This window comes from Phocoena phocoena, chromosome 8 (genome assembly GCF_963924675.1).
Source record: "Phocoena phocoena chromosome 8, mPhoPho1.1, whole genome shotgun sequence".
Classification (NCBI taxonomy): Eukaryota; Metazoa; Chordata; class Mammalia; order Artiodactyla; family Phocoenidae; genus Phocoena; species Phocoena phocoena.
In genome coordinates, this window is record NC_089226.1 from 87052228 (window position 1) to 87196406 (window position 144179).

The 144179-nt window shown below is 41.9% G+C and overlaps 1 protein-coding gene across 1 annotated transcript; it reads left to right on the forward strand.

The window, feature by feature from the left end:
* The first annotated feature begins 241 nt into the window (after positions 1-241).
* On the forward strand, positions 242-110959 carry TRIM44 (tripartite motif containing 44). The gene is made up of 5 exons (XM_065882139.1): positions 242-1295; positions 20675-20752; positions 50358-50597; positions 63056-63075; positions 110280-110959. The coding sequence occupies exons 1-5, from the start codon at positions 624-626 to the stop codon at positions 110305-110307; spliced, it is 1038 nt and encodes a 345-aa protein (XP_065738211.1). The 5' UTR covers positions 242-623; the 3' UTR covers positions 110308-110959.
* Positions 110960-144179: the final 33220 nt, after the last annotated feature.

The window sequence follows — 144179 nt, forward strand, 5'->3', positions numbered from 1 at the left end:
GCAACAAATTGGAAGGAGGGAGGCTGAAATGCACCTGTACACCTGCCTAGTGGCCTTGAAAAGTCAGGTTGGCACCTCCAGGGAGGAAGTGGAGGAGGAGGGGCCCAATTCCCGCCTCCAGAGTGAGCTGGAGTGAATCAGAGACCTCATCCATCCTCTCCCTCCTTCGGGGATGCTGAACCCCTGCGGGAAACGCAGAAAAGGGCCATTGCCACTTTAAATGACTCAGGAAGTGAAAGCAGGCCGCCTGACGGGGACAGGGAAAGTGGAACCGGGGCGGCGCGGGGGCCCGCGGCACCGCGATCTCGCCGGGGCAGCGGGGGGCCCGAGCGGGCGGCGCGGCGCAGGGGCCGACGGGGGCGCTGGGCGGCTGCGCCGGAAGTGCCCAGAACGCCGGAGGAAGCGCAGCGGCCGCCAGGCTGCCGAGCCGGCGGCGAGGCCCAGTGCTCTTGGGCTGGGTGCGGGCAGCTGGGAACAGGCGGCAGCGGCGCCGAGGCTGCGGGACACGGCGCGGCCAGTCTGCGGGACGGGCCCCAGGTGGAGAGGAGAACGCGAGGAGGCCGCGCCGAGGCCAGGCAGCGAGCTCTGAAGCCCGGAGACCCGGGCCGCGGCACAGCTCCCACATGGCCTCCGGAGGGGGCGCGGCCTTCGAGGAGCTGCCGCACGACGGCACGTGTGATGAGTGCGAGCCAGACGAGGCTCCGGGAGCCGAGGAAGTGTGCCAGGAATGCGGCTTCTGCTACTGCCGCCGCCACGCCGAGGCGCACGGGCAGAAGTTCCCCCGGCACCACCTGGCCGAGTACGTCCACGGAGCCGCCCAGGCCTGGACCCCGGGAGCCCGGGGGGATGGGGCGGGAGAGGAAGAAGTCGAGGCCCAGGTAGAGAACGAGAAGGCCCTAGAAAGCGAGGCGGGGGAAGAGAGCGAGTCCGAGGAAGACTGTGAGTCTGAAGAAGAGAGTCAGACGGAGGAGGAGAGCGAAGACGAGAGTGAGGAAGACAGTGAGGAAGACAGTGAGGAAGAAATGGAGGATGAGCAAGAGAGCGAAGCAGAGGAAGACAACCAGGAGGAAGGAGAATCGGAAGCGGAGGGAGAAACTGAGGCAGAAAGCGAATTTGACCCAGAAATAGAAATGGAAGCGGAGAGAGTGGCCAAGAGGAAGTGTCCGGACCATGGGCTCGATTTGAGTACCTATTGCCAGGAAGATAAGCAGCTCATCTGTGTCCTGTGCCCAGTCATTGGGGCACATCAGGGCCACCAGCTCTCCACCCTAGACGAAGCCTTCGAAGAACTAAGAGTAAGTATTGGTCGTTCAGAACATAGGCCAGGAGGTCAGGACACCTGGGTTTCAACTCAGGGGGCCTCCCTGTGGCCACATTAACTTTCACCATGTCCCTAAAAAAGCTGGTCTGTTCATCTTGTTGGGAGCAGTGATTATTGACCCTTTTTGATTGACGTCCTTTGAGAGTAAGATGAAAGTTCTGGACTCTGACCCTAGAAAAATAAATGTACACGCAAAATCTAGTTTACAATTTCTGGAAAATTATAAGCTTCTGGTCTCTGTATCCCAGGTAAAGCATTCCTTGGGATTTTGACTCCACTTAAGCCTATTCCCACAACACCTTCATTGTTGAGACTGGTTAAGGCTCTTGACAAGGAATTGGTAAACCATGGTTTCACCAGATGAATCCAAGCAGATGGTTCCTCTATAGTGAAAAGACTCCCTAAGGTTGTGGTTTTGATGATAATTTCATGTGTGCCCCTGAGTTCCTTTTAGGTTCTTCATGTTTGGTAGTTGTTTGGAAAGGAGGGTGAGAAGGTGGAGGCAAAAATTGGGATGGGAGTGGGTGTTCCCTGGTCCTCCATCTTTTGCAGGAGGGCAGGGCCTTTATCTTGAACCTTGCTGGTCCCCTAGAACAGTGTATGGAAATCTTACAAATATTAATAAATACTTGTTGAATGAATGAATTTGCAGATGATTTGCTTTTTATTTATATTGTGGATATTTACAATCAGTGAGAGAGACAGCTGGAGTTAACCAGGCAGGAAAGTTTGAGTAATCAGTTCATTAGTTATTGTTGTCATCATGACATCTTTTGTTTCCTGAAGCAACCTTGCAGTTGCTGGCACTGGGATAACAAATATTTTGATAATGAAAATCCCCTATATTAAGATTTTCCCTTTTTTATTGTAAAATACACACTCAAAGTGTATAAAAACATACGCACAGTCTAACAAATAACTATAAAGCAAATACTAATGTAACCTCCACCCCGATTAAGAAATAGAATATTAGGAACAATATTGAAGCCCCATGCCCTTTTTATAATTTTCTAGTTATAACCATCTCCCTTCTCCATAGGTCACCATTATCCTGACTTTTGTGGTGATAATATCCTTGCCTATCTTTATACTTTTACCACATATTTATGTATTTCTAAACTTATTTGAACTTGACATGATTGATATTGTATTGTTATCATGCATTCTTTTGGGTTTTGCTTTATTTTTTCAACATTGTGTTTGTGAGATTCTTCCAGTGAGTGGCTGTGGTTTGTCCATATTCATTGTTGTATAGAATTCCATTTTATAAATATGCCACAAGTTACCTATTCTGTCAAGGGTGAACATTTGACTTCCAGATTCTGGAACTTCTAGTTATTATAAACAGTGTTGCTGTAAACATTCTTGTTCATGTCTCCTGCTGCACATCTACATACATTTAAATGGAATATAAACCTAGGAGTGTGATTGTTGGGTCACACACTGTGCATATCTTCAATAATATTAGATGTTGTCAACTATTTTCCAAAGTGGTTGTACCAATTTGCATTGCCATGAAAAGTGTAAGAGAGTTCCTTTTGCTCAGTATTTTCACCAACACTTGTTATTACAGGATTTTTAGTTTTTGTCAGTCATATGGATATATAATGGTATCTTCTTACGGTTTAAATTTGCATTCCTCTGGTCGCTGATGACTTTGAGTATCTTTTGTATTTCTTCTTTTGTGAAGTACTCATTCAGGTCTTTTGCTCATGTTTCATTTGGGTTGTCTTTTTCTCATTAATTTACAGGAGTTTTTATATTTATATTTTTGACTGTGGTTGATATGGGTTACAAATATCTTCTACTCTGTTTTTTCTTTTTAAAAAAATTGTACCTTGAACAGAGAAGTTCTTCATTTTAATGTAGTAGAATTTATCAATAACATTCTTTATTATTAGCGCTTTTTGTGTCTCGTTCCACTTAGTATTGATTTTTGGGTAGTGGAGGTAGGGGCTTAGTTTCATTTTTTACCCTGTACAGATACCCAGTTGCTCTAGCAGCATTTATTGAAAAGCCTATCCTTTCTGTACTGATCTGCTGTGTCACCAGTCATATATCAAGTGCCCATATGTGTATGATGTGTTTCTTGGCTCTTGTATTTTATACCATTGATCTGTTAGTATATTCCTGTATGAGCTACATGTTTTCTCAGTTACCATAGGTTTGTAACATGTCTTAATATCTGGTAGAGCAAGTCTATCCACTCTGTTCTTCTAGAAGAGTGTCTCAGCCAGCCTTGGCCTTTTACATTTCCTAGAATCATACCATGAAGTTCTGTATTAAGAAAAAAAACAAACCTGCAGGACATTTTTTTTTTTTTGTATTGTATTGTATTGAAATTATAAACCAATATATGGAGAATTAATACCATTACAAAATGAAGTCTTCTGATCCATTTATTTAGGTCTTTTGTATTGCCTCACAATAAAGTTTTGTAATTTTTTTTTTCTGAAAGATCTTGGACATCATTCTGAAATTTATTCCTGGATACTTACAGTTTTATAGTATTGTAAAAAATGTTTTTAATTTTTGTTTTCTAATTGTATAGAGGAATATGATTAACTTTCATACATTGATTTTCATATTAAACTGTCTTACATATTCTAATAATCTGTAAATTTATTCTATACACATGATCATATTATTTGCAAGAGGGAAAGCTTTTGTATCTTTTCAGTCCTTATGCCTGTTTGGTTTTTTTTTTTTTTTCCCCTTAATGCTTTGGATAGGACCTCCAGTATAATGTTGAATAGAAGGGATAGTGAATATTTGTGCCTTGTTCTTAATTGAGGGATAATTCATAACATTTCACAAGTGTGCTAGTGGGTTTTTTTCCCACAGATATATTTAATTAGATTAAAAGTTCCCTTCTAGTCCCAGTTTGTTAAGAGTTTTTCTTAATATTGAATGGATATTGAATTTTATCAAATGCTTTTTCTGCATCTGTTGCATGTTCGTGTGATTTTACTCTTTTATTAATGTGATGAATTACATTAATTGATATACTTATTAAATTAAATTTAAAAATCAGTATTATGTTCACATGTTTCAAAAGCCTCTTTTTCACCTTTGGTAACCACTTTTATTAGTTTTTTGCTCATCGTTCAAGTGTTTGTTTTTTCAGATACAGGTGTGTACATATATATGGTCTTATTTCCATCCCTTCATTAGTATATTTTACAGTTAAAACAACCTGGCATTTCTGGGAGAAACTCAACTTGGTTGTGATGAAGTATCCTTATGTTTTTGAATTTAGTTTATTAATAATTTATGTAGGATTTTTTCATTTATATTTATGGGAGAAGTTAACTTGTAAATTTCCTTTCTTGTAGCGTTCTCATGAGATTTTGCTATCAAGGTTATGTTGGCTTCATAGTATGAGTCAGGAAGTGTTGCTTCTCATGTATTTTCTCTCTCTTTTAATGCTCTGGAAGTGTATTATATAAGATTGGAATATTTCTTCCTAGAATGATTGGTAGAACTGACCATGGAAGCCATCTGGACCTGAAAAGAGAGAGAGAGAATTAATTTTGTTGTTTTGTATCCAACATTGGATACGTTTGTTTTGTATCCAGTCCATTGACTGTGGATTCAATTTATTTGGTGGTTATAGGTCTGTCCAGGTTATGTATTTTTCTTTAAGTCAATTTTGATAAGTTACCTTTTCCTAGAAGTTTGTCCATTTTGTCTAAATTTTCAAATGTACTAGTATAGATTTGTGAATCATATCCTCCTGTTATCTTTTTTCATGGTGTAGCTATCCTCTTTATTCCTTTAAGAACAGTAAGCATGTTGATTTATAATCTATCACTGATAATTCCAGTATTTGAGGACTTTATAGGCCTTTCTCTGCTAGCTGTTGTTTTTGTGGTGTTTTTTAGGTTTCCTTCGTTCCTTTTGTTATGTTCGAGTAGCTTTTCATTGCCTTTGAAAAATTATTTGTGGGGATTTCCCAACCTTGGCCTGAAGCTGTAGTCTTCGAAAGAGGATTTGAGTTTGCTTCTGATAAGGCCTAAGTGTACAGCTTGTTTAGGACCCCCTTAAACTAAATTAATTGCATGAGAGATTTCTTGGAACAGATTTTCAGGAGGTGCCTGCCCAAATTTACAGCCTCTTAAAGAATTTCTTTCATCCTGTCCTGCACCCCATCCCCCCCCCCGCCCCGTATTGTTCGGCTCCAAGGCATGGCTCCCCACAATCCTCTTTGGAGGGTGAGATAGCGGCAACTTTAGTTTGTCTTTACTCTAGAATTTTACTCTTTGGCAGGGGTAGGAGGGTCAAAAGTCTGTATGGAAAGGATCTCCTTTAAATGTCCCACTTTGAGCATGCTGTAGGCTTTGCTTTCTTTTATCTTCTTTCCCCCTGCCCACCTCACTTGCTGCCTATAATCAAATGCACATCCCAGTTTCTTGTGATCGGTAAATGTACTCAGATCAATAGAGCTGTTTCCGGTACTCTGCTTATGTTAACACTGGAACAGTATTACTTAACTATAGACCTTATTAGACGTTCATCAGTTTTTCCTCTAATGATTTCTGTACCAGGGTCCTCTGGCCATGTTACATTTTCTTGTTTTCGATGATCGTGATAGTTTTGAGGAGTGCCAGTCAGGTATTTGGTAGACTGTCTCTCAGTTTGGATTAGTCTGATGTTTTTCTCATGGTGAAACTGGAATTGTGGGTTTTGGGACAATATAAATTCTCTTTTATGTTTTGCTTTTTTCACTTATCAGTATGTCTTGGAAATCACTCCATAGGTGTGCCTATTTATTTATTCATTTTAGCTGCAAATACTCTAGTGAGTGTCAGTCATTAAATTCTTAATTTATGATATTGTGTTTTGCAACTCTAGAATGCCTGTTTGGTTATTTTTTTTAAAGATCCATTTCTCTTTATCTTTTGGGATCTGATTCTTGATTATATGCCACATTTTCATGATTATTCTCATCGCATAATTTTTCATTCAATACCAGACATTGTGTTTAAAAGAACTGTAGACACTAGAGTCATATTTTCCCCCCTCAGAAAGGGCATACCATTTGCTCTGTTAGGCAGCTAGGATGAAGGGCTGATCGTTTTTATTCAATAAAAATTTGAACTTGTTTAGAGCTTGTTTGTAGCTTTAATTAGTTTCATTTCACCTCTGGTTTCATATATTTTGAGGGCAGTGTACATTTACTTATTGACAAGAAAGTAGGTCTCTTGGAATATTAAAAGTGGCTTGGCATGATGATGGTGAGAGAAGAGGATCTTTGTTATACTGCATTCATTCATTCATTCACCAAGTATTTATTGAGCATTGGCCAAGGGCAGGTGCTTTCTAAGCATTGAGAATATAGCAAAATGGAAGAAATCCCTGCTTCTACTGGAGTATACATTGTGTTGGAAGGAAATAGAGAACAACAAATGCTCCAATAAACATGTAATAACTGTTAATAAAGAAAAAATAAAACACAGTGTGGGATTAGAGAGGAACGGGAAGTCTCCTAGCTCTGCCGCTTGCTTTTTGACCTTGGACAAGTTATTTAACAGTTTGGCCTTGTTTCTGTATCTCTAAAATGGGTATAAAGTTAAGAAATCAAGTAGTGTTTTTGTGAGAATAAAATAACTTAGTTTGTGATAACACTTTAACAATGCTTAACACATTGTAAATGCTCTTTAAATGTTAGCTGTTGTTTTTTATTATTATTAATAGGAGGAGTCTAGTTAAATGCACAAGTTTAGAGGGATTTGAACAACATATGTTTTGATATCTCAGTGCCAAACCGGGCTGTGAGTGGCTAATATTGGTGGTAGAAGGCCAAATTGTTGGCAAGGGCTAGAGTAAAGCAAACTTCAGAGCGGGCCAGAATGGACAGAAAACCGGGGTAACTGTACAGCCAGAAGGGATCCGAGCAGAGGCAACGTGGAGGCTAATGCCTCAAGGACTAAGGTGAACACCTTGAAGGGATAAGTTTAACCCTAATCACTGAAGTGACTTTTAAAGTCCTACCTTTCCTCTTGTGCTGTATTTCCAGTGTGGCTCCAGAGCATTTGGTCTCCAAAGGATCCTGTGGGTCCAGATTTGAATTGAGCCTGTGCTCCAGTTTTATCGTAGGAATATAGTTACACAGCCCCATATTATGACCTCACATCTGGTTCATAAACTCTCAGATATGCAGGTTTCTCTTATTGTGACCGTAATTTGTGGTTCTGAAAATGGGTCATTGGGTCTGACAAGGGAGCTTGATCTGGTTCATGGATATTTTCATATGAAAAGTCTTAAGTTGTCAAGGGAATTTGCATTCATAGCTATATTTAATGAATCATTTTGTTGAACAATATAAGTGCAATTACATGTATTCAGAACTCTAGACCAGTAATTTAAAAAATTATTTTGAACATAACCTACAGTAGGGGTTATGTTCAAATAACCCCTATATGTAAATATAGTTTACATTGTGGTCTAGTTTACATACACACACGCACACACACATACTTTAACTCAAATGGAGCACTGTTAACCTTATTGCATATGATGTGTTCTGCTTGTATTCTATTCTGTTCAAAAAAATGTCTGGATTCTCCCCAAAAATTGATTTCATTGCACCCTAATGGGTCATGTCCTGTAGTTTGAAAAACACTTGTCTCGTTCACTCTAAGATCACCTGAAGAAAAGGTGGAGTCTTATAAAATGGCAAAGGGAGAAATGATTGGCAGAGTTCTGCAAGTACTATGGAGTTCTTAACATGGCTTTGTTATGAACAGATCCAAAAGTTTTGAAACCACTCCCTTTGCCCTTGAGTGTGTCTTTAAGATGGGTATTTGGAAAGAAGAATGTTTGGTTAAGTGACAGAACAACTGCAGGGGCGCCCCAACGAGGGGGCTCTAGTGGCAGGGCGGTCGGGAGGGTACAGGCATATTCTCCGGACAGCTGTGACTCTGGAGGGGCTGGAGATGGCGGTATGCCGCTGCTGTGTCTTGTAATGGCCGGCGGCTCTGGCTCTGTGCTCAGCTCATAAGTAGCTCTGGCAGGGAGGCAGAAGGTTGACTGTCTGCTGTAATGTCCCTATTTATGTTTTTATTCTTGACTGAAAGGATTTGGAGTACCTTCTAATAAAACTATGAAGCGCTGTCTACACAGTGGTTCAGTCTGTGTCTTATTTATTTGTATAGAATAAGACAAAAGCTAAGACTAAGGTAAAGGGAATGATTGAAGCTGCCACAAATGGTTGATGGAAAGTTAAAGTGAGGCCTCCCGTTCTGGGATTCTCCATCTCAGTCTACTCTTCATAATGTAATTTCTTTACCTGTAATAAGTCTGGGACATATGCAGTGAAGAGGACAGACAGGGCCCTAGCTTTTATGGAGTTTACCCTTTAGCTGGGGAGAGAGATAAGGTAGAGTAATTTTGGATGGTAGTGTGTACTATGAAAACAATAAGTTATAGCAACGAAAGAGTGAGTGATGTGGCAGGGTGGCAGGAGGGCAGGAGGGAGTTACTTTTTGACCAGGTAGTCATGGAAGGCGTCTCTGAGCATGTGACATTAAGGCAGGGACTTGAATTATGAGATCTTGCAGAGATCTAGAGAAAACCTCCTATTGTGTTACCACTCAGTGCTTTTTGCACGAAGTCCAGTGATTCATAGCAGAGATGATCGGTTTGGTTCATAGGACTCTTCAAAAAGGAATTAGATGGCTCTTGAAGTGAGAGGAGTAGTGTAGTTCTGGCAATTGTCGTGTGCTGTTAACACAGGTGAAAATACTACTCTGTGGAGGGAATATGAGCTTATGGGGATCTCTTTGACAATAGCTCAGTTTTTCAGGGGATTCAACATTCATGGTGATGGAACTTCATTAAAGAGAGCCTAGAGGGCTTCTGCAGGGTTAAGTGGAGGGGAAGAGTCATCTAATTGTGTTCAGTTAGGGACGTGGACTCTTCCCACAATCTTTGTTATTAAAATTACAGTTTATAATCTAAGAATTAAGAAAAGGTCTGGGAGAAGAGTGGTTAAGGCGGAAAGAATGGTGAATGCAAAGGCTCTAAGGTAGAGGTGAACTTGGGGTGTTGGAGGGACAGCAGAAAGGTCACTCTGGAGTATATTGGAATGAAAGAGGAGTGGCAGGTAGGTTAAACAGTAGGTTAAACAGGTAAACAGTGTGTTTCTCACCTTGTTGCCACATTTTGGAATCACCTGTGGAGGGAGATTCTTTAGAAAATACCTGTGATTGGCCTCACCCCATCCTTAAATCAAAACCTTTGGGCATGATCAGGTATTTTACAGAATGTCTTTCTGTTGGGATTTGTCTTCTTTTCATGTTATGGTTAGACTGGAGTTACTGTTTTTAGGAGGAAGACCACAGAATTAAGGGTACACACTGTCAAGAGGATTGTTGAGGGAAAAGGTCCATACTTTCCCTGCTCTCTCCCAAGAATCCAGTGCCCTCTTTTTTCTCTTCCCCGACCTTTCAATCAGAATAGATTAATAGGTTAATAGGCATATTGTACTATTAGATGACTGCTTTTCAGGGTAAGGTTGCTGATGCAGCAGGTGTATTATTCTTAAGCCCCTCTGGGGATAAAGGACTATGTGCCTGTGGCACCACCTTTTCTTGACCACAGCCCACAACATGGAGGTTGCCCTGCTGTCCACTGATAACACCCACCTTTTCTCTTCCCTTGCATCGGACCCAAACTGAGAAGCCAGAGATCTGTCAGTGTCAGTGCTCAGTGTGTCTTCTGCTTGAAGTTACAGTTCAATCTGGGATAACTAGCTCAGTTTCACGCTCCTGTTCCTGTTGTGGGTTTAATATCCAGAGCCAGGGAGTAAATCTGTTGTGCAGCAGGAAGGAGCACAGAGACTAATGGACCTCTCAGAAGAGAAGACAGTACAGACCAAGAAGGGGTGAAACAAAAACTTCAGTGCGGATATGTGGGGCAGAGATGAGAATCGTTTGTGGGTGTGTGTGCGACTATGATAGGGATCAAGCCAACATGACATTGGGGGATAAAAAAATCAATATTGATGCCCTTTTCCTATGTCAAAAATGAATCAAGGGGCTTCCCTGTTGGTGCAGTGGTTGGGAGTCCGCCTGCCGATGCAGGGGACACAGGTTCGTGCCCCAGTCCGGGAAGATCCCACATGCCACAGAGCGGCTGGGCCCGTGAGCCATGGCTGCTGAGCCTGCGCGTCCGGAGCCTGTGCTCTGCAACGGGAGAGGCCACAACAGTGAGAGGCCCGCGTATCGCAAAGAAAAAAAAAAAAGAATCAAGAATGAAAAAAAATGAAACCAACCAAGCAAAATCTTCCAGATACTCTAAGTGCTCAGTCTATAATTTATGGCAAGTAACCATATAGGCAATGACTGATGTACATTGTGGTGTACTAAATTATTCTTGTCGAACAGTTAATTATAAATTAAGCTCACTTCAAATGTATTTAGCTAGTTTTTGATCGGGTAGCAGAGCAATCTGCTTTTAACTGCAACAGGATATTAGAGAAAGCATTATACTGTATCCAAACTGTAGCATATAGTTAGCTTTTTTGTCAAAAACTGGTGTTTTTAAGTTAATTTTATTTATGTGAATAATTTTTGAGCACTTAAGGTGTGCTACATGACAGATATTGATAAAGAAAGATGCCTGACATCAGGAAGCTTATAGTCTTTTCACATGCTTATTTGCGTATAAATACTAGAAGAGAGGTACAAATAGTATGTCATGGGGACTCAGAGAAAAGAGAAGTTATTTTCAGCTGGAGACATGGAATCAGGAAAGATTTCTTAGAGGAAGTGGTATTTGAGGTGGACCTTCAAAGATGGATAGGATTTTACTAGGTAGATGTGACTGGAGTGTTAGGCAGCTGTCCTCTGTGTTCCCATAGCAACAGCCTGTACTATTATAGCATTAAATACAGTATACTACATCAATATTATTTCTTCCCACCATGTCTCTGTCTTGCGTGGGTCATAAACTCTTCTTCTAGGGTTAGGACTGTATGTTACACATCGTTGTGTTCCCAGCACCTAGCACAGTGCCTGTTGGAGAGTAGATATACATGAAATATTTGGTAAATATATGATATGAAGTATAATAATCTCACATAGTCACAGGGCATCAATGAAGAACTGAAAGAGAGTGTTGCATAGTGATTTACTATATCAGTGTTTACATTGTTTAACTGCATCTGAAATAATTTGGAAAAATCCAAAATAACAGCAGCTCAAACAAGGTGGATGTTTTATTTTCTCTTGTATAGAAGGATGTAGGCAGTCCAAAGCTGGTATAGAGGAACCAGGCAGTTATTAGGAATCTAGGCTCTTTCTACCTCTGCTGTGCTATCCTTAGGGTATGGTCCTTGTCATGGACCAAGATGACTCCTGGAGGTCCAGCCAGTACATCTGAGTTCCAGGAGAGCAGGCACGGGAAAGTGAAGATGGGAACACCCCTTTATTTTAAGAGAACCCTCCAGAAGTTGCGTGCATTGCTGCTTATGTTTCATTGGCTGGAGTTCAGTCCCATGGCCTTATCTAGTTGCAAGGGAGGATGGGAAACAGTCTTTTCTTCAGGCCATGGTGTGTCCAGCTAAAACTGGAGTCTCTTACTAAGGAAGAATGGGAGAATGAATATGAAAGACCAAGCAGTCTTGCCTTAATTGGCTTTGCAGTCTATGGGTTTGAATCCTGGCTTTGCTACTTATTACCTGTGTCATGTTGGGAGAGTTCACTCAGTCTCTCTGAATCTTGGTTTCCTCATCTGTAACATGGGCATAATAATTATTTCTCCTTTTTGGGTTGTAGTGAAGAACAAACAAGATGATACATGTAAAGAGCTTAGCACAGTGCCTGGAATATAATAATCCCTCAGCAATTAGTGACTCTTACTCTTATTATCCTTACAGAGTCAACTAAGGTTCTATTCTGCGTTCAATTCCAGACCAGGTAGTCTGGCAGAAGTAGAAGTTCGGACACCAAGTTTCTTTTGGTGAATGCTGTTCAGCCCCCTCTCCTTCTGTTCCTTCTGCCTGCTCTATGCTGGTGGGTAGATAGGCTGGTGAAAAACTTGTCTTCAGAGAAGAGGCTCCTGTATATTTCAGTGTCCTGCTGGTGCCATGTGCACTAGCTAACCAAAACACAGCTGGTATGTCTAATTTTAGGTTCACAAGTCTTGCTGGTTGTCCTCTTTAAATTCTGTTTTACATTCTGAACTGTAGGAAATTTTTATAGAAGTGGAGAGGAGGCAGGGGCAGTACACCCTTTATTTTCTAGTTAGAAAATAGCCTCTGTTTTCTTTCCAGTAGGCAGTGGTGGGGGAAAGAGGTTAGAGGCACCCCTACTGTTCTCCACTCTGTTCTTTGGGCCTCTGAACCCTGGCAGGGTAGCCTGTGTTGAGTGAAAGACTCTGACTTCATGTGTGTGAAGAATGGAAATGCTAGCCTTTAGCTGAGGTTATAAAACTAAGAGAGTCTAGAAACTCTTATCTGCTGTTGAATTTTGAGGCTCTTTTCCGAGATTAGAATAATAATAATTATTATTAAGTGGCTTTAGGTCAGGTGCTTTTCACCTCATTATTTCAGTTGATCTCAATATAACTCCCACAATAACCTGTGTTATTCTGATTCTCATTTTACAGATGAGAAAACTGATACTCAAAGAGGTTGAGCTTTGTGGAAGTTCACCTAGTTTATAAGTGGAAGGATTAGGATTTTAATCCAGGTCTAACCCCAAAGGAAATTTTCATTCACCCATCCCATTTAGCCTCTACTCTTAATTATTCCCACTTACATTTAACCTTTCTAAGTTGTACTGACAAAATCTCCTGATGTTTATTACCTCTGTGAAGGTATTTAGTAGATACTTTATGAATATTCTAATCAGACTAATAAAACTATTCTTTCCCCGGCTTCCCTGGTGGCGCAGTGGTTGAGAGTCCGCCTGCCGATGCAGGGAACATGGGTTCGTGCCCGGGTCTGGGACGATCCCACATGCCGTGGAGCAGCTGCGCCCGTGAGCCATGGCCACTGAGCCTGCGCGTCCGGAGCCTGTTGCTCCGCAGCGGGAGAGGCCACAACAGTGAGAGGCCCGCGTACCACAAAAAACAAACAAAACAAACAAAACAAAAAAACAAAAACAAACAAAAAAGCTATTCTTTCCCTTCCATCTGGATTTTTCTTCCTATATATTTTACAGAGTATTTTGATTAGTTCAGATTGTTTTGTTCATTTTTTTCCATTCAGCACTTCTCTAGCTCAGTACTTGATACTTAGTAGTCAGTCACTCAATAGACTGTTAATCACTTAATAATAACAATAACAACAATGATAACTAAAATTTATTGAGAACTTAGTAGGTACCAGGTTCTGTGCTATAAACTTCCTACATATTATGTCATTTAATTTTTACCACAATTCTTTGAGGTACAGTTCGTTAAGATATTTTTCTATATTGTTTGAAATTAGTGGCGTGGTGTTTTTTTCCTTTGATCTATTCACTCAGTCAGGTGGAGTATTCGGGGCTGTAGGGAATTTTAACAGTGAACAATTCTAAGTACTGGTCTCATGGAGCTTTTGTTGTAAGAGCAAAACAGACACAAGCAAGTTAAACAGTAAATAACATTTTGAATAATGATAAATGCCATGAATAATGAACTAGGGGAAGGAGAAAGAGAGTGACTGGAATGGGGAATGAGAGAGAGGCTGTTTAAGGATCTGACAAGGACTGGGTATAGTTAGAGCCAGTGGTGGGAAGATCTGGTGGCATAGTGATCTGAATGGAGGAAGTAAGCGAGTGTAGAAGCTCTGAGATGGAACAAGCTTACTGAGGATAAAAAAGGTGGCTGGAGGATAATGAGTCAGGGTTCCAGGTAGCGGGTAGTAGACGAGGTCAGACCATCAAGTAGGCCATGGTAAAGATTTTGGATTTCCTTCTGAGTAGCTATAGACTGTTTAAGCAGGAGAATGAGTGATCTGATTCACGTTCTTAAAATTTCCCTCTGGTGCCTGTGTGGGGAATGGAGTGTAGGGTAGGCGAGTGGGAGTGGTGTTGCTCCTTGGATTAGGACCAAACAGGGAATAGTGGACATGGTGAAGAGTAGTTGGACTTGGCCTGTGTTTTAGAGTTAGGTCTGAAAAGACTTGGGGGTAGGTTTGCTCAGGCCCCAAAAATATTTCGGATCTGAGCAACTATATAAAGGTGGTTGCCTAACATAGGAGTGGATTTGGAGTTGGAAAATCAAGTCATGTGAAGAAGATGGTAAAGAATTTTTGGACATGGCGTCGTGAAACTAAAATTTTATGGCGTACTAAAATTCAGTTTCATTTCCTTTTGTCAGGGCTTTGCTTTCTGATTGGATTCCTTAGGAGGACTTCTTACATATTCTATCTCCCAGTCCTTTTCCACTCTTTCTCCCAAACAAAACCTTTTTATGAAAATGATAGAAAGTTGGATTGATTTTTTTTTTTTTTTTAAGCATGGTAGCAACACAAGGCTAGTGGGATAGGAAAAAACCAAAATAGGCAGCCAGCATTCTTTCTGAACTCAGCATCTTCTGATTCTTTATAATACAGAATTCAATATTTAGGAACCAGTTCAGGATATTAAGTGATTTACACTTACATTTCTACTGACACATGACTTTTCTTTTGGTGCCCAGCGGGTTATTGGCATTAGACTAGACTGACTCCCATGAAAGTACAGAGACTGGTTGTCAAGATCTTATTCTGATGTCCCTTTTACCTACCATATTCCACCTTTGTTTCTGCCTCTTGCCCATTTTCAAAGAATGTTTGCATTAGAATGAGCTGTATTATTTCTCTGTTTTGGAGTGAATGGATATTCTGAACCCCTTTGAAGAAAGACATGCCAACTTCCTAGGTGTTCAAACACAAGGACCCTTAGAGACAGAAAACTTTCAGAGGGAGTTCTTCCAGGGGTAGCAACTTCAAGTGTCTACAGGGACCAGAAAGGTAATGTAAATGAGAGAAGCCAGCCAGGGTAACTATGGCAAACTGGAGGGAGCCTGCCTTGCCTAAAGCGGGTAGTTGCTACTCAGCTTCAGCCAGTTGCTGCTATGTGGAAGAGGGAGCCCAGTACAGTCATACCTTATAGATTTTTAGAAGAAGCTGGAAATCTTTATTATTTTGTATCTCCTGGTTTTTAAATGTTGACAATGAATTTAAGATTCCTAGTATGCTGTGTGGGACAACACTCTAAAAACACAACAAAACCGAAGTTGTGTAGGCTGCAGCCTGCAAATCTGTAGGTTCTGATTTGGCCCATTTTCCTCATTTACAGGTTGAGAAACAGAAACTCTGAGATGTAAAATGACTTTTCCAAGCTCATATAGCAATTAGTAGGAATGGAGCCTGAGTCTCCTTTCTCTTTATGCAATGCCCTTTACACTAGGAAAGTTAAACTTTTGGGGGACTTTGAGGAACGCTCAAGTCCCTTTTTGTAGAAAAGTGCATGTACATTGCAAATTTTGTGTACAGCTTTGGGGATTTCAAACTCCCGGAAATAGATACATGAATACTAGGTAGAGAACCTTTTCTTATACCTTTGGTTCATGTTTGCATGCAAAAGGAACAGTGCCCCAGTATTTATACTTAGGCAAACTCATGGAGAGAGAGACACTCGAAGCAGAAGCCCTAGATCTGTCCTCTCTTCCTCCCTCCCTTCCTTTTTGTATATTAATCTTAATTAGATAATAGGAATAAATTTATGTAAGTCTAAGACTCTTCCTACTACTATTCCCACTACTAGTCCCTCCAGTCATTGCTTTCTAGTCTTTTACATACATATGTATCACCCATAAAAATGAATAGTTTTATGCTTTTTTAATAAATGATATAGTATGCACTGTTTTGCAACTTTTAAAAAATTCAACGTTGTGTCTCATTCTTCTTATTTGCTATATCAGATCCCATTTGTTAATTCCATAGTTTATTTGGCCACCCACTATTGATGGATGTTTAGGATGTTTCCCGTTTTTCAGTGTTACAAGCAGTGCTGCAATAAATATTGTTTTTCATACCTCCCTGGCCCATGTTAGTGCTTCTCAAGGGGAGAAAGTGAAAAATGGACTTGCTAGGCATGTGATTTCAAAGTAGCTTTACTATATTATATCAGCAACATATGAAAATCCCCAGCCTGCCCAAAGTCTCTCATCACTCGGTATTATCAAATCAAAACTTTTTTTTCAATGTGATGGATAAGAAATGATATGATAATTACAAGTAAGTTAGAGCATATTGTACATCTTTTCATATGTGTATTAGCCGTTTCACATTTCTGTTATGTTCATATCCTTTGTTGGGATTTTTTTAATGCTTATTTGGCTTTTTCTTATTTATAGGAATCCCTTATGTATTTTCGTATTATTCTTGATACCAACCTCTTCTCTTGTATATGTTATAAATCTTTTTCATTTAGATCTTTTTGATCCTGGTTTTGCTACTGACTAGCTCTGTGATTTGGTGGACATCATTTGACTTCCACAGAACCATTTCTCTCTATTGTACAGTGTGAATACACTACCTTTTAGTTATTGTGTTACTGTGTAATGCTAGTTAAACAGTGTATGGGCTCTGTGATTTGGGGGTTTCTCATTTGATTTTCACCAGCCATTTTTCCCAGCTGTAAAGTGAGAATTTTTGGTTTATTGTGAAATGCCAATGAAAGAGCATATGAAAGTGCTTTGGAGAATAAAGAATACCTTCAAATGTAGGCATTTTGTCCTTTCTTTGGCTTTATTATGATTCATCCCTAGGAGTTGGCTTTTATGAAGCATCCCCCATCTCCATAGATGGATCAAACTTTCAGGGGTGTTACACAACATAGCGCTTGTCTTGTTTTAATCTACACTCTTCTTGGAGGAGGAAAGAGGTACATAAACAAGATAGGCTCACATTGAGCTCCTGTGTTCTTGGAATGCATTGTGTGGAATGGAGGTGAGGAAGAGCGGTATCAGGCGAATCTCACTTCTTCACTCACGGTGCTTCCCCCAGGGACTGACATAGCATAATCTGGCCATTTATGGAACCAAATGTCTACAAGGTTAGAATTCGTCTAACTTCTCAATTAGAACACAGGTTTCAGAGGCAACTCTTCCATTCCACCACAGTAGGGAACTCTGAAAGTATTGTCTATTCCAGTTACCTTTTGACTGATGACTGCCCTCTGCAAACAGATAATTAACTAAAACATGATACTACCCGATGGTTTGGGGCCACTCATACTCAAATACCACCTTAGACCTAGACAGCTCTGTGCCCCTGCCCTATGCTTTTGAAGGTCTTTCCTTTGGCCATGCCTGCCCCCTTCTAGACCGCTCTCCAAGTATCCAGGACCCAAGAGTTACCTGATGAAATGTCCTGACCCTGCGTCCAGGGCCTGCAGAGGCTCTCTCTGAGCCCATCCTCCCAAAGGTGGACCAAACCATTAGACCCCGCCCCTGATATGCGCATCTGTAGGACCCAGGTGTGGCCAAGGCGACTGTTTGAGAGAGATGTGCCCAGAGCTTGGGTGTATTCGCTTGAACATCTGTGTACAATGCTCGTTGAGGTGCAGGAAGGGACTGGGGTGTGCGAAAAGAAAGGAAGTGGCTTTGGGGCCAGGGTTGTCCATTTGTACTCTTACCCAGCCCTGCTACTGTCAGAGGAGGGTCTGCCCAGAGGACCCTCTCCCTTCTGACCAACTGCTTATTTGGTGGGGAGGGGTTAAAAAAGCTATTGGGGAAGGTTTTTTCACCACCCGTTGAGAGGCTGGCTCAATACAGACCCCAATTATCTCTGAGAATATTCTCAAAGAGAGAGGGGTGGGGAGGTAGTATGGGTGAATTTCCTGAAGGAACAGTCTCTGTGCCTCTCCTCTGTCACTCCCCTGGGTAGGCAGTGCTGCGGATGCTTTGTAAAAAGGAGGAAGGATTCTGCTGACACACTGTTTTTATGAAAGAAGGCTAAGGGTTCCCTTATCTCTCCACACAAGGCACATCTGCCTGCAAACAGGCTGTCTGCTTCTTAGGGATTCCTTCGTCGTCCTGTTTCTCTTCTGAATGTTTTAAGACACAGTTTGGTGCATTCCTTTCCGTTCTCTAGAGCCAGGGGGAAAGTCATAATATGTCAAAGGCTCTTGCTGAAGAGCTTAAAATGGGTGCTGGCAGCTGGGATGTGGGGGAAAAGAGTTTTCCAGGGACAAATGACCTGCTTGTTCCAGCCAATGAGAAGCAGGTTAGAGGAATGATATCACCAGACAGTCTTTATTGTCTGATCATCTCATAAAAGCAGGATTGTGTCTGGCAATTTAACCCTTTTTTAGGTACTTTGGGTCTCATGCACTCCCCTGGTGTGTGACCTCCAGATTCCTTTTCCCACCTGTCTGCTGTGAGACCAGAGATGAAAGATTTAGATTGGTGAAGAAATTTGGAAAGTTTTCATCATTTTAAAAGTAAAACTAAAAATACAAATTATTAAAATTTAGAACCACAGTTAGGATGGGAATGTCAGCTAAGCTGTGTTTGGAGAGCACATCTAAAGCAGATATCGGTCTTAGGTTACATCAGACTTTTACTGTGTAGACTTGGGAGAGAAAGGAGGTTAGAGGGGAAAAAAGGATTTAGGCTTTAGTCTGTTTTAATCTATATGATGGAGTCTTACTAAGTAGGTCCTGTTTTGGAGGAATTGGAATTTTCCCCCCAAATTTGGAAACTATCACTGATTCTGAGGCCAATTTTGAAGAACAGACATTTGTAGTACTTGTTTATATTGTACTTATTTATTGTCCCATACCCATAAAAATGACAAGTCATTTTACTTACTCATACCTCCTTTCCAACACTGGTAAAATGAGAGTGATTATCCTATCCTATCCCCAAGGAGTTGAGATAAGAAAATATACTAATTCATGTGACTTTACATTGTGCTACACACGTGTATTATTATAAGCGCATTCATATCTTAAGATTGCATATTCATTCATTCGTTTGTTCAGCAGACTTTTTTGAACACCTTCTTGATGCTGAACACAGATAGAGATGAAAAGTGTAGTTCTTACCTTTAAGGAATTTAAAATATTGTGAGAGAGACAGTAATAATAAATATGTCTCATACATGTATTGTCTTTAGCATGTGCCAGGCCCTGTTCCAAGCACCTTGATGTATATGAGCTCATGTTGTCTTTCTACAACCCTATGAAATGGGTACTATTATTAGCTTCATATTATAAGGAAATTGAGGCGCTGAGAGGCTAAGTGACTTGCCTAAGGTCACACAGATCTAGTGGTAGATTTGGGACTTGAATCCAGGCAGTGTGGCTTTAGTCTATGCTTTAAATCTGTGCTGACCGGTACAGTAGTCACTAGCCATAGATGGCTTTGGTGCCCTTGAAATGTGGTAAGTCCAAATTGAATTGGGCTGTAAGTGTGAAATACACACTAGATTTCAAAGACCTAGTATGAAAAAAATGTATAAAATACCTCATGTTGAAATTACATGTTGCAATGATAATATTTTGGATATACTGAGTTAAGTAAAATGTATTCAAATTAATTTCCTTTTATTTTTGTGACTACTCAAAAACTTAAAATTATATATGTGGCTTGCATTTGTGGCTTACATTATATTTCTGTTGGATTTTGCTAGTCTAAATCATTATAATGCAGTAATAACAACAACAATATAATAGGTGACATTTATTGAGCACTTACTGTGTGCCACACAGTGTGCTAACGCCTTTACAAACAGCATTTCAATTAAGCTTCAAAATAACCCTTTTTATAATCCCCATTTTATTGAAGAGGGAGAAGTTTTCAAGAAAGTCAGTATTTGCCTGAGGTTAGTCAGCTCATTAATGCCGACCCCAAATTTGAAACCTTACATTTCTGACTCAAAAACCTGTATTCAACTGAATACACTGAAATACCATTTCCAATTAGGGATAAATGTTGGGGAATTTTCTTTGTTTTTATTTTTGTGAGAATATTTAATATTGCATATTTCTGTATTTGTGATGTAGAAGTTTAAAATAAAAATCACTTGGTCATAAAATAGACACCCCAGATAGGAATCTCTTTTGCAAAGCCTCAGCCTTCTGTGAATACTGGTGCAGTTGAGCCCTGAGATGAAGCAGTGAGTCAGCCTGTACAAATTGCATTTAATTTTCGTTCCACTTGTTCTCTCAGGTCACTGGGCAATTTATGTCCTGACCCTCTTTGTCCATAGAGAAGAGGAAGAGGGGCAACACATCTTTTCTTAGTCGTTTAGTCCTCTCGGCTGATAAGAAGAAATTGCCTTCCGTTTCATTGTCCCATGAAATGCTGTTTGTGTTCGAGAGAGCAACAAAATGCTGTCTAATGACCCCTGACTTTTCTTTCTTCTAGAGCAAAGATTCAGGCGGACTGAAGGCGGCTATGATAGAGTTGGTGGAAAGGTTAAAGTTCAAGAGCTCAGACCCTAAAGTAAGTATTGTTTTGGAATTAATTGGATATTGGTACCCCAAGTATTTCATTCTCCTTGAGCTAAATTCGAGGGATGTTAACGACGATCTATCTGAACATTGCATCAAGATCTAATTAAGCCTACCCATCAAGAGCCGTGTTCTAACACGCCTGAAGATAAGTTATCTATTTTTCCCCTTCTCTGTTTTATGATTTACAACACATAATCGTTCATTGTTTTCTCTGAACTGCAGACAAGTGCATTTTTAATCTTCTTTTACCGGGCCTTCGAGACTACCGGCCTCTGTGTCCATTAAATCCAACCAAAGGCATCAGAGATACCATCAGCTTAATGCTGGGGACTGGAACAAGCTCAGGCCTATCCAGTTGGTGTTCAGTACTAGCGTCTTGTAACTCCCCCACTTAACGGGAGCCAGCTGCCACTGTGAATACTTTTGTCCTCATGACCTGGAGTCTGGTCTGGGAAATGGTTTAAGCTTCCCAGCTTTCTTTGCAAGATGTTGGGGGCTGTAGGATTGATATTCTGGGAGACGCCATACCAGGGTTGTGGGTGGACTGGGAACTGAACGTGCCGGAGGGATTATGACTAATGTAGCCTCCCTTCTCCTACTCAGACGTTTGCTGTGGCACTACCCGGTACTGGTGCCAGCTGGCTTTGCCTGAGAGTCAAAGCCTTTCACAATTAAATAGGGAAGGGAGCGTGATTTTATTTGGCTTTTTATACTGTCTCTTTTTTAATTAAAAAAATTTAGGGCTTCCCTGGTGGCGCAGTGGTTGAGAGTCCGCCTGCCGATGCAGGGGACGCGGGTTCGTGCCCCGGTCTGGGAAGATCCCACATGCCGCGGAGCGGCTGGGCCCGTGAGCCATGGCCGCTGAGCCTGCGCGTCCGGAGCCTGTCCTCCGCAACGGGAGAGGCCACAACAGTGAGAGGCCCGCGTAACGCATAAAAAAAAAAAAAAAAAAAAAAAAAAAAAAAAAAAAAAAAAAAAAAAAAAAAAAAAAAATTTATAAGGGGAATAAGGCTAGCATTTCTTGAGCGCCTAATAAGAGCCGGGCACTGTGCTAGGAGCCTTACATACCTTTAAAAAAAATTGTGGTAAAATATACATAATGAAATCTCCCATTCGAACCACTTTTATTGGTGCAGCTTGGCAGCCTTGAGCACATTCCCCTTGCTGTGCAGGATCACCGCCATCCATCTCCAGAGCCCTTTCCCTCGTCCCAAACTGGCGCTGCACCCATTAAGCACTAACTTGTTATTCTCCCTCTCCTCTTACACACTGTGGTCATTGCAATAACCTTGTAAATTAGCTTTTATTTCCCATTTTATTGATAAGAACACATTGGGGTAACTTTTGTCGATTTTCTTAGCTCAAAAGTAGAAAGACCCCCCTCCCCCAAAACCACTTATATGAAAGTAGTTTTCCTTTAGTAAAGATGAACCGATTAATTATTAAAGATAACAGAAAGCTTTTTTTACCGAGTTTCTCTGGTTTCTGGGACAACAGCTATCCTGAAGGAGTCAACTGTATTTCCTCTTTCTGCCGCACCCACATGCTTATAGACAGTGAAGAGCAAGAGAACGTGTACAGATTACACTGGGTGGCTTCTGTGCATGACGATAATGCGGGTAAAGTGCTTTGGGAACCTTTATGAATGTATATAGTGCCTCTGATGGGAAACTTGCCAGAGCTGAAAGAATTGAGTAGTCCCCCTGAGAGCAACCCGTGGAAACCTCAGGATTTTCCTACAGTGCATCATAAGCTAAAGGATATTTGTTAGGACCTCACTTGATCTTGGATATGTTTATACACACTCACCTTTCTTTCATCTGCTCTTTGTCTCTCCCTGGATAATTTCCCACCAATCTATTTTATTTTCAAGCCGCTTTCTAGCCTAACATATGTGTACGCCATTTTTACCTGGAGTCAGCTTGAAGAAGGACCATCATGATTGCAGGATGACTGTTAGATCACAAATAGGGGATGAAAAATGGGACACTTAAATACATAATTTCTACAACAAAGAAAAATTTCCCAGAAACAAATTGGTGTCTTCCAAAAGAACTCATTAAGTTTTTAGTCTGTTCTGTTTTCCCTCCAAACCCCACCATCCTTTTTTTAAGTTGGCTTATTTAAGAAGAGCAGAATCTCCTAGGCTTTATGACCTGTCGTTTTCTGTCACAGCAGCTTTACGTAGAGGCGCTGACTGAGTCATGGAGCCCTGAACACTCTCTCTGCCTCACTTCCTCTAGAATTCCCTAAAGCCTCACAAAGCTGGATTAGTCCAGACACTGAGGTCTACTGGGGACTGAGTTAATTTTTACCTCTCAGTTTCGCCAGAGAGGAGTGGAAGATGCCTAGATTAACCTTTTATTAAATTATAAAATAATATATGCTTATAGATTAAAAATACAGCTATCCGTAAAGGAAAAATAAAAAAATACAGCTATAAATAAAAATAATAAAAAAATACAGCTATCCATAAAGGAAAAGGAAAATGGATTTCCCTTAAATTAACCACTATTAACAGCTTAGTGTGTAACCTCCTAGACATTTTTTCACGTAGAAATACGCTTCGAAGATATATTACAAAAATTATACCATAGCTGTGGTTTTATCACACAGAATATCTTAAACATTCTTCTATGTCAGTAATATAGACTTCTTAATGAGATGCCTCATTTTGTCCAAAATATTTGTCAGAAATCCTCTTTTCTTCAGAGCAATGGTTCTTTAAACTTCAGTGTTCATGAAAATCGCCTGGAGGACTTACTGAAATACAGAGTGCTGGACCCACCCCCAGAGTTTCTGATTCAGTGTGTCTGGGGGAACTAGAAACTGTGCTGGACCTTGGTTATTTTCCTGCCATCTTGTGTTTTGGTTTTCTTCGTTCTTTCAGCAAATAGCCAGAAGAGCCCTTGTAAGTCCAAATGATTTCAACCTTGAAAAAAATGCAATACATAAAATTCCAGGCTTAGAAAACATAAATTGAGCTGAGGGAGCAAAGGAGTAAGAGAGGGGAAGGGAGGTAAACTGAGTAATCAGCTCGGGCTCCCTGAGAGGACAGGGTTCCTTTAAACAGCTATGGCCAGCAGAGAAGTAGCAAAGCCAAAAAAAGGGAAAGGAGTCCTGGTCAGGAATTAGGAGGATGATGAAGGCCATCGCCATGGTCCAGGAGTGGGCTGAGTTCTCAAACCAGAGGAACAGCAGGAGACATCAAATCCCAGCTACTAGGGGTGAGCCCAAGGATGGGTATGAGAGCCAGAGATGGTTGCTAAATAAGGCACAGGTCCAGATGAAGTGGTGTGCGTGCATGTTGCTGTGGTGAGCCCTGTTTTAAAGGGGGCAGGCCTCCAGGGATCCAGAACTTGTATACAGTGGAAAGAAATTATTTTTAATAACAGTCTTTATTTTGTTTAATTGGAAGTGGTCTATTAAATAATCCTAATGCGTTTGACTTGATCCAGTTTGCAAACATTTTTTTGCAGCCAAACTTTTCAGAAACATCTGTTGCGCAAAGCAGCATTTTAGTCGCTAGATTTCTTATATTTATGCTAGACTTTGGGGAAATTAAAAGATGTAGTTAATCAGGGGTATGTATGTGTAGATTTTTAGGAAATTTAAAGCATCTGAGTTCTCTACAGCTTTCCTTTATAGTGACTATGCAATTATCTTTCATAGTTTACCCAGAGGAAACTGAAACTTAGAAAACGCATTGATTTCCTTCCTTTCCTTCCCCATGCTCAGTCTCCCAGAAAGTATTGAACTAAAGTATAAGGTGCTAAGCTCAATCTAACTGACCTCTCATTATTCAGTTAATAATAGCTATTTCCTCTATGATATATTGATTGCTTTTCTTTCCATGTAAGGTGCACCATTCACTGTTTCCTATAGCTGGTGTGTGCTTGAAACAAACAGTTTAAACCATATTTGTGTATCTCAAATTCATATTGATTTAATAAGTTATTATCAAAAAAGCATCTTAAACTCGAGCCAAGTGGCTCACATTATTCTCTGTGACTGGAGTGGGATTAAACATAGGATCTAATCATACTAAGATTGTCTAAAATATAATCAGGTTCTTTTCCTTATTTTTTTCGATCTCTACAGGTATTCTTACTGAAGTATGAAACCAAAGAATTGTCTAGCAACATGAAATTAGTTAAGTAGAACTGAGGATTGTTTTCTTATTTTATTTTTATTTAGCATTTACAGAGCATTTTATAATTGCAAGAGGACCTTACAGACCTTTCTAATAGCTGATATCACTGACATGGAACATAGCCCAGTCCTCCACTCCAGTGCTAATCAGACTATTGTTAAAATGCTAGGTTTTGCATGTACAAATAGTAATGGATATAAGCAGAACCTAACTTGAATTCTTGGTGTTAGTGTCCTGTTATTCACCTGGGTCAAGTCAGGCCTTGTGCTGGTCCTTGTCCTGCCGCAAGATAGAAGTATTCACTGGGGCAGTATTTATTCATCCCTCTAAAGGAGAGAATTGAGATGCCTCAGTTATGAAGTTGGTTCATTCAAAAGTGTTTCTTTGGTTGGAAGGTTATTAGAATTACTGACCGATTTCTTTTCATTTATTTATTTATTTATTTGGCTGCATCAGGTCTTCGTTGTGGCATGAGGGATCTTTCGTTGTGGCACTCGTTGCGGCACTCGTTGCGGCACTCATTGCGGCGTGTGGGCTTCTCTCTAATTGTGGTGTGCAGCTTTTCTCTTCTCTAGTTGTGGCGTGGGCTCTGTAGTTTGTGGCAGGTGGGTTCTCTAGTTGAGGCGTGTGAGCTCAGTAGTTGTGGCGCATGGGCTTAGTTGCCCCGTGGCATGTGGGATCTTAGTTCCCCAACCAGGGATCAAACCCACGTCCCCTGCATTGGAAGGACGATTCTCTACCACTGGATCACCAGGGAAGTCCCTGTTGACCTATTTCTTCACTTTACATAAAAAAGAAGTAATCTTGGAAGACATGAATTGTGTTTATCTCTGTATCCTCAAGCCCTTCTAGCGTGGTACCTAGTAATAGATATGCATTATCTATTACAGCAACCATATGAAAAGAAATATCATTTGCCCTGTTTTATGGATACGCAATCCAAGACTTACAGGGATTAAACAGCTTGCTAGTAAGTGGTGGGAACAGGACTGGACTTCAGATTCATCTTCCTTCATGTTATTCACCCCCACACTGTTGTTGAACCCATGGGTAAGTTGATATTTATACATAGCCTGTCATCCCTAGCAATATGACTCTTCACTAACTATTTTTCCCTCGCACCCTTCTTTTACCTCCCTTACTGGATCCTGCAGCCACAGCTTCCCACAATCCTAGAGTCCCAGGACTGGAGAAAATATGGGGAGATGACAAAGGATCCATGACAGCCCCAGAGCATTTAGCCCTGGCCAAATGGAGAACTAAGGCAAGTGCTTCAGTAGTTTCCCCTTATGTATGAAGGACACCAAATGGGAAAAATACCAGTGCTTTCTCAGGTCCAGTCTAGGCTCTGAGGCATGGAAATCACCCAGAAGCAAATGTGACCTCTTTTCATCCTCTGTAGACACTTGGGCAGCAGGAAGAGGAGAAGCCAGCTCTTTGCCCTCCTTCACCATCTCCCTGCCTTTATCAAAACGAAACGATTTCCCCTTTTCCCATCCCCCAGTTACAAAAGTGGTACATGTTCTTCGTAGAAAAATGTAGAAAATACAGACAACTATAATGTAGAAAGAAGAAATCAGCCAGTCTTCTGCTACCTGCAGTAGTTTGTAAACTTTCAGTACTTTTTTCTAAAATTGAGGATTCTTGAGCCTCACTCAGAACATCTAATTTGGTAGTTCTGAGTTCTGCTTTTTTAGTGTACAGCCTGGTACACATGGTCAATACTCCATACTTCGAAACACAGCAGTGAGAAAGCTGATTAATATTACGGTGCTTTGCCTTTCAGATAGAAGAGTCCTATTATTCCATATATAATTGACCTTTGAAAAACATGGTTTGAACTGCACGGGTCCACTTACATGAGGATTTTTTTCGATAGTGAATACTATAGGGGCTTCCCTAGTGGCGCAGTGGTTGAGAGTCCGCCTGCTGAAGCAGGGGACGCGGGTTCGTGCCCCGGTCCGGGAAAATCCCACATGCCGCGGAGCAGCTGGGCCCGTGAGCTGAGCCTGCGCGTCCGGAGCCTGTGCTCCGCAACGGGAGAGGCCACAACAGTGAGAGGCCCGCGTACCGCAAAAAAAAAGGTAAATACTATAGTATCGAAACTACACGATCTGCAGTTGGTTGAATCTGTGGATGCAGAACCCAGAACTGCGGGTGTGGAGGAATCCCATAACGGAGGGCTGACTTAGTCATACAGGGACTTACAACTGCATAGAGGGTCAGCGGGCTGGCTCCCCAACCCCAGTGTTGTTCAAGAGTTATATAACTATTATTCTATGTGTGTATATATATATAAAACTATAACTATACACACACACACACACACACACACACACAGTTTATGTCCTGCTTTTTTCACCGAACATTATTTCTTATAAATACATACATTTTATCATTTGAATCCACTTCTATCTTTGAACCCCAGTTTAGGAAACTAAAATCCTGAATGCCAGTCTGCCGTTATTGCCAAGCGGAACCTTTACATGATAAGGCATTTCTCTTTCCTTCCTAATAGCATAAGCAGATTCTGTGTTTGTTCGTTTGTGTTTTGAGGCAGGCATGATAGTCACAGTCTGAGGTTATTCAGGCACAATGGAAACTGAGTTAATGCAAAGTCAGATACACAATCGTGTAGTCAGCTTCAAGCTATCTGTTTCACAGCATCTACCTCCCCACTGGTCAGGGTATCTCCCATCATGTGACAGAATGAATAAATGCAGGGCACAGTGGGAAGTCTGAAGCCATTGCTCCATTCCCTCCACTTTATAGGTGAGGACGCTGAGGTGCCAGGGTAGTAAAGGTTCTTGCCCAAGGTCACCCAGGCAATTACAGCAGAGCTCAAGAAGGTCGATGGCTTTTAGGACTATAGCTCTGTAGTTTTCCCAGTAAAGAGAAGTTTTGTCCATTTGACAAGGATGTGGAAAAATTGGAACTCTCATAAATTTTGCGGGGGGGGGATGTAAAAAGGTATAGTGACTTTGGAATATGACCTGCCAGTTACTCAGAAGGTTAAACATAAGAGTTGCCGTGTGATCCAGCAATTCCATCCTGGAGTATATACCCAAGAGAAATGAAAAGATACATCCACACAAAAACTGCACACCAGTATTCATAGCAGCATTATTCATACTACCCAGGATGTGGAAACAACACAACCAATGTATGGGTAAATAAAATGTGGTATATCCACACAGTGGAAGACTATTTGGCAATGAAAAGCAATCAAGTCCTGACACGTGCTGCAACAAGGATAATCCTCAGAAGCATTAAGCTGAGTGAAAGAAGTCATTCACAAAAGACCTGATATTGCGTGATTCCTTTTTCTGTTTGTGGTGATAAAAATGTTCTGAAATTGACTGTGATGATCGCACAACTCTCTGAATATTCTAGAAACCACCGACTTGTCTGGTAATGTGAATTATATCTCAGTAAAGCTGTTGAGAGAGATTACTGTCTGAATCACTTCTTTCAGGCCTTCACTTGAATTGTCAGCAGCGAATAGTCCTTTTTCTTTCTCCTCTCCTCTTCTAGACAGGAATGAGGTTCAGAAATCGAATGTTAGCCTCTGTCAGGGGGAGGCAGTATTTTACAGTTATTAAAAGCTCACTGGGACCGATACCGTCCAGAGTTGATAACTATGCAGTCTTGAGCAGATCCTGTGCTTAACCTCTCCATTTCTCAGTGTTTTTGTTTTTTCAGCTGCAAAATAGAGGATAGTAGTACATCCTTCATAGGGTTGTTAGGAAGATTAAATGAGATAATGCATTTAAAATGCTTAGGACAACATCCTGTAAATGATGGCTGCTGCTAGCTTTCTCCTAGTCCTGAGACCCACCCCACTGTTTCCAGTAGAAGGGCAAGGGTACATGGGGGTAGTTTCCCCCCCTCACCCCCTCCAGGAGTTTAGGAGATCTTCTAATACTGGTGGAGAAAAATGAGCCACCTGTTCATAACTAAGTGGATTCTGCACTTTGATCAGTTAACACTTTCTGGCATTAGTGACACTTACAGATTTCAGGTTTTAAAGGGCCATTGCTACCTCTTCGAGTGATAATGACATGCAAATAAATTGAGTTAAATCTCCATAGTTGAGACCCCTAGGTGTTGCTGCCTGGCTGGCTGACTCTGTGGGCCTTGCATGGCCGCCTTGCCTGTTGTTGGTTCTGTGTCTATTGCCCATTCAAGTCAAGGCAGATATATCTGCCTTGGGGAGTGTGCAGCTGTGTGTCCATATATTCCCAATGGAAACAAATCAGTGCCTAGAAGCAATTATGTTTATTGTTATGGAGCAAACTCTCTAGTTAGCAAAACTGCCTGGTGCCAAATTAAAAGAAAATAGAGAAATTAAGAGCCACAAAAGAAATCATGTGTGGCATTTAAGAGACACATTAGGAGATATAGCCCCACTTTAAAGTAAACACCACTGAGATTCTGGTTCCCTCCCTACTTTCCGTTTCCCTTCGGCTTTACCCTTTGGCTGTTCTCTTTCTTGGAGCCCCAGAGCTCCTAATTGAAGCACCATACAAATCAACTCTAGGCATTTTAAAACTAGGTGGACGTGGTCTCTGAGCTGCCTAGTGGGCTGGAGCATTGTTAGAAATCAAAGGGATAGGGCTTCCCTGGTGGTGCAGTGGTTGAGAGTCCGCCTGCCGATGCAGGGGACACGGGTTCGTGCCCCGGTCCGGGAGGATCCCACGTGCCGCGGAGCGGCTGAGCCCGTGAGCCATGGCCGCTGAGCCTGCGCGTCCGGAGCCTGTGCTCCGCAACGGGAGAGGCCACAACAGTGAGAGGCCCACGTACCACAAAAAAAAAAAAGAAATCAAAGGGATTGAGCTTTAAATGGCTTAATAAAATTAACGCATTGTGATGTCCTTCTCCCCCGCTCCAGCTCCTCTCTGCACTGACAGGAGCCTTGATAATTTACTCTTAGCCAGAGCTTAAAGGGCTTATTACATGGCCAACGTGAAGAAGGAAGTGGAGCTGTCAGGGCTCCCCCATAGCAGCCACACTTCACGTTTCCAGTGTAGGATTGTATTTGACATTTAATTTAGGAGCCTGGATAGCTAGGTATAGAACTTTTTGTGATAATAGTGATAAAAACCACCCAGAGTTTTATTTAAGGGTCTCCTTATTTCCTGTCCCCCTCCCTCCCCTTTTCCTTTTAGTTCAACCTCATTCAGCTAGGAAATAAAATTCAGGTTTACTCAAGGAAAAATGTGGGGTTTCCCTTTTTTGATATCTTAAGGCTAAAGCTACAGAATGCAGCCTCAGTCAACCAGGTCTGTGTGTCAATGCTTGTGTGTATGTATGAATGTAAAATTTGAAAACTGGTCTCTCCCCTGATTGCCTCTGCATTCAGCCAAAAGGCAAAATCCGCCAGGGCTCTGTGGTTGTGTAGAACACTTCCATTCAACCCGTGATCCAGTTGACCTCCGCCCCATTGCTGAATAGCTTTTGTTTACTTTTTTAGCAGGTGAAACAGATTCTATGATATCACCTTAATTCCTAGCTCAACCTGATTAATTAGACATTTATAATCTCCATTTTACAGATGAAGAAACATTTAAGAGGTATATTGACTTGTCCAAGGCCACAGGGTTAACGATGGCAATAAATTGCCTTTCTATGATTGCTGTATGGAATTAGTAGAAGTTGTAGGGAGTTATTAACTTTTTAGTTTTAGAAGATGGGTTGGCAATAGTATACAAATGTAGAGTTTGTTCAGACTTTTAGGGAAAAAATGTTAGGTTGAGTATGCCATGCTTTCCTTTACTTTTATGTTGAAAGAGCACAGACATTGGAGCCAGATGACCCGAGTCCAAATACTGGCACTTATTACGTCCATCATTTGATTTGTCTGAGCCTTCGGTTTCATCAATAAAATGAGACAAATATTATGTTTTTATTAATGAGTATCCTGCAAATGGAAACTTTTGAGGAGGAGATAAGAAATGATGGAAGATGATTGGTATCACAGCTTTTGATGGTCCAGAAAGTATTTTAGAAACTGTAGTTGTTTAACAAGCCCTATGGTTCTTAGGTTAGCAGATTGTTAGCTGCTCAAGGAGGTGTAGTAGGGTTTCAGTCGGCTAAAGAGAGCAAATATAATAGAGACAAGTTTGAGGTTGGGGAGCTGACTATACCTCCAGACTCTGTGCAGGTGCTGAGGGGCAGGATGTGACCTGTCCTTCCGGTGCTTTGCTTCTGTGTTGTGGAAGTGGACAGCATCTGATCTTATCAAACTGGAAAAGGCTCACTCACAGCCTGTGGCTATCTACTGAAACAGGGGCTAGGAGCCTCTCATTGACATCCGTGCTCTTCAGTGCCTAGGATGTGTGAGGAAGTCCTTCCTGTGTTCCTTTGGGAAATTTGAATCTGTACTCCCAAGGGCGTAAGTTCTCTTTCTCTAAGAGAACTGGCTGGGGCTCTGTATCTGTGAGAGTTCGGTGGGTACCATAGGAAAAGCCCACAATAAATGCTCACAGTTACTGTTATCTGGACCAGCAGAACAGTTCTGCTGATGTGTCTATGTTCCCAGAGAGTACTAAGTTCTTTCCATGTATTATTTTGTGTAAACTTCACAAAAATATCTATGAAAAACTTTCACCTTTCTGAGCTTCAGAAGCATAGAGTTAGCAGAGCCAGTACTGCAGTCTTTCTCTGTCACCACAGACTCCACCAGCTTTACTATTCCGACCCTCTGTAGCAAAGAAGACTCAGAAAACATGAGACCTACATCTCAGTGCCCTTTCCTGACTCTTCTTGGTGGCAGGCAGCTGTTTTGGTTTTGTGGTTTCTGTAGTATACAGATAGCTGTGGCTTTTCAGGAAAGGTGTGTGGCTAGAGAACTGAAATGGAGGTGAGGGGTGAGTCTTGTTTTAATGTAATTGCTTTAATCTTCAGCGGATAATATAGGCTTTCTTTGTATACTCAAGTCTGAGAGGTTTAAAAATAGTATAATTTCTGTTTAGTTGCCCCTGAAGCTTTCAGTGGCACCTTCTACTTCCCACTTCCTACACAGTAACTTCTGAAGCAGAAGCTGTCTTTCTATTTTATACACAGGTTAAGGCAGAAAGAAAGCTAGAAAAGAAGGTGGAATAGAAGCTCTCACTCATATTCTTGTTTGTTGTAGGCCCTGGGTGTCTCAGGGGACCCGTTCTTCTACTTTCACATTTCTACAGGGGACACCCAGAATTTTTTTTCTTTTCACTCAGGAAAAGTGTTGCTCAGAAGTTTATAATTGCTTTCTTTATTGCCACCCTGGGGTCAGGCAGAGAGAAGCATCTTAAGAGCGAGCAATAGTACCCATTCAAAGTGAGCCCAGCATCCCTCTTGAACTCTTCTCTGGTGCCTCCAGATCAGTGCCATGACGCTGTGTTACACATCAAGTTGTCATGGCAATAAATTCATAGCAGCTGACAGCATGAACAGGTGGTCCTGGGAGGAGACAGTGCTTGGCAATGATGACACAGCCATAGTGGTTGGATCTCCGTCTCTCACACTGGGGCTACTTGTCAGTCCGCTGTGACTGTGTCTCAGATGACTGGGGCACACAGTTGCTATCCACTTCACAGCTGATTAGTAGATTCAGGTGTTTACTAGGACCTTTCAAGTACACAGCCTCTAGGAAACATAGTCCTGAGCCTCTAATGCTCTGTGTATGTGTGTGCACGTGTACCTGTGTATTTATGTTTGTGTGTCGAGGAGGGAAAACCATGAAAGGGAGGAAGTTCAGAAGAAGCGTATTACAGGGTCATATGCATGAAGCTGATAAAGAACAACAGCGTACTTAGGCTCAAGTACCAAAATTTGTAGCCTCAGGGAGAAGCGTGCTGGCAAGAAATAGAGGAAGGCTGGAGTGTTCTGACTGAAATATGGGGTTCATGTCCAAGGGAATGCGATTCTGAAAGTCAAAGGTACAAGCCAAGCCAAAGACTATATAAGGCAAATCTAAGGTCTAAACACGAAGAAGGAGAGCTTGAAGAGCACGTATAGTTACTAAGTCTGAAGGGCGAAAGGTAGGATTTGAGGTCAAGATTAGGAAGCCAAGGATTCAGGGCCAAGTGGAGATGAGAAAGGAGAGAAAGCTGGCCTGGAACAAGTTGGAGGTAGGATCAGAATCCTAAATAGTTTCTTCAAATCACTCAGAAGCTCTTTGTGTCTTAGAATTGTGTTTCGGCAGATTAGTGGTTCAAGTGAGAGTGGGGCTGGGTTAAAGGGTCTAGGTTGCGGGGGGGCAGGTGGAGCCTAAATGGAGCATATGAGTCTAGAGAATGGGTATAGTTATTTAGTGGGGAGTGGTGGGAAAGGGGTGCAAGAAGGGGTGTTCATAGGTAAAGGGGGAGGCTTCTTCAGCCAGACTGTGGTGGAGAGGCAGGTGCGGGATGGCTTCTGACAGTCAGAAGGTATTGACCGCCATGATGTGCCAGACCTTAAGCAAAGATGTTTTAATTTCTCCTCCAGATATTAAGTCAAGGCACCTATTATCTAGTGGAGAAAATAAAACTTGATTCCAGAGTTTAGAGCCTGGGTGATTGCCTAAACTGTGGTATCATTAAGGGGGAGAGGGGAACAGGACAAGGTTTGAAGGGAAGATATGAAAGAATAATGTTGTGGTTAGAAGGCAGATTATGTAGTCAAACTATGTGGGTTCAGACTCCACCTTTGCCACCTACTATGTGTGTGAATTTGGGCAGGTTTCTTATCCCCACTGTGCGTCAGTTTCTTCATCTATGAAATTGATATAATAATAATTGCTACCTCATGGTATCATTGTGATGATTAATTGAAGTAGCGCATGTAAAGTGCTTAGAATAGTGCCTAATATGTAAGTGCCCAGAATGGTAGCAGTGACAATCATGAGGAGGAGGGAGAGGATTCAGTGTGATGCTTGATGATTTAAGTAATAGGAAAGTATCCAGGTGGAGACGCACATCAAAAGGAATGGTGAGCCTAGAGACCTCAAGAAAAAACCCAGGCTTAGGAGCCATCTGCATGGAGATGGTAGTTGAATTGCAAAGATGGGATGAAACTGCTAAGGAGGAGGTTATAGAGAGAAAGCAGTTTTGTACCCAGAGGGCATTTAACAATGCCTGGAGACTCTTCTGGTTGTCATAATTGGGGCTGGGGAGCAGTGCTACTGTCTCTACTACATAGAGGCCAGGGATGCTGCTACATATTTTACAGTGCACAGGACATTTCCCCACAACAGAGAAATACTGACCCCAAATGTCAGTAGTGCCAAGGTTGAAAAACTCTGAGTTTCTCAATCGCAGCTGTCTGGAGAGTGTGTGTAAAATTGCAGGGATGAAGCTGATAAACAGAAAGCCGGGGAAGTCCAAGGTCATAGAAACCATGAGAGGAGAGAAATTAAAGACTGAGGGGTATCAGCAGTGCTAAATGATAACAGACAGGTCAGTAGTGAGAGCAAATGGAGTTGGTAACTAGTAGACTCTTTAGTGCTGGAGGAGACCGGGCAGCAGGCTTTATGTGACTTTCTAAATAAGATTGGTGGTTAAAAGTAGGAGGGGAGGCAGCACTGCCATAGGAAAAGGCTTATTCTGCATTCTTCTTTACTTCTTATTTTGACTGTGTTACCCTAACAACTTCTAGGTCAGATTCCTAGTCCCCTGATGCCCCTCTTGTTTTAGCAACAAGTGTGATTAGAGGCAAATCTGGATTAGTGAATTAGTTCCAAGAGTATAAAATTTGTGCAGCTATATCATTTTAGAGATAAAAGGAAGGTTGAGTTTAGCTTTTCATTTTTAATAGCTCAGGAACCTGAGGCCCTGAGAGATTCAGTGACTTGTCCAAAGTCACGCAGCTGGTTGGTTCTGAAAACATCCACGGCCTCTGACTCCCCATTCCGAGTGCTCTCTTCTGTGCCAGGTTGCTTTCTGGTGGTCTCATAATGGTTCTCAGAGGCTCAGTTTCCTTTTCAGGAGGAGGTTACTAGATAGAGTGGTTGTCAGAGCCCTGACCTGGAAAAGGCTGACCTGAGGTGAATCTTTGCTCCATAGCTTACCTGCTGCGTAATTCCGGGCCAGTGACTTTACCACTGTGGGCTTCAGTTCCCCTACCATAAAATGAAAGTATTATTGCCTGCCTGAGGATTAAATCAGAAACACGTCTGTGATGGCACCTGGAATGCTGCCTGCACGTGGTCGCTCTTAATATCTTCATCGTTATTATTCATAAGACTGTATCTTTGTCGCAGATTAAAAGGCAAGAGAATGTCCAGTGACAGGAACCAGGCAAAAGTTAGGCATGCCATCTGTTTCTCCCCACCTTGCTCCTAACTCCATCTCCTACTTTGTGATAAGAGCAGTATCATCAGGGTTGGTGCTGCTGTGTTTATACAAGGTTTTGAAGCACATGTCTCTCCAGTATATTGTGATGATGTCTGTTTGTCATTGATGAGCCTGTCACTCAATGGATCAGTTAGACCTTTTTCAGAGTTTTTCCAGACACTAAACCTGGCTCTTCTGAGGAGCCCCAGGATGACTGAGGGTCCCATAGAGGAATGTTCAAATGGCAGGAGCAGCACATGCTAAAAGTGCTTAGTTGTTGTGGAAGCCATTATTTTAACTTTAGTTGAAAAGGACTTTTAAAAACCTTTGGTTTGTGGTAGAAAAGTGGAATCAGATTAGGAAGGAAAGGTCTAGTATTTACTGGGAAGGCAAAGAATAAAATGTTGACATGTTTGAGACTAAGGTTCAAGCCGAAGAATTGTCCTGCCTGGCCCTTTGGATGCTCAGCCCACCCCCAGACTTTCTCTAGGCTCCACTTCAGTGGCTATTTCGTTTTCTGTTTTAATTGTATTAACGTTTAAAAATAGACTTTATTTCTTAGAATAGTTTTAGATTCTCAGAAAAACTGAGCAAAAAATAGCATTCCCATATGCCCCCTGCCTCCACAGATACAGCCTCCAACATCAGTATCCCACGCCAGAGTGGTGCATTTGTTACAGTCAGTGAAACTGCATCATTATTACCCAAAGTCCATAGTTTACATTAGGGTTCACTCTTTGTGGTGTACATTCTGTGGGTTTGCAAAAATGCACAGTGACATATTATCTACCACTACAGTATCATACAGAATATTTTCACTGCCCTAAGAATCCTCTGTGTTCTGCCTGTTCATCCTCTCTCCCCAAACCTCTGACATCCACTGAGCTTATTACTGTCTCCATAGCCTTTTCTAGAATTTCATACAGTTGGAATCATACAGGTTGAATTCTTTCATTTAGTCATATGCATTTAAGGTTCTTCCATGTCTTTTCATGGCTTGATAGCTCTTTTTTTACACTGAATAATATTCCGTTGTCTGAATGTATCACAGTTTATTCATCCATGTACCTACTTAAAGACATGTTGGTTGCTTCCAAGTTTTGGCAATTGTGAATAAAGCTGTAAACATCCATGTGCAGGTTTTTGTGTGGACCTAAATGTTCAGCTCCTTTGGGTAAATAGCAAGGAGCGTAATCGCTGGATCCCATGGTAAGCGTATGTAGTTTTCTAAGAAATTGCCAAACTGTTTTCCAAAGTGGCTGCACCATTTTGCATTCTCATCAGCAGTGAATGAGAGCTGCTCTACATCCTCATCAGCATTTGGTGGTGTGATTGTTCACATTTGGGCCATTCTAATAGGCGTGTAGTGGTATCTCAGTGTTGTTTTGATTTGCATTTCCCTAATGACATATCATGTTGAGAATCTTTCCAATGCTTATTTGTCACCTCTATATCTTCTTTGATGAGATGTCTGTTCAGGTCATTGGCTCATTTTTTAATTGGGTTTTCTTATTGTTGAGTTTTAAGAGTTCTTTGTATATGTTGATAACTGTCCTTTATCAGGTGTGTTTTCTTCCAGTCTGTGTCTTGCCTTCTCATTCTCTTAAGTGTCATTCTCAGAGAACAAGTTTTTTAATTTTAATGAAGTCCAGCTTATCAATTATTTCTTTCATGGATAGTGCCTTTGGAATTGTATCTAAAAAGTCATCACCATACCCAAGGTCATCTATGTTATCTTCTAGGAGTTTTATAGTTTTGCATTTTACATTTAGGTCCATGATTATTTTGAATTAATTTTTGTGAAAGATATAAGATCCCTGGCTAGATTCTTTCCTTTTTTTTTTTGCATGTGGACGTCCAGTTGTTTCAGCATCATTTGTTAAAAAGACTGTGTTTTCTCCATTTGTATTGCCTGTGCTCCTTTGTTCAATATCAGCTGACTGTATTTATGTGGATCTATTTATGAGCTCTGTTCTGTTCCACTGATATATTTGCTTGTTCTTTCAGCAATACCACACTGTCTTGATTACTGTAGCTTTATAGTAAGTCTTTAAGTTGAGTAGTGTCAGTCTTCTGACTTTGTTCTTTTTCTTCAGTATTGTATTGACTATTAGGGGGCTTTTACCTCTCCATGTAAACTTTAGAATCAGTTTGTTAATATCCATAAAAAAATTGCTGGGATTTTGATTGGGACTGCATTGAATTCATAGATCAAGTTGGGAAGAACTGACATCTTGACAATTTTCAGTCTTCCTGTCTATGAACATGGACTGTCTTTACATTTTTTTCTCCTTTGATTTCTTTCATTTCTCCTTTGATTTCTTTCATTTTCAGTTTTCCTCATATACACTTTGTACATATTTTGTTCAATTTATACCTAAGTATTTCATTTTGGGGGTACTAATATAAATGGTATTGTGTTTTAAAATTCAAATTCCATTTGTTTACTGATGGTATATATAGGGAAGTGATTGACTTTTATATATTAGCTCTGTATCTGGCAACTTTGTTATAACTGCTTATTAGTTCCAGGAGCTTTTTTTGATGACTCTTTTGGATTTTCTACATAGATGATCGTGTCAGTTGTGAACAAAGGCTGTTTTATTTCTACCTTCTCAACGTGTAAACCTTTTATTTCCTTTGTCTTTTGAAAAGGAGTAGTGAGAGGAAACATACTTACCTTGTTTTTGATCTTAGCAGGAGAAGTCTAGTTTCTCACCATTAAGTATGTTAGCTGTAGATTTTTTGTATATTTTTTATGAAGTTGAGAAAGTTCTCTGTTCCTAGTTTGCTGATGGTTTTTATCATAAATAGACTTTAGATTTTGTCGGGAGCTTTTTTTGCATCTACTGATGTGATCATGTGATTTTTCTTCTTTAGCCTGTTGATGGTAGATCATATGAACTGGTTCTCAAATGTTGAACCAGCCTTGCATACCCAGGATAAATCCCACTTAGTAGTGGTATATAATTCCTTTTATACATTGTTGGATTCAATTCGCTAATATCTTACTGAGGATTTAACTTCTTTTTGAGCCATATTTCTTTTTAAAAATTACTCTTCAAGAAAAGATAAGTGTTACACATTATTGTAGAAAATTTGGACTGAAAAGTAAAAAAAAGAAAAGTACCCTTAATTCCAGCACTCAGAGATAGCCACTCTCCAACATTTTGGTATATTTCTTATAGTCTTTTATAATACAAATAATAATACAGCAGCAGTAAATATCACATTACTTCATTGAGTGCATACGTGAAGTAACTAAGTGATAACTGAGGTAGAGATCCCATGGTACTCTTAACCAAATGAGGAAAGGAGGTAAAGAAGATACAAATGACTGCTTTTGTCTAGCGGCTGCTGATGAAGATGAGAAAAATGGTTTGGCAAGAGATTAAATGTTCGTTTTAATAACGTTTCTCTACCCTTCTCAACACCCCATTGTAAAATCCAAGCAATCTAGGATTCTAACCACGTTGTCAGGAAAATGTTTGCCATCCCTCAGAATGTTGGTAATAGAATGTAGTTCACAGTTTTTGTTTTTTTCATAGGTCTTATCTGCTGTGTTTCTAGCCTGTTGGATAATTTTCCAAGCCTTAGGAGTGGACAGTTGTTTTATTCACAAATAGTGGCACTTCCACTCATACACAAAAGACACAGGAAAATGGGAGATCCAGCCATCCACTGAAAAAGGACTCTGTCCTACTTGTTGATGAAGCTCTTCCCTTGTCTGCCCTCACTGGAGCCTGGCAGAGGTTTGCAAGGAGCTCTCTCGAGGTAAAATGCCAGAATAAACCCCAGGCTATACAGAAGGCTTAACTTAGAGATTTCCTACCTGGAAGTTTCCATAGACACTGGCATGCTGAGAGGGTGCCATGCTGTGGGAGTGAGGACAGATTGCAGCATTGAAAATGTTCCATTTTCTGCTTTTTTATTATACTCTTTTTGAATAGTAGTCATTCAGAAGAGGAAAAGGGGAGTAAAAATGGACTTTTTCACCTTTGGGGAGGTATTTAGCATCTTCACACTCTATTTCATGCACTTCACAAGTTTTTTAGTCATTTTTGGAATGGGCTCCTTTAAAGTTACTTGCAGGAAATTTGGCTAAGAGAACAAGTATTTCTGAAAGCTTCAATCATTGTAGACTCAGATGCTTTTCCTTTGTGTAGCTTCCTGCTTCTGACCCTGTTCCATCTTTCTCAGTTCATCCCAGCAATGTTTTTCTGGAACAAATCTCTCTTAAGCCATCATGCTTTCTAGCTATTATGCTTGTTGTTTTTATAATCTGCCTATAATAAAAATGTAAATAAAACCTTGGTTTCCTAGAGGCCAGCTAGCTGGGAGGTAATGGCTTCCAGCCTATGTCAAACACATTAAATGCTGGTGTTTTTTAAGTACAAGCTCTTAATTCAAGGTTTTATGTGTTTAATTATGTGTGTGTTAATATAAAGGGCCAGTCTGCATGCCTCTTGGGTCTGGTCTAGCTTAGAAATATTAACTATAAGAGCATAAAGAAAGTACCATGGAATGAGACTTAGCTCTTCAAATGTATATCCTTTATCCCAAGATTCACTTCAGGGGAACAAACATCCTAGTGGGGATAACAACAGAAGCAACCTGTTAACTGAAGAAATATCTCAGTTAAGAAGAAATAAATATGAAGAACCTGAAGCAGGCAGAAAGGGATCATTAGAGGCAATGTGTTATAGCAGGAACTACACTGACTAGACCAGAGGAAAGTTGGTTTCTAAACCATACTTTGTTACTGTACCTCTCTGGGACCTTTTTTTTTCCAACCTGTAAAGTTGGACTCAGCTCTAGTAAGAACTATCAGATGTTCACTAGTTAGTTCTGACGATTCACAAATAAGCTGCTTATTTTTTCAAATTACAATGCTGTGTTTAAGTAATTTTAGAAAATGCTATATTTAAGTAATAGCTGCTTTTCACCTAATGCAACCATAATGAAGATATGTCAACTTGCTTACAACCTAGGGCTTTAAAGTTTTAACAACTTAGGGACCAATCAATTGACCAAAGAGAACAAACTCTTTTTACGGTTTTGTTTGTGTAGAGCAGCGGTCCCCAACCTTTTTGGCACCAGGGAGCAGTTTTGTGGAAAACAGTTTTTCCACGGACTGGTGAGGGGGGAGTGGTTTCAGGATGATTCAAGCACATTACATTTATTGTGTACTTTATTTCTGTTATTATTACATTGTAATATATAATGAAATAATTACGCAACTCACCATGATGCAGAATCGGTGGAAGCCCTGAGCTTGTTTTCACTTGCCACTCACCAATAGGGTTTTTTTTTTTTTAACTTTCAAAATCCTTTCAAATTCATGATTGATATTTTTTATTTTTATTTATTTATTTATTTTTTAACATCTTTATTGGGGTATAATTGCTTTACAATGGTGTGTTAGTTTCTGCTTTATAACAAAGTGAATCAGTTATACATATACATATGTTCCCATATGTCTTCCCTCTTGCGTCTCCCTCCCTGCCACCAATAGGGTTTTGATATGAGTCTGCAAGCAATTGATTTGTTATGGTCTCTGTGCAGTCAGACCTCTCTGCTACTGATAAACTGTATTTGCAGCCGCTCCCCAGTGCTGGCATCACCGCCTCAGCTCCTCCCCAGATCATCAGGCATTAGATTCTCGTAAGGAGCTCACAACCTAGATCCCTCGCATGCGCAGTTCACAGCAGGGTTCGTGCTCCTATGAGAATCTAATGCCGCCGCTGATCTGACAGGAGGCGGGGCTCAGGCGGTAATGCGAGCCATGGGGAGCGGCTGTAAATACAGATGAAGCTTTGCTTGCTCACCTGCTCACCGCTCATCTCCTGCTCTGCAACCCGGTTCCTAACTGGGGGTCTGGGGACCCCTGCTGTGGAGGACCCAGGTCCCTCAGGTGCGATTTTCCTGGAGAGCACTACCAGTGCCCTAGGAAGTACTTCAGGGAGGAAGGGGAGATTCTTCTTTTAACCGGAGTGGTTTTACTTTTGGTTCTATTATACTTTGGGGTTCTACATTAAGACTTTGTTTGGGGCAAGGGAAGTTCTGTGGCTTTAAAAAGATTTGACAGTTACTAGTAGATCCTATTTTAAAAAAGGAATCTTTTACATCACCAGTTTTATCATTCTGTGATATATCCTGCCTTCTCTCTTCTCTGCTTATGAAGAATTTTCTCTGTGGACATAACTCGTGTGTGGTATACTCAAGAGTATGGGACTGTCACTCTCACCTTTGGGGAGCTGCAGGATAGAGGCTGAAGAAGTTCTAGGAAACCTAGTCAAATGATGTCAGTGGCTCCCAACTAGCAGGTGCTGATGCAAAGGGCCTGCTGCTCCTGGAGAACTGTGAAGTTTATAGCAGGATGGAGTTTTAATGATGAGGTGAAATGAAACCTGAAAGGGAGTTTTGTAAGTTGTTTCATTCCTGCCGTTGGTAGGAGTCCTTTCTCCAGAGTACTCATCCTACCACTTGCCTAATCCCCCAGGGTGTCTCTCCTTTGGGCTCTGGATTTAAATAAATGCCCTGACCCAGAATTTGTTCTTGCCATTTTGAGCTAGGTTGGAAAATACCTGTCTGTTGATGAGTAGAGAACTGGAATGAGACGGCAGCATAGAGTAAATTATTCTGCTTTCAATTCTCATTTGTGGCCTGATCTGTATAAAAATAAATTGCATAAAATAAAGGTTGAAAGTAAAGGAAAATAGCGAATTTAATTTTTAAAAAACATGATTTATTCACCTACTGAAGTGTAGTCCCCACCTTTCCTGACTGTAATGTCAACTTCCTAACTTCAAACCACATGTGTATGTGATGTCTAGTAAAATAGGTTGTGAGTCAGTTTTTATTATGCAGTCCATTTTTAGTCACTTGGAAGAGCTTTTCTTAGGAATTCAGAAAAGTTCATGCCTTAGCTGAAACTTCCTAGGTTAGTCTCTAAGAGAAGTTCCTAGGTCTTATAAGACCAAATTTATTTCAAGGGTAGAGATCCATGTCCACTGATAAATGATCACCATAGAGCATAGCAGCCTTGAAATGTACACACTAAAAATAAAAAGGAATTATATAAATAAACACAAATCACAGTTCTCAATCTGATAAAGAACTTGCCGGGACATTAATAATATTTAACACTCCCCCCCCCGCTTTTCTTTAGCACCAGGGAGAGTACCTGCACAGAGTATATGAATTCATGAGGGCTTATGTCACTTAGTCACTTGATATGTGAATGGGTACATGTCCTACAGGCCTTATTTTGAATTGACGTTTTTATGGCAGTGTTACAAAAGATGCTTAAAGTATCAAGCCTATTTCAATTTTTAAGAGGCTAATAAAAAATGGCCTCATCTTACCCTCTCCTTTAGTCTTTCTCTTTCTCAATCTCCTTTTTAGGTTTTCCCAGTTAGACTTCTCTTCTGACAGACTGTTATAGTGAACAGAGCACCAGACTGGGAGCAAGAAGGTTGGAGAACTTTGTGTCTCCTAAAAGATTGCAACTGGGTCTGTTTCCTTACCTGTGAAAGAAAGGGGTTCACTTAGATGACAGCCACTTTCTCTTTTAGCTCTAAAATTCTCTATTGACTTTTGTCCTTTGGTCTACTGTTCTGCCTCTTCCCTGTTTCCTACCTCAGCTTCTCAATATGCATAGTTGTTTAAAAGTACTCATAAAATAAACATGGTTATGAGGAAACATTAAGTGTAGTTATTGGCAAGATGTGGAGTTTAGAAGTTCTTATTTTGGTAGTTTCTCATTTTGTTTGCCTTATGCCCTAGCCAAATACAGCCTAGAGTCATATTTTAATTATTCTGCATAGTTGTTGCAAAATAAAACAGTAATATATTTTCACCCATCAGAGAATAAAGATTTAAAGACTTGATGATATCCAATATCAGTAAAGGTGTAGGCAAATGCTTACTTTCACACATTGTTCTGGGAATGTAATTGGTACATCCTTTTTTGGAGGGCAATTTGGTGGTATCAGTCAGTAATTTTAGAATATATATAAATTAATTCAGTGACTCCAGAGGTTTCTAAAGAAATTCATGTACGGATATTAAGAGGTATAGCCAATGATGTTCATGGCTGTATTGTTCATAAAAGCAAAAAATTGGAAATATCCTATATTTCCATTAAGAAGGGAAATATTTAATGGATATATTTATCCTTTTCTCTCTATATATAAATATTCATATCTGTATATACCTGTATCATACAGACATTAAAATAATCCAATGAATGAATTGCTCTGTATGTACTAACATATTTTAAGTAGAAAAGCAAGACACAGACCATATGTTCACCATGATCCATTTACATAAAAACAACATAATTGTCTGTACACATACAGGTATACCTTGTTTTACTGTGCTTCACTTTATTGTGCCTTGCAGATACTGTGTGTCTTACAAATTGAAGGTTTATAGCAACCCTACATCGAGCAGTGCTATTTTTCTAATAGCATTTGCTCACTTCATGTCCCTGTGTCACATTTTGGTAATTCTTGTAGTATTTCAAACTTTTTCATTATTATTGTACTTGTTATGTTGATCTGTGATCAGTGATCTTGATGTTACCATTGCAAAAAGATTATGACTCGCTGAAGGCTCAAATGATGGTTAGCATTTTTTAGCAAGAAAGTATTTTTAATTAAGGTATGTACATTTTTGTAGACATAATGCTATTGCATACTTAATAGACTACAGTATAGTATAAATACAACTTTTATATGTACTAAGAAACCAAAAAACTTGTGTGCCTCTTTATTATAATATTCATTTTACCGTGGTGGTCTAGAACAGAACCCACAGTGTCTCCAAGGTATGCCTGTATATGAATTGATACATAACTAAAATAGAAAAATGGCTGGAAGGACATGTATCAAACTGTTAACAGTAATTATCCCCTGAGAAGGAAAAAGGTATTGGGATAGAGAGAGAAGAGGAATTTCTTTTTCTTTTTCTTTTTTTTTTAATATACACCCATCTATTAAATTTTTTAAAATTAATCATATATTACTGGTATAAACATAAACAAAGGAGAGATTGGAACCAAGATGGTGGAGTAGAAGGACGTGCTCTCACTCTCTCTTGTGGGAACACCAGAATCACAGCTAGTTGCTGGACAGTCATCGACAGGAAGACACTGGAACTCACCAAAAAAGATACCTCACATCCAAAGACAAAGGAGGAGCCACAATGAGATGGTACAAGGGGCGCAATCACAGTAAAATCAAATCCCATAACTGCTGGGTGGGTGACTCACAGACTGGAGAACACTTATATCACAGAAGTCCACCCACTGGAGTGAAGGTTCTGAGCCCCACGTCAGGCTTTCCAACCTGGGTTTCTGGCAATGGGAGGAGGAATTCCTAGAGAATCAGACTTTGAAGGCTACTGGGATTTGATTGCAGGACTTCGACAAAACTGGGGGAAACAGAGACTCCACTCTTGCAGGGCAAACACAAAGTAGTGTGCACATCAGGACCCAGGGGAAGGAGCAGTGACCCCAGGCTACACTGAACCAGACCTAACTGCCAATGTTGGAGGGTCTCCAGCAGAGGCAGGGGGTGGCTGTGTCTCACCGTGGGGACAAGTACACTGGCAGCAGAAACTCTGGGAAGTACTCCTTGGCGTGAGCCCTCCCAGAGTCTGCCATTAGCCCCACCAAAGAGCCCCGGTAGGCTTCAGTGTTCAGTTGCCTCAGGCCAAACAACCAACAGGGAGGGAACCCAGCCCCACCCATCAGCAGTCAATTGGATTAAAGTTTTACTGAGCTCTGCCCACCAGAGCAACAGTCAGCTCTACCCACCACCAAGTCGCTCCCATCAGGAAACTTGCATAAGCCTCTTAGATAGCCTCATCCACCAGAGGGCAGACAGCAGAAACAAGAAGAACTACAATCCTGCAGCCTGTGGAACAAAAACCACATTCACAGAAAGATAGACAAGATGAAAAGGCAGAGGGCTACGTACCAGATAAAGGAACAAGATAAAACCCCAGAAAAACAACTAAATGAAGTGGAGATAGGCAATCTTCCAGGAAAAGAATTCAGAGTAATGATAGTGAATATGATCCAGGACCTCAGAAAAAGAATGGAGGCAAAGATCGAGAAGATGCAAGAAATGTTTAACAAAGACCTAGAAGAATTAAAGAACAAACAAACAGAGATGAACAATGCAATAACTGAAATGAAAACGACACTAGAAGGAATCAATAGCAGAATGACTGAGGCAGAACGGATAAGTGACCTGGAAGACAGAATGGTGGAATTCACTGCTGTGGAACAGAATAAAGAAAAAAGAATGAAAAGAAATGAAGACAGCCTAAGAGACCTCTAGGACAACATTAAACACAACAACATTCGCATTATAGGGGTCCCAGAAGGAGAAGAGAGACAGAAGGGACCCGAGAAAATATTTGAAGAGATTATAGTGGAAAACTTCCCTAACGTGGGAATGGAAATAAGCCACCCAAGTCCAGGAAGCGCAGAGAGTCCCAGGCAGGATAAACCCAAGGAGAAACACTCTGGGACACATAGTAATCAAATCAGCAAAAATTAAAGACAAAGAAAAATTATTAAAAGCAGCAAGGGAAAAATGACCAATAACATACAAGGGAACTCCCATAAGGTTAACAGCTGATTTCTCAGCAGAAACTCTACAAGCCAGAAGGGAGTGACGGCATGATATACTTAAAGTGATGAAAGGGAAGAACCTACAACCAAGATTACTCTACCCAGCAAGGATCTCATTCAGATTCGATGAAGAAATCAAAAGCTTTACAGACAAGCAAAAGCTAAGAGAATTCACCACCAAACCAGCTCTACAACAAATGCTAAAGGAACTTATCTAAGTGGGATGCACAAGAGAAGAAAAGGACCTACAAAAGCAAACCCAAAACAATTAAGAAAATGGTAATAGGAACATACATATAGATAATTACCTTAAACGTGAATGGATTAGATGCTCCAACCAAAAGACACAGGCTTGCTGAATGGATACAAAAACAGGACCCACATATATGCTGTCTACAAGAGACCCACTTCAGACCTACGGACACATTCAGACTGAAAGTGAAGGGATGGAAAAAGATATTCCGTGCCAACGGAAATCAAAAGAAAGCTGGAGTAGCAATACTCATACCAGATAAAATCGACTTTAAAATAAAGAATGTTACAAGAGACAAGGAAGGACACTGCATAATGATCAAGGGATCAATCCAAGAAGAAGACATAAGAATTATGAATATATATGCACCCAACATAGGAGCACCTCAATACATAAGGCAACTGCTAACAGCTATAAAAGAGGAAATCGACAGTAACACAATAGTACTGTGGGACTTTAACACCTCACTTACACCAATGGACAGATCATCCAAAATGAAAATAAATAAGGAAACAGAAGCTTTAAATGACACAATAGACCAGACAGATTTAATTGATATTCATAGGACATTCCATCCTAAAACAGCAGATTATACTTTCTTCTCAAGTGTACACGGAACATTCTCCAGGATAGATCACATCCTGGGTCACAAATCAAGCCTCAGTAAATTTAAGAAAATTAAAATTATATCAAGCATTTTTTCTGACCACAACGCTACAAGATTAGAAATGAATTACAGGGAAAACAACATAAAAAACACAAACACATGGAGGCTAAACAATATGTTACTAAGTAACCAACAGATCACTGAGGAAATCAAAGAGGAAATCAAAAAATACCTAGACACAAATGACAATGAAAACACGATGATCCAAAACCTATGGGATGCAGCAAAAGCAGTTCTAAGAGGGAAATTTGTAGCTATACAAGCCTACCTCAAGAAACAAGAAAAATAAACAATCTGTTACACCTAAAGGAACTAGAGAAAGAAGGACAAGCAAAACCAAAGGTTAGCAGAGGAAAGAAATCATAAATATCAGAGCAGAAATAAATGAAATAGAAACAAAGAAAACAGTAGTAAAGATGGATAAAACTAAAAGCTGGTTCTTTGAGAAGATAAACAAAATTGATAAACCATTAGCGAGACTCATCAAGAAAAAGAGGGAGAGGACTCAAATCAATAAAATTAGAAATGAAAAAGGAGAAGTTACAGCAGACACTGCGGAAATACAAAGCATCCTAAGCATGCCTACTACAGGCAACTCTATGCCAATAAAATGGACAACCGTAGAAAGGTATAACCTTCCAAGACTAAACCAGGAAGAAATAGAAAATATGAACAGACCAGTCACAAGTAATGAAATTGAAACTGTGATTAAAAATCTTACAACAAACAAAAGTCCAGAACCAAATGGCTTCACAGGTGAAGTCTATCAAACATTTAGAGAAGAGCTAACAGCCATCCTTCTCAAACTCTTCCAGAAATTTGCAGAGGAAGGAACACTCCCAAACTCATTCTATGAGGCCACCGTCACCCTGATACGAAAACCAGACAAAGATACTACAAAAAAAGAAAATTACAGACCAATATCACTGACGAATATAGATGCAAAAATCCTCAACAAAATACTAGCAAACAGAATCCAGCAACACATTAAAAGGATCATACACCATGATCAAGTGGGATTTATCCCAGGGATGCAAGGATTCTTCAATATATGCATATCAATCAATGTGATACACAATATTAACAAATTGAAGAAGAAAAACCATATGACCATCTCAATAGATGCAGAAAAAGCTTTTGACAAAGTTCGACACTCATTTATGATAAAAACTCTCCAGAAAGTGGGCATAGAAGGAACCTATGTCAACATAATAAAGACCATTTACGACAAACCCACAGCAAACATCATACTCAATGGTGAAAAACTGAAAACATTTCCTCGAAGATCAGGAACAAGACAAGGATGTCCACTCTCACCGTTATTATTCAACATATTTTTGGAAGGCCTAGCCACGGCAGAGAAGAAAAAGAAATAAAAGGAATACAAATTAGAAAAGAAGTAAAACTGTCACTGTTTGCAGATGAAATGATACTATATATAGAGAATCCTAAAGATGCCACCAGAAAACTACTAGAGCTAATCAGTGAATTTGGTAAAGTTACAGGATACAAAATTAATGCACAGAAATCTCTTGCATTCCTATACACTAATGATGAAAAATCTGAAAGAGAAATTAAGGAAACACTCCCATTTACCATTGCAACAAAAAGAGTAAAATACCTAGGAATAAACCTACCTAGAGAGACAAAAAACCTGATGAAAGAAATTAAAGATGATACCAACAGATGGAGAGATATACCATGTTCTTGGATTGGAAGAATCAATATTGTGAAAATGACTCTACTACCCAAAGCAATCTACAGATTCAATGCAATCCCTATCAAATTACCAATGGCATTTTTTTACGGAACTAGAACAAAAAATGTTAAAATTTATATGGAGACACAAGAGACCCCGAATAGCCAAAGCAGTCTTGAGGGGAAAAAAATGGAGCTGGAGGAATCAGACTCCCTGACTTCAGACTATACTATAAAGTTACAGTAATCAAGACAATATGGTACTGGCACAAAAACAGAAACATAGATCAATGGAACAAGACAGAAAGCCCAGAGGTGAACCCATGCACCTATGATCAACTAATCTATGACAAAGGAGGCAAGGATATACAATGGAGAAAAGGCAGTCTCTTCATTAAGTGGTGCTGGGAAAACTGGATGTAAAAGAATGAAATTAGAACACTCCCTAACACCATACCCCAAAATAAACTCAAAATGGATTAGAGACCTAAATGTAAGACTGGACACTATAAAACTCTTAGAGGAAGACATCGGAAGAAGACTCTTTGACATAAATCACAGCAAGGTCTTTTTTGATCCACCTCCTAGAGTAATGGAAATAAATCCAAAAATAAACAAATGGGACCTAGTGAAACTTCAAATCTTTTGTCCAGCAAAGGAAACCATAAAGAAGACGAAAAGACACCCCTCAGAATGAGAAAAAATATTTGCAAACGAATCAACAGACAAAGGATTAATCTCCAAAATATATAAACAGCTCATGCAGCTCAATATTAAAAAAAACAAACAACCCAATGCAAAAATGGGCAGTAGACATAAATAGACATTTCTCCAAACAAGACATACAGATGGCCAAGAAACACATGAAAAGCTGCTCAATATCACTAATTATTAGAGAAATGCAAATCAGAACTACAATGAGGTATCACCTCACACCAGTTAGAATGGGCATCATCAGAAAATCTACAAACAACAAATGCTGGAGAGGGTGTGGAGTAAAGGGAACCCTCTTGCACTGTTGGTGGGAATGTAAATTGATAGAGCCACTATGGAGAACAGTATGGAGGTTCCTTAAAAGACTAAACATAGAATTACCATATGATCCAGCAATCCCACTACTGGGCATATACCCAGAGAAAACCATAATTCAAAAAGACACAGACACCCCAATGTTCATTGCAGCACTATTTACAATAGCCAGGTCACGGAAGCAACCTAAATGCCCACCGACAGACGAATGGATAAAGAAGAAGTGGTACATATATACAATGGAATATTACTTAGCCATAAAAAGGAACGAAACTGGGTCATTTGTTGAGACGTGGATGGGTCTAGAGACTGTCATACAGAGTGAAGTAAGTCAGAACGAGAAAAACAAATATAGTGTATTAACGCATATATGTGGAACCTAGAAAAATGGTACAGATGAACTGGTTTGCAGGGCAGAAATAGAGACACAGATGTAGAGAACAAACTTACGGACACCAAGGTGGGGGAGAGCCGTGGGGTGGTGGTGGTCGTGGTTTGATGAATTGGGAGATTGGGATTGACATGTATACACTGATGTGGATAAAACTGATGACTAATAAGAACCTGCTGTATAAAAAAAATAAATAAAATTCAAAAAATAAATAAAGGAAAAAGTAAAAAGGACAGATAAGGAATTACTTCCTAAAGAATGAAAAAGGTAAGAAAGATTAGTGGGAAATTCATCAACGATATTAGAGGAGCATTGTTCAGAGGATATTCCCAAAACTTCAGGGTCCCTTAGGACCCATGGTTTGTTTGTGTTTTGGTCAGGACTGCCTAGCACTTACAATAATAGCTCTACTCTTCCATTTCTTTGTGTGTCCAACTTATTCTTAATTGTCTGTTTTCTACAGGTAACCCGGGACCAGATGAAGGTGTTTATACAGCAGGAATTTAAGAAAGTTCAAAAAGTGATTGCTGATGAGGAGCAGAAGGCCCTTCATTTAGTGGACATCCAGGAAGCAATGGCCACAGCTCATGTGACTGAGATACTGGCAGACATCCAGTCCCATATGGATAGGTTGATGACTCAGATGGCCCAAGCCAAGGAACAACTTGATACCTCTAATGAATCAGCTGAGCCAAAGGCAGAGGTAAAGGAGAATTCCTATAATAATTAGCACAAGAAATAGGCAAAAACTGACTGCCATGTTTGTTAATTCTGGAAATTTCCCCATTTGGTCCCTAAACATGAATAGATTGAAAGCTTAGATAGTACGTAAGTGTTTAGATTGGTGTGTAAACCAGTTTGGAAGTATTGGCTGCTAGGGCCTGTGCTCAGCAACTAGGCCTAGCAGAATATTTGTACACCATGACTTAAAGGAGTATAGTCAGTGGGGCAAATACTATTCACAGTTAATAAGGGAAGCCAGAAATCACAGCCGGAGAAGAGGGCAATTGACAGATCCCAAGTTGTGAAATGAGCCTATAAATATGGGCTGAGTGGGAGTAAGTCAGGAAGTGGAGCATAAAGCAGGCCAAAATAAAAGATTTTGGACTGATTCTGTGAATAGTAAAAAGGTGCCTCAGGCTGGCTTTTATATGGAGCTAACTGCATAAATTGGGGGCATGACTGTTAGATTAAGAGAGGCATGTGGGCTAGAGCATTGTGAGGATCAAAAAAAGTATGAATGAAAGACACAAGATAAATGTTGAATCACTGTTTTAGTCATTACATTCATTGTTATTTTGTAATAGGAATAAAAGAATGTTAGATATTTTACCAAACAACATATTCAGGCATTTAGAATATTAATAAAAAAAGAAAATTTAAGGTGGCCATTTTAAAAAAATATAAAACTTATATTTCAGCCACTGGGGAGAAGCTATTGTTTATGAGGTTTCATACCATTATGTTGAAAATTCTGGTCAAGCTTATACCAGATAGGTTTAGGGTAGGCCCTTCTAGAAGGAAACGTAGGAGAGTCCTGTGAAATTTCTAGGACAGCTGCTGACTCAATGTCGTTCTCAGCCTTAACTAACAGTTTTGCCTTGGCCCAGGAAAGCCTAGCCACAGAATAAACCAGTCAGCAGAAGAGCCAGGAGGCGGGTACTGTCTTTACTGTCCTGACAGGAAATGTAAGAGACCATTGGACAGTTATCTGCTTCACTCATCCAAGGTTCTTGATTAATTTTCATCACTGTGTGAAAGGAATAGAATAGCTCTTGTTCTTTTTATTTCATCCTCCTCAGAATTAACAAAGTGTGTGCCTAAATAAGTTTCTAGATAGGCAAGAGAGCATGTTATATTTATCATTTCATTTAATCCTTATTTCAGCATTCATTGTCTCCATTTTACAGATGGGCTATTGAGATGCTGAGAACTGCAGTCATTGACTCAGTGTCATTTAGTTAGCAGAAAAGAGAGACAGGATTCAGTCCATCCTGTTCCCATGCCTGTGCTTTTTCCCTACTATATGCTGTATATCAAACATCCCGTTTATATCTGTGGGAAGAATAAGGATAATCAGTGCCCTAGACAGCCTTGCATTCCTAAGACCTTCTACTCTGGAGGTGGGCACTTTGTGTCTTTTTTAAAAATTAATTAATTAATTTAAAATTTTTTATTTAATATTGGAGTAGATTTTGTGTCTTAAAAAGTTCGACCTTAACTCAAGGGATCATTGGCATAACTCTGTCCCCAATTCCCCTCAGATTGGACCTTCCACATTTATTCTGTGTGTTGATTAGGTTGTTTTTTCAAAAATAAAGATTTCGTTTTTAAAGACATCTCTTTTATTTTCATTTCAAATAACGGATTTAGTCCTTCCCCAACATTAACTGTCCTTTAAGTACTTCAGTGACTCAGCCGCACTATCCTTGTTAACTCTGATGGAATTACTCTCAGGGATATAAAGATGACAAGGACTAAGTACCAGGCGATGGACAAAATAAGCTATTAACAATGAGAAGTAGCATACATCTGGCTAGAGCTTTTACCCAGAGCTGTTATTATCTAATAGCCTCTCGTTCCAGCTAATCTGTTAACTTAGTGATCAGAGCAAATTTCCAGTACCTCTCTTTCACTCAACAGAATTCTTTTCTTCTCTGTGCATGGTATAGATTTTTTAAAATTACCTGTATTTTTAATTTAATCAAAAGATCCCCCCCCACGATTTTATTGTGAAAATTTTCAAATGTACAGCAAAGTTGAAAGAAGTTTTTACAGATTACACCCATATACCTGCACCAAGATTCTGCCACTAACAGTTTACTGTACTGATTCATTTTATATATATAGCCATCTTTCCAACCTTCTACTCCTCAATACATCTTATCTTTGCATTTGAAAACAAATTGCATCTTCTGGTTCTGAACAAGATGGAGTAAATGCATTTCATTTTACTCTTTCCATTAATCACAGTAAAAATTTCTGGACAAAATACTAAGTCACCTACCAGAAGACTCTCAAAGTGGAGGAAAGATGGCAGACTGACCAGGGACCTTGGGATATGAGGAGCCACACAGCAATGAGTACCCTGGGGCGGGGGGGGGGCGGTTTCTTGCTTCCTGTATATCCTGACCTGGGTGCCCTGCAAACTGGAAATGCTGATGAGCATAGGCAAAAAGAACATCTCCAAGAAAAACCTGCTCTCTAGCCAAAGGACTGGGAAAAGGGCAGTTCAGCTGAAGAGAAACCTTTTAATAATACCTGCATATTCTGGCAGTGAATCCCTTCCCAGCCCCAAGTGGCACCACAGTAATGGAGTCTATTTTATACCCTCGCCTATAGCAATGAGGTGTCACTTTATTCTCCATGGAGCCTTCAGGTAAAAGTCTAACTTCTACCTGCCCCTCTTAGAAGTGAATGGTGCCCACCTCCCATGGAGCCTGAAGGTGGGACTCTGACTTATACCCCTCCCCCACAGTAATAGGAAGGGAATAACAGCCCACCCCTATGGAGACTGTAGATGGAACTTTAACTCCTCCCTTCCACCCCTGCATTAACTAGGCAAAGCCCCTCCCCAAATGAGTCAGTGGGTGGATTCATACCATCCCCTTTTACTGTGTAGTGATGAGTTTGTGCCCTTCCTCCTCCTGAACTAACACTAGTGGAGACTACAGAGTCTCCATTGGAGCACTGTCACCTGAGGGAGGTGACCAGAATGGCACTGCAAAAGCTTTATAAACTCAATTGACATTTGAACCATAAGCCACAAAAGTGGTCTAGGACATGTGTTCTGACCTAAATAGGTTGACTACCTGCTAGAATAGAAGATTTAAACAGGAACCAGGTCTTATAATGTCCAGGATACAGTCCATAGTTACTCATCATACCAAGAACCAATGAAATCTCAACTCTAATGAGAAGGAAAATCAGTAGATGCCAACACCTACATAGGGTGACATAGTATTTGGAATTATCAGACAAGGATTTTAAAGTCACTATTATAAAAATTTCTCAATAATCAATAACAAACTGGAAACAAATGAAAAAATTTAAAAATCAGCAAAGAAATAGAAGATTACAAAGAAAGACCAAATGAAATTTTAGAACTGCAAAATAGTGACTGACATAAAAATTTCACTGGACTGACTCAATGGCAAATTGGAAATGACAGAGGAAAGAATCAGTGAATTTGAAGACAGATCAATAGACATCCAATCTGAACAACCAAGAAAAAAGATTGAAAAATAATTGAATTGAGTCTCAGGGACCTATGGGACAATAAAGAAAGATCTAACATACGTGTCACTTGTACAGTAAGGGGAGGAAAAGGAATATAGAGCTAAAAAAAATTCAAGAAATAATGGCTCAATACTCCTAAAATGTGGTTGAAAAACATAAACCTAGAGATTTAAGAAGCTGAGTGAACCCAAGTGAGAGAAATCTAAGAAATCCATACCCAGACACATCAAAGTTAAACTTCCAAAAACTAAGGACAAATAAAAAATCTTGAAAGCAGAGTAGCCAGAGAGGAATGACACATTAGATATGGGGAACAATAATTCAAATGAACATGGTATATGTAAGATTTTCTTCTGTAGCCATTGAAATGAGTAAGTGGGTTTTCTCCATTATTCTGTTGTGATGGTTGATTACATTGGTTAATTTTACAATATTAAATCAACCTTTCATTCCTGAGATAAACTCCCACTTGATCATTAATGTATTATCTGGGTTCAATTCATTAATATCTTGTTAGAGATTTTTATGTCTGTGTTCAAAGAGGGATATTCATTTGTAAATTTGTATTTTTATAATGTAATTGTCAGGCTTTAGGATTGTCAGGTATTAGGATTATGCTGGCCTCAGAAAACAAGCTGAGAAGTATTTCCTCCTCATCTGTTTTCTGTAAGAGTTTATGTAAGATGGATGTTATTTCTTCCTTAAATATTTGATAGAATTTACCAACAAAACCATCTGTCCTGGAGTTTATGTGAAGGTTTTTGATAACCAATTCAGTTTATTTAATATAGAACTAGTCAAATTTTTTCATTTTATATTGATTTAAAATTCTCAAAATTTGTATTAGCTGTAATTTTCAAGGAGTTCGTCATTTTCATCTAAGTTGTTTTAGTTTCTAGTATAAAGTTGTTTATAGTATTTTCATATCATTTTTCAACTGTCTGTAGCCTCTGATGTGTCTATAGCCATCTTTCATTTCCGTTACTGATAATTTGTGATCTTCCCCCTTTTCTTCTTGATCAGCCTAACTTGTATTTTATTAATTTTATTGGTCTTTTTAAAGAATTAACTTTTGGATTTGTTAATTTTACTCTTTGTTTTCTATTTTGTTTACATCTGCTTTTTTTTTTTAACTTATTTTGAGTTTACCTTTTTTTGTTTTTGTTTTTTTTTAAGAATTAACTTGTTATCATCTGTACCTTTTTTTTTTTTTTTGGCTGTGTTGGGTCTTTGTTGCTGCGCATGGGCTTTTCTGTAGTTGCAGTGAGTGGGGGCTACTCTTCACTGTGGTGTGCGGGCTTCTCATTGGGTGGCTTCTCTTGTTGCAGAGCATGGGCTCTAGGTGTGCAGGCTTCAGTAGTTGTGGCACTTGGGCTCTAGGGCACGGGCTCAGTAGTTGTGGTGTACAGGCTTGGTTGCTCCACGGCATGTGGGATCTTCCTGGAGCAGGGCTCGAACCCGTGTCCCCTGCATTGGCATAACCACTGCACCGCGAGGGAAGCCCTACCTTGTTTTTTTATCTAGCTTCATAGATCATGGATTTTACTACTTTCTTCTTTTATGTAAACTTTTAGAGCAGTACATTTCCCTCTAATTGCTGCTGTAGTTGAATCATACAACTTTGTTGGTTATGTTGTGTTTTCATTATCGTTCAATTTGAAATATTTTTTCATTTACCATGTGATTTCTTCTTTTTGCTCATTGATTATTTAGGAGTATATTGTTTAGTTTCTAAATATTGGGGATTTTCCTACATTATCTTATTGTTACTCATTTCTAATTTAGTTCCGTTGTGATCAGAGAACCTATTCTGAATGATTTCCATCTTCTAACACTTAACTGAGACTTGCTTTATGGCCCAACATATGGTCTTGGTGAATGCATATGTGCACCTGAAAAGAATATGTATTCTGTAGTTTGAGGTAGTGTTCTACTAAATATCAATCAGGTGTTCAGATGATATATGTTTTTACTGATTTTTATGTCTAGTTCTATCAACTGCTGAGAGAGGGATGTTTAATTTCCAAGTATGATTAGGGATTATCTATTCCTTTCTTTAATTCTGTCAACTTTTCTTTAGATATTTTGAAGCTCTGTCATTAAGCAAATACATATTTATGATTGTTACATCTTCCTGATGAACCAACCCTTTAATCATTATGAACATTCCCTTTTTCTCTGATAATACTCTTTGTCTTGATAACAGTTTTATCTAATGTTAGTAGAGCCAATCTACTGTTTTTGTGGTTTATCTCTTTCCATCCATTTGCTTTCAGTCTGTCTGTATTGTTAAATTATGTCTCTGACAGGACAGCCTATAGCTGGGTCTTAGTCATTTATCCATTCTGATAATCTCTGCCTTTTAATTCAAGTATAATGTCCATTAACATTTAATGTTATTCTTAATATGGTTAAATTTAGGTCTTCCATTTTACAATTTGTTTTCTGTTTGTTCTTCTGTTTTTGTTCCTCTCATTGTCTTTTCCTGCTTTCTTTTGGATTTTTGAAACATTTATTTGAATTCCATTGTTATATATCCATTGGCCTTTTAGCTCTGTTACTTTGCATTATTTTTTAGTGGTTTCCATAAGGATTATAATATAGATCCTTAAATTTTCAGCCTACTTAAAATTAATATTGAACCACTTCACATAAAATGTAGATGGCTTGAAATTGTATAGACCAACTGACCCTCTTTCCATATCCTTTATGTTATAGTTGTCACATGTATATAATCTACATATGTTATAAACACTGCAAGACAGTTATAATTTTAGCTTAAAGCCATATGCTTTTAAAGAAATTAAGAAGGAAAAAAAGATAATTTCATATGTGTTTTTTTAGTTCATATTTCATATAGTTTTTAAGCAAGTTTATAATAATAGTTGCATAACTCTAAATTTACTTAAAGTTATTTATATACACTTAAAACAGGTAATTTTATGGTATTATACCTCAATAAAGCTGATAAAAACAATGTGTCTAGATATCCCACCTGCCCAAGTGCTATTTGCCTTTGATTCATGAAGATTATTCTAAAACCAGAACATTAACACAGTGTATCTGTTTTAAGAAACCTTCAGAATAGATGAATTTGATTAGGTCAAGTAGAATCACAGAGTTTCTGGTTGAAGGAGTCCAAAGATTACAAGGTTTCATGGTGACATTTTTTTAAAATGTGTTTGAAATAAATCTTTTTTGGTCATCTTGTAAAATATAGGGTAGGGGAAGAGTTTCAACACCAGTTCTATGTCCTGTGGTCTTTCTTCTCTTCAATAAGATGTGGTCTTTCCCCTCTTCAAATAACTAAAGTTATTTCTTTTTTAATCATTATAAAACTTTTAAAACTCTTAGACACAGCAGAAAATAAATATAACACACTAACTTGATAGTTATCATTGGGTGTTATATTTATTCTATTTTTTAATTGTGTGTGTGTGTGTATGTGCTTCCCCAGCTTTATTGAGATATTGTTGACATATAACATATGTAAGTTTAAGGTGTACAATGTGATGATTTGATACATGTATATATTGCAAAATGATTACCCCAGTAAAGTTAGTTAACACCTTCATCCTCATGCCATTTTTTTCTTAATGTCATATTTTCAGTTTTCTTCATATTATTAGAAATCCTTCATAAACATAATGTTCGAACCCTGAACCAGTGATACAAATTTGACTTATACCTCATTTTAAGTTATTTCCAACTTCTTATTGTCATTTATAACATTGTAGTAAATGTTTTAGTTTATAAATCATAAGTAATTATTGAGTCAAAGGTGTGTACATTTTTTAGGCTTGTGCATATTTATAAACTGTCCATAGAACAATTATATCAGTGTGTATGTTTATCACCAGTTTTTTTTTTTTTTAATTTTATTTATTTTTTAATTTTATTTTTGGCTGTATTGGGTGTTCGTTGCTGTGTGCAGGCTTTCTCTAGTTGCCGTGAGCTGGGGCTACTTTGGTTGCAGTGTGTGGTCTTATCGCGGTGGCTTCTCTTGTTACGGAGCATGGGCTGTAGGCTTCAGTAGTTGTGGCATGCAGGCTCAGTCGTTGTGGCACACGGGCTTAGTTTCTCTGCGGCATGTGGGATCTTCCCGGACCAGGGCTTGAACCGCTGTCCCCTGCATTGGCAGGCGGATTCTCAACCACTGCGCCACCAGGGAAGTCCCTATCACCAGTTTTTAAAATCTCTCATTTTTTTGCCTGAATTTAGTTATATCTTTTACAAAACTCTTTGCCAAAGTCAAGTATTTAAAAAATGTGTCTTTATTTTTACTTGCATGTCATGAGGATTTCCATCTTTTGTCTAGTTTTGAGAGAAGAGTACTGAGCTGCAGTGAGATAATCTTAGAAGTTAGTTTAACCATTAAAAATGATACATGAATACCCTAAACATTTATTTTAAACTTGAAATAAAGATCTGTATATTTCTTTGATTCCAAGTCAGGGTCTTTTCTTTGAGAATATGGGTTTGCCGTTTGGAGTGGAGTGTCATATTTCTGGCATTAACCATACCCATTCTCTATCGTATGTAAGGTCCAATTTCAGTCTCTTTATAAGTGAGGAGGATAACATTTGAAGAAAGTGGAATGTAGAATCCTAGACTTTTTAAATGCCATTTTAAAAATTGAAGTATAGTTGATTCACAATGTTGTGGTAGTTTCAGATGTATAGCGAAGTGTTCAGTTATATTCTTTTTCAGATTCTTTTCCGTTACAGGTTATTACAAGGTATTGAATATAGTTCCCTGAGCTCTACAGTCAGTCCTTGTTTATTTTATATATAGTAGTGTATACCTGTTAATCCCAAACTCCTAATTTATCCCTCCCCACCCCTTTCCCCTTTAGTAACCATAAGTTTGTTTTCTATGTCTGTGAGTTCGTTTCTGTTTTGTAAATAAGTTCATTTGTATCATCTTTTTAGGTTCCACATATAAATGATACCATATGATATTTGGCTTTCTCTGTCTGACTTACTTCACTTAGTATGATAATCTCTTAAGTCCATCCATCTTGCTGCAAATGGCATTATTTCATTCTCTTTATGGCTGAGTGATATTCCATTGTGTGTGTGTGTGTGTGTGTGTGTGTGTGTGTGTGTGTGTGTATAAATATGTACCATATCCATTTATCTGTTGATGGACACTTAGGTTGCTTCCATGTCTTGGCTATTGTAAATAGTGTTGCTGTGAACATTGGAATGCGTATATCTTTTCGAATTAATATTTTCATCTTTTCTGGATGTATGCCCAGGAGTGGGTTTGTTGGATCATATAGTAACTCTATTTTTAGTTTTTTAGGGAACCTCCATACTGTTCTCCATAGTGGCTGTACCAATTTATATCCCCACCAACAATGTAGGAGGATTCCCTTTTCTCCACACCCTCTTCAGCATTTATTATTTGTAGACTTTTTAATGATGGTCATTCTGACCAGTGTGAGGTGTTAGACTTTCATACTTCATATTTTCTAATATTTTGCATGTGTCTCACCTACATCAAAATTGACAGCAATTGTTAAGTAATTCATCTTTATTGACTGCTTTGGAAGCATTCAACTTAATTTTCATGGAAGCAACAACTCATGGAGCAACAGTTATCTCTTGCACTCATTTTTTGTTATTTAGTGAAACATGTCATCATAATTACAAGTTCCATTGATATAAGCAGGCTTAGGAGCAAACTTGTTTGATTCTTGGTGAGCATACATTTTCATTGGTGGAAGTAGAAATGGAAGGTTGTACTAGATAGAGTGTAACCTAACAGCCAAGAGCACTCAGGATATTTTACAGAGGGATTTGGGAGCATTGCTTAATCTAACAAGTCATTGAAATGGAAGTTGTTATTTAACAGACTTTCAGTTCTAATACTCTCTGAAATCAGAATTTACTCGTAATGGGGGTAGAAATTAATCTTAAATCCTATTTATATCTTGCCCTCTCTTCTTTCCTCTCTTGAATAATTATTTACTGTATGCCTTGCGCTGTGCTAGGTGTAGAGAATAAAGAGATGAACAATATACAGTTTCTATTCTCAAGGAGCTGAAATCCAAAGAGGGAGACACTGTATGGTGCTGTCATTGTCAGTTTTCTGCTTTAAGAACTAGCCCAGAAATGTGACCTATACAGATGTGGAGGACAGAGTAGGGTTACTCCACTCAATCTGTCAGGAAAATTTTCCGAGTGAGGCTTGACCTTAAAGGATGGATGGGAATTAACTAGGATCTCAGAATAGGGATGTGTATTTCAGGTAGTGAGGAGAGTATGGGCACACCTTTTACAAGCAAGATTAGCAATCCTCTGAATGTCTGCTGACCTGTTCAAAATCGCCTTGTAATATTATGTGTGTATATTCTTTCATTCATTTCTTCGCAAGTGAAACTCTCACCCTGGTTTTTCCCATGCTTTGTGATAGTGATTATTATTTTTGAAAATAACCACTTACCTATAAGCAGCAGAAATGGATGAATGTAAAACAAAGTTTTGTATTCCATCTTCTCTGTTTCTCCCCACTCTCCCTAGAAATGTTATTAATTAACATTTCAGGGAAGTACAGTAATGACCACCATTTGTTGAACACTTATGCTAGATACTTATGTAATGTTTTATATATATTTTCTCACTCATTTTAATCCATATAGCCACCCTGTGAGGTAAGAATTAGGATTTCCATGTGTAGATGAGGAAACTGAACCTTGGGAAAGTTAAGTAAATTGCCAAAAGCTTCACTGTTGGAATTGACGAACCAGAATTTGAAGCCATGTTTCTCTAACTCAGAAAGCCTGTCTCTTAACCATTGTACCAAGATATGTGATTGTGAGGACTTGCTGTAAATCATGGAAGAAGGTTCGGATACTTTTTTCCATACAGTTCTCCTAGATAATTATGTTTTAAAATCCAAAGGTAATTTAAAAATTGTGTTGAGGTTTAATTATGTCTTGATAGTTAACGTAACTCATATTAAATTTAAATTATATGAATTTTTCTCACTAGATTATAGTTCCCATGAGACATGCCAGTCAAGTAAACTGCAGAGGTTTATGTCCCCTCCTTCCACCACTTGCCCCACTTCTCTTTCATTAGCGCCCTTACCAATACTGCAAATTCTTAACAGTCTGCTAAAAATGCCTTTTTTATCCAACCTCCGGTGTACTGAATATAATGTTACAAATCACCTTCTTGGCTGCCAGGGTCCTTTATAGGCCTGTGCCCTGGCAATCTCCCTTTACCTCTGTTGCATTCCCAGCCCCTCAGCCCCACACCACTGCCACCTCCACATCCCCTGCCCAAGACACACACGTATACATCCCCATACTCTAGTTTCACAGAACTCAAAATTCCTTAAACCTACATTTTTTAAAACTGCTGTGCCTTTGCTCTTGCTACTCCAGTGCTCTTCCCATTTATCTTCTGTTGTCGGCCTGGGAAAATCCTGCTTATCCCTCAGGTGACAGTATATATGTCACCTTCTCTGTAAAGCCTTCTCCCCCCTTCTCCAGGAGAGGCAGTGTTTATCACTTCCTCAGCATTCAGTTTATGTCTTTGATAGCACCCTTAAGACATTTAGTCATAGTTCATTTTCTGTCTGTTTCCCCTGCTCCGGAATGGGAGCTCCTAGAAGGATAGATCATTATGGGTTTTTTATCTTTTACCCTCAGCACCCGCATGTAATAGCTTCTTAGTGAATCATACTGAATTGTTAGTGATATTGATAATAACATTTATTAAGTGCATTCTGTATCTTAGGCACTGTGCTTGACATTTGTATACATTATTTCACTTAATCCTCATACTCATCCTGTGTTATAGGGACAGGACAGTTTTTACCCCTATTTTACAAATTAGAAAACTGTAGTTAAGAGAGGCAAAATAATTTGACCAGGGTAACACAGCAAGCAGTAATGGAGTGAAGATTTGAATCCAGTGTCTGACTCCAGAGCTCATTCTCCTTTATACCTTACCTATAGAATCATCCAATCAGTCCATCCATCAATCAAATAAGTCTGGGGAGTTATCTCCAACTAGGAGATACAGTCTATTGAAACCAATCCTGAATGACTAAAGAGGAGGATGTAAAAGATACTCTGTCACCAAAAGGATGAGTGAGGTCCCTTGTAAAAGGCTTGAGTGTCATTTGAAGAATCTGGTTTGGTCCCAAAAAGAGGCTCAAAGAAATCTGCTGTGATCACTGATAAAGTCAGGCTCACAGAATACAGTACCTGGCAAAATTGCCCTCACACATTGTTTTTGTAAAGAGTGAATGAGAAAAAGAAAAAAGTCATTGTTTGGCTGAAGAATGATGTGGATCATCAAATGTCAGAACTGTCCTTTTACAAAGGAGAAGACCAAGGTCCAGATTAATTAATTAATCAGCTTGCCCGAGAGCACATAGCTAATAAATAATGGAGCTTGGAGTAGCATTCCAATTTCCTGAGTCCCAGTTTGGAGCCTTTTGCACCGCAGTGTGCTCTACATTAGAGTTTTTCTGCGTTCTTGTTTGGAGAAAAAAAATGCTAGGCCAAGGCAGAGGTGAGTCTTTTAGGGAAACAGCTTGATGCTTTTGGAGCTGGTCAGCTTTTGCTTAAGACCTGCTGCTATTTTGGGCTGTCAGTTTGCTCAGAACTAAATACTGCCAGCCATACAAATAAAAAGGCAAGGCTATTATTTAGGCCTCCTAGGTCTATGCATTCACTTCTCTGCTTACAAGGGCAAATTATTAGTTCATCTCTGCTGGGCGGTTTGAACATTGGGTTATATTAGCCCTTGTCTTAGCCCTTAGATGTCTACTGGCTTGTCGCTGTTACAATAAATGTACAAGCCTTGCTTTCAGGTTGGGAGGGAAGAGGGAAAAGAAAGAAATCTAAATCAGTCTCTACTGATCCTGGTTTCTTATGCTGTTTCTTTCTCTTTCTTTCAGGGCGACGAGGAAGGACCCAGGTAAGATCACGTTATTGTTGTTTGTCTGTTCTCAGAACTGAAGTAGAGTGACATTTGTGGCCTTTTAATGCCCCGTGAAATATGACCAGCCAAGGAACAGCACAGAAAAGGGATCTCCATCTTATTCCAGGGCTTTGAAGATCTTGTTTTATAAGATTCCCATCTCCCTCCCCATCTGTGCCATTTCCTGTCTGTAACCTTCAGATAGAGATAGTCTTTAAAGTATGTAATGACAGTAACTTTGCTTTATTCTGTAGCACATTCAGAATACCTTGTTGAGACAAGTAGGTACTATATTTGAATGGTAATTAGGTATCAGGTAGACTGAATAGATAAACTTTTGCATTGTTCTTTCTTGATTGGAATTGGATTGCCTTTTTTTTTTTTTTTCTTTTAATGGACTCTGGTTTCAATATTCTGTATTTCTGACCTATAACATCCTTGGGTCTGACTCAAGACACCTATACAGTGAATCTGAGGTCATAGGTATACAAAACTTTGTTTAGGAAAAAAAAAATGTTTCTTTGTGCTTCTGTTTCACCACATGAAATTTAAAAGTGCATTTTATCATTGCCTCGGGCTTGTAGTGAACCTGGACTTTAGTTTACTTACCTTTCCTGTCTTTCTGCTCAGGCAGTGAGAGCAAGCTCTAGGAAATGCTATAGCTATGCTGTGAACACAATCAAGGGGCATTTGTACAAAGTAAAATGCAGTGTCCAGTTGGGTCCCCTCTGTCATGTATGGATCCAGGACTGTTAAGTCTGGGAGGTATCAGAACATTCATCCAGGCCACAGCTATTCAAACTTTAGTTTTAGTAGAAACACCTTTTTTTTCAAATGGGCTTTAAGTAGAACTCCAGTGTATGCAAAACATTTTTTTTTGTTTGGTTAAAGTTGGGACCACATCTACTGGTGAAACTTCTCTCTTCCTTGCAATAGACCCTGAGGGGCTGCTGCAGAAACCTAGGGTTCCTGAGAACTTAGTTTGAAAATCACTTATCTAGGGCTTCCCTGGTGGCGCAGTAGTTGAGAGTCCGCCTGCCGATGCAGGGGACGCAGGTTCGTGACCTGGTCCAGGAAGATCCCACATGCCGCGGAGCGGCTGGGCCCGTGAGCCGTGGCCACTGAGCCTGCACGTCCGGAGCCTGTGCTCTGCAACGGGAGAGGCCACAACAGTGAGAGGCCCGTGTACCACAAAAAAAAAAAAAAGAAAGAAAGAAAGAAAATCACTTATCTAATTCAAGCTTCTCATTGAAAGAAGCTAAATGAGTTGTCCAAGGTTACCTTACTGGAGCCAGGATTTGGCCCTTCTTTGGTTTTATTTACAAATCAACAAATACAGTTTCTTCTTTTTCCTTTCTCCCTCCCCACATCCTGAGCCTCTCTCTTAGTGCCAAATGTTATTCCACATCTTCAGATCCTGCTGCTTCCTTCCCTTGAGAACTGTAGTTCTCAGCCTAGATCTTGTTCCTTGTCTTCTGTGGCTAAAGCTACAGGCATCCCGCTTTAAACCTGCAGAGCTTCAGGGAATCCCTTTAAATTCCATCCTCCCCCCATTCTCAGGAACAGGCTCCCTTTATGTTGTGGATCATTTCTTTCCTCCCTTCCTCATAACCCAGTGTATAGGCCCTGTGCTATATACTGGGCATATAATGAAAATTAAGACAGACATGGTCCCTGCCTTGTGGATCCTAAGTCTAGTAGGAGAGACAGGCATATAACTGGGCACTTCTCCTTTGGGGGAAGTACTATGATTAAGTGAAGTTTAGGCTGCTTTAGGAAGGGAAGCTCACCAGAAAAGGTTATGTGTAAACGGAGGTCTGAAGGATGAGAAGGCAGACAAAGGAGAGGCAGAGATAGAGCTGTCCTATGGATAGGAAACAACTTGTGTAATAGCTCCAGACAAGAGAAGAGTGGAGGAAAGAAAGCAGAGTCCAGACCACTGAGGGCCTTACAGGCCTCCTTCAGGTATCTGAGCTCTCTCCCGCAGAGTGTGGGAGGGCATTAAATAATTTAAAACATGGATTAACCTGAGTAGATTTGCATCTGGGAAGTCTCCTCTGCCTGCAGAATGGAAAATGAATTGGAGGTGGGTCAGAGCCTGGGAGACTAGTTAGATTAGGCTAGTGATGGGAGCTTATATCAACATCTTCTCTAGCTATTGACCAAGTTCTCACCATTTTACACAGACCTTTGGTTTAGATAAGCTCTTTAAATTATCTCCTTGGCACTCTGCCTCTTCGCTCAAAACTAGCTCTAGCTCCAGCTCCTTAAAATCCAGACCAAGCAGAGCCCTAGACCTTTTCTTCCTCAGAAAGAGAGTTCAAACAAGACCAGTATAAAGAAAACACCTTAGCAGATGTAGCGAGCAGACTCCACAGGATAGAAATGGCATTTTTGTCTTGGGAGAGCCTGATAAGGATGGACACGTTCATCTTGTCTTTATGGCTACATGCCAGAGTCATATTGATTAGAAGAATACAGGGACCTTGTGAAGAGATTAACTCCCTTCAGAGTTACTATTCAGTGTGAGATACTGGCTTCAGAGTTTAATTGCAGATTCCTTCTTGTCATTTTGACAAGATTGTGGTGAAGTATAGAGTTTCTTTACTAGCAACCAAGATGTCACGCTGTCTCCCTCGAGCCAGGCTGCCATGGATGTCAGTAGGGATTCTCTTGGACTGGGACTTTATTGGTAAGATGAGCACTTGAAAAAAGTCATGTTCCAGTTTGGCAGAAAGAGGAAAGATGAGTCAAATTTTCCTTTTATCCTTTAAATTCTTACTTGTTGGTTCCATTCAGTTTGTGCTGAACTACCATTTGGCTCAGTTTCTTCCAGTTAACACTTCAGGGCAGAATGCCTTTGATCTGAAATTTCTCTCATTTATGATATACACTTCACTGTCTCAGTAAGCCAGAGTTTTGTTCCAAAGGCTTTTGTATTGCTGACGGTGTTAAATGAGAGTTTGATGTGTAAGGAAGACAGAAGGAGTGTGGGTCTGCCCGCACAGGGGATGGAAGAGAAATGAATCTGGGGACCCTGCGTTCCAGGTCTGCTTGGATTTTCATGCCTGTGTCTCCTTTGCTAGTATTCTTTCCACACAGCCACTTCCCTGCTGTCTGCACAGAAGTTCAGGGAGGATTGAATTCCAGCCGCTCTCCATGGTGGTCAGAACAAAGGAAAATTCCTGTGCTTTTGAAAATTATTTGTCTATAATAGATCTATATTTTCCTCCATTCTGCCAGCTAGAGTCTCCCTGCCTTTTTTTTTTCTTTTCAGTTTTGACTTCCCAAGCTGTTTGACGTGAGGTGGCCAAGTATTTGTGCTTTTGGTCATGTCTGTGCCTTGTTCTGATTTTTATTGTGTATTTGTCCTGTAATTAACAATAATAGGCAAAGCTACCGTTGAAGTTTTACTACGTACAGTGTTTTATATATATTCTCTTTTAACCCTCATGTAAAGCTTATGATGTAGTTATTATTCTACTTGTAAAATGAGGAAATGAATGCCCAGAAAGATTAACTTGCCCTAGATCACACAGCTAGTAGAAGCAGAGCTAGGACTTGAATCTAGTCTGGCTTCAGAGCTCATGCCTTCAACCACCTGTCTCTGAGAGGCCAGCACACTTCTCTCTGCGACCCTGAATGAATAAGAGGATTCACGCCCACTTGTCAGCGCATCACTTTGGTCTTGTTCCTCTCACCTAGGAGTTCTTGCTGGCTTTGATGCTGAAGTGATGTGGCGTCTGTTTGCTGCATGCTACCTCTCCTCTCCTTAGCCTCTGTCATTATGAGGGGATATTTCGTCATCTCATCCTCACACAGTGTCCCCTGAGGGTCAGCAGCAAAAGGGGTGCTTTTAGACTCCCCGGGGGAACAGGTAACCAAGCCTTCCTTTGACCCTGCAGAATTAGCTGCCTGTTGCCCCTCCATCCAGTAGTTACTCTTCACACCTATGATACATTCGTGCAGATGACAAGGTTTCTCGGAGCGTACGGAGGAGCAGAAGTCCTACTATGTGGAACATGGATATTAACCGCTGTAGAGTCACCTTTGAAGAGGGTGTCTTTGAAGCCCAGGGTGATTCTTTTTCTCCAAGCAAAAAAAAAAAGCAGTTTACACTTTTGGCAGCAATTTTCTGTCTCCTCTGTGCTATTATGGGAGATGTTGTGTTTGCGCCCTCGCAGATTGGCTCCTTCTGTGCTCCTGCCGGAGCCTGCTGAGAAGTAATGTATGTTCACGGAGAGGGGGTGGCAGTGGGCTCTGCTGCCTTAGAGCTGTTGTGTAGTGGAAGGAAGTCAGAGTAGGAAGGACCCTTAAGCTCTTGTGTTCAGAGGACAGAGGAGCAAGGTCAGTTTTAAATTTTGATTTGCGATTGAGATTTTCTGTGAATTTTTTTAACTAAGAAGAAAAAGGCTTTTTAACAGTAACAGCCATACTTAAGATTTTGGTAGAACTTTTCATCTTCAGAGCTGGCTCTTATTCAGGCAAAAAGCTCCTGCTGAGATCAGTGTGAATCTGACCCATGCTGATTCTCTGATCAAATGGGCAGTGAGTTCTGAAGGAATAGGAGCTCAAGGAGAGTCAGCAGACCTACCTTCTATCCTTGGTTTACCTGGGACCAACGGTGTGACCTTGGGCAAGTCCTTTAACCTCCTTGCTTCTTTGTAGTCTGTTTTTACTTCCCTGTAAATACTAGCCTTTCTTTCCCCAACTCGGCACCCAGTTTTTTGGGGTATAAATACAGTGGAGGAATACAGTCATATATTAAATATGTGGAGGAATACAGTCATATATTAAATAGGAAATGAAAAGAATCTGCTTATAGGTTCTGTAATTTGATAGATTTTTTGGTACATTTCTCAATTTAGTTTCTTTAAACATTTTCTTGGGGCTATATACTAGGTACTCTTTTTTCCCCCCTCTAAAATAACAATCATATGTATGTTCTTAGATATGACATTTCTCTTCCTGATGACTTAGTTTGTAGAGATAAGAGGGGACTAAGTCAGTGATACGCTTAGGTTTCTTTTGTCCTCCGATTGCAAATGTATGGTTTTCTTTTTACATTACCTCCATTTCAGAAGACCTAGCTGGAAGCCAAAGAAAATGTCTCTGATACCTGTGACATGGAGTGGAACTGTCAGGGCTGTGTATTATCCAGAAGTGGGGTTCCAACATCTAAGTTGGTCTTCAGTACAGAGAGTCTCTTAGCTGTCACATTTCCCTCTTATGGAGCCTGAGCTGACTTTGTTTTCCTCTGCTGATATGAATTATTTATCCTCTACTCACCCAGATGAAGGATGAAGCCATGCTATGCATTGTACTGCCTATCTGTAATAAAAGCAGGCCTTCTTCTGAAAGTAATTGATTTTCAGATATTTACCTGTGAGAGTCACAACTTTATTTTATTTTGTGCATATTGGCCTATAACCAGAGAATCCATTCACAGCTGGAAAAGTCACCTGAGGTACCTCTAGTTTATTTCATCTGCCTCACAGTGGAAATGCCAGCTAGGAGCAGCCTGTATTCTGACATACACCTGCCTGCCTTTTCTGGCTTCATAATGCTAAGAAAAAAGGCCCAGTGGGAAGAGACCTGGATGTCACTTTTCATGGTGTGGTTTTATGCTAATCAACTTTTGTTTGCCATCCAATATGTAGTTATGATGCTTGACAGGCTAACCTTGTTTATGTCTTTGACCTCAGAGCTTATCAGGATAACATTTACCTCTAGGAGCTCTGTTTCCTAATCTCTTTAGCAAGAAAAATTACAGAGGAATTTTTTCATTCATTTTCAATTGTCTACTGTGTTGCCAGGCCCCATGCTAGGCCTCAGAGATACGAAGATGAAAAAGACTTTGTCCCTGCATTTAAAGATATCAAAGTCTAGTTCAAATGAGAGAACTAAGTAAACAATTTTAATTTCACATTTAAGTGCAATATAATAATTACTATTATAAATTACTATAAGGAAGCATTTATTGATTGCCAACCATGTACCACGAAGTATTTTAAACATTTGTTATTTCTCACAACAGTCCTAACAAGTGGCTAATACATTATCTTCATTTCTCAGCCAAATGAGAAAACTGAGTTGCAGAGAGGTTATACATACACTAACGAGGTCACTCAGCTAAAAACTGGTAGAGCCAGTATTCAAATTCAAGTAGGCTGACTTGAGAATGTGGGCTCTTAACCACTACAGTATAAAGATTCTCTATAATAAATATGTTGGATGTAGAATAGGATACAACTAACTCAGGATAGAGAATCAGAAAAGATAGCATTTGTGCTGGACTTTGAAGGATGGGTATAGGGGTAGGGTTTTGCAGATGCAAAAGGTAGGAAGGCCATACAAGCACAGAGATCAGCATTTCTAAAGGCTCAGAGGAATGAAAACGCATGTGCTATATGGGGAATGGTGAGGAGCTACATGACTGGACTGTTGGCAGGGGATGAGACAAGGGTGGCTGAGTCTCCCTTGTACAGGGTCTTGTGTGCCATTTGAGGCACCAAAAGGTTTGTACCGTTTCCTGTTAGGCTTTACCGCTTGACTACCGCATGGTCCTATTCATAGAAGAAATGGATGGACTTTTGAATCTTATGGATCTCTTCAGGTAGTCACATCTCATGAGTTATGTGTAAATTGTTTGCTTTCTCTGTGCCTCAGTTTCTCCATCAAGCAGCACATTTTACTATACTTAAAGGACAAGTATTTTATGAAGCATTAAAAGTGTTCTCCTTTTGGGTTTCTTCTTTTATATGGAAAAGCAAGCAACTGAGATAAAGTAATTATAAAAGGAAATTGTTTGATTTTTATCTTATTTATACCTTGTTTTGACAGCTCCAGCCTTCCTCTAACTTACAATCAAATTTGGAGAGTAGATACCCAGTTCCTTCTAAATTGATGGAGATAAGGAATACTAAAGCACCAACATTTTCCAAATAGATTTAAGGCTACAGATATTTCTTAGAAACTAGTCAAAAATTAAATTGATGTCACGTTTGTCCCTGAGTTAGATCTGGTGCTGGAGAGCCTGGTTGGAGCCTAGTTCTCTTCTTCCTGGTTTATCTTCGTAGCCATTTTGGACTGGCACTAAGCATAATAGATTTTAGGAAGTCAAAAGACTCCAGTCTGTGTCTTAAGAATAACTAAATTTGATGTCATTGGTTATGCCCTCCCTCACCTGTGGCAGCCACGGCAAAATGTTGTTAGTGGTGTCTTTTTCATTTTAGGAGAAACGTGCTGGTCTCTAGCATCTTCTCACTTTCTGTCAGTGAGAGGCAGGCAAGGGGTGAATAATTCCATTTCCCCAATAACTTCCAAGGAGCCTTCCTTTTTTTGTAAGTTCAATGTGGCTGAACTGCATTCACCTCTTTACCCGGAAACCCACAGCACGTGTCTGTACCAGATGCTGGGAGCAGAAGCGGGTGTGTTTTTTTGTTTTGTTTTAGGTTTTTTTCTTTTTTCTTTTCAAGACGGTGTGAAGTTTAGAGTCATTGAGTGCAGGTTTCTTTAAAATTAGAACTGCAAGAAGGTAGTTTCAGAACATTGAGAAGGGTGTCCAAAGGCTGTGATAAAACTGGGGTACCCTAAATGGTGAGGTCTTTGCCAAGGACCAATATTCAAGGGCCTGTTCTGTTTGGACCTAGGACCTACCTATGAGTGGTTATAGGATCATAAAAAAAATACTTCTTTAGCCACAAGCAGACGTTTTAGGGAAGAAAAACACTTTCTTACATAAGTGCCTCATTCCCCCCTCCTTAGCACCACTACCAGTTGTTCCCTGTAGGTTGTAATGTGGTTGTAAAACAGAAAAGCATTTTGTTTCCTTGGTGAGTACATGTCTCCTTCCCCTCTGGTTCTATCAATTCTGTTTAAAGAAAGTGAGATTGAGCATGAGAAAAACTGTACAGAGAGGGAGGGGCTGACAGAATTACAGAGAAGGTAGGCAAAGAAGCATTTCTCAGCTGTCCCTGGCTGCCAGATGCATCTTGGTCCAGATGCTGTGGGGCATTGTGCAGTCTTATTCCATCTCGCAGGTATTGCCACTCAGACAAGAACCAGTTAAAACTGACCAAGCTGCCAACTTTGCCCTGACTTTCAGGGTTGTTCAGGGTTAGCAGCTAAACAGCTCTAATAGTGATACCTGCTTATGTGTCGAACATAAAATAGGAGCTAGACCTATGTATATTATTTCAAAGCTTAAAAAACCTGTTAAATATAGTTATTCTCATCTTCTTTTTACAGATGAGGAAATTGATATTATAAGAAGTTAAGTGACTAAGCCGTGGTCACACAGTTAGAAAGTAAGTCAGCCAGGATTAGAACCCAGATCTGTCAGGCTTAAAATTCCGTGCCTTCAACCACCACACTACCCTGCCTTTCTCAGGAGATGGAAGATTCACATCTTCCAACATCTTGGCTGGGAATAAGTAAAGTTAATGGATGGAATTGTGACAAGCCAACAGGGATTTGGCATTTTTATCAGAAAAATTTTTTTCATTTTCTTTATTGAGTGCCAACAAGCAGTTTGTATGAGACAGAAGTTGAGGTGGAACTTGCCAGGAAAATGCCTAAGGTGGAATGAATAGGAACTTCTCTCCCCAGACAGGTAAACATTAGTTTGCTCCCTGGCTTCTGTGGAGCGGGCAACTGCCATCACCTCTTCTGAAAGAGCCACTGTTCACCCAGTGGCAGGTGCAGGCCAACTGTTGTCATGACAACAGCAGGAGAGGCAAGCAGTTTAATTCTAGAACTGATAATTAACTGGGGGTGGGGTGGAGGTGGGGAGAGAAATGGGGGGGTGATTGTTTCAGAAGGGAAAACTTAGCAATTACCAGCCAGCTGCATAGATAAAAAGGCCAGGCACAGATGCTCCAGCCCAGCATGCCCCTGGGATTCAGCACTCATCCCCTCTGGTTAGGAATTTTTGATAAATGAAAATGAAGGGTCGAGTTCCCAGCCAATCAAGACTCTTTAAGGAACCAAATAAAGAAAGAGGAAGTTACATACGCTGTAAAAAGAAATGCAGGGGGCCAGATAAATGACTACCCTAAATGACATTACCGAACCAGAAGCACTATCCAAACTCTGCAGGAAGAATTCACACTTGGAGGTAAAACAGGACCCGCAAGGCCTCCCCGTTGTGAGTTTCTACTTCTGCGGATGGAATGAGGGGAGAGTGGCATATTAGAAAGAAAATCAAAAGAAGACTTACAGAGGTGATGAACTTGTTTAGATCCTTGATCATCACGGCTAGTAGTCTATCAACCCCTCAGAGATTGCAATAGTGAACGTAAGCTAAGCATTCCGCATGGATCATCTATCTCATTTAAGCCTTACAGCCACCTAGGAGGACAGTGCTGTTATTATTCTCATATCAGACTTAGACATGTTCAGCACTTTGCCCAAGGTCACAGAGCTACTAAGTCAATATACTGAGTCCTATTATCCTATTGATTTGTGTTTTTAAAATAAAACCTCTACTACTCTATGGGGAAGTCGTGGTCCCAATCTAGAATAATATCAGCCTTAAGTAGATTAAACAGTTTACAATAAAAAGGAAAATAATATTTTTTCTAGTAGAATAAATGTAAGCTACAAAATAAAAATTACTAGATAAGCAGTGTTGGAGAATGTCCTATCATGTGTTTGAGATCTGTCAGACTCATAGTTCACAGATTAGCCCTGTGTCTCAAGCTCTGACCAGATGAATAAGTGTGAGTCAGGATTTCTTCCTAACTTGTTCTGTGGCTCAGGGCATGTTAAGGCTTAGAAGAGGAGATGACATTACACAATGCAAAGTGACTGTCCGAAACTCCTCTAATGATATATTTTCACCAAACTTCCGTGTTTTATGTGTTGTTCATGGGGAAAATGCCACAGTCTATAGCAAGACCTCCCTGTATTCCAGAGTGTATGTGTAATGTACATGTGTGTGTATGAGAGAGAGACAGAGAGAGAGTTGGTGGGGGAGAGAGAGAAGGGGGAAAGAAGGGGGGGAAGAGAGAAGGAGAGGGAGGAAGATTTTCCTTTAAAACAGCGAGTCTCAGTGAAAGGAGAAGCATGGTGCTCATTCAGCAGTGTCTGCAGATCACATACTTTGTTCCAGGCATTGTCTTTGGTGCTCAGAATACAGTTTTCCACAAAACATTCAAGGTCCATGCCCTCAAAGAACATGTAGTCTAGAGTCTCAAGTAAGGATTGAGGAATGTAAGTGGTATGTAATTTAAAAACACATTTTAAAGAAACCCATTACTACTTCTGTTAAAACCTAGTACAGGGAATAAAACTCTCCTAGTCCTTCTGGCTAGTAGGAAAATGTATAAAAGATAGAATGCAGGAGAAGTATAGGTTGATAATCACTACTTAAAACTATGAGCTTCCCCTTGATTTTCCAGAGGTTTGACAAACTAATAAGTTGATGTTGCCTTTGCAAGTGAAACAATTAATATCAAAATTTGGGAGCTCGACTGACACAATAATTATGCTGGAAAATGTAATTTTGTCTGCATAATGGAAGTGGGATCATTTCAAGAAGATCTCATTAATGTGCTGTTCATCTACAAAGAGCAATGTAACCTTTCTCTTATTAGATTAGTGCAGGGTCATGATGCAAAAGGCGGTTGGAATAATTCTCAGTCTTTTGTTCTAAGAAAATAAATTAAGCACTGACTAGGAGTCTAGATATGGAAATCAGAATCATTGAAGACAGAAAAACAATGTAGCCACTCATTCTGAAATTGACATAAGCTCCTTTCATTTCTGTAGGTTTCATTCCATTTAGCCATTTATTTAACAAATTATTTCCAGTGTCTGCTATGTGCCAGGCAGCGCTAGGTGTTGCAACTATCATAGAAATCAAAACCAAAAACGGTCCCTTTTTTCACGGTGCTTACTATATAGTGATTGGTCTCTCCTCCACATATCAGGGCCATACATCTGTTCTGTGTCTGCTCAACTCTCCCCAAGCTTAAAGAATCAGCACCCTACTGAAAAGATGCATGTCATGTGCAGTTATAAGTGGAAATCCCCCAGTGCAGAGCCTTCCCATGTATGTTAGACTGAACACTGATTGAGTTGTTGACTTAGTCTTTTTTTTTTTTTTTTTTTTTTTTTTTGCGGTACGCGGGCCTCTCACTGTTGTGGCCTCTCCCATCGCGGAGCACAGGCTCCGGACGCGCAGGCCCAGCGGCCATGGCTCACGGGCCCAGCCGCTCCGCGGCATGTGGGATCTTCCCGGACCGGGACACGAACCCGCGTCCCCTGCATCGGCAGGCGGACTCTCAACCACTGCGCCACCAGGGAAGCCCGACTTAGTCTTTTAAACTAGGGTTCCGTGGTCCAATAAGTTTGGCAAATGCTGCTTATTTACCCACCTCTTGGAGTTCCACAAGTACCATGGTATAATAAAGTCTTCGAGCAGTCCTGTGATAATGAGACTTATTTACTTTGTTTAACCCAGCATTTCCAAACTTATTGACCGTAAGGATCCTTTAACCCCTATCACATAAATATCCTTTAGAAACAGTGTTCCTCAATTGGATGTGGCTCATCGTCCACTAGATGTTGAGACCTACTGCTGATGATTTGCCATCTAGAAAGAGAGTATAAGAAATGTAAGGCAATATATAGTAAGAGCCCACATCTCTTAGGTTGAAATCTTGTTGTACTCCAAAAAACTAGGTCTTCTGAACCATTTCTCTGCTGTTATTGGTGTAATTTATGTCTAATACAAGTGGGAGTGTAGCTGTCAGAGGTACAAATAATTGAAATTGGTACACATTCCTGGCAAAAGAAAGTCTAGAGAGGGCCACTGGGATATTTTTTTTTAATTGACATGAAAATGAAACTTGGATGTCCGTGATTCCATTCAAAAATAAAATAGCCATCATAAATAAGTTTTTTGTTCTTTTCGTCTTAATAACATAATTCGTGTCACTTTTTAACAATAAAAAAGTTTTAGTTCCAGTGTATACCAAGCACCCAGCACATTGCCTAGTATGGAGTAGACCCTCAAATATTGGTTGAATGAATGACTGAAACAGACAGTGACGAGGAACATTACTAAATACAAAGCAATACAGAAAAATGTCATTTTTCCTATTTTAAGTCAGTGTATAAAGTGGGCATATCCTTCTGTTACATGACAGTGCCTCTTACATCTAATAGCTATCATATGCCTACCACAGGTTGGGGGAACTAAGAAAATATATATATAAAAGTATTTTGCAAACTGTTAAGTGCTGCATCTAAGTAGTTGTGTTTGTTTTTTTTTTTTACCAGTGGTCATGGAGGTGCTCAGCATTCTATGTGTCAGAAATTTCCCTGATATGACCAGGCCCTGATGCCAAGTGGATTATACACCAGGATCGCAGTATTCTGACTTACAGACCAAGAGAGGAAGGCAATAAGACTAGGATGTCAGGCCTTTGATAGTACTTCTCTGTCCCTCAGTTTCCTCATCAGTCATCTAGGGGCCATAGCACCCACCCTGTCTATATTAAGGATCAAATGCGATAACCCACATGAATGATAGTAAGATATGCAAATAAGAAATGTAAATGATGCTCTATACCCTTTGAAAGTATAAGCATTAAACAAGCAAAACAGAACTGGATGATATAAAGTTGTCTTTTCATAATGTTATTTGTTAAGACATAATTGTGTTTGTAACCTGAGGTTCATGTATGAGTCATTTAAACAAATATTTATCAGCAATAACAAAGGAAACAAGAAGATTACCCTTGATTCAGCACCTTTACAATTTACAGGGTGTACACAGACATCTCATTTCCTTATTTGAACAAACCTGAGAGGTGGTTTTGCTATCCCCATGTTATAGATGAGGAAATTGAATGAGAGTAAGTGACCTGTCCAAGGTGGCCCAGCTAGAGCTAGGAGTGGCAAGAGTCAGGACTTGGAGTGACGCCTTCTTGTTATACATCCTGTGCCTTTGCTCTCATAGCTGCTTTTGTTCAAAACATAACTCGTTCTCCTCCCTCTCCAGCATGCTTCTGACCTTGACTTCTCCTTCGCAGTAAATGACATCATCTTGTCTCAGGCCAATAACCTAAGAGTCATACTCAGTATCTCTCTTTTCTTCACATTGCAAATCCAATTAATCAACAAATTTTGTCAGATTTACCCTCAACTATACATCAAATCCAAGGACTTCTCACCTCCACTCCCTCACTATACCGGTCCGGGCCACATAATTTCTCTCCAAGAATTCTACTGTCGTTCCCTCATTGCCACTGTTACTCATCCTTCCCCTCACTGTAACCCCGCCATTCTATTATTCACATGGATGCTAGAATGATCTTTTAGGATACAAAGGAAGTCATGTAATTATTCTATTTAGAATGCTCCAGTATGAATTATATCATGTCTGGAACTTGCTTCAGAGTAACCTGGGGGGAAGAGGACCGATAAAGTCACACAAGATGAGATTCCCACCATCCTCACATCTGCTGCTCACCCCACTGCTCACTCCAGCTATGCAGCTTTCTTACTCTCCTTCAGACAGAGGTCACATTCCTTCCTACTTCAGGGCCTTCGTGCTTGGGTTCCCTTCCACCTGATGCTTAGCCCCAGATCTTCACATGGCTCCTTCTCACCTTATCTAGGCCTCTGCTGAAATGTTGCCTCTTCAGACCTTCATTCCTTCCTTACCTGCTTTGGTTTTCTGCGTACACTTGTCACTGCATGAAAATGTATTTAACTTATTATTTTCTTTCTTCCCCACTAGAAAATAAATGTTATGAGGGTAAAAGCTTTGTCTTTTTCACCACCGTACTGTCAGTGCCTAGAACATTATAGGGACTCAGTTAATTTTTGAATAAACAAATAGCTATGCAAAACCTGTTTTCAAAGTTGTAGAGAGAACCCTCGTTTGGAATAGGAAAACCTTAAATTCACTTGATTATATTCTCAGTCTGTCACCTTGTGCAGGTCATTTTCCTGCAGCTGTTATTTGTGAATCTGCCTTTGTTATCCACCAACAGCCTGTGAGTTTCTGAATGGCAGCATCTGTACTTGATTTTTCTTTATCTCAGTAGTAGGCATAGCAAGTGTGTTACACTATTTGATAACTATATACATGAGCAGTACTTTGCTGTGTTCCAGACTTGGAAAATGACTGACCAGGACTCATGAATCCTTGGCTCTTCTTTAGATAATAATGATCATGGCTATAATAGTGAACACTGATTGAGGTCTTACTGTGTGCCAGGCACTTTTCTAAGAGTGTTACGTGTCATGAGTTCATTTAATCCTTATAATAGCCCCATAGGGGTAGAGGCTGTTAACTATCCCCATTTTCCAGGAAAGGAAAATTAAACACAGAAAGACCAAATAATTTGCCCAAGGTCACATAGCCAGTAAATGATAGAGCGCCAGGGTTTGAACCAAAGCCATCTGGCTGTAGAGTCTGTATTCTTAGCCAACTCTCTCTACTGCCTTCTCAAATCACCACTGTAGGCTTACACTGAGGTAGGTAGGTAGGTAGGTAGATAGATAGATAATTTAGTAAATAAATATTAAAAAAATGAAAGTTCACCCATGTACACCTGCTCTAAAGAAGAGTTTTAATCTAAGTATTCCAGGCTAGTGTCTTTGCTCTTTTCACTTAAAGCTACACACATGCCCTGTCTGCTCTGTTTGAGCCTTCTGAGAAGGGTAGGGCTGCAGCAGTGAGAGCTTTGGATGGGGCAAACTGTGCACTCAGGACTGTGGAGAGATTTGGGCAGTGCTCTTTCCCTGTCCTTGGCAAGTGATGGGCTGCAGAGGTGCTTTCATGTCAGTGGCCACCCTTTCAGCTGCAGACTTGTGTCCCTTGTCCATGATGAGGTTGGAGAACCTGTCTGAGCCAGCAGTAGTGCAGGCTGCTTGCTGTCTGGAAAAGCAGGGTGCAAACTCAAATGTATCATCCTGAGATAGTTCCCAAAATAAACAGATTTTTTGTGCTGACTCTTGCTTTTCTAACTGAGGCCTGACTATTTCCTCTTTCTTCCCTTAAAACAATCTTTCTAGAAGGCATTTCTCTTCCTCCCTGCCTTTGAGTGATAGGGCTGACATCTGGGAAGAAGGAAGTGATCTACTCCTTCAAAAGTTATATCTGCATCAGACCTGAAAGCTGTTTAAAATTCAGTCTTCACCTCTGGAGCTCTTGAGTCTAGGTGAGGAGTGCTCAAGCCAGCCTTCTGACTCCCTGAGAACTGGAAGTAAAAAGGGTGAGCTCTTGTCCTGAATCAACCATCATCAGTCAGTAAAGAAGTCTTTAGGAGGGAATCTTTGCCTGCAACCAGAGGGAGATGGCAGAAGACAGTCAGAAGATTATATGTGTGTGCTACCCCATTATATGTAAATAAAGGACTTGAACATCATGGATTCTGGTATCTGAGGGGCATCCTGGAATCAATTCCCTGTGGATATCAAGGCATGATTAGTGTATGAAATAATCAGACAGCTTTAAGGTAATACGTAATTAAAAGCTGAATGTGTATTTTAGACTCCAGCGGTTTTAAGAGTTCTCAGAATTTGTGTGATGCACTGGTTAAAGAATATGGGCTTTGGGGTCAGAGGTTCTGGGTCTGAATTCCAGCCTCATCACCTACTAGCTATATAACCCTAGCCCTGCTATTTAAATTCCTTAGGCCTTGCTTTTCTCATCTGCAATAGGAAGATGATACTAGTATCTAAAATAAGATTACTGTGAGGATTAGTGAGATCATTCATTCAGTTAAAAAAAAAAATCTTCTGAGTGCCTTCTTTGAGCAAGGCCCTGTTCTAACTGGATGGGTACGTAAGTGCCCCTGAAATCTCAGTGACAGCAAACATTTACTTCTCTCACATACTGCATGTCCACTGTGGATCAGCTTTAGCTCTGCTCCCTTCTTCATTCTAAGGCAAAGTCTAAAGAGCAGCCCCTGCATGGGACATGCTGGCAAGGGGAAAGGAGCAGGGGCAAAACAGTGCAGCCCACCCCAGTGAGCAGGGGATCACTTTTGAGGCAAGTGAGAAGTGACTTCAGATCGAGAGAAGAGTCCCGAAGGTCCACAAGATTAGAATATCGTTGCTGTGATTCACATGAAAGATCTTGAAGTTCTAGGATTCTAGGCTTGGATTAGAACAGTAGCAGTGGGGAGAAAAGAATAGGTGGGGGAAATGTGGGTTTGGGGACTGGAGAGGACTTAGTAGCTGTATTTGAGAAATAAAAGAGAAAGATCTAAATCAAGAGCGCTGGCTTCCAAGCCTCGCTTTGCTGCTACTTAGTTATATAAACTCAGGCAAGTCATTGAACCTTTCTGGGCTTGAGTTTAACATTTATAAAATGAAAGACCAGAATTTGATGTGACCCCTGAGGTTCCCTCTAGCTCTATCCCTCTCTGGCGCTAAGACTCCGGAGTCTTTGTCTTAGGAGACCACAGACTACTGGGAGTGATGCTAATGGGAGGGAAGGTTGGCTTGGAGAGAAAGATGTTATAATGACTCCAGTTTGCATTTGTCTCAGCCCATTGGGTTGTGTGCCTTTCCTCTTCGTCTTTGCTCGTAGGTCACTTTCTCCTTGAGTTTGTTGTGAATCCAAAAAGGAGATAGAATTTATTTTTCATCTCCAAAGTGGGGTCCTTGGGAACACATAGAGCCTTGAGGTCATGAGACTAATGTAGCCTTATGCACAACGTTTCTCCAGCATCTTTTGGTATCCTGACATCTTTCTACACTTCTTCCAGTGTATTTCATGTTATGATAATACCTTCACAATGTCAGCCTGGGTGTCTGAAGACAAACCTTATCCTCACCCACCACATACCACATATGCACAGAATCAGAAATTTCTGCCACTCTTCCTCCCTCTCAAGGGAACGCTTCTGCCTCTTTTATCCTTTACTCACTCCTTCCCTTGGGAAGAGGAGTAACTTGTCTGATTGGTGAGAGTCTGGTAGTCATTTGGCCTCTCTTCTCTGTTGTGCAGGGTTAATGTGGTAACAGTCACTGCATTGAAAAAAAACAACATGGCCGTATCTTTCTTCTCCTTTGCTTCTTGGATCACTTGATTCAGGCAGGATGGACCTTCCTTGCCCTTTGCTCTCCATAAGCAGATTAGGAAGGAACTGTCTCTCCTGGTCCCAGGTTCCAACTTCTCCATCAATGACTAGATGAGTAAGTCAAGTTGCTCCTTCCCTGGGATTCAGATAACTTTAATTTAGTGGGAGAGGTGGCAGGAGGCACCTACTGTAGCCTTGAAATCTCAGCACTCTACTTTATTATTTGGGTCTCCACTAAAAAAAGTAGTACCTTGATCATAGTTTAGCTTCTTAAGTCTCTGCTCTCCTTGTTTGAAAGTGGAGAATACAGTGAACAAATGACACCATGGGTTCTTCAGCAGAACCCTTTCAGTGTCACCTCACACTTGTTAATGGCTTCCTATCCCCCTCCCTCAGCTTCGCCAGTAGGAAAGTGCAGTTATTAAAGAGGTGAGTGTTTCACCGTGCATCATAAGAAGTAGTTTACAAAGCTGAGTTGCCAACAACCTGTGTCTGCTTGTCCCATTAACTTTGTTTCCAGGAAACTCAGTCCACCTCCATATCCTGGCATTTTAACCACTTCGGCCAAAATGCTGGGTTCAGCACTTTTTTCATGTGGTCATTTTAGTTAAATTTTCAGTATTAAATTAATGGTACAGTCTGAGCTCACCAAAGATGAGAGCTGTACTTAACAGTTTGAGGTGTTTAACCTCCTTCCTATCCCCAACTCCATGCAGTGTTTTGCAGTGCAACTTTTCAGCAGGTATTTAAATTCTGACATGCTTTCGGTACTTTTTTTGAAACTAAAATTATAGGCTAACTCAGTTGAAATGGTTAAACACAATTTGTGTGCGTAGTTGTAACCTCAGTTGATTTGTTACAAAAAATTTTTAATCTTAATTACTGTTTCCAGGCAGTCTCCCATGAGGCAAAGTTAATGAGCCTTGATTTATTCCACCAGCTTGTAAGTCAGACACTGTGCGAGGCACAACAGGGTTAAAGAATGAGCCATGGGCCCTGCCCTCAAAGCACTTGTAGTCCGATTGAGAAATGAGCAAAGAATTATAATATACCAGTGTGAGAACCCACATAGATGTGTGAAGTGCAATGGGAAGCAGAATAAAAAGTAACTAATTCTTCCTAGGGAATCAGAGAAGATTTCACAGTTGTTGACCCATTTGAACCAGTACCCTGAACAGAGCTATACAACAGTAAGTTGATTGATGGCAGGTGGAGAATGGACATCATAATTGTGCGCTCTGTGAGTAACAAGGGAATTTTGAACTGTGGTTCGCGAAGGGAAAGTATGTACTGTATCACTGTTTAAGTCCTCAGCATTGTGCTTTATTTTATAAGAAGAGAGCTTTGCCAACGCTTAATCCTTTTCGTTCTAAAAAGAGTATAGATATCTAAAAAGAGTATAGATATAATGGAAATAAACTTGGAGTATTTTGAGGCAGCCATAATATAGAGTCTTTTCAACTTTGAAGACTCATTCATTCATTCATTCTCTCCTCCTCTTTCTGTATGATCTAAAAGATTTAAAATTTTTTTAGCCATTTCTTACTCTTTTAGTTGTTCTGTGATATAACTGTGGCTCCTGTTTCTTATTGTATTAATCAGAGACTATTTGATTGTAAGGAACAGAAATCCACCCACACTTGCTCAGATAACACAGTGGAGTATGGAAAGGACATGGTACATTTCACAGGACCCAATCAAAGGAAGTATTTCTGTACCTGATGGGCATAGGCGTGGGAATTGGTTAAGACCAGAAGTTGCTCTCTCAGTCTCTGTTCTTTCTTTGTCTCTTTCTGCTTCCTGCTTTACTCTCCACCCCACAGAGCAGCATCCTCTGTTTGCTTTCCTTATAATTTCAGCTTGTCCTGGCAGCTTTGGCCCCTGCTATATAGCAGTTTTCTGATGCAGGATTCAACATTGCCTCACCACAGTCCCAAGAGAAAATATAGCCAATTCATGTCTATTAATTAGCTGCCCTTGAGTTAGGTGGTCATGCCTGTCTAGTCAGTTACTGTAGGAAAGGTTGGGGGGCAGGGAGGCCGAGGAGTCATGTGGTTTGTAGGGCTTCTCTTCTCCCAGGTGGGGGCAGGCCAGGAGGGTAAACTGGAAAAGGTAAGCACAATTGAACAATATTCTGCTCTGCGACCCTGCAGAGGCAAGCTAGTGTGTAATCTAAGATGACAATTTAGTTTTTCTTAACACAGTTTTTTTATAGTTAGACAACAGAGTGCCCCTAAGTGCCTGTATCTCTCGTTCATCCCAGAACAAGTTCCATTTCTTATACACCTAGCACTTCACAGATAAACAGAATAGTGCTCACTCAACTAGCACGTGGCTCCTAACAGCACCCCTGTGTCTCATTTGCTGTGGCCTCTTATAGGTCGGGTTAATGAGAAAAGCCATGAATTTGAAGTCACTGGTGGAGTCACTCCACCTCTTACTAATTTGGTGTCCATAAGCTAGTTCCAACTTCTTAGAACCTGTTTTCTGATTCACAAAATGGGGCTGACTTGTGCCTCCCCAGCCTGGGTGCTTGTGAGGAGCACACGATAAATGTGTGTTGAATGATTTTGTGAATAATAAAATCATATAGTGATGAGTTCAGTTATTAATACATATGTTAGTGGTGGCAACAAAGAAGCAGTTTTTTTGTTATTTAGCAAGAGGTACTAAGGCGTAGACCCTCTGGCATCTGCTCACCTAAGGCAGGGCACGACTTTAGGCAAGACTCATAAACACACCAGCTCTAATTTCGGGCTGTCATCAAGCACTTGGAGTTCCTTGGATGAAAGGTGTAATAGAAGGTCATAGGTGTGCTCCTCCTCCATCAGTGTGCATGTCGTCATAGCTCCTGTTCATGATAGATGACCTTTTGTTCTGTTCATTTGTGAGCTGGAACTATTTTAATCATCATAATGGTATTAAGTGGGCTGGTACCTGGGCTGCTTCTTTTAATTAGATGGTGATGGTAAGAGAAAAACATGGATCACAAATTATTCCCATTTTGCAAATAAGGAAAAGATGCTAAATAATTTATTGACCTTCACTCAGCTACTAAGCTGGAGAGCTAGGATTCAACCCAATTCTGTTTGACTCCAGTTCCCACGTTTTCCCACTATGCCTCACTGTCACCAGATCTTAGAAATCTACATGTTTAATTTCTGACTGGGCTCTTCAGACCCCAGAAGGATCTATGAAGATAGAAATAAAAGTCTATGAACTATTTTCAATATTTCAAAACTTATAATGGGAAATCTTACATTTAACTGCAACAGGGCAGAGTTATGTTAGCTGTTTTCCCCCCACGGTGACCTGATTTGTCAGTTATTGATTATTTAACTCGTGCAAGAAAACTAATTAAATATTCAGAAATGTTGTATGTTAGACAGGGTTTCAAATTCTGAACCTTTGGAGGGTACGTGGGGATCCTTGGTGATGAAAAGATTATGAAATATAGTCTAGTTCAGAAACCGCAAACTGATGGGTCATCAGCCAAATCTAGCCTAAGGATATGTTTTGTTTGCCTTATAAAGTATTTTTTTCAATTTATGAATTACTGACCAGCATTTAAAAATTGGGAGATTTCACGTCAAAAAGCAGATTTTTTTCAGCTTCTTTTGGAAATTCAAAATTTCTGACAATACTGGATCTATATTTACCCATGACATTGACCAGCTGGCTCCTTAGATGGGGTATGTACTTTGCAATTTACCAGACTCCACCTGGCCCAATTTATTCACTTCATTCATTCATATTACCTACTAGGCCCCTGTAAGCATTTGAGTCTCTAATGCCCAGGCTAATCCAGTCTCCTCATTTTGTTGCTAGCTTATAGAGTAGAACCCATTCTCTAGCCATAATCACTCCCACATTTTGTACCCTGTACAGTTTTGGGTCTTGGGCTTCTCCTTACGGTCTTCCATGCAGACTTGTCTCCTTGGCTCTGCTACATCTTTGCAAACAGGAGCCACATTCTCATCGTTGTTTAAGGTGGGAATGCGAAGAAGAAGAAGATGGAGTGCCTACCGTGAGAAAGGTCGTGTAGTCTAGCCTTGTTTCTTTTTAACTCAGGAATGTACCTAGGACCCTGATAAGTACCAAGTGTATTTTCAAGACCTGCTTGCTAGAGTATTGTGAAACAGAATGGGGTTGGTGTCAGAAAGACCTAGGTTAAAGTACTAGCCACCATTAGTTGTCCACATAAGCAATTTATGTAAACTCCTCCGTTTAGCTCTCTTGTCCGTAAAATGGGGATAATCATAATGCCCGTGGGGTGACCTGATGCTCATAAGGGGTTTGGCACAGTGTTTAACATCTAATAACTGCTAGGATATAGTAACTCTTACTACTAGGGCCAAACATGCAGTTGGCGCTCAGTTCATGCATGTTGAATTAACAAATGAATGGGTAGAATAAATTGAGTGTAAGGAATTACGTGTGTTCAAACAAGTAAATATCTATCGAAGAAGATGTCACCAGAAGTTTCTCTAGCAGGCCTGGAGACCACAAATTTTTGATGGCTTTGAATGTTTGCTTTTGATGACACTACAAGAAGCACACGTTGTGGCAGGATCAGTACCCAGAGCTCTTTAAAACAGATTTATAAGCTTACCTCTGTGAAATAACATCAGCCTCAGTTTAATGTAAGTTGATGTAAGGTTGAGAAGAGAGGAATAAATTTCTAATAATCTTTCAAAGTAGACTCATGCTCAGTGTTTTGAGAATATACTCAGAACTTCAAAATTGGCCTGTGGGCTAACCTCCGTGATACGGCAGGTTGACATTATCTCCGTGAAGAATCGTCGCGGTTGCTAAGGTGACTGCTAGAATGGGAAAAAGCATTAGACCACTTTCCTGGGGCTCCTGGACTACTTCCTCTTTTTACAGCCTTAAGGGACAGGCAAAGGGGGACTAACTTATTTACTGTGTGCCATCGCTGTCTCATTTAATTGTTACACTGATCTTCTGAAACAATTTACCATTCAGATGACAAAACTGAAGCTCAGAGAGAGTAAGGGACATGTTCCAATTAGTAAAGTGGCAGAACCAGAACTCTAGCTCTTTCCGTAACTCCACATAGCCTCCCAAAGCTAACCTCACCACCTCTAAGGATTCATGATAGCCCTCAACCCCATCTTCATCCTCACTCCCAAAGGGAAACTCAAGTAAAGGGCAGCAAAATGGATTCACTGAGTGAATACACACTGTCCATTTTCTTCTTATTCATTTTCAACACAGTTTATGAAGCACCTATATTATGCCAGACACAGCTCTTGTTGCTGAGGATACAGGGCGAACAAGACAGATGAGATCCCTTCTCTGGTGGAATTTAATTCAAGTGGGAAGAGATAGACAAAAAACTTGTAAACCACTAAATAAAGAAAATAATTTCAGATAGCAGTGTTAGAAAGGAAATGAAACAGGGTGACTCCATAGAAGGGAGCTGGGGAGAAGAAGCTGCTACTGATAAGGTGTTCAAAGAAGGGCTAAGGAGGTCACTTTTCAGCTGAAACCAGACTGAACAAAGGGGCCAGCCAAGCAAAAATGGGCATGGTGAGCATTAGAGGCAAAGGGAACGGGAGTTCAGACTTGAGGCTGGCCACTGGTGACTGTCACAGGGAGACCACTTCACCTTTTAGACTTTTTTTTAACGTAATGTGCCTAATAATAGAACATGTTTCTGATTTATAATCTGAATCATAATGCATTTTTCTGGATATTTTGCAATGGGATTAGTAATGTTACTTCAAGAAGGCTGTGATCTATATAAGTAATGGAGACAAGCTGGCTTTATTGGAAGAGAGAGGACACGAGAGTTTACATCTGTTTCCTGCTGGAGAACCACATACTTTAGGCTCAGCCTGAGGACCTGCACGCTGTGAGTCCAAGGATGGGAAGGACACAGACACGGCAGAGACAGCAGGACGCCTCCAGAAGCTGCAGTCACACAGATAGAGCTCAAGACACCTAGGAAGGGAGCTGCTGGATGGTGTGAACATTTATTCTGGTGCCAGATAGCATTTATTCCCAGGATGTCTTTGGTTATCACAAGGGTAAATTCTAAAACAACAAAGAAGGAAATAAAATCAGTTTTGTGTAGATAAGTATGGACTCAATAAATACACAGCAGAAAATAATTTAGGAGGCTGGAATAAGGGAATGTCATGAACTCAAATAAGGATCAAGTGGAATGACTGAAAACGGTAAATCACTGTCTAGATCTATGCTTTCCCAGCCTAGGTACCCTGAAAGTAATAATAGGAATCAGAAAGCTATTTGCAGTGTTTCAAAAATATGAATGGATACTAAGGCTACACAGGCTATCATTTACCTCATGCCCTTTCAGGTCATTCTTTCGTTGTTTTATTCAGTATTTCAACAAATCCTTAATGAGTTATCTACTGTGTGCCAGGTATTATGACAAGTGGTACGAAATTTTTTAAATGGCTAAAATAGGGATCCTTGCTGTTGAGACATTTTAAGCAACTGGTGGAGCAAAGAGACAAGTAAACGGATCATTACAAAGCAGTGTAACGTGCACTGATAGGGTGTTATGGAGTGCTTTGAGAAGTCCAAAGGGTGGGGAAAATGTGAGGGATAGGGTCTTGGAAAGCTTCCTAGAAGAGATACTACTAAACCTATGCTTAAAGGATATATATAAATTAGCCAGACGGGTCCAAGGGAATGAACTTCTTGGCAGAGGGAAGATCATGTACGTTATATATATGGGGCTTTTAATACTCCGGAGTACTTAACGCACTGTATTGGAATTGTGCTCAGCTTTGAGTAAGAGAGAACTCTGGTATCAGTAGCTTAAGCAAACAAAGGTTTATTTGTTTCACATAATAAGTGTGGAGGGAGGTGACTGCTGGCTTTGGTTCAGTGGCTAATGATGTCAGTACTGCCACGTGCCTCTGAGACTCCCTGGGCTTTTCCTTCGTGATTGTTGCCTTATGATTGAAAAAGGGCTGCGGCTTTGGGTGTCATATCCACGTTCAAGCATGGAGAAGGGGTCAAAAGAAGGGCCATGTCTGTATTAATCAGAAAAGTAAACGCTTTCCCAGCACACTGCCCCCGCCCACCACCGGAAGACTTATCCTTCTGTGTCAGGCTTGAACTGGGCTCCTTCCATGTCCCCATCCCGCCACTGCAGTACAGGCTCGGTATGCACATATTTAACCCTTCCACACTCCAGAATAGAACGCAGCAGGGAGAGTGAGTTGAGAATGACTAAGTCAGCCAATCAATAGTATATGCCAAACTTTCCATTTCACTTGCTCTTCATAATAAGCTCACGCAGTAGGGAGAGCAGGTGTTATTAGCTCCACTTTGCAGAAGAAGAAACTTGGATTTGGAGATTCAGAGAGCTAGATGATGCCTGAAATCACAGAGCTGTGCATTTAGTTCATGATAACCAGAAGAAAAAGGAAAGTTAATGTTGGTCATATGCTTATTACCACCAGAGCAGCTGAGCACTTTACATACGCTCTCTCATGTCCTCCTCACGCAGTCCTGTGAGGTAGCTCTCCTCCTTTTAAAAGTGAGCAGTCTGGATATTGACGTAACTAAGGGGATATTGACATGACTTGCCCAGGATCACACAGCTGGCATATAGCGGAGCCAGGATTCAAACCTCAGTTCTCCAGAATGTCAGCCAGATGCCCTTCTCGCCTCTCCTGCCTTTAAACTATCATAACTCTCTTCCCGTGAATCCAGTGGATGTGCCGTCTCACTGACATTGCCCAGACCTCACCCCCCGTGCCCCCTTACTCCTTTTATTTGACCCACTCCTGTTTCTTCATTATTGCTTTTATGGACACAGAATCCAGCAACACATTATTTCATATGTCCTGGCATTAGGAATGCATTTCCTGTCACTGTAGTAGCACCGACCATAACGAATACATTTTGTTATCTGTGTAGATGTCACTGGTGTTTTCAATGCTCCATTCTAATTTATGTGGGTAAATGAATAAAGCATTGCCCAGGCTCCCATTACTCCAGAGAAAACGAGGGATGCCCTGTGTGTGTGCATATGTTTTTGCGTTCACGCAGCAGATAGGATGTTTGGGTCAGAATGAATTGTGCACCAGAAGTGGGAGTCAGGCCCTTTCCTGGAAGGGCACGTTGGAAGTAATGTGCTGTGCACATCAGCAAACCTGCACAAGCAGGTTTCCTTAGGAATAGAAGGGCCTACTTAATGGGCACAAATTACAGTCAGGCGTCGTTAGAAAGGCAGAGGGAAAGCCTTGCTGATTGAGGGAACCAGCTTTGGGGGTACCCCAAGATCTTCTTGCCTTCATGTGCACAGCCAGCAAGGTTGATATGCTTGGTAACAGCAAATCACCCCATCAGTCAGCCACACACGGTCACAGCCTTTCTGACTTTGAGGGTAAATAGTGAGGCAGGCCAACCAGGGAGCAGAATGTGCTCAGTTTGGGGTTAGTTATGTGACCTGATCTTTATGATGAGAGTCTGTCTATGAAGTAGAGGGATGGTAAATAGTCACAGAGTCTGAAATGCCAGACTGTGGCAGAATGTAGCCCCTTCGTGCAGAGAGGCTGGGGTATTCAGCTGTGCGAGAAACGGCCTCCCCTATGTTTGAAACGATATGTGGGCCGTAAGGTGCCAGACATTTAGCCTGCAGCCTGCAGGGGGTTCTTGGGGTGATATCTTTTTAGATATATCTATGACAAACATATCCTTTCCAAGGCTTGGGATCTCAGCCCTTAAAGGGTACCTGGAAGATAACCTGGGAGGCCCAATATTGTGAGTCCTCATTCGAAGGTTCTAGAAATTAAAAGGGGGTGATGTGGTGGTTTACAGAATGTAGGAGTATCCTAAATTTCTGTAAAATCTTACATTTTTATACCACACCTATTCCAGCTGTCTTTTAGATATGCAGGAGTTGCCCATTAATAAAAATTGGCTACTCAGTTTAGGATTACTGACTCAGTGATTGCAAAAGGCAAATTAAAGGAGTAGAGGTTGCAAACTGAATTTAGAATGGGTATGGGTGTGTGCGTGTGTGCTTGTGTGTTTGTACACACATTTGCAGTATGCAATCCATTAGGGGGTCTGGAAATGTTTGGGTTTGCCTTTAACAAAAAACGGCAAGCATGACTCTAAAATTTCGCTTGGGGGAGAGCAAAATGTCTTTCTAGGTCTCTAAGTAATCTTAAATCTCACCAGCTTTTTATTGCTGAAAATCTCTATCAAAAAACTAGGCTGTGGAATTTCATTGTCTGTCCTTCTTTGTTTCCTCTGAGTCTCTGGAGGTTTAATTTTTACATACTGCATCACCTGACTCTTCTGTCAATACCTGAAAGACAGACTTGAGAGAACTAGTTTCCCCAAATCTGCCTACAGATATAAGCCCAGTTAAGACCAGTGCAATAACCTTAAAGAAGTTATTGTTCTTTCCTTCCTTCATGCCAAAAAGCTACTAGCACTTGTCCTATACTGAAAAACCCACTATTTTACAGGAAGTTCTGTAGAACCAAATATACTGTTTGGGGGATTAGTTAAAACGCAAATGAATCTAGCTGTGAGTTGAATCTCTGAGTCCCAAATTCTCCATTCTTGCAAATTCAAATGACTGGAATGGCTTGCTGTATCGTCTAAAAGAAAAGCGGTAAAATAGTAAGAGAATAATCGTTCACCATTTCCTCAGGGCCAGTGATTTGAAGCACAGTTTACTTTTGCCCTGGGGCAGGGTTTAGTCGTGCTTCAAACCTAGAAAGCCTTTCTGAAAGGGGTGCAGAAATGAGGATGCAGATAGAAGCTGTCTCCAGCAGCAGTGGCTTCAGGTTTCCATGGACAGAGAACAGAAGATGCAGTTTACCACCAGAGCAGCTTTGAGTACAGGGGATTAAAACCCACCAAGAACCTCTGGGTCTTTCTGCCCCTGTTGGGGTCAGAGTGAGGAGCAAGGGCGAGGACACAGTGTCAGCCTGATTCTCCTTCAGTTCGCTGCTCCCTGCTCGATTAAGATGGCTGACAAGCCAGGGAACCAGCCTGAACTGCCCTCCCCAGGAGCTGCCCATCTTAAGAGAGTTCCTCTAGCAAATGGGCCTTCAGGGGACTATATCATTAGAAGCAAAGCCATTTGCATTAATTCATCCTACACATGTCTTTCCCCTCCTAAAGTGCTCAGGGTTCCTGCCATATGTGTATATAGCATAAGTTTCTAGTCTCTAAATACCTGTGCTTATAGTCTGCTCTAAGATGACTGAACAGAAAGGGAGAGGACCAGCCCCCGAGACAATATGTCTCTCCTTCTTCAACTCAAGTTGTCTGTGCTTCCACTGCCATTCTTTTGTTATAGTTGTTCTTAGGTATGAAACAAACTCAAGATTTAAAAAAAATTTTCAACAACAAACAGCGTCTACTGAATGGGAACAAATTGATGCTAAACCTGTGTATTTTCCAAAACTGTTGATCTGAAATAAAACAGAAATTACAATAATAGCTGTCATTTATAAAGTATTTACCTTGTGCCAGATATAATATTAAGGCTTTTAATAAGGTGTCTTATTTAGTATTACATAGGTTTTATTAGACCCATTTTACAGATGAGGATACTAAACTCAGAGAGGAAAGTGACTTTCCCAAGGTTACCTTATCTGCTTATCTCAGAACCAGTCCTTCCCTTTTAGATGGTTATTGACACCTAGAGATTGAAGACTCCATCACAGAGACTCAGTTAGCCCACTTAAGACAGATAGGTTTACTCTTCCTTTAATCAGTGGACAGGAAAGGCCACTGTGCTCTACAGACCACCCAAGCTAGTACCTAATTAATCCAGGCGTAACAACAGGTAGGTCAGAATGATACAGACTTGGCAAGGAGTCTGTTGGGCTTGGCAAGCCCGATATTTTTTTTGGTAGGAAGAATATTGGCTTTGCAGTCAGACAAACCCGAACTCCAAACATGGTCGAGCCACTGACCTCTCTGAACCTCAGTTTCCACATCTGTAAAATGGGGAATCATAGTGTCTTCTTCACAAAGATGCAGTCCAAATTGGATGAGAGACTGTATGTTAGAACCTATTATAATACATGCTCATTGAATAGTTTTTTTAAAATACATAGTTGCTTAAAATGTCATTTTACTCTGTATTAGCAAAGGTTTCCCAGGCACCCTGAAGTGTTTTGGCCCCAGCAGGAGACTGGTTGAAAGATACAATGTTCTGTAGTTTTCCTAAGGAAGCCCCATTCTTTAGAACCAATTTGCTCTTTATGGCCTGTTTTCCCCTCCAAGGCAGGAGGTGGGCTGATGCTTTCCCTTCTGCCTTCCCTATACTATACCTCCCCAAAGTATTCTCTCATCTCCCTCTTGTGATTTCCTTAAGTGCTTTTAATGGTTGCTTGACACTAGAAAGATATTCCCAGCAGGCACACAGTTTATAATCCCTGCTTGTTGCTTGATGTGAACTTGTGGCTGACCTCTGGGAAAGCAGTGGGGACTAGAGGAGGGAGCCAGGCTCTGCTCCAGCAAAGCAAAGATGATGGGTCCCAGAGCAACTGGCAGGCAGCTGGAGGAGTGGCTCCAAAGATTCCTCTCACACCTTTTGCCACCTCTATCCAGTGTGGAAGTATAATCAGTAGAGGATTATGGGGCAGGTAAACTTGCACATTCTTAAACAACACCAACCCAAAACAAAACGAAAGCAAAGATAATGAACACAGGGCAGCTTGAAGTACATTTCTGCAGTGTCTGTGTTATCACTGTGAGAGGCGTGCGGTGCCCTTAGGAGTATCCTGCCTACACTGGAGCCCACCAGCCATTATCCCACGGCCTGACCCCCACCCCAGGGCGTCTAGACTGCCTCCCACTTTTTTTAACCTTCTAATTCCGACTGTCTTCACCAAGGGGTAGGTGATTGACGTACAGGAAATGGAGGAAAAATGCAAAGCCCTTATCTTCATTTCACAAGTCTTAGACACAAAACTGCTAATCTGAGTTGTGATAAGTCGCAGTACATGCCTTTGAGGGGCTGCTCGCTATCCAGAGGAGAAAAAGGCAAGCCTCACACCACGTTAATAGCACCACAAGAGATGCCTGTGGTGGCGGGGATCAATGCCAGGGAAATGGATTTCACATTAAGTGCTTCGTGCCCAGTCTTGTGTGACTTTCTTGAACCTTTCAGGCGCTTTGACCCGAACCACACAGCCAGGACCGCCTTCCAGTGCCCATCATGTTCACAGCCTCCCTCCTGAATGCTTCAGTCCTTCCCACCTTGCATTCTATTTTCTAGCCTTCCTGGACCTTCTGAAGGTTGGACTTTGTAATGAATGATCCTGTTTATGGACATGGCTCACTGCTCCAGCTGCCACTCTGCCCCTCTAGCCTTGCCCCTCTAGCCTTGCCTCCGTGCCTATGTTTTCATGCATATTCTCTTAATTAGGTTGCTTCTATCTCACCTGGTCTCACCAGCCCTCAGGATCCTGCATTTCTACCACTCCCCCATGAACAGTATAATCGCTAAGTTCCCCTGGAGCCTACAGGCAGGACCCAGACTCTGAGAGTCTGAGGGGGAATGATGAGTAGTCTCTGTAGGCTGGAGGGTCATCACACCCTCATGAAAGAAGTAGACTTGAAGGCTGGTATGATTTGAGTAGGGAAAGAGAAAGGATATCGATATTCCAGCCTGGAGCAAGAGAGGTCCTTGTTATGACTTGTTAGCAGCTGTTAAAACCGTCAGTGTGAAGGAGGAGTTTAGAAGTGGAGCTGCCACAGAGATTGAAGGATTATCTGTGGATTTCAGTGCTATTACTGTTCTTTACCAGAGGAGAGGGGAGGGAGGAGTTGGAATGAAAGAGAAAAAATAAAGCCTCTGGTATGGAGTTATGTCAGATTCATGGAGTTATTCTCCTTTCCTCCTCCAGACGAGTTTTACATTCTTGTGCTGGGCCTCATCTGAGAGTCTCATTTTGACCCCTAGCAAGGTTGCCCTTTACAGCCACGTGTGACCATTCATGCCATTTAAAATGAGTAAGAGTTGAGTGGGTGATCATATTGTCTTTCTTATAGACCAGTGGTTCCAGCCTTGGTCCCCACATCCAACCCCGTTTTCAGAGCCCATCCTCGTCAGTGGGCAAGAAGAGGCATCTGAGTACCCACCAGAATCCTTCATCCCACCAGGCTCTGAGCAGAAATCAGACTTAGATCATAACAACAATAACAAAATGGTAATTAATGTGAGGTAAAGGATGTGTTAACTAACCTTATTGTGGTAAACATTTCACAATATACACATGTATCAGGTCATCACGTTATATACCTTAAATTACACCGTGTGATATGTCAGTGATATCTGAGTGAAGCTGGTGAAATAAAAAAGAAATCAGCCTTCAGGGAGATTGGAGAAGCACTTTGAGAAGGAATAGAGCTTTCTCTTTCCAGCTGAACATAAAACAGGTAGTTCCATAGGCTTTTCTTAAACTCTTGTATACAGAATTATCATCTTCTTTTTAACTTCTTTTTTTTCCTTTTGTATAGATTTCAGCCAAGGGACCTAAAAATAATTTTTAGGGAGGAGTGGCTTTATAGTCTCACAGCAAATGTTTTTTAATTTAAAAATAACCCCTAAAGGAATTCTCGCATCTTTTCCCCAAAGTGGTGAGCTGAAATATTTATTTTGTTGTCATTCCCCGCCCCCGCCCCCTGCCCCTACGACCCATCTGTGCTGGGCTGGGTGAGGACCCTGTGCCGTGTTTTAAGTAGTGAGTGGGGCAGTGGGTGGGAAAAGAAAAAGGTCTATGCACTTTTGTTAACTTCTCATGCTGGTGTAGAAGAGCCATCTGATATGCTTACTGTTGTGTATAAACTTTAATTCTGATTGGAACTTTGAATGTGGAGCCTGAGAGAGGATCTAATCCAGGCAAGAAGAAGGGAACCGAGCCACATGTGGGGAAAGTTGGGTACGTGCAGGCACTGTCTTGCGCACCATTTCATGACAAGAGCGGTCCCTCGATGAGCATTTACCATGTGCTGTATGCTCTTACATTCATGAAAAACCTGTGAGCCATGAACCCTGTTTTACAGATGAGGAAACTGAGGCCCGGTGGAGTAAGTTTTGTCCAGGGGGACCCAGGTAATAAGTGGAAGGACTGGATTCAAACCTTGGTTTCTCTGTGCCCTTCCTGCGCCTCTCAGTCTGAAAGCCAGGGTTGAGAGTCTGGCAGCAGGGAGCCATCTAGATTGCTGGCAGACGCCCCTCAACTACGCAGGCCTAGAGGGTGACTGGGCCTTACTCGATACCTAGGGGAACATCCCCCTAGTGCCTGGTGGGGTGTTTGGATTGTCTGCTCTGGCTGAGCCCTATAACTGGGCCAGTTGAGAACAGTTGCTTTCTGGGTATTATAAATAAATCTTAATGACACCTGATTTATGTTGAGACTGAGCCATAAACAGGTTCTTCTGCAGATGCATGAAACAGGTCTGAAGTGGTAGGATTATGTCATTGGAGTGTCACAGCAGAGCTGGCTTCAGGAAAACCTAGGAGGAAGGCAGAATGTGTCTTTAATAATCTTTATCTGCTTCCCTCATTATCCTATACTTATACCCTAGTCCTGGTCCTTTAAAGAGTATTACTTCTTTTTCCCCAGCAAAACTTAACCATCCATCTTAACCCATCAGCTTCTGAGATGACAGCTGACTCACCCAGAAACTCACGTGTGCTCAAGCGGCTTATGGTGATCCCATGGCCTACTCTTGTCTTGTAATATCTACTGATTTTTAACTCAGGAGGCTAAGCCAAAAGTGCAGTACCTTAGACTAAAGGAACAACTTTGATACGGTCTTTACTCTCACTGACTTATGCAGAGATCTTTTGAATGTGACAAAGGCTGGACTGCTTTCTGCATGATGCCGTGTTGGGTATATGTGATTTCCTCCATTGCCTAGGGCAGCCCTTTGAGTCAGAGCAGTGGGCTTTGTTCAGTCTTGTGATTGGGCAATGGCATGCAAACGGATGTAGACCTGTAATGTTCAGTTCCTCTTTTCTCACTTTGCTTTGGCTCTCCCGCTTGGTGTATTCATGTGTTTTGGGTCATCTTCCTCTCTTCTGGCCAGACTAGTGCCCTCTCTCATCTGACAGCACTAAGCTGGAGTCCAAGGAGAGCCTCTGGTAAGACTGGCTGAATGCACAGTGGATGTGATATTCATCTCTTTGGCTGTCTGCATTAAGCAGCCTTCCTCCCAGCAGGGGCAGATTCCTATAGTCCAGACCTGTTGGCTGTATTATAAGCTTTTGGAATATTGGGGGTGGAGATGGCTTCCTTAATTTCTTCTCCATTTCCTGGGGAGACTCATGACAAGAGCATTTACTGCAAGGGCAGGGATAGGACAGAGTAGTAAACAGGCAGGGAACCGGGGCTCTATCTGAATGGTTCCCTTACACAAACATCTCCTCTGCAGTTACACTCATCTCAGAGAAAATGTGCTGGCAGAGATGCCTGAGTTATTAACTTGGCACAAGAAACCTCCTTGTAGTTTCCTGTTTCCCTATTACAGGGCCCTCTCATGTCCCCAGCCTGGGCCTTAGACTCTTGGACAGGTGGGTCTGGCTTTGGCAAAGAGGGAGTCCTTGGCTCTGCTTGGGAGCAAGAGTCCGTTCACTCCAGACCCCCAGCGTCATACACTGGCACCTGCGTTCCTCTTCCGGGCTGAGTCTCAGATTTGTGCTGATGATGTAGTCACATTTGAGCAGCCTGACGCCTGCCTTCCCCTGACACAGGATTTATTTTGAGTTACCACTGGGTGTTTGGTTTCCCCCCTTGACACATCTGTTTGTGCTGCCTTGGGTAGTGTCACACAGACCTCAGGCTGAACATCTTCAACATAGCCCTTATTCACATTATGGAGTGTTAGCAATGTGGTGGATGCCGTATGGAGCCCTGACACGCTTCTCATCTCCTGTTCTTTCCCATCCACATCCCCCCGACCCCATCTTCTTAGGAGACACTTTAAGCATGACCCATGAAGATAAGCATTAAGAGCTGCTGATGAGATACTTCTTCTCTCAGTGTGCCCGCTCCCACTTCAGCCTGAGTTTTCCACAGCTCTCTGCACATGCCAGGCTGTTTCTCATCTTCAGGAGTTTTTTCAAGCTCTTCCTTCCACCTGGCATGCCCTTCTTCTGGCCCTGTAGTCTTCCTGGAAAATACCAATCCATCTGTCAACATTAAGTGATAGTCTTTTCTGACTCCATAGGTGGAATTTACCACTTCATCCTTTGCTCATAGCACATAAGCTACATTCTTTGCCAGACTGTGAGCTCCTGTCTGATTCCCCTCTGCATGCCCCTCCCCGGCGTGTAGGAGGGGCTCGGCCACTGCGAGGTGAAAGAGGGGCAGCTGACTCAGGAGGAAGTAATATAACAACAGTTGAATTTTGGTGGAGTGCTCATTACTTGTTAGTAAGTATGCTAAATATTTTGCATCCATTATCTCATTTAATACTTTTCAACTCTGAGCAGTAGACCCCTGATAGTTTCGCCTTCCTGAGTTGCCCCCCAACACACACGCACCCACCGTTTTCTATCTCAGCATCCTGCTTTGTTCATTGTGCTTTCCACTATCTGAAATTTTTAATTTGTTTACTCCCTTATTAGTTGCCTTCTTTACTAGAAATTAAACTTCACGAGAACCAGACTTTGTCAGTCTGGCTCGCTACTGTAACGCCAGCACCTGTTGCAGTACCTAATATATTGTGAGTACTCGATAAACATTGGTTCACTGAGAGAGAGAATGAATGATTACCTGTGTCACAGGTAAGAGGCTGAGACTTAGGGAGGTTGAAATGCTTTGCTATATAGTCAACGCAGCTCAGAGGGCTTGGGTGGGAATTCTGGTCCTTCCCCAAAGTGGGCGATCCTCGCATGCCGTGCTCCTCCGTCAGGCGCTCTCCTAGCAGGCAGGTCTTAGCGCTCCTAGGAGGAAGGTCTGCTTTCCTGCTGCACCCGCTTTCTTCCCTGAAGGTCAGCCTTCCCCAGCTTTCACTTCACCAGCTAAATCCCTTCTAGGCCAAGGCAGGCAGTGAGAGATGCTGTGTGCCAGCCACCGGATGTGTCCTAAATGCCAGGTATGTTGTTAAACACTCGAGGTAAAATGGTCAATGAGAAACAGACTCAGCCTCCAAGGAGTTCAAGTGGCAAAGACTGGCATTTACAATACAGCCACGTGTAGGCATGCTGAGTCCCTGAACCCCTGGAGGCTGCAAGGGCAAAGCAGGCATCTATCAGACCACCCTCATCACCGGTTCCCTGAAGGCAGACAAGGAGGCATTATCTCGACTTAACGCCAATTTTATTCTCTAGTTCAGTGCAGTGAAAATCAGCTGAGGCCTTGAAAGATATTTTCTATGCAACCTAATTAAATGAGTGAGACCTGGGTGCCTGTCACCTCAGGACAAATGAAATTGAAACTGATGTCTGACCCAGAGAGACTCCGTCCAGGGGATGGTGACTTGGTGGCAGTCATGCAAAAGGTTGCATGACTCTGTTTGCTAGAGCTCACAAGAACTGAGGTGAAAATCGGAGGGAAATGGCTAACTTGCAGCCAGGTTGCTATAGGAAAGTCACAGGCTGGCTGTGGTTGAAAAAACTGAAAACATCTGGTTGTACCTTTCTTTAAAAGACTATTGGGATCCCCTATAGCAGGGAGGTAGTTTTCTAGTACACGGTTTAGAGTTTGAGTCTGCCGAGGCCTTGGAAAAATCTTTAGCAATCACCAGAAGTTACTGTCTGTGCTACTGGTAATGAGGCATTACCAGTATAACCTGGCTGGATAAATGCAGCCAAGCTGGTTTCACAAGTCCCCTCATAGCTGCCTTCACTCAACACTGAGTCCACCATCCATGGTTAAAAACAAGGACCAGGCCCTCTAGTTCCAGCTCTGCCAGCTGTGGAACTTGGGATGTTATTCATTTCTCTACTCCTCACTTCCTTCATCTGTAAAATAGAGTGGTAATGCTATTATACAGGGTTATTATTATGAAAACTGAATGTGAAAATGTTGGTGAAGTGATTAGTTCAGGGCCTAGTAAATAATAGTAGCATCCATTTAGCGAGTACTTATAGGTATCATTATCTTCATTTTACAGACATTGAAACTTTAGTTTAAAGAGGCCTCCCGCTCAGGGTCATACTGCTGTTGTGTACTGGAATGAGGTTTGAAGCCATGTCTCTGATTCTTAGTTGTGTGTTCCACTGTCTGTCGCTACCACCACAATAACTAACACAACTGTCCCACTCCCGGATCTGCACCTCAGCTGATGTTTCATCCAAAGGAAGGAGAGGAGCAGTGAATAAACATCCCTTTATTTCCATCTTGGCCTGGATGAGTCTCTCCCTCCATAGACCATTAGGGTGAGGGGGCGAATGGTTGAAGTCTTGGAATCCAAGACTGCCTTGAGTCAGCTGGATTGTAGAGGGCTGGAAGTTGCCAAACGTGCAGCTGTTTTATAAGGAAGGTGAGAACATCTCCTCATGGAGGTGAATTGGTTCTTCAAGTTTCCTTGCTTGGGAAGGGCTGGACACGAACTACTTATGCTTTGCCCTCAGTGACACAGCATTCCTTGTCCATCAAACACACACATCCTTTACCAGTAAGGCTTAGTCATTTGTAAGAGTAATCATCGTTTATGATACAGCATTTAATCCACAGCTGGTATCCCCAGTGGCTGTATGTGCCTGGTGATTGCAGTGAGTTGGAAAATCAGTGGAGCCTGGGCTTACCTATATAGTAAGCGGTCCATGAGATTCCTGGGCAGTATCTCTGAGACCAGCAAGTTGCCCACAGCTTGCCTGGGAAGACTTGGAATGTTTCTGGAACAATAATTCTTTTGGGGGCTGTTTTGATCATTCACTCAGAAAAACTGTTGAGGTTTTACTGGTGGCAGGCACATTATCAGGTACTAGTGATATAGCAGGGAACAAAATAGTTAAGGACCCTTACATCTCAAAACAATTTAGATAGTGATCAGTGCTGTGAAGACAATACAATAGTCTAAAGTAATAGCACAGGGGTAGGGTGGGTGGCTACTCTAGACTGCTTGGTCAGGGAAAGCCTCAGAGAAGGTGACATTGGAGCTGAGACCTAAGTGTTAAGGAGCCAGCATTCCAGGCTGTGAGGGGAGAGCTTTTGAAACTTAACAGCAAATGCAAAAGCCTTAAGACAGGGCCAAACTCTGCTTATTTGAGGGGCAGAGAGACAGCCAGTGTGTCTGGCAAGTGGCGTGAAATAGGTTAGAGATAGGCAGGGGCCAAATCATGTAGGGATTTGTGGGCCATGGGCTTTATTCTAAGGATATAGGAAGCCATCGAAGGATTTTTAAGTGGAGCAGTGACATAATCTGTTGCACATTTAAAAAATATTACTCTGTATGCAGTTTGAAAGCTAAGCAGTAGTGAAGTAAGAATAGAAGTAGGAAAACCAGTCGGAAGTCAACTGCCGCAGTTCAAGCAAGAGATGGTGGTGGGAGTGGAGAAGAGGAACGGATAGACACAGGATAGAAGTGTGGTGGGAGTGGAGAAGAGGAACGGATAGACGCGGGATAGAAGTGTGGTGGGAGTGGAGAAGAGGAACGGATAGACGCGGGATAGAAGTGTGGTGGGAGTGGAGAAGAGGAACGGATAGACACGGGATAGAAGTGTGGTGGGAGTGGAGAAGAGGAACGGATAGACACGGGATAGAAGTGTGGTGGGAGTGGAGAAGAGGAACGGATAGACGCGGGATAGAAGTGTGGTGGGAGTGGAGAAGAGGAACGGATAGACACGGGATAGAAGTGTGGTGGGAGTGGAGAAGAGGAACGGATAGACACGGGATAGAAGTGTGGTGGGAGTGGAGAAGAGGAACGGATAGACGTGGGATAGAAGTGTGGTGGGAGTGGAGAAGAGGAACGGATAGACGCGGGATAGAAGTGTGGTGGGAGTGGAGAAGAGGAACGGATAGACACAGGATAGAAGTGTGGTGGGAGTGGAGAAGAGGAACGGATAGACACGGGATAGAAGTGTGGCAGGAGTGGAGAAGAGGAATGGATAGATGCAGGATAGAAGTGTGGTGGGAGTGGAGAAGAGGAACAGATAGACACAGGATAGAAGTGTGGTGGGAGTGGAGAAGAGGAATGGATAGACGCAGGATAGAAGTGTGGCGGGAGTGGAGAAGAGGAACGGATAGATGCAGGATAGAAGTGTGGTGGGAGTGGAGAAGAGGAACAGATAGACACAGGATAGAAGTGTGGTGGGAGTGGAGAAGAGGAATGGATAGACGCAGGATAGAAGTGTGGTGGGAGTGGAGAAGAGGAACGGATAGACGCGGGATAGAAGTGTGGCGGGAGTGGACGGAACTTGCTGGTGGCCTCAGTGAGAGAGGGAGAGGGTGCTTCTAAGGTTTTGAGCACAGTGGTTGGCACATATAAAGCACTCAATAAATTAATTATAGCTTTTGACCATTGTTATGAGCGAACGGCCTATTATCAAGCACCAAGAGAACAGGCTTGAGAAGCAATCTTGAACCCATCCAGTGACAGAATGCTGCCTATAGTGCATGTGTGACAGCAGGGTCAGCTCTTCTCTTTTGTTAATAAATGAGGCTTGCAGGTATGATGGTGTTTTCAGGAACCAGAAACTCTGATTTTCAGTTAATCTCACCGCCATCAACTCACTGTATAACTTTTAGCCTCTCTTAGCCTTGATTTCTTCATCTAACCATAAAATGTATTGAGCACTTTCTAGGTGCCCGGTACCATTCCAAGCTCTCTCTCTATATGTCCAGCACTCTCTCTATATATCAGTCCTCATCTAATCTCCAATAACTCTTTCAGGTAGGTACTAAGTTGTCCTCCATTTTCAGGTAAGAGCACTGAACTCAAAATCCCACAGCTAGCAAATGACAAAGCTGTGACTCAAACCTAGGTGTTCCTGTCTCCTAAATGCATATTCATAACCCTCTGTGACATGAGAAGGAGGTTCTGAGAGTTGGTGTCCTTCCAATTTCTGACTTTCTACAACTTCTGGACCTCAGTTTAAGGTCACCGTGGGACTCAAAACTACTGAGAACTAATAAGGGACACTTGAAAAAAAAGCCTACTGTTCATTCAGAGATTAGAGTTTAATGTCAAGAGTGTATTTATTGATTGATTTTTTCTCCTCTTTGGTAACTTCTAAGATACAGCAGCTGAGGCAACAGGAAATTTGAAGTCCAGCATTTTATTAAATCTTATGTTTAAGATTCTGTGGAGGGAAACTGCTTGAGATTTGGTTTCCATTATTCACTTGCCAAGAAAAGATGAGGAAACTGGGTCGGGTGGAATTCCTGAAGGTGCAGGAAACAGGGAAGGTAAACCCTTGGGCTGTTCTCTGCATTTCACTCCCCTACCCCCTGGAATTGCCTGGGCCCTATTAGAGGCTTTGAGAAGGGTTCCTTTCAGCCCTCACAACAGGAGGTCGTCAGTTCTGTGAAATCCAGCAGCGGTGGGGAAGGGAAGGGAGGTTGGGGAAGACCAACAGAAAGGCAGAGAAAAGGGAAAGCTTGCAGCCCCCGTGGCATTTTCCTCTTGAAGTTCAACAGGAAACCAAATAATAACATAAAAGTTATTTCAGAGAGGAGAAACACACACACACACACACACACACACACACACACACACACCCCTCATCCTCAGACACTTTGAAACTGCCAGACATTGGCGAGGATGTGGGGAAAATTGGCATTCTCATACCTGTATGAGTAATGATTGTAAATCAGTGCAAGTTGATTTCTGGGGGGCAATTTAACAGGGATATATCAAATCCTTTTAAAAATATTCAATACATAGCCTTTGCTTGGAGAAATATCTGATTCTAGGACTGCAGCAGAAAATATACAAGATGAGCCTGGAGCATTTTGTAGTGTCAGAAAGTAAAGAAGTGCTCCCCCCAAACCTCAGAACAACCCTTACATTGGTGAGGGCATGTCAGGGGCCACAGGAGTGGACTAAAAGAGCTTCCAGAGGCCAAAGCTGAACAGTTAGAGCAACAAAATAAATCAAGTAGTATTGGATTATAACCCAGAGTGTAAAAATAAGTATCCATGAGTCCATACTGATACAAACAAATGATCAGTAAATAAATAAATGAATAAGAGACAAATCTCATGTTCAGAAGAATTTCAAATAATTTTTGTAGATACTCTACCTTCAACCAGGGGGAGCATAACTCCTCACTCCTTAGGTGTGACTTCAACCAGGGGGAGCATAACTCCTCACTCCTTAGGTGTGACTTCCTTCCAGAGAGTACAGTATGTGAAGGGGGAAAAAAGTAACTTTGCAGTGGAAAAACCTTAACAAATATTACCTGAGCCAGGTAATCAAGGTCAACATCATCAGCACTCAGTCATCAATGGTATGTGCCCTTGGTATGATGTGATGAGAATGGTGCTCTACCTCTGTGACTTTTCCTTCTCGAGGCCCGTAACCGTGGCCTAATCATGAGAAAAGCATCAGACAAATCCCAAGTGAGGGACATTCTACAAAAATACCTGACCGATGCTCCTCAGAACTGTCAAGATCATCAAAACGGTCAAAGCCAAGAGGAGACTAAGGAGACCTGGTGATTAAATATAATGTGGTATCTCAGGTGAAATCTGGAACAGAAAAAGGACGTTAGCGAAAAATTAAGGGAATCTGAATACAATCTAGACTTCAGTTAATACTAGCATTAATACTAGTATTCCAAATTTGTTGATTCATTCTAACAAATGCACTAATGTAAGATGTTAATAATAGAGGAAACTAGATATTGGAACCCTCTGTACTATCTTTGTAATTTTTACTTTGACCCAGGAGTTTCCCTTCTGGGAATTTTTTTCTTTGGAAATAATTAAGGGTGAACCTAAAGATTCACCAACGTAAATATGTGTCACAGAGGTGTAGGTTATAGTGAAAAGGTAGAAGTAATTTGTGTCTAATAATTAGGTATGATAAATCCATACAACTTAATCGTGAACCATAATCTTAGAGAAATACATTTCTTGATAAAGGTATTCGTGATTGATAGTTGAATGAAAAAATAGATTATGAAAGAGCCTGTGAAGTATATATTTTTACATATGCATAGGAGGGGTATAGATGAATATATTTCAATGTGTTAATGTTGAGTATCACCAGTGGATAACACTATGGGTTTTTTTTTCTTTTTATAGAAGCAATCCGTGTTTGCTACAGAAAATACAGATCAGCGAAAAACAAAAGGTTGCGTTTTGAATTAAAAGAAAAAAGGCTGGAACTGATTCCATTATAAATCCAGCAGCAGCAGTAACAGAAGACTCAATCCTAAGGAAGGGAGTTCTGAGAGCACATGGGACACTGGCAGGCTAAGAAGCCTGCCTGTTACTTCTGTTCAAGTGTCTCCCTATCAAAGGGCCCTGCCTGAACAGGCCTGCTGGCACCTTTCCATCCTCCATAGAAACGGGCCACCACCCCAAGTGGAGTGCAAGAAGGGCAGCCACCTATAAAAACGGTAAACAGGTTGCAAGGTACATGGAGATCAAACTTAGCACTGTGGTCAGTGTGTGGACCTGAGGCCGCCCTGGAGCCCCAGACCTGTCTCACAGGTGCCTGTGTCGGTCTATAGGGGCAGAGGCAGCTGTGAGGGCTGAAAGGCAAACCCAGTGTCTACTTCCTTCTCCTTCTGTAGTCATCCTACCCTTTTCTGGCATTTTTTCATCTTAAAGAAGAACTTGCAAGTACTTTCCAACTCATTACAACAACCCTTGGAAATAGATATTATCGTCCTATTTTTCAGGTAAAAAATTGAACCTCAGAGATCTTAGTCTTCAGTGGCTGTCACTTATTGTCTGGGTAACCAGGGGTCAGAAGATCAGGTTTATGTCTGTCTTCTTACACGAGTGCATTTTCATATCTGAGGGTTCTGGAGTCTGCATAAGCTGGATCTACCATTTACAAGCTGTGTACCTCAAAGAAGTCACGTAGCTTCTCTTGGCCTCACTACTCTGATCTGTAGGATGGAGATGATGATACTTATCCTAAAGCTACTGTTAGGGTTTGGTGAGATTGTGTATATGAATTACTTAGCACAGTGCCTGGAGCATTAAGTCGGCCGTCTGTGAACAGTGGTCATTACTGAAGGAGAGAAGATTCATGAGATCAAGTATAACGTGATCTAAAGAGAGAAGAGCCCTTCTCCCTGTTTCCTGTGATTTGCGAAGGAAGGCACAACAAGGGTTGGTACCACTTTAAGAACCACGATGAATTGGGAAATCACAGGAAATCATTTGCCCATAGAGCTCACTGTACTAGGGTGTGCACTAGGTATTGATCAAATAGTACAATTCATCAACCTGGCATTTAGGCCCAGCCAGAAAAAGAGGTGAAAGAACTTGGAATGTTGAGGTCAGCCTTCAGATTGAGTTGGAGAGGAATGGGGAAAGAGGGCAGTGCATAGGAAGCAAGAGAAAAAAACAGTATAAATGAGCTCTAATTAATTAGCTCAGCAAATGTGTAAGTCAGAAAGGAGCTTTGCTTTTGTCTGGTTTGAATTTTTGTAAATTTCACTTACAAGGCGAGGTGTCCTAATTTCCCTGATGGGGAAACTGGGTCCGGAGTCACACGGCAAAGCCAGGACTAGAGCTGTGAAGCCCTCTGATGTTTTTCTCAGTTAACCCAGGATAAACGGGGAGGACTTTTTACTTTATTTTGTACTTGTATCTCTTTTAAATGTACACTTACATCTCTTAAAACTAATTTGTATTAGTTCCACAGGCAGCAGCTAAATATGTAAGTTCTGATTCCTCATAGCACAGTAACCCCTCACTTTCAGCCCAGGCTACTGGGACAGGTGACACGGGAGACAGAAGTAGCAGCTCTGCTCTGTCTGGTGGAGGAGTATTTCCGGGTCAGGGCGTTTGGCCCGTCCCCCAGCTAGGCCGATCACATTCTCACTGGAAGTGAGCAGCTGCAGCCTCAGATGGTGAATGGAGACTTCCATGAATTCCTCATACAACACCTATGTGGCGTCCTTTCTGGAGAATACTACATCTTTCTTTTTGCATCTCAACTGAATCTAGCCTTCCTTCCTTGTTGATACCTCTTAATTTCTCCATCCTCTTAAGTGAATAATCCTTTTTACATCAATAATGAATAAATAGCCAAGGACTCAGCGATATAAGTGATGCCAAATCAAATTAAGTTGTATTGTATTCTCAGGAAAAGAGACTAACTTCCGAGATCAGAGTGCCTACCCACCTCATTTATTAACTTCCTCTTATAAGTGTCCATCTCTGGGGACAGAAGCTGAAAAACGGAGCTGCCTATCTGTATGGACTGTCTTAAAGCTTGTCAGGCAGTGAAAACACTCCTTGACCTTAATCACTTTATGAGCATGTGCTTAGGGGCTGAATAGGACTGGGGCTTGGGGTGTGCCTCTAACAGTTCAGTTTCACAGGCACAACAAGACAGAAAGGGTTGCTCATGAGACAGCGTGCCCAACTGGCAGAGGGGACACAGCATTCTGCTGGCTGGGCTCCTTCGTCCCATTCTGTTACCTGGACCCCTACCCCTAGGGGGTGTTAAGTGTCACATCACTCTCCCGGTCGTGATTTAGGAACTCTCAGTTCCTTTAGCTACACTTTTTGTTCTTATACCCCCCAAATAATTTAGAAAACATTATGTGCCTCCTTGCCCATTTTAAGTTAACTCCTGAAGTTATATGTCAAGTTTAGACAGTTGAGAAGGATGTTAATTCTGACATACTGCATAGTATGAGCTTTATATACATTTTTGTCAAAACTTCGGCACTACAGATTTAGCATATTAAATTTCCAGGCGAGATTCACTGTGTAATCTCATTGGCAAAGATGGTTTTCATGGTCAAACCATCCAGCCAAATCAGTCTTGCTTTCTGTCAGATCCAAGTCTGATTTCATTTTGTCGATTAAAATAAACATATTAGTACACACTTCATGACAACCATCTCATTTCTGAATATGAATTCTTAGATCTGTGGGTGGACAGATAAGGGCACACAGCTTTGCCAAGAGTTTATTATCTGGATGGAATAAGGAATTATATCCTTCACTATTTCTTACCCTGTTCTCATAGGACTCCTCTTAGAAGCAAGGCATTCTAAAATTGTCCCATGGTGAGATTCGGGAGGATGAGGGGTATGCATTTCTTTTCTGAAGTAGGAGTAAGGTGACTGTAAAAAGTGAGAGTAGCTGAAGAGAGAACTTGTAGATCACAAGCACGTTCCGGGAGAGGTCAGTTTTTTGGGTTTTTTTTTTTGCGGTACGTGGGCCTCTCACTGTTGTGGCCTCTCCCATTGCGGAGCACAGGCTCCGGATGCGCAGGCTCAGCGGCCATGGCTCACGGGCCCAGCCACTCCGCGGCACGTGGGATCTTCCCAGACCGGGGCACGAACCCGCATCCCCTGCATCAGCAGGCGGACGCTCAACCACTGCGCCACCAGGGAAGCCCTTAGAGAGGTCAGTTTTAACAATGAGTATGTATGGAAGGTAAGGATCTGGACATTAATTTCCTTTGAACTACCAATGACCGAATACCTCCTGGAAAATCATTAGGTACCACAAAGGTATGTGTACCTCGGTTTTAAAACCGCTGCTTTTAGACACATTAGCACTCTCAAACTGGGTCATTCTGTGACTGACACCAGTTAACTGGGCTTCGCTCAGTATGTCCTCACCGGTGTTTGGCAGGGACTGACTTTTCTAGAGACCTGTCAAGTAGAAGGGTCAGAACCATGGAACTCAGACTTACTTTCTATTCAGTATCTGTAGGTCTGGAGTTGTCATTTTAAAAACTCTCGAAGGAAGCAAAGAAGGGCATTCCAGAAATGTAAGGACATCTGGGGATAAGAGCGCACTTGCTCTGGAATGTAACATTTCAGATGCCAGAAGAACAACGGTGAAGGAAAGTTAGGCAGGTGTTGATTCTGGATAAGAAGAAAAGCAGGTTGAAGAAGGGAGCCAACATTGTAAAGTATTTATATTGCATAAAATACAGAAAACTCTCGCAATAACCCTGTAAGATATACAGTAACTATTACCGCAAGGAAACTGAGACTCAGAGAGGTTGAGCAGCTCATCCAAAGTTGCACAGCTCATTAGTGCCAGAGCGGGGATTTGAACCTAGTTTAGTTTGGTGACTTCAAAGCCATTATATAATGCTGCTTCTCTCATGGTAAATACCTACTACAGAATGGGCTATCTATCTAACACCCTTAGTTTATTCTCAAAACAACAACAACAGAACAGACACTCAAAATTTCAATATCCTCTGAGTATCACTCCAATTATAAATGTAAGTGTGAGTGGTAGATGTTTCAGAGGAGGATGACAAGTGGCTGAGGTGGAAGGCTGTGTTACTTCCCTTGGAGAAAGTAGACTCTTATAGACTATTTAAGATAAAATCCTGTGAACACAGATCAGCTTATATACAGAGTGAAGAAGGGACATTCAGATGATATCTCACACTAATGATACTGTGTGACCCTCCAGGAGAGAACACACACAAGGTGAACAAAGCTGTATGCTATAGATTCAGTTACGATTTTTTCTTTATTGTGGCAAAAAATTAATTTCATTAATTATGAAAATGAGTATGATTTATTTGAAGATGCTATTCTGGACAAAAATATGTCTCTCTCCCTCCCTTCCCCTTTCTATCTCTCTTTCTCTCTCCCCCTCCCTCCCTCCCCTTCCCCCCTCCCTCTGTCAGCTACTAGGCTCTGAAGTCCATGAGGGCAACTACTGTGATTTCATCTTGTTCGTTGTTGTGCCTAGTGTTATGCCTAACACAGAGTAGATAGTCAAATTAACCAGTGATATGCCAGAATTCCAAGGTCTTAGGCTTTTAAACTGTGAGATGAGCTGTGTCATTCAGGCCCAAGAACAGATCTCTTTTAGGATAGTAAGAAAAGATTTTATCAGTCAGGGTTTTTGATCTGTTCCCCAAGTCAGCTCTGCACATCTTATAATAAGGGACTTGGCAACTCGAAAAGAAGTTAGTTTATTTATAATTTCATTATACTCAGTTTTGTGGAGTTGTTGACCTCTTTGTGAATATGATGAAAATTATGGCCTCTCTCAGACAAGGAACACACAGACAAAATTTTGTATACAACTCCAGTAGGTTCATGAACCCTTTAAACTATGCATCTCAAGTTAAGAATGCTGAATAATGAACCGCAGTTGAAGGAAGGGGCACCTGCTTGTGCTAGACCTCTCATATTTGAAGGAAAATTGACAAAAGCACATTGAGCTCGCTTTGGATATAATACCAAAGGGGAGACAATGGCACCGGTTCCAACTGGGTCTTGGTTCTAGTGAGACGCTTTCATGAAAGACCCTTTTTGTTCCCTTTGGGACAGATGCCACCAAGCACTGCTCCTTAATGACGGTCCACTGTCCAGCCCTTCCTAGCATGCACCCTTCATCCCGTGATCGGACAGCAGGCGGGAAAAGGGAATGGAAACAGGGCAGAATTTGGATAGCGAGGCTTGCTGTTGGTTCTTTTGGCTCCTGAGTACATGTGCCTTAATTTCACGCTCCATGCCTCGAAATGTTTCGCCCTGAGCAGAAGTACTACAGGTCCGTCGTCTAGGATATTTTCCCTTAAAGGCCTTCCCAGAGGGATGCAAAAAAGCACAGATTTTTATATAGACGTAGATAATCCCTTGTGAGATAAAAAACATTTCTAGGTCATAGCAGGGCGCTGATGTACACCCCAGGCCTGTCCTCTTCCCTAACTCCTGCCTCTACCAGAGGAAGGGGGATTTACCTCCCTTCCAAGCTCCCTAACTCGCCTGCTTCAGACTTTATCCAGCCGAAACTAATCCTTAAGTTTTAAGGACGCAGGCCTTACTATGTGACCAAGGATTTTACATCTCTCAGAGCTCCACTTTCTTCATTTGCGAAATGGGGAGAGTAATAATAATAATAGTAGTCCCTACATCCTAGGATTATTGTGAGGACTAATAGAAAGAATGGGTGAGGAACGCTTAGCTCAGTGCCCCTGGCACACTTGATCAAGCTGGCTCTTGTTATTATTTTAAGGACAGTGGCCTCTAGAAGTGGTGGAGGAGGAGAAACTAGGCACATTTGCCGCTCTTGTCCTTCTAAGTGTCCTTGTAAGTCTTTTTCTGGCCCTGACTTTTTCTTGCCCTAGTGCTTGTATCAACAATGTTCTCTCCCAGGACCAAGCCAGGGAGGCTCTAACCCTGAGCAGCTGACGTTCTAGCCATGCTTCTGAGACTCACAACTCATTTTTTGGCCACTGAAATACTACTGACATCTAGGATGCCCTGGTCAAGTCAGTCATGACTGACCATTCTTTCAGCTCCTTCCTTCTCTCCCTTCCTGTTTTTATTTTTCACTGTCTTTTTACAACAACTATTTATTGAACACTTCTATATGCCTGGCACAGTCCTAGTGCTAGATAAACAGTAGTCGATAAAATAGACAATATTGCTATTCTTTTATGCTCTGGTGGGGGTAGAGGGGAGAGTAAATAGCAAACAGATGATTTATAGGACATGATAAGGGCTATGAAAGAAAGAAGATGGAGATGGAGAGTAACCAGGGAGCCTGACTTAGATAGAATACCTTCTCTGAGGAGGTGACATCTAAACCCGGTGACTGTCCCTGTGGCATGAATTAAAACCTTGGCTTTATTCCAGGTGAGAAGTGCCATTTGGCATGCAGAATGATAGCTTCTCTTTGCCTTTCTTTTCTAACAATAGGTGGCTTTAAGGCTTAGGGGACGTCAAACTCCTGATTTTCACCAGCAATTTATTTTGTCAAGTTAAAAAAATATCATGACCCTCACCTGCTCCTTTAAATAGCTATTCACTTACTGTGTACCAGGCACAGGCATTTTATATGTATTATTTATTCCTCCAGTAACCTAAGAAAGTAGGTTTTATTATCATCATTATCTCTGCAGTCAGATAAAGAAATCAGAACGTAGAGAGGCTAAGTAACTTGCCCCTGGCCACAGTGCCCAGCAGTGGTAGGGTTAGGGCTGGAATCCAGGGGCGTCTGACAGCAGAGCCTGTGCCTTCTGTCAGTAGACTAGGCTGCCCCCCTTCTTGTGAAGTCTTAACTCACTTGGTTCTCCTTTCCTTTGTAGTGGTGCCAGTGAAGAAGAAGACACATGAAGGCCTGCCATCCCCAGTGGAAAATCATCCCTTCCCCTTGTGTGTATGTGACGGCGTATATGTAATGGCTTCTGATTCCTGTGAAAGCTGCCCAGCAACAAACGTGCTTCCACCAGATGCCTCCCCAGATCCACAGCAGGCACATAGCTCTCCAAGGAATGACCAGTTTTACTCTTACTGACTGTGCTTCTCATTCTCTTGTGATAGGTCAAGGAAAATGCCCCTTTGATCAACCAGGAGCAATTAAAGGGTCCTTCAGGTAAATCCCTCGATGGCTGCTTTGAACTTGCTCAGGAAAGCCAGCCCCTGTCATATTGTATACCCAAACAGTATCACTTCATTAAGAAGGATCTGGAATAATCTTGAAGGGCAGTCAGAATTTGTTTCCCTACCTGTTAATAAAACCACACTTTATTCATATTGAAGCATGGAATAAATGAGGGAAAAGTAGGGCCGAATCAACCCACATAGTTCGTCTCTAAAAGTCCATTTAATACATCTGTGAAAATGTGGTTTCATGAAATAATATGGATGGCTTGAAAACAGATAAAGAGTTAAAAGTTAGAAATATATAGAGATATTTTTAGTACATGAGTTATCCAGGATTTCAGATTCATAATTCAGTGCTGTGGAAATGAAAAAAAAAAAAAAAGATTGAAGAGATAGAAAAGAAATGACCTTTTTTTTTTTTTCCAAAAAAAAAGGACCAAAGAGATCTGATTAAAAGTTGAAATCGAAATCAGTATTTCTGAACTCAAATTGCCTAAGTTTCCAAAATAGTCACTAAAGGATCTGATGGAACCTGAATTATTTGAGTGGACTCTGAGGTTTTATGGGTCTTGTCACAGCATGAAAGTCTGGAATGTGTATTACAAATGGGAATTTTCAGTGTAGGTTTTGCTCCCCCTCCCCCAGCTTAGCCTAATTTGGCTTAAATGCAGTGTGGAGAGAATTCTTGGCCCTCTGTGGTGTGTTGAATCGAGCTCCATCTCCTGGCAGATATACCTTCCTTTTACTCCAGCGGGGACCCTCTTCCCCTGGCTCTCCCCACCTCCAGGTCATCTCCCACACGCTGGCTCTCTCCTCTTAAGCAACGTGAGCAGAGACTCACCGTGGTTGGACTCTGGTCTTTCCCCACTCCCAAAGCACATTTCCTTACAACCAAGTTTTTTACTCCTAAATAAGCAGTGATGTACTAGGGAATACAAAACTGCAAACTAAAAAACATGCGTCTTCTGAAACAGGAGTTTTACTTAACAAATGGTTTGGAGTCAGGGAATGACATTATTTTTAGATAAAACAAACACAATTATATTATGAAATAGAATGTTTGTATACATAAACAGTAAAGATAAAATAGGAGACTTCACAGAGAATTTTTATTAGCGAGTGGGGTGGTGTTCCCTCTCCTCTGCCTTTAGTGGTATTTTGGTGTTCGCTTCTGAGAAGTACAATTGGAACTACATCCAAGCAGCCTTAGGGTTTCTGTTGACTCAGGACCTAGACTTCTAGTGCCTCTGAGGCAGAAACAAAGGAGTTGCACTGAGGGGAGTTCCTCTTCCTGCCTGCCTGCCTGCCTGCCTGCCTGTATACCTATCACAGAGCTTTAGGGCCAACCGATATGTGTGTGCAGGATGGTTTTGAGGGAGAAACAATGCTTACTTACTATAGGAATCCTGTCTATATCACTGTTCAGTCCTGTGCATGCTATGAAATGATTGTTTCTTTGAGGCCAGGAAGCTACCAGGTGTATATGCTTCTGGGTTAGGATTACCCTTGCTCACTAAATATGTTGTTGGGACATTGGGGCTGAGAGTAGTTTGGGCTGTTTAAAAAAAAAACACAGTTATTTTTCTCTCCAACTGGTGGCCAGCAAATGACTAAGACATTTTCGGTGCTTTACCTTTCTGCCCACGAAGACTGGCGGTTTGGGCATACCACTAATTACAACCCCCAACCACATCCAAAGAAACTACTCCTAAAGAAGGACCAGTGGCCATTCTTAAAAGAGTTTAAAAATCAGAATATTAAGAAGAATTTAGGATTTGGAAGCTTGTGTTGTCTTTCCCCAGTAAGTATTGTTGAATCTCCAAGTAGTAGCCTTATTTTAGCAGTGGACAGATCACTGGCTCCTCCGTACCTGATCATACGTTATTACTTTAGATCAGTATTTGGGAAACCCAGGCATTTATGCAATGGATATGAATGGAAATACAAACACATGCCAGCCTGTCTCAATAAATGATCGTACTCTGTAATCCTCAAGGAAAGCACTTTCGCTTTTACTTAGAAAGGATTTCAGATTTGCTTTGTGGGCTCCTGCTGTTTTCAGCGCCTGATAAAACTTTAACCAGGGAAGCATTAAACACAGCTCAGCAGCTTCTGCCCAGGCTCCTGAGTTCCTGCCGGCAGCATTTATCAGCGTATGCTTCCTGCAGTGGCACCAGCTTCCTTAAAGCTGGAGCATGCTTCTCGGCCTTAAGCCCCAAGCATGATGAGACTTCCCTCCTACCAGGTCAGTAAGAGTTGCTCACAACTGTGTCCTAACTGGCTGCAGGGTTTGCAGAAATCCCTAGGGAGAAGTCATCAAGGGAGGCAGGTAATGAATGTCTTCAGAATGAATTGGGTCCTCACGGCAATCCCTGGCTCCCTTCCAAAGGTTGGGTATCTGGAGGCTAAGAGGGGGTTTGTCCTTTGATTTGATTGTCATTAAATCCAGGACAATTCCAAGAATTGCTTGGAGTCTCTGCTCTGACAGCCTAGAAAGGGAAATGACTTAAAATATTGAGGACCAACTATGAGGACCCATTTCTCAGATGATAATACAGATTTGGAGGGCAAGAGTCACTTGCCTTGAGTGACTTGCCAATACCCGGCTCTTCCTAACTCTGTGTATGCCTAAAACAGAGAGAGATAAAAAGAGAGAGAAAAAGGCTGCAGGTTCCCCCCCTGCAGTCTGACCATTCCACTCTATGGATTCTTTTTCAAAATTACATTTTATGGCTATAGTTGAGGCTCAGAAATGGCAGCAAGTTAGCCTTATTCTTCTACTTTAGCAGATACATTAAGTACATATTGCTAACTTGAGCCTGCCCCCAGGAGTTGGAGGACACCTTTCCTTTTGGTGCCATCCCCCATAAATACAGTGTTTTTAGGCCTTCAGGAGTATGGAACTTCTCAGAAATAGTAGAAGTGAGGAGTGTTCTGCTCTCTAACTTTATTTGAAAATGTCAGCTGCTACACTGCTACAGAAAAGGAAATCTTCATATTTTAGTAAACCTAGACAGTCTGTGAGGATGTGGTAATTCAAAGTCCTGTGAACATAGACTTTCCTGCTAACACCTGATGTGTACACACACACACACACACACACACACACACACAGTTTAACAAGTGAGAGAAATTCAGAGCTTCATTCAGAGCTGCTTCAAATTCAGAGCTGCTTCATTATCTCGCATACCACCGCAGAGGTTTCTGCCAGCCCTGATTACAAGTGTCAGCAGATAATGGGGCTTAGTTGCTTGCTTACAAGATGCTAACAAGAAGAGCAACTCCTTGGCAAAGGTTGTCAGCTCCTAAAGCATTGAGCCAAGGTGACAGCCCTGAGGGAAATCGCACTCCAGCCCTACTCCAAGGTGTCTAATGATATGGGAAATTTGGACACCCAGAATCTTTGGTGACCTGAGAGTCTAACCACTCTAGTCAGGCCTGAGGGCACGGCTGCAGAATTCACGACCGATAGGAGTGGCAGGGCTTAGGAAGTCCTCTCCTCCACCTAGAAAATATTCTCTTGCCAATACCTGACATGCCACACTCAGTAGCTGTTCAACACATGCTTTTCGATAAGAAAATTAGTTGCATGTTTACGGTGTGCCTAGCACAACTGGAATTTTCTGTTTAAAAAACAAATCTATCTCATTATGAATGGACTCAGCCCAGCCCTGAGAGAAAAGAAGGCCTGCAGGCCTGCAGGGGAGACTTCAGATCTCATTAATATTGCCTTACCCAATGGTGTTTCTGAAGCCCCACCACAGCCCGTTCCAAGAGCTATAAGGCCCATGGGGACTGCCTAGTAAACCAGTAGCCTTTGGAACCAAGAACACACAAGAACATGCGCTTGTTCGCGCCAGGGCAGGAAAATAAAAATAAATTAAGACACTAGTGGGTATACTGGTACAAAAAGTGCCGCAGAGCCCATGCTAGGCTTGATATGGCCTTGAGGGGACAGTAGATTTATACTTAATGGGGCTTAAACCTGACCAATCTTTCTACAGTGACAGGCCACACTGCGTGGATGGGGAGAACCAAGGAACCCCTTGTCCTCTGCCTGTTTTCCTGTGCACAGTCACATGCCCTCCTCAGTCATCTTCCTCTTTCACACTTTACATTAAACAAGGGAGCACTCAGTCTTTCACGGGAATTACACATTTGAGTTAATGTTTCAGTATTTCATTTTCATACTGTAAATTATTTTGTAAGAAAGATTTACTGCTCTCCCAGGATGTTTGGACTCAGTGCCCCCGTGCATTTGGAAATCAATAAACTATTACTGGAAATACCATTTGTCTCTCAGAGTTGTGCACAAAGGACCCTGCTAGGTGTAAATATTCATGGTGATCTGCATTGTTAACTGGGATAATGCTGGAGATGATGGTGTTTTGGTTATGAGAGGTGGGACGCTCATTTGCCCCTGACTTCTCTAGCATAGCTTAGGAGATCTCTGGGAGTGGCAAAAGGACAGACTTAAAGTCATTGTTATTTAAAGAAATGTTTTCTCCTCAAAGTGAAATGATCCATGCCTAGGTTAAATTTTCTGAGCAAAGTAGATTATAAAGTAAAGAATGCTTGGTCCTGAATGATGTTTTCAAATAACGTTAAAGCTTTACAATTTGGATTAGCCAGGGTGGTGGCCACACTTTAATTTTTACCATATTTGCTAGAAAAAAAACCTTCATAGAGCAAATTACAGTTAGGCCAGCAAAATCATCTTTGGGGAGCCTTAGAAGTACACATTTGATATAACTGATGAAGAGAGAGAATTAAGTTCTAAAGGAAGCAATTCTAGTCCAGTTTGTAATATCAGGAGCAGAGGATGCATTGAAATCAAGAGGCAAAATGTGAAAACTCAATATAGTAGATACTGTATGAATTAGAAGGTACAGTTCCTACCTAAAGGCATTACAATTCAATTTTTAAAATCCATCCTTAAAACCCACCAGCAAGTGTCTGGAGGAGCTGCAGTTTATGAACCCTGCTGTAAAAACTTTTTTTAACAGATTTGTCTCCATCAAACCCCTTTAGTTAGCTAGAGGCTGTATGTGAACTTTGGAGAGATTGTTCAAGATAGGGTTCTAGAGGGAGTCAGCCACTCAAGGTCATGCGGTGAGCCACGCTGATAAAGCCAGGCCGGGAGACCCTTGTCCCCTGTAGCAATCATTAGGCCCACTTCCTCCCTCCCCACTTGCTAAGCACACCTCTGCCTGGTGGGATGGGATTGCCAAGCGCTGTAGTACTTGGGAGTCTCGGTGTTTTAACAAACCACAATGCGTTTGGAGGTTTTCTTCCCTACTTCCTGGTGCCAGTATCTCAATACCGCATCCCATTGCCTCAGCCCTTTTTCATTTATTGTCTTTCGCTCTGAAAGCTACAACTCTTTATTTTGTTTCATTGATCTTTGCTTGGTCCAACTTACAGGTGGGCCCATTTCCTTTACACTCATAAAAGTGAAATTGCAGCTGGTCTAGAATATCTCCTGGCCTTCACAAGGCACCAGAGGTGAGTACACCCAGCAGAAAGTCAGGCTGCCAGTATTAACAAGAGAAGAAGGTGTCACAGAAAAGAAAACAAAACGAAAGGCGGCTTAAAGTCGATAACTGGCTGCATTGAGTATCTGTACTCGTTAAATATTAGAGTCTCCAGGTTAAATCATTCATTTTGTTAATAATAATAGCTACCGTTTAGTGAGGTCTTTTTCTGGGCCAGGCACGGTCCTAGTTGCCTTTTACGTTATTTACTTCTCACAGCACTAATATTATCATCCTCTATTTTATTGCTCAGGAATCAGAGAGTTAAATACGCGGCCCAAGGTCACACCCTAATAAATGGGAAGCGAGGATTTAAACCCAGGTCTAGCAGACTTTACCCCCTGGCTCTAAAGCGCTCCTCTCCTAGCTGCACAGATTCCAGCTGATGCTGGTGAATAACCTTCACCCATCCACCCCCTCTCCACAAACACAGACAGTATGGCCTTGGGGCGAAGGAGTTTGTCTTTTTTAGGCCTTGTTTTGTACAGTTTGCAAAGTACGGTGTACAGTGAGGGAAGGAGGGTTAAGGTGAGCAGTGAAATTCTCTTCTGACCTGAAACTGCACTTTTGGAAGGAGGAAGCTTTTAGACTTGCTTTATCTCCTTTATTCCAAGGCCATAAATAATGAAATCACCAGGAGAGGCAAAGCCATGGCTTCTTTTGCCATAGTCTTAGAATCCCAAAAGTCAGCCAACTCTGGCACTGAGCCTGTAATTTAATTAAACATGTTGAAGGCGTCTCCAACAGCTTGACAGTAGGCCAGCTTCATATTCTTGGAAAGGGACTGCAGACGGAGCTTGTCTGTTTTATAGTTCATTTACTGAGTTGAACCCTCATGGCCATAGCATACCATTTGCCTTACAAAAATGGCCCACGACCTTCATACCATTTTAGGGAGTCAGTCACAACTCATTTACCTACGGCTCAGTCAGCTTCACCTATCCCTATTTCTTAAACATGAAATCTGCACAAGTGGTTTGACAGTAATTGAGACAGAACTGGAAAAATCTGAAACCTCTGCTGGACCCATTCAAAAATGACTGAGAACTAAGAAGTGAGTAAACAAGACTTCTGACCAGTTGAAATAAATAGTATGAAGCAAACACATAAGAGAAAGGCCATCTGTCTACCCATAAAGCACCTACTCAGAACCTATTTATTCCTGTTTCACACATAGTTCTAAATGTTTGCTGTCTGGTTTCCAAGCCTACAGCAGATAAATTTAAGGGCGGAAAACAGATTTCTAGAGGAAACTTAAGAAGGAGAAGGAGTTGACAGCAATAGAGAAGACAGAAAAGGTTTAAGTAGACTGAAGAGCTCAAAAAGCACTGTTTTAGGGGGGCATTTAGTGCCCAAAACAGCTCTTTACACATCTCAGTTTCTAAACACCTCTTATCATAGGACTGTGTAATTATACTCAAAGTGATGACCCTGAGCGTCACACCTAAAGAAACTAAGTTATGCTCAGAAGAAAGCAAGAATTTGCATATCAAACATTTTAGAAATATTTCTATCACAAAGGTAAAGAAAAATGAAACAAATTCCCCTTTTAGGGGTTAAAGGAATAAACCTTGGACTATCCAGAACATTTAGTTAAGACAAAACATCCCCCACCTGAGGTTTTATTGTTCCAGGAGCCTCTTGTGTTTAGAGAGTTTTTTCATAGCTTTGTAAGTGACTTTCATGCTACAGTGCTTTGCATATAATGGCATGAACAATGGAAGTGCCAAGTTTCCAATTGATGAATAAAACTAATAACCAGAATACAGGTCAAATCCTGTTACAACAAATACTGCTACTATAAAAATCACTTAAGCATCCCTGTTATCTCTCAGCCCCTGTCAATTCCCCATTTATTTCAAGCAATAGTCATTACAGCAAAATTGGGGTATAATAAAAAGAAACTGGACCCTCACCACAAGTTGGATGTAACACAATTTAACCTGTAATACCAGGTTCTTTCTTGTATTTCTCCAGTTCTTTGCTGAAAGAAAAATAAATCTTATGTAGACATAATACCAGCCTGGGAAGCTGGTATTTAGTAGTTGTTGCTAGGAGAAGGAGGAATTCAGAAGCAAAGGACACATGGAGCTGTGTGGCAAACCCTCACTAGGGAATTTGGTCTCCAGGGCCACTTTTGACCTTAATCCACATTGGAGCCATCGACCACAGAGTCGCTTGCTTCTAATAGTGACGTAATGCATATATTAAGCCCTGGAATGAAAACATGATTCACTTCCCATGGGTCATTGAGCCCTTTGTGGCAATCTGGCCCTGATCCGATGACCCTGAGGTGAAGAAATTGAGAAACGTGTGACTGGAACTATCCTTTATCGCAAGATGCACTGCTTTCAACACTGTTGATTGTGTATAGAAATGATGTAAGTTAATCAGCTGCATTCCGTTTGGTATACAGGCAAAGATTTTCCCCTGCCTCTCCATCTGCTTGTGGTAAGGATGAGTTTTGACATTTGCTATAATTTTCTCTTTTTTCTACTTTCTTGTTTTCTTTCTGTCTTTCTCTTTCTTTTACTTAAACACTTTTTATGACTACATTGCAAGCAATATTTTGTAACACCCTTAGCAGTAGAAGGCGTTAAATCGTAGTTCATGTCTGAACAGCACAATCAGCAATAGGAAAAGGAGTGGGGAGGGAGAGGGAAATTGTCCACCTTTTCCTGATGATAATGCCTGGCTCAGGCCCCAGATTCACATCATACTGTGAAGAAGTTCATAAATTCTGGGCACTGCTCAGCCTGAGGAGGCAGGCAGTATCCCTTCATACCTCAGGCTGAGATGAATGGTCTGTTGAAGTCATGCCAGTACAGAATACGTTCACCTCTGCTTGCTTTCTCCCCCAGGCCAGAATGTAGTTGAACACTTACATGTCCCAGGCCAGAAGATCAGGGTATGAGGAGCTTGAATACTTGGCTTGGCTCTTGAAAACATTGAGTCCAAGTGTAATTCTCTGGCTTGAAGGTCGCCATTTGCTGCCTCACCATTTTTATTAGGACATCTGGAGATTGCAGGTGTTAATTGGAAGTAACTTTTCTGTATTTGGTTTCTCTCCACACATTCAGGCTTCTAGGACCTTTTGACCCAGTTGGATGGCTATATCCTAGTATCAGATTCAGCCTATTCCAAGTGGGAAGAACGATGATAGACAAGTAAGATTGCTCTTTGGCTTGGTGGCGGTGGTGGTGTTGACTCTTGTCAGTGGGGTGATTATGGGTGGCCATGATGGTAAAGAAACCACTGATAACAATAAAAATGGGTATTTTCTCAGCACTTAAAAAACCAATTTCCATCTGCTAACAGGGGTTCTGATCTCTTTTCCCCAAACTCCTTTTTTCCCTAGAAGATACTGGCCTGTCTGATCAGAAAAGAGCATTCCTTCTGAGACCTTACCTAGCCAACTTATGGCCAAACTATACTTGCCTGTTAATTTACTCAAAACTAGGTTGCCTTTTAAACCTCTTTCCCCACCTCTGGCATGAGGACAAGACATGTGGAGGAAGAATTAGGTCACCTGGGGGTGCACTGTTGCATCTGGTTAAGTGGTGTAAAGAAGCCAAGATTTCTAGAAGTGTCTGTGTTTTGTCGTTTCCGAGATGGTGAGAAAATCCGTCTGGAGTGTTTATGCCCTTCTTCATAGCCAAGCCATGGGCTTTCTTTTGTATCGTGCTACTGTGGTTAGTCACCGCCCTCAGAAGGGACAATTTCACGATGACTTACTTCCTAGTAATCACTGGAACAGTCTCACGAGGATGTGCACAGCTGCTGTGTTTCTTTGGGCCTAGCACGTTCTCAGATGGCAGACTTGCAGAACAAATGAGAGGCCTGGCCTGGTTCACAGGCAGAGTGATCCAGAGTTCAGGCCTCCCCTTGCCTTTTATCCTCCGCCCTCCTTCCTCTGTTCCCCCACCTCCTCTTCTTCCGGTCTCTCCATCTGGAAACCATGAGCTTCATGGATTCCAGGCACAAGTCTCAGATTTCAGATGTTTGGGAAATGTCTTTGCTTGGGTCATTCTTCAACAGTAAGAGAATTCAATTTGGGAGGAGAAACAGCTGAGACCCTTCCTTGCACAGAAGAGAAAATAAATAAGGTGTGGTACATATCCATCCCCTTACCCACTCAGTTCCAAACCCACACACAATGTCTGATTTCAGAAACAATATTGAGATTCCCTCCTGGGAGGGAACAGAATGGAAAAAAACAAAATCTCCACTCCTAAAAACACTTTTCTCCCTTCTGAGGTATCAGCATAACTGGCATCAGATAATAGGATGTAACTGATTTTGTGTGTGGTGTTGGGGAGGGTCTCTGGAGGGTGGAACTAAGAGTGATGGAATGAAGTGAAAAGTAAAATGTAGCCTAAGTTGTTAGGGAGAAACTGTTAACGTTAAGAACCACTTAACCCCAGTGTTGCATCTCCAGGAAAAAGAGCAATGTGTGGTCTTCTGTCCTTGGAAAATGGAATGAGCTTTCTCCTAATAAATACTAGGTTTCAGAAGCAGACAGACTTGGTTCTAGTACTGGCTCTATCCTTAACTAACTCTGAGGAATTAAAGAAGCAGCCGGATCTATGGGGCCTAGTACAGTGCCCGACACATAGGAGGAACTTAGTAAGTGGTAGCTTATGACCACTGTGTATTGTGATGAGCATCACTCATCAAATTGGAGTCCTCTTGGGGCTATAGATGGAGCCTGCCCTCATGTTGTCCCACACTGGCTTGTCTGCGCAGCCTCTAGCTCCTCCCCAAGGCTACTTCTTAGCCCTCTCTACCACACCCACCCAATTATGCTTTCATGTCAGTTATAAGGATCTCAAGTTATATGTATTTATTTGTTCATATGGTTACTGTCTGTACCTCTTTGAAGCTTGTATTGTTTGTTCACTGATGTATTAGCAATGTTGATGAAATTGCCTGACCCAAAATAGATGTTCAAAAATGTTTGCGGACTTGCTGACTGATATCTTGATAGCATTCGTGTCCAGAGTTACTCCAGGTATTAATTACATCTTGACGCAGAAAAATGGGAAACACCTTTAGCTACATCTGCCCTAGCATAAGTGACCATCGCACTCAAAAGGTCTTTGAGTCACTTAGAGTAGAAGAGTAGGTCACTTACCTGCTCTTCCCAGAAGAGGGAAGAGAGTTAGGAAACCTAACTGCCATTCCTACTCTGCCACCAATAAGCTGTGCAGCGTTTGGCAGGTCAGCTTCCCTCTCTAAATACTCATAAAATGGGGACTAGAATCCACTAGATTGGAGGATCTTTCTGCCTCTTCCAGATATAACATTGTAAGATTTTAGCAAAGCAAGAGTGACAGCGAGAACGGCAAGATGCTTGCTCTAAGAATCCCAGCTTCTCTTCCTCTGTGTGTGTGCACGTATGTGTGCGCATGTACATGCAAGCAGCAGTGGGGTTCAGGGGGCCAGGGGGGACATGTGAACTGGGGCTGGCCAGGAGAGCTAGACTCATGTAGACTCTATGGAGAGTGACATTTCCCCAAATGCTTTGGGCTGAATATTCCAGTTATCCCCAAATTCCTGTGTTGAAATCCTAATCCCCGATGTGATGGTGTTAGGAGGTGGGGCCTTTATGGAGTAATTAGGTCATGAGGGTGGAGCTCTCATGTGAGGACACAAGGAGAAGTCAGCAGTCTGCAGCCCACAAGAGGGCTGTCACCAGAACCTGACCAGGATTCAGACTTCCAGCCTGCAGAACTATGAGAAGTAAGTTCTTGTTGAAGAGCCATCCAGTTGATAGTATTTTGTTGTAGCAGGCCAAGCAGACTGACACCAGATGTGCATAAGCCATGACCAAAGGTACCGTAGTCGAGTAAACGGGGAAGTGGAACAGTGGGCTAAACAAAGCTGAGCAGGTTTCTTTTCTGTGGGCCTTCTCAGACCTCTTAATGTGTTCAGTTGCACTGTGGAATTTCAGGAAGGGGTAGAGTACAGTTTTCTGGCATTCCGTCTAACAATTTGAGGAAACACTGATTTAGGGATGAGTCCAACTGACCTCATTTAACTGGTGAAAAAACTGAGGCCCAGAGAGATTAAATGATTTGCCTAAGGTCATACAGCTGTTGGGAAACCTGAGTTCTTGCCCAGATTTGGCCACTGTCTCCCAGAAGAGAAAGTCTGTTTATTGGCCCAAGAGCCTACATTAGAACATTCTAGGAAACACCCCAAGATTCCCTCTTTGATACTAAAGGGAAGCGTTGCATAGGCTGGAGTTCTTAGTCTCAGGCCTGCGCAGACATTAGCGTTCGGCACAGTGCAGACTTCCTCCTCAAGAGTGGCAACATCCGGAACCAAGCTATGGTTCTCTCTCGCTTTCCCTTTCTCTATCCTTCTCTGTGTGTGTGTATATATCCATCGTTTTCTCTCTCTCTGGTTCTCTCCCTCTCCCACACCCCAGTTCTCTTTTCCAGGCTGCATTCTGGGGTTATTTTGTGACGAGTAAAGGCAGCACTGGCTGCTTGATTGAGACCTCTAGCGTAGCAGTACACCAGGCACCAGGGTGAAGGTGCTCAGTAAGCCTTGTGCGTTGGCCAGACCTTTTATTCCAGCTTAATGGTTACATCCATTTTCTGGACTCGGTAATTAAGGTGTAAGGTTATTAAAAAGGGTCACGGCAGTTGTGTCTGGCCTCTAAAGGAGTTGACTGTGGACCATTCTCAAATGCCTTCCTTGGCACTTTAGCCTTGAACCTTCAGGTGCACTCATGGGGGCATCAGTGTGGCAGGCAGCAGCACAGGGGCGGGAGACGCCAGTGAATGTGTGTGTGTGTGTGTGTGCGCATGTGCGTGCACATGCACACGTGTGGCGACACCAGAAGGAGATGTGGGCACATCAGGCACCCCTCCAAACTGCTATTCTTTAAATATTAGGTCAACATTTATTTAGAGGAAAGGGTGGTAGGCACCTTTCTGTGAGTGTGGTGGGCAAGCAGTCGAGGCTATCCCTACCTGCATTCCACACTCATAGAGACAAAAGCCCTGACCCCCTTTTTTAGAAAAGACCATTTAGGGATCCTCTGTTGTTATTCCAACGTACTCTTTTGCGGTCTCACCCCACCCACTAACAAATGACTTTCAGAGTATTTCTTCCAACTCCACACATTATCTCCCTGAAAAGACTTCTTAAAAGTACAATTTTGGGGGCTTCCCTGGTGGCGCAGTGGTTGAGAGTCCGCCTGTCGATGCAGGGGACGTGGGTTCGTGCCCCGGTTGGGGAAGATCCCACATGCCGCGGAGCGGCTGGACCCATGAGCCATGGCCGCTGAGCCTGCGCATCCGGAGCCTGTGCTCCGCAACGGGAGAGGCCACAACAGTGAGAGGCCCGCGTACCGCAAAAAAAAAAAAAAAAAAAGTATAATTTTGGGGCTTCCCTGGTGGCGCAGTGGTTGAGAGTCCGCCTGCCGATGCAGGGGACACGGGTTCGTGCACCAGTCGGGGAGGATCCCACATGCCGCAGAGCGGCTGGGCCCGTGAGCCATGGCCGCTGAGCCTGCGCATCCGGAGCCTGTGCTCCGCAACGGGAGAGGCCACAACAGTGAGGGGCCGCGTACTGCAAAAATAAAGAAAGTACAGTTTTCGACCTCATTACAATTCTAGTGAAGTTTTTACACCAGCCCTCACCCTCAACAGACTGGTCATATGTCATGTGTACATGTGTGTGTGTATCGTCAGGCTGGTGATTTAGTGATGACCCTGTTCCTTATATAGAAAGTGTGTGTGACACTCTCATGTGGTCACAGGCTCTCTCCTACTGAGTTCAGGGCCTTCCAAGTAAGGAAGAGACACAGGGCAGTATTTTCTTAGGAGATTATTGTATCCACTGGAATGTAGCAAGAGCATTGAGCAATTGTAAGGAATAAATATCCCCACTTGCTGGAGCAGCTGTCTTTCCTCTGCCTCCTTCTTCTCACCCCTTTCCGTAGTCCCCTCTGACCCTTTCTCTCCCAGGGACAAAGGCATCGTCCAGAGGAGCTCACGGACACAAACACGCCTGGACAAAAGCTATTGCCTGAATGGTCCCCAGTTGTCATCACGACGTTGCACACCTATGGAGAGATTCCGTTTCTAAGAAGGCACAAAACCTATGGCCTCGAACTGGATTTACCCACCATCCCACTTCAGGTACTCTTAGCCTTACACAACAGAACACCAAGACAGCCAGGTAATGGAGCAAAAAAAAAATCACTTCAACCGATTGTTTGGCAGAGATTAAATGGAACAACTACTAGGTCAATTGAATTATGCATTTAAAAATGAGGTTTCAGGGGCTTCCCTGGTGGCGCAGTGGTTGAGAGTCCGCCTGCCGATGCAGGGGACACGGGTTCGTGCCCCGGTCCAGGAAGATCCCACATGCCGCGGAGCGGCTGGGCCCATGAGCCATGGCCACTGAGCCTGCGCATCTGGAGCCTGTGCTCCACAACGGGAGAGGCCACAACAGTGAGAGGCCCCGCATAACGCAAAAAAAAAAAAAAAAAAAAAAATGAGGTTTCATAGGCACAGCTAGAAAGAAATCCAATCCTCTTGTGACCTTGAGCTTAAGGTCCTTGTACTAACGCCAAACTAAAAGATTTGCTAATGAAGACTCAGGAGGTGACACTTCCAATAATATGCTTCCAACTGGATTCCTTTCCCAGCAGTGGTTGCCAAGTTCACCTCACATTTTACCAAGTTCTCTCTTTCTAAAATAGAGGTAGGTTCTCTTTTGAGTAAAATAATGGGTCAGAATGCCTAGGTTTGGCATTTATTACGTCACTTTAAACAAGTAACTTACGTGCCCTGTGTCTCTATTTCCTCATCTCTAAAATGAGGATAATAATAGAACCTACCATTCTGGATTGATGAGATGACCAATAAGATAATGTATGAAAAGTGCTTAGTATAACACCTGCCATATAGTAACCCCTCAAGAAATAAGATAGCTGTGATTAATATTAGCATTATTATAAATTGATTGATGAAGTACAAAAAAGGCTTTTAAAGGAAATTTGGTTTTATCCAATCTCATGTCTAGAAGCCTAACTGAAAGAAATATGACACATGTACAAGGATTTTTGCATAAGAATGTCCATATAGCATTGTATTTAATGGCAAAAATGTGGTAATGACCTAAGTATCCATCAACAGGAGACTAGCTAAGTATCTTAGAGTTCTTCCATGTAGAGGACTACTGTACAGAAAATCGAGGCCTGTTCAGCACAGCCAGCAATGCTTTTGAAAATCACCAAGGCCTCCATGTTTAGATTGGCAATTACAGCTTTCCTTCCTGCAATCACAGAATATTCTCTGGGATCTAATGAGATGATGATTTTGTTTTACTGGGAAGAGTGGATTTGCATCACTCAAGACAAACTGAAGAGGCACAAGCCCTGAAGAGGAAGGAATCAAGAGGCTTGGCTGAAAGATGCCCTGGTTCCTGGTGCAATCCCATCTTCTTCCTATGACCTTTAAGTCATGGGGCCACTAGGGCAGAGCAAATGAGTTAAAGACCTCACTTTTGGCCATTGGAAGCCCTCATCAGAGCTTTCTACCATGAGAGGAAGAAAAATTCATCTCCTAGGCTATGTTAAAATAGAAAAAGTGGAATGACCTTCCCCATCTCTTACTGCCCCCCAATCCCAATCCCCTGGTCTGCTCCCTGGGGTTCACGTGTTCCCTGTAGCAAAAACACTAGCTTGGGAATTGAGCCAGGCACCTCAGACACTTTGCCACTTTCCAACCTCTGCTCCTCCAAAATGAAATCCTCATTCCTGCTGTGTCTGATTTCTCCCAGCCAGGAGCACTAATCAAGATCCTCTTCCTCAAAACAAGAGCTGTCACTCTTCATCTGAGGTTCTTGTTTTGTTTGGGTTTTTTCTCTCTATCCCTGGACTGCTCTGTGCTTGCTTTCCCTAGACCCCAGTTTCCTTGCAGGGGCAGCCTTCATTTTATTTCAGTTTAATGAAAGAAGAGGAGAGAGCACAGACCACAAGAAGGAAACACGTTGTAACTCTGGGCAGTCCTTATACCTGCAAACTCTTACTTCCTATTACAGTGACCCCATTATATACATCCTTGAGCACTCCATTTGACTGTAACCCTTCAGAGTTCTTCCTCCTTGCAAATGAGGCAGAATGAAAAAGCTGGAGAGAAAACCTCTGCCGCCTCTAGAGGTTAAACTATGCAACAAGCAGTGAGTTTGAAAGCATGTTGAAAAACAAGTGCTACACTACATGCTGTTAGCAATGAAGAGCAAGCTGGCAGGACAGGCAGATTCAAGCTCCAAACTGCCCTGAAGGGAGGTTATTATCCCCAGCTGCCTCTTAAGAGCCATTGTAAGTCAAGTCTGATCTTAAGCTCCCATTTTGACACACTTTTTGATGAATATTGACACACTTTTTGATGAATATTGACACCTACAAAGAAAGTGAGGCAAGACTGAATTCTTGCCATCTCAGGTCTCGCCCCTGTAGCTAATGTCCCCCTTAATATGAATAGGAGGTTGTGTTTCCCCATGCAGTGCCAGACTAGGCCAGCAGGGGTCTGACATTAGTTGCTTTTCACCCACTGTGACTGACACTTCATAGTGATGGCTCTGTGAACTTGAAGTGAGGAGCGGACTGCCGTGGTTTGAGACAGCAGAACTCATAGGTATAAATAGTTCATCCATTTCTGTAGTTAAGACTATAAACAGTTCAGCCCACATGGCACCGATTTTCCTTATCTACAATGACGTGCTTGGCTTAATCCAATTTTCATGTTTACCCAGAAAATACATTCTATAAGGGAGCTACCTTAATCCAGGAGCTTGGACCCTCCAGATTTCTGTCTGAAACAGTTCACCAATTGCTGTTCAGTCCCTAAGAAAGATGCCATGAGATCTTAAGGTGATGTTAACAAAAAAGATGGTGTCTAAAAACGTAAAAGTCTTATAGACGCTATTGTAAAGAAAAGCATATGTTTAGTATTTCTGGATTGTTTTTTAAGGTTGGTATTTCAAACAATGAGTCTTTTCATTTTCCTTGAATATATTTTTGTTGTGGATGAAAATTCGTTACAATACCTAAGGAAAGTATTGTGCTCTCCAGTTTTCAAAGCCCTTTCACACATTACCTCATCTGGTCCTTTATTACAAGAAAAGTTATTAGTCTCATTTTATAGCCAATGAAGCTGAGGCTCAGAAAGGTAAAGAGAGTTGCCTGAAATCACACAGCTAGTAGTGGCAGAGCCGACAATTCTCCATGCCGATGCAGCAGCAATTAAAGTCCATGTATATTACAGAACTTTTACATGTGCAAACGTTTTTATAATGCAACCCTATTACGAATTGTACTTTTTTCAGCAATTAACCTAATTTTACTTATTAGCATCTACTTATATCTTGTTGCCATGCTGAAAAGTAATAATACTATAATTTCCTTAAATTATGGAATGCATGCTTTTCATGAAGTTGCACATTCCTTCCCTTCACATGTCCCTAGCCTATGTTCTGCTCTTTGCTGAGATGGCAGGAAGTGAGAAGAATCCAGTCTCCAAGGATTCACAAATTCTCCCTATCTTCAACAGGCTACTTTCGTCAGAGAAGACCAAACTGTTTGTTAATCATCAAAACAACCCAAAGAGCCAGGTACTATTATTTTTTTTTTTTTCCAGTTGAGGAAAAAAGCACAGAGAGGCTATGAAGTGCCGGAGCTGAGATTTGTAGCCAGGTATCTTGGCCCACACCGGGTCCACAGTCACTGTGGGCCCAATACAAAAGCCTCCAGATGGCACAAAGAGGTACCAGGAAGGACTCCAGAATGTCCCCACAAGACACCAGGTGGTTGTCACGACTAAATGAAAAGGGAATGTCGCTATACCTTGGAGAAGAGGAGAGAAATGGTTTTTTTTTTTGAAGTTATGAAATATGGATTTAAAGGAACTTTACAGACAACATTATGATTTTTTTTTTTTTTTTTTTTTTTGCGGTATGCGGGCCTCTCACTGCTGTGGCCTCTCCCATTGCGGAGCACAGGCTCCGGACGCGCAGGCTCAGCGGCCATGGCGCACGGGCCCAGCAGCTCCGCGGCATGTGGGATCCTCCCGGACCGGGACACGAACCAGTGTCCCCTGCATCGGCAGGCGGACCCTCAACCACTGCGCCACCAGGGAAGCCCAACAACATTATGATTTTAATGCTAACCACTCTGAGCTGCTCAGGCTCTCTCAGAATCTTACTTCCCTTTCTCCCCTGTTATTTAGAGGTTTAATGACCTCATGTACAATTAAGGACAGACACCTTGAGCCCAGTTATCTGTGACCTCTGCAGCCTGAGAACCTACTCTGTGCGGAGCGTTTTGCAGCGTCTCTGAAATGGGTGCTTCGGCTGGTCTATCTAACCAGAGTGCTACATCAGCCCCCCTTCCCGCCCCGGCTCTGGGAATATGCCCCGCCTCCCATCTTCAGGGGTGCGCCTGATTGGTCTAAGGGAAGTCCCGCCCCCTCTGTCAGTCAGTGGTTCAGAATGAGCACATGACGTGCAGGGGCTTCTGGGAGACTTCCTCACCCCTAGGAGAAAGCCACGCAAAGACCCCCAAGGCCCCATCTCTCTTCTTTCATACAATTTCTTGTATGAAAATTAATACACAGGAACCTCCATTTAAAATGGAGTCAGGAGGCCAGAAAGGGGAGCTCTCACGCCCTGCTACTCAAGGTCAATTGCATGGCCCACAGGAAGAAGAATACCTTGCACCCCCAAGCAGGAAGTGCAACTACTGGACTATCCCCAGGGAAGAATTTCTCCTTGCTCAGCAACAACCTGGACAATGAGAAACACACCGGCTCAGTCAGTGAGAAGCCACTGCCACCCTGAACTTCTGCCTTTCTCCAATGAACTTTCATTTAGAACAGCCCCTCCTAATTCCCTGCTTTTCCCCATAAAAGCAGGCTCCCTTCCTTTGTTCTCTGGGCGTGCCTGTGGTTCACCATAGATTGCACGTCCCTGAATTGCAATTCTTTGCAAAATTTTGCTAGGAAAATAATTTGCTGTTTTAATAATTTTGGGTCAACAGGTGCCTGGGTGTGACCCAGGCTCCCGAGGAGGAAGCCAACCTGGGGAGGCAAAGCAGAAGGCAAGGCAACTTGGGACAGACGCGCCATGACCTGTGCCCAAAATGCTCTAATTGACATAAGGCTCTAACCCTCACAGCAACCCCACTAGGGAAGCCTGGTTAAGGCCTTTCTGCAAATGAAGAAAACAAGGCCAAGGGAGGTACACAGAAGTGCCTTAAAATGAATCAGTGACAGAGCTGGAGTTGAACCCAACCTGGATCTGTCTGCCTCCAAAACCGGGGCCACACTTCCTCACCCCAATCTGTCACTTGTCCAGAAGGGGAAGAAGTTAGAGCAGCCCCTTTCTGTGCTTGTCAGACCAGGGACTCACCCGACCCAGGCATCCCTCCTTCCTTCCCACCCTTTGAGGGCAATTTCTTTGCTCAGGGTGCCCTGGGCCCTCCTCTCCCACCAAAGAAATTCTTTCCGTCCTCCAAAGCCCACCTCTAGGTTAAATTCCTGTTCTGCCCTTGAAATACATTACATCTCCTCCAGCCCCTACCAAGCTCTCTCTCAGCTGAATTTCTGACCTTGTCATCTGTGCCCCCCAGTTTGGCAGTTCCCCAAGTTTGTGTCATTCTTTGGGTTTTGATATATCAACATTTAAGACTCTTGAAGTTGGCCATCATCAGGTCTTCCTGGAACCTACCTCTGGCTTATATACACATCTCTATATCCTCAGGAATGAGGTCTGACATCAGGGGGGTACTTCTTTCCTGACGTTTTCTCTCATTTGTTTCCCTTGTGCTCTGTGAGCCAGACTAGTTTACTAGCTTTCCAAGTGTACTTGTTTTCCCTCCTCTAGATCTTTGCTCAGGCTACTCCCCCTGCTTGGAATGCTCTCCATTTCTTTATTTCTACCCAGTAATATGTTTATTTTTGTGTCTTATCCCGTTTAATGAATTGGGGACTTGAGGGAAAGATTCTAGTCAATTTCATCTTTCTTTATATCGTCACAGCACCTAGCTCAGGGCCCGTCCCACAGGAGACATTCAATAAATGTTTGTGAAATGAATAAATGAATAACTTTTACTCAGATATGAGAAGACTGCATCTATGTATATTTTCAGGACCTAGGAAAAAACTCTTCTTTGGAATGGATCTCCCAAGGAGGTAGTATTTTACAGCCAATGGGGGTCTTATACTTTTTAAAGCTATTTAAGTGACTATTGGTCTCTCTCCTGTATTTTAAATAACACTTTAATTTTGATTCTTGCCCATAGGCAGTGTTGCAAAGTCTAACTTTTTTTTTTACAATCAGTAACACTGATAAATTAAACCCAGAGCATGCACACGTGTGGTAACACCACTCACTGCACTCGAAAAGGTTCAGACAAGGCTTAAGCAGCCTCCCACCTCCTGTATCTTCTGAGCTAAATTCAGCCAAAGACTGTCTGGGTTTGTTGTGGATGGGAGAGTTTCTGGTGGTTAATTGAAATCCAGCGCCAAGACCTCATTGCACTTAACAGATTTGACGACCTTTCCTGACCAGGTGTTAATAAGTAGGAAACGTAAGACACTGAAGTTTGCCTCATTCTCCCTGCCAACCAATAATGGAAACTCGAGAATACTCAAAAGGCACAGAAAGATTTAACAAAACTTCCCACCACCTACTTCCCAACCCTGCCAGCTCCTGACTTATAATGATCACCTGAAATGATTTGATGTTTTAAGAAAGTCTCCTGGAGAAGGAGAAACAGTGTTGCCTCATGGTAAAGGTACAGGCCCTGGAAGCAAACAGACCTGAGGTCAAGTGCAGACTCCACCACTTTCAACTAGGGGGGCGGCGGGGAGCGGTACTGCTATGGCATAATGTTTGTGTCCTCCCTGAGAAATTCGTATCTTGAAATCCTAACCCCTAAAGGTGATAGTATTGGCAGGTGGGGGGCTTTGGGAAGTGATTTGGTCATGAGGGTACAGCCCTCGCGAATTGGGTTAGTACTCATATAAAGGAGATCTCATGTATTTCCCTAGCCCCTTCCATCATGTGAGGATACAATGAGAAATCTGTGACCCCGAAGAGGGCCCTCATCCACCATGTCAGCACCCTGATCTCAGACTTCCAGCCTCCAGAACTCTGGCCAATACATTTCTGCTCTTCATCAGCTTCCCAGTCTGTGGTATTTTGTTATAGCAGCCTGAAGGGACTGTAGCAGGCATTGAGCAGACTCCTGAGCATTTCAGAGCCTTAGTTTCCTCATCTGCGAAAACCTACCTCCCAAGGGTTTGGACTGAAGTTATAAATGTAAAGATGCTCCATAAACAGTAGTTCCTACTGGAATCTCATCTTGCAAACAGACTGAATACAGGGCCACACTCTCTCCTCTCTCCTGCCCCACTCCCAGACAGAAAAGCAACACGGAGAGCTTGTCCCTATATTCGAGGCTCTTTCTCTTTCCTCCTGCAGGTGTTCACTGCCTGTCACACTGCACATGCCCCAGTGGCTCTCACTGTCCTCACTTGGGGCACTGCAGAGGAGCAGTTCAGTGCGTGGGCTTTGGAGACAGATGGTGAGGGTTTGAACTGTGGCTCCATCTGGGATGTCCGATCTTTCTAGCTTGCCGTGAATTGTCCCAGTTTTAGCACCGAAAATCCCACATCCCAGGGAACCTTTCAGTCCCAGGCAAAGCAGGGCATTTGGTCATCTTCACTAGACTCCTTAGTGGGCAGTGAACCTGGCTAACATTACCTCTCCATACCATGGGGATTTGAACAATTCTGCAGTCATCCTTGGTGATTGGAAGGAACGAAGTGAGTGCCTGGAGCATCCTGTCCCAGAAGCTCAGTCAGCACTCAGGGTCTGTCTAACCCCCTGAGCCCACCAAAGGGCAGAGCTCTCCTTGAGAATCTATGAAGTGCCTGGTCTCAGGGTCACCTCTTTTCTTCTGGTGGGAGGGAGCTTTGACATGTCCGTACTAGGGCGAGCATTCCACTGACACCCTCCCCTGTGTTTCTGAGCCCCCCTTTAAATCTTGACTCTCTCCAAGCCAGAATGAACCCAAGAACAAAGGAGGCCAATGGGGATGAAGGAAATGGGGAAACTTCTCCCTGGGATGCCAGTTGTAGGCTGGAGGTGAGGGCAAGGTGAACAGAAATGGGAGCTGCTTTTTAATGAGAGCAGAGCTGTTGTCTGCTCCAGGAGCACATCAACAGCACTAATAAACCTGAAAATCAATCCTTGTTGCTGTGCAGGGGTTGGACCAGGTTGCCAGCAGCCCAGGCTTTATGACTGGACACCCTACAGGGAAGCTTCCAATTCCCCTTCCAGGTTGACACTCACAGAGGAGGAGCTGCCACCACATGGCCAGCTGTGCTAAGTCACTTCTCCCAGGGTGGCTTTCTGCTTTTATTACTCAGCACTTCATTGGTTGCTGGGGGGTTAGAATTTTGAAACAGCTCTTCAAGATAGACAGTATCAATATCTCCATCTTCCAGTGGAAAAAATCTAGGCCTAGAAAGTCAAAGGGATTTTCACAGTGTCTCACAGCTAGTACAAAGGTAGTGATTAGGAGCAGTGATCTTCAAACTTTTCTTTCTCAGAGCCTTATCAGAAAGATGAATTCTGAACAAATACCCCGAATGTATATGCATAATTTATTTATCAAATATAGCCATGACTGTTGTATTGATATATTAAGTATATTATAAAGCATAAAAATAAACATTAAAATGATTGAGATCATACATGTTAATAAAAGGTCCAATATCTGCTTCTCTCACCCCAGTGGATGATCTTGTACCATCAATGAAGTGGGCACTTTGGAAACACAAACCAAATGCCTACCAGAGCCAAGCAGGCAACATAAATAAGGAAAGTGGACTGAGTGTAAGAGAACCAATGGTATAGACAGATAAGAAATGGCAACTGATTCTCAGCCTCAGTGTTGGGCCAATAGGGAGTGGTGGGGACTGTGGCAACAATGAGAACAAATCCTTCATTTAAAGGAGGCGGCCATTACTCAGTTTTAGTCAATCATTGCCATGTGAGAATGTGGGCCCAGCATTTCCAACCTTCCAATTTTTCAACAGAAGTCAAGCATTCAGGCTTTTATGTGAAATCGCACACTTTTGAGATGTTGGCCACTGGTTTCATTTTTTTTTACAAAAATCTTGAGGTCTCAGTGAGTCAAAATCAGGTTGCAGGCCTCCAAAAGTCAACCACTGGAGTAAAGGAAGGAGCTTGGCCTTTGTAGCCAGTCTTGATTTTGAATCATGTTTCTACATTTAACAAGCAATTTAACCTCTCTGTGTTTTTGTTTTGGGGCCAGCAAATGAAAATAATAACAAGTTCCTTTGAGAGTTTGCTATGATGTTCATGCAGCCGTTAGCACAGTGCCTGGCAGCCTGGCACACAACACAGGCTCAGTTCATTGTGCCTCCGATGAGCGGGGGCCACCTAGATCTCGGCCCTGCTCACTGCTGACCTAGTCCTCTTGCTACTCTAAGGAGTCTTAAATAGAAAACCCCTGTCCCTGGCATCCAAATTCCAGTCCTACACTTTGTAGAATTTACTCTCCCTCTCCCCTCTCAGAAAGTCAGTTCTTTCTCACCCTGGTCCCATTGTTCCCAAGAAGAGTCCAGAAGCCAAAGGAATGAGAAGGCTTTCTCCCTAGCAGGCTGGGGTGGGAGGCGGCATGGAGCCCGTCACAAGCACTGGAACGCGAGTCACACGATCTGAGCTCTGGTCCTGGCTTGGCCACTAACAAGCTGTGTGAACTTAGACAAATCGAACTACTCTGGGCCTCTGTTATGCCATCCAGGTGTGGTTACGATAATATCCACCTCAAAGAGTAATCATGCAAATGTAAAATTATACACTGTGCTGGATCTTCTCCATCTACCCCACCCCAGATCCTCTCTCCACCCTTGTCCTACCTGCTTTGTGCCCCAGAGTTTGATCTTAACAGACTGCATCAGCAGGGCCCTGCTCTGGTCCCCAGTAGTGGTCAGCTGATGGGATACACCGACAGGTGAGCAGTAGATAGAAGGAAAGAGAGGACGGGCTGTTTATTCCCCCAGCTCCCTGTGTGCCAGGGCCCCAGTCCATGGCATTGGTCAGCGGCAGTGCTCCTCTATGGAAGGCCACGGCTCCTCCCAGGTAGTCCACACCTACAGCTCCAGCTCCAGCTCCAGCCATAGCTCCTTTCTTCTTTTGGAATCCACTTCCTCCCCTTCCTCTGTCAGCAGGGGTGGTAACAGCTCCCTGGCATCACTAGCCCCAGGGGATTTTGCCACCCACTGTTGGTTTCCTGTAACCCTGCCCACACCTTTGTAAGTAGTCCCCATTATGCTGTCCTCAACTACCTGATTGTGCCACCTTTCCTGCCGAGATCCTGATCATTACTCATATATAGCACATGAGTTGTTGGGTTTTTTTTGTTGTTTTTTTTTTACCTTGGAGCCTTGGATGTGGAAGGCTCTCAGTGTTGCCGGAATTAATTTGAAAACATAAGCTTTTCTGCTTCACCCTCAAGCTGCCAGAAAATCCAATTATCCTGATCCCTCATTCCCCAAGTGCCCCAGTCCACTGAAATCCATATTCACTGATGGGCAATTCGTTCATTCACAAATGCTTGTCAGGCAGCTATAATGTACCAGGCCCTGAATTAGGTCCTGAAGCTCCAGCTGAGATCAAGCAAACAATGTCTTTCTCTTTTGGAATTTTTAGTCTCCTGGGATTACGTGAGTACTGTTACCAGGGGAACAACCTTTCTGCAGGCCACCATGAAGCCAGCTGTCTGGCCAGAGCTCCTGTGGGTAACCCAAGGGTGCCCTTTCAGGACTATGTTAATTTGTGGTTAGCGTTTGCAGCCAACACCATGAGTTGGCTGACTCGATTCCCATTCAGAAATCTTAGCCGCCTTCCAGCTCAGTAGCCATGAGGAACAGTTCTGGCTAATAAGACATAAGCATAAATCATCAGGATGGGGCTCCGAGGGAAGCCTTTCTTCCCTTGTAAAAAGAAACAGACTCCACTGGTATAAATGTTTGTTCTCTTTCTGTCTTTTCCCTTTGCCTGCTTAGAACAAAGATGTGATGTTTAGAGGTTCAGTGACCACCTTGGCACCACAAGACAACCAGCCTACACTCTAAGGGTGGTGGAGCAGACAGACCAAAAAGAACCTGTTCTTATGATGTCATTCAGCTGCCACATCAATCCAGACTGCTTAACTCTGGATTTGTATAAGACAAATAACTCCCTATTTGTTTCAGACACAGGTAGGTAGGTGTGTTACATATATTCAAGAGAATTCATATCTGGAGGAAAGCCTCAAGATTGTCTCATCCAACTCTTCTCCTTATGTAGGAGGAAACTGAGGCACAGTGAGGGACAAAACTTGCCCCAAATCACACAGTCCGACGAGAACTCAGGTCCCCCAGCCAGTCCTAGTCCACGCTCACAACCTCCTATAACCTGTGCAAAGATTTGTGAGCTTGTGCGTGTGTTTCCACTGTTTGCATAGTTTACAGGCCCTTTGGAAACAGAGCTCATCTCTTTCAGTCCTCCTTGGCCCCCTTAAAAATAAAGCTGACAGGTAGACTCATGAGCAACAATACATGCTTCGTATTTTAAGCCACTGAGTTTGGGGGAGGGCGTTGTTACACAGCAAGAGCTAACCAATACGTCACATCTATGGACCATTTACTGTAAGCCAAATCGATGCTGAGAGCTTTACATAAATACCTCATTTAATTCTCACACTGGCCCATGAAGTAGATATTGTCATCCTCATTTTTTAGATGAAAAAAACCTGAGATTTAGAAAATTTAAATAACTTGCCCTAAAGTCAAACAGTAAGAAGTGAATCCAGGATTTGAACCCAAGCATTCTGACTCTAGAACCATACTTGGATTTCCTTTCTTTCAGTAACCTCTGTCTTTCTTTCGCTCCTTCTAAAACTGGTTTGGCTCCAAAATCTTAGGAGGTTGTTTTTCTTCTTTTTTTTTTAAGAGCTTGTCACAGTACCCAGAACCTCTTGGGGGTCAGGATATGAGTGATTTTAGCCAGGGACTGAGTGGACATTCCTGACTCATCACCTCGTTTACTACCAAGCTGGTCCAACCCATGGGCCCTTTCACTGGCATCACCACAGCAGCCTCTTAACTGATTTCCTTGACTCTACTCTTTCCCACTAGTCTTCTTTTCATATCAGCTGGAGTGATCATTTGAAAATTAAAGTCAGATTGTGGCAATTTATGCTTTGATATCATTTATTTGTATTTGTCTGTAAGGGCTGCCATAATAAAAAGCCACAGCCTGGGGCTTAAACACCAGAAGTTTATTTTCTCATCGTTTTGGAGGCTGGAAGTCTAAGATCAAGATGTCAGCAGGTTTGGACAGAAATAGAGGCACAGATGTAGAGAACAAACATATGGACACCAAGGGGGGAAAGTGGCGGGGGTGTGGTGGTGGTGTGATGAATTGGGAGATTGGGATTGACATAGATACATTAATGTGTAAAATGGATAACTAATAAGAACCTGCTGTATAAAAATATAAATGAAATAAAATTGAAAAAGAAATAGAAAAAAAAGATGTCAGCAGGTTTGATTTCTTCTTAAGCCTTTCTCCTTGGTTTGTGGTTGGCCACCTTCTCGCTGTGTCCTCATGTGGCCTTTTGTCTATACACGTGCATCTCTGGTATCTCTTTGTGTGTCCAGATTTTCTTTTCTTATAAGGACCAGTTGTATTGGATTAGGGCCCACCCTAATGGCCTCATTTCAGCTTAATCATCTCTATCAAGGCACTATCTACGAATACAGTCACATTCTGAGGTAGTGGGAGTTAGGGCTTCAACATATTAATTTGTGGCGGACACAATGCAACCCTTTTACAACACCTTTTTATGGTTTCCCAGCAAACTTCAAATAGAATCCTGAGTCACCTCCGCATCCTCTAAGGTTCCATGTGCTCGGGGCCCTGCCACATCTCCAACTTTATGTCCCACCACTTCCCGCTTTGCTCTACGTGCTCTGGCTGCACTGACCTCCCAGCTCCTCGTATCCACACAGCCTGCTCCTGCCTGCAGGGCCTTTCACTTTCTATTTCCTTTGCCTAGAACATTATTTCACCCCCAGATCTCTTCAAAGGCTTACTCTGCCTTTGTCCTCTGTTGTTTTGCCCTAATACTACCTTCATAATGGGCTAACTTCTTACTTTGCTTTGTTTTTCTTTGAAACATTTATTACTACCTGCCATTACCCTATGTTTGTTTATTGTTCAATTGTCTGTCTTCCCCACTGGAATATCAACTCCATGAGGCAAAGGCTCCATTTGTTTTGTTCCCAGATATATCTCCAGGGCCTAAATATAGCCGTGTTGCACATAACGTAACACCCAATAAATGTTTGAAAGAAAGAAAATGAAATGAAAGGAATGAATAATAAAGGGTTTGTTTTGGCTGCAGATAGCATGCAGGATCTTAGTTCCCCAACCAGAGATCAGACCCGTGTCCCCTGCAGTGGAAGCACGGATTCTTAACCACTGGACCACCGGGGAGGTCCCAAAAAAGAATGAATAAATGAAATAGAATGGAGTAAAATGAATCGAATGAATGAAAATTAAAAATGAAAGAAAACCCCATGCAACTAAAAAAAGAATTCTTTTTCACACCCCTATGACCTTTGTTCGTAATTCCAGTGTTTGACTTAAGAGTTAACCACTTATCTTCTGGAAGCTCATTAAGCATCCCAGAACATTCAGCAGTAAATCTCTCCCAAGTTGTCATCAACTGATCGCAGTGCAAGAATCCAGAAACTTGCAAATATTTTCCCCCTGTTTATCTTTTTTCTCACCTACAACTGACAGCCCCAAGCAAAGATGCACCCCACAGCTTTGACAATGAAATCATTGCGAAACTAATATACAAACATCCTTTTATTATGGGTAAAGAAATTCAGATCTTTTGAAGATAGAAAAACGGGGGAGGGAATGTATACAAAAATTATGCACTCTTCAAGCCAACAATCCAATGTAGGTTTCCCTGAAATTCTGAGTCGACCCATTGCTCTAGCCCTAGTGGTAGCTTCTGGAATTGTGGGCGAGGAAGAAGAAGTGAGAAGCAAAGAGAAGCAACTTTTTTTCAAAAAATTCAACAACTAGTTTAGGGGACTCAAGATATAGCTGCCTCTCCTTTTGGGAAATCAAACCCCAGTCTCCCCAGAAGCACGAGTCTGCAAGAGTATTTTGACATCTTCTTTGTTCTGGTCCTATAGGTGCATTTGATGGGGAGCATCTGTTTGAATCCTCACAAGAAGCACGCAGGAAGGATAACCATCCCAAGGAAGCAAAGGCTCAGAACTATGAAGTATTCACAGAGGTAAAAAGGCTCAGGATGTGAACCTAGGTCAGGCTGATTCTAAACGATGTGCTCTTCCCAGTACCTATCAAAGGGGATAAGCCTCAGGAGTTAATCTCATTTCAGCCCACATCAAATTTCCCAAGTCTCTGGAATTTGAATTTCCCTGCCAGTTACAGTCTCATTAATTCAACGGCCTTTATTGATTGCCTCCTAAGTGCCAAGAACTGTGCTTTGCCCAGTGGCTTCCAGAGAATGAGCGAACGATAATAATGATAAAATTTAAGTGGTGAGAAAGCAACTCCTAAGGGTGTCAGAGTGCTTTCTCAAAATGAGTTACTTTCTCACTATTGAACAAATTGTAATTTGGAAAGCTGGTGAAAGTGCCTTCTTTCAGTGAGCCAAGCCAATCAATACGTGCCATTTAGAATTCTCCTTTCTGCTTTTCTCCTATGCAGGCATTTAAGGCTGAGATTACTGAGCTGAGTTTCTTAATGGAGTGTTCTTTGGTTTTGGTTTTGTTTTGGCGGAGGGATTGATTTGTTTCTGAAGAATAGGCAGTCTAGGGATGGCTAAGTGGACTGCTTTCCTGGAGAGAGAGGAACACGGGGCTTGCCTGCTGCCTGTCCGCTGGTCACGGGGGAAGCGGGGGAGGGGGAGTAGCCCCTGCAGGAGACTGCTTGGAGAGGCATCCGCTCCTACTGGCCCCAGGGACAGCTGACAGCTGTCGTAAGTAGTGATCAACCACGAAAGCAGATTTCTAGAACAGTAGGTACCTGTTACAGGACACACATATTCAGGTACAAAACTTGGAAACTTTGGCTCTAAAATCTTAAAAGGGGCTATTTCTGCCTGGTGGGATTATTAGTGACTTTTTTTCCCTTTTTGCTCCTCTGTAATGCTAATTTTTCTTCTCTAGTCTCATATCCCTTATAATCAATAGGTGTCATTTGGCTACTAGATATACTAGAATAGACGTCATCTGGCGACTCCACACCCCCTTTCACTCTCTTCTCACATCTCCTCCACCTCTCTTTCCTTTTTCATTCCCTTTTCAAAGTGATGATTTTTTATTTTTATTTTTATTTTGTGGTACGCGGGCCTCTCACTGCTGTGGCCTCTCCCGTTGCGGAGCACAGGCTCTGGACGCACAAGCTCAGCGGCCGTGGCTCACAGGCCCAACTGCTCTGCAGCATGTGGGATCTTCCCGGACCGGGGCACGAACCCGTGTCCTCTGCATCGGCAGGCGGACTCTCAACCACTGCGCCACCAGGGATGCCCCCCTCAAAGTGATGATTTTTAAAAAATAAAAATAAAAAATTCTTTCTCCCCCATCTCCTTTCTGTCTAACAGGGATGAGAAAATCCTCCCGGTGCCACCCTCTCTCTTCTCTCCCCTCCCTTCCTCCCTCCTCACAGCCTCGCTGAGAATGCTGGGGGTTCCGGAGTAGGAAAGGAATTTCTCCTACCCTCAGTCATAGCTTGTCCATCAGATCCCTCTAGATGTTTCACTTAGGAAGGGACCACCCATAAGTACAAGCAAGGGTAGATGGCAGGAACAGGGTTGGCACATGATAACAAGGCCATAAATCCATCCTGCACAATTTCCTTTTCCTGAGCTCCAGGAAGAGTGGGGCTGAGTCAAATGGCCAGGATCGCACATCCACAGGATGACCTTTGAAGCACAGAGATGTTCGGGGACTTACCAGTTTCTTCATTTGTCAAAAGGAGAGAATAATGTCTCTTCTTCACAGGTGTGTAATGAGGATCAGATGAGATAATGGATACGAAAGTGTTCCAAAAGGTCAAAATCCTACAGAATGAATCACCAGGCCTAGTAAGTCTCTCTTCTTAATTTCTATCCTATCTGTCTTCTCTCAGCTTCCCCCGAGCCTGCCCTAGTCTAGGCCATAATCATCCTAGCACTGCTCTTTTGGTCTCCCTGTCTTTACTCTTTCCTCACCTCAGTCCCTCCTATACATTAATGCCCAGTAATCTTTCTAAACCCCACTATTCAGCAAGGTGCATCCCTCAACAAAAATTCTTTTTGACCAAAACAAAACTTCAAATTCTTAGCCTAGTGGTGGTAGGCAGAATTCTTAAAATGAGCCAGTGACACTCATCCTTATATAATCCATTCTCCTTTGAGTGTGGTTGGAACCTGTTAATAGGATGAGTTATCACTCCCACAATTATGCTATACAGCAAAAGGGAAATTATCCAGCTGGACCCAATTTAATCATATAAGTCTGTTAAAAGCAGAGAATTTTCTCCAGCTGGTAGCAGAAGAAAAAATCAGAGATTAGAAGCATGGGAAGAATCCAACAACAGCCAGCAAGGAAGCAGGAACTTCAGTCCCACAACCACAAGGAGCTGAATCCCGCCAGCCAAAGGAGCATGGATACTGATTTTTCCCCAGAGCCTCTGGTTAAGAGCCTAATCTGGCCAGCACTGCCAGATCGAGTTCTTCCTTGTGACTCTGAAACAGAGACCCCAGATTGAGCCTACCAGGACCTCTGACCTACAGAATTATGATATAATACGCAGTGTTCTTTCAATCTGCTAAATCTTTAGCAATTTGTTATGCAATGTCTTAGTTCAAGCTGCCTTAACGAAATACCATAGGATAGATGGCTTAAACAACAGAAGGTTATTTCTCACAGTTCTGAAAGCTGGGAAGTCCAAGATCAGGGTGTCAGCATAGTCAGGTTCCAGTGAGGAGCCTCTTCCTGGTTTGTACATGGCTGTCTTCTTGCTCTGTCCTACATGGTGGAGAGAGAGATCATCTCTCTGGCCTCTGTTCTTGTGATGACACTAATCCCATTCATGAGGTGTCCCACTCTCATGAGCTAATTACCTCCCAAAGGCCCCACCTCCTAATACCATTACACTGGGGGTTAGGGCTTCGGCATATGAATTTTGGGGAAGATACACACACTCGGTCCCTAGCATGCAGCAATAGAAAATTAATACACTTGATATTTCAAGACCTTAAGAGTTCTTATTCGGCCTACATGCCCAATCCATCTCTCAACCTTAAGCTCTGGAGTGATTATGGGGTTCGAATCTGAACTATCATTTGCTGGACAATTAATGGCATCTATTCCTCCTCTATATAGTTAGGATATTTATAGAACCTTCCTCATGAGATTGTTGGGAGGATTAAATTAGATGATCTAGCAAAGCACTTAGTACAGTATCCAGCAAAAAGTATCTGCTGGGTAAATTAGTTTTTTCTTTGTGCTGTTATTATATTCTCTGCAGACGTTCCTCTTAAGTCAAATGCGCTTATTTATTAACCTAGGAAAATACACTCTTTTCTTGACTCACATCATGCCCCATTGCTTCTCTACCTCTCAAATACCCATCCTTCCACGCCTTGCTCAAATTCCTCCCTCCTCTGTGAAACCTTCACATATCCTTCCAGCTCATGGTGGTCTATTCTTTGTATTAACTGCTCAAGAACCAGAGAATGGTGTAAATACTTAGACTCTCATATCTAATCACTTAAAAGGATGTTTTTTATTATAAAAGAAATGCATGTTTGTTAGAGATAATTGGGAAAATCCATAACAGTTCAAAGCAGGAAATGAGTCACCTGCTGCCATTATTAATATCTCCTTCCGGACTTCCTGTTTTTATTGTTTATGGATATATAAACATATAGGAAAACGGTTGCCTTCCAGAGAATAAATCTTTGCATTAGTCCACCCAGGGCATGCATCTGCCTGAGAAGAGACTAGGATGTGTTTCCAGAAGGAATTCATAGGGAAAGTACAATGTGACATTGAACCTTACTCATGCAAAATAGGATTTTGCAGAAAACCAAGCTATTGAGAAGTTTTAGCCAAGGTTCCTGCATTAGTTTCCTATGGCTGCCATAACAAATTGCCACAAACTTAGTGGTTTAAAACAACACAGATTTGTTCTCTGACAGTTCTGGAGGTCAGAAGTCTGAAAGGAGTTGAAAATGTTGTTAGGGTTCCTTCTGGAGACTCCAGGGAAGGCAGTTGCTTTCACCTTTCAGCCTCTACAAGCACCCACATTCCTTGGCTCATGGCTGAATCACTCTGATCTCTGATTCCATAATCACATCACCTCCTAACCTTAACCCTCCTGCCTCTCTCTCATAGGGACACTTGTGGTTCCATTGGGGTCACCTGGATAATCCAGGATAATCTCCCCATCTGAAGATGCTTAACTTAATCATATTTGCAAAGTCCATTTTACTTTGTAAGGTAACATAGTCACAGGTTCCTGGGATTTGGATGTAGCCGTCTTTCAAGGACCACTATTCTGTCTACCACAGTACCCTAGAAAATAGAACCTGAGGTAAGGATTATGTGCTGATGATAGTTTTATTGTAATGTATGAATCTAGGGCAGCAAGAGTGAAGAAAAAGGGAAGTAACGCAGCAAGAATGCAAAGCAATGCAAGATGATGACGACTGAGCAGACCACTGCCTCAGGATGAGCTGAGAGAAGACACAGCAGCTTGCTCAGCAGGTGAAGGGTTCAGCCCTGTGGGAGTCAGGTTATGCGGAGAAACTGTCTCTTGGAGCAGTCAGTTGAAGAAAGGAATGAGAGGGAATTTATCTGTCAGGTTCCCTCCCATCTCTTATTTCCCATTGATCAAAGGTTGCCCCATGTGGAGTGAATTCCTACACATTTCCGGGCCACATCATTTGGGCCCCTTTGAGAGTTTTTTGTAAGTCCTGTGCCCTTCGGTGTGATGTTGTGTCTGAGTCTGGAAGTGGTGGGAGGAACCAGATTCGCCATGAGCATTTGGTCAGCCTCAGGAGGCCTACAGGGAAGTGACGGCCAAGACAGAGCCATCAGCTGAGGGGCCAGGTTGCAGGTGGAGCCAAAAGAATCTGAGAAAGCAGGTGAAGTCAGGGGAATCTGAGGAGGCCCCTGAGATGTATCCAACACATCGCACCTCTTGAATCCCTCAGATCCCTCAGACCCTCCCTTTACATCCTCTTCCAGATCATAATATGAGGCATGCAGTTATTTTTTGAGAACAAGATGCCCTCACTTCTCCAATCTAGTCAGTCACAGAGTCCCTTCGTGGTTATAGCCAGTCTAAATTTCCAGTAAAACTGAAGGCAAGAAGATTAATAGAGCAAGCTACATTCCCCACTGTGCTGGTCCCAAGGCCATGACCAATATTCATCATTCCATCCTCTACCACCCATTCTAGGCCTCTCTCCCCCTTGGCCTGCACTTCTTCTGGTCTACGTTACTAGAGCTTGGTGTGCCCTATCTGGTTAAATGGAAGATGATTTGACACCAACATTTTATTCTCTCCAGAGTGACTTCCCAGGGGTTGGAGCTCCAGTCTGCAAAATTGGCTCTGTGTTATGTCAAAAAATAAATTAGGCTATGCCTCCCATGTCCACTGCATAGATGAGGCTGCAGTAGGTACAGGGCCTCAGGATCAGGCACTGCTGCCTTTTGCAGCTCAATCATTGACAACCATGTCAATCATGGTTCCGTGCTGGCTTAGTGTCACGGGACCAAAACAACTCTGCAAGCAGGAATGATCAGTAGTTATGCCATTGGGTAGAGAGGAGTTCATTAAGGGCTACTGGGAGGAGCCATAGGTGTTTTGGAAGGAACTCAAGAATGGAAAGCTGCAAGGGAAACGGTTCTTATAAAATTATTTTAG

What these genes read in the sequence shown, in the direction of transcription:
- TRIM44 (XM_065882139.1), top strand. Translation starts at nt 624, where the DNA reads ATGGCCTCCGGAGGGGGCGCGGCCTTCGAGGAGCTGCCGCACGACGGC. An exon ending in TCAAGAGCTCAGACCCTAAA is followed by an intron (nt 20,753 to 50,357) that starts GTAAGTATTGTT and finishes TGTTTTCTACAG; the next exon opens with GTAACCCGGGACCAGATGAA. An exon ending in GGCGACGAGGAAGGACCCAG is followed by an intron (nt 63,076 to 110,279) that starts GTAAGATCACGT and finishes TTTCCTTTGTAG; the next exon opens with TGGTGCCAGTGAAGAAGAAG.